This window comes from Diaphorina citri, unplaced genomic scaffold (assembly GCF_000475195.1).
Source record: "Diaphorina citri unplaced genomic scaffold, Diaci psyllid genome assembly version 1.1 scaffold817, whole genome shotgun sequence".
NCBI lineage: Eukaryota > Metazoa > Arthropoda > Insecta > Hemiptera > Psyllidae > Diaphorina > Diaphorina citri.
The window spans coordinates 4,352-134,291 of NW_007378249.1; the positions used below are offsets into that span (position 1 = coordinate 4,352).

Below are 129,940 nucleotides of genomic sequence, written 5' to 3' on the forward strand. Positions count from 1 at the left end.
TAATAATAATAATAATAATAATAATAATAATAATAATAATAATAATAATAATAATAATAATAAAATCCTATTTTGGTTATTTGGGGAGTTAGTCATACTCTGTCTAAAGTAGAAAAAAAAAGATGCCCCAGCTGCGAAAACCTTTGAACCAATGGGAAGGCGCTTTTCGTTACGGCACAAAAGTACTGGCTGGGGGACTTTAAACAGGGAGTATACCAGCCTGAATTTCCAAATGTCAGCCCAAAGTAATCACCTTAGTTAGGGCTCATTGAGAGGTTGACGAAAAACGCCGACCCCGTCTGTACACGTCAAAAAGCGAAGAAGAAGACTGTGTGGCACAAATAAAACCAGCTATTTCCTGAAGATTTGTAAAGGATGATATGATAATGTAGTACAGATTTGGAATTCCGTAATCGGAGTAGGTTAGTGAAACCCACCCCGTTTATTTATTATTATTATTATTTAGGGGCGTGACGGGCATCCACTCGTAAAATTTGTAGCCAAAACCAAATGTCAGCCCAAAGCAATCACCCGAGTTAGGGCTCATTGAGAGGCTGACGAAAAACGCCGACCCCGTCTGTACACGTCAAAAGGCGAAGAAGAAGGAGCAGCAGAACATTACTATTTTTAACTTGGCGTTACAGAACGATCGCTCTACCGAATCTGTTTGTCATCGAGAAGATTTATTGACAAATCAGAGTCTGAGATCCCAGAACTAGTTTTTTGTGTTTGTCTCATCAGAGACTATGTTTTAGGATAAATAAATTTGACATGCTTAAGATCAAGAGAATCAAGACTGGTTGAAAGATTTTTTTAAAACTTTTTTTATAATTATTATACACAGAGGTTTAACGTTTTTGTATGACTGCCAAGGTCTTTTTCTAGCTCATTTGACCATTATTTTGGTAATTTTGGTGACAGTTGAGACGTTATTTATTGGATGGGACCTACCGGAATAATTTGTAGTCCCCCATTTAGGTATAAGTTATTATCTTTAATATTTTGAAAAGCTTTGATTTTGGGCGGATTTAAAATGAATTAATGAACGTTTGCGATTTTGCGTCATGGGTTGGTGGTATTTTTCGTGACTGTTTTTGGCTGCTATTTTTTCGAGTAGATCGGTAGACAGATTACAAATACATGTATTTTACCTACATACATATAGCGGTATGTGATGGAAAGTTAAAAAAAAAATAATAATAACATTCCAAACGCAAAAATATTCGATTTCATTTTTTTTTTTTTTTTTTTTTTTTTTTTTTTTTTATTGGTACGTTCAGACCGCCTGATAGACCTGACAGACTGAGTGTGTAGGGCGGAAAAAGCTTCAGACTTAGGTCTCTTAGGCGGTTTGACGGACCTGGGTCTGAAGCTTTTTCCACCACAAACGTTCCGATTGTCTCATAGATCTAGGTCGGACTTCCTTCTCTTTGAAATTTCTAGACGATAAGATGTTACAGTTCCCTCTATCAAACATCTTAAAAAAAAGAAAAGAAAAAAAACAGCCTAGTTAGCTTGGTTGGTGTGCCTTGTAAGCGCTAATCCTGAAGGGATAAGGTTCGTTCTTGGAACGGCTGGTATTCTTCTGCATATCCCCCTTCTCTCTCCGATTTCTGGTGGATAAGATCTCCGTTGTTACTGTTCCCTCTATCAAACCTCTCAAAAAAAGGAAGAAGAAGAAGAGAAGAAGAAGAAGAAGAAGAAGAAGAAGAAGAAAAAAAAAACTCCGAAGAGACCCCACAGACCACCAGATCGTTTAGCTCAAACGGCCGGACACGGTAACCTTCCCGAAACCAATTGGCAGACACTTCACCGTGAATTCGGGTTGTGTAACAATCGGCATGTAAAAAATTACCATACAATCTGACTGGGCACTCTGGAAGACCTTCAGAGAGTCAGACTGTTTTATGCCTCCAGGCAGATTCGAACCCGACCACTATTTCGGATAATGGTTTTGCCCTTACGTTTAGCCTGCGTACACAGGAGGTCTCTTGAAGAATTCCGCACCTAAGAGAATGGATTAGAAGAATTTTGATAAGAAGAATCGTGAATCTCCCAACTGAAAGTGGGATTTTTTCATTTTTGATTTGAATTGAAATAGTTTACTGTATTTTTAACAATACATATCACAGATTACAGGGCAGTTATACAATGGACGAAAAACACCCCTAGAATTACAGAAACAGAACCTTTGTCTAAAAACTTCTACAGGGCAGAGATTTTAACGTTGCGCTGGTAGATATTTTTGGTTTAAGTCAAAGCTCCCTCGGAGTGTACAGATTGCTAGTATTAGAGGTCTAAGGTCTAAGTTGTGTCTACACATAGTCGACGGCGGTCGATCGATGTCGACTGAAACCGTCCACACTGCCCTCGTCCTCGTAGATTGACCATCGATCGACAGCTGGCCCGGGCGTCGATTTTGTGTGAACACAGCTTAAAAGAAACTCCTTTTCCTTTCTGTTCCTTTCAATCCATCAGCCTACCTGTTTATAGTGTGTCCAGATCAATGTGACAGCAAAAAAAATGGGCATTGTTGCCAAACATGTCACATGTGCAATGGTAGAGAATCTTTAAAAGGGGAAGGTATATTGCACAGTGCTTCCTCCGACAGTGAAACAAAGTCAGGTAAGGCGATATCCACCTTACCTGTTCTGGAATCCAACCTCTGAACTTAGAGCTACCTCTGCATTTTAGAAGAGAGAGTTTATCAAAAATAGAACTTTACCTGAATTGCAACAATGTAAAGATTTCCTGCAATCTGATTGGTTCCTTCATTTTGGGTTGATGACTCATTGCTGTCACATTGATCTGGATGAACTATATATCTATTATCCATGATATGGATAACAAAAAACAATAGAACATTATAGTCTGTTCCATTTAGGTTGAGAATTATTGTGCCTTAGGCTGACACTGTGCTTTTACAGTTAAACGACAGTCATAGGAAAATCGGACTTCCTATGATCCTACATCGTATAAACTTACAGAAGTTACAGACCACTTTTGGCGTCATTTTGGACAAAATCGTTTATGGCCGATCTTACGACCGAGAGTTAACACAGTGTCAAGGGTTTTCTTTGACTCACTTTGTGGACCCGGCCATAAGTAATTTGAGGTCATTATTTGATTTCCTCATATTAGTCTCGAAACTCGAAATTTCCAACCTATTTCCCTCCCGGCCTCCAACCCAACCTTAAATATTAGTCTCAAAATGCCCAACCTAAAAGGAAGAGGCAGTAATCTCTTTCTTATGGGACATGTCTTCCGTCTTCAAGAGAGCAAATGAAATAGCAATGAAAAGATATGAAATAAAGAAAGAGCAACAACAACTACTACCTGGATGAGGTAACATACGAGAAACAACAGTACACCTAACTCTAGCCAGCAACCGACCCTGAAAAAGTCTCTGAATTTTTACATAGCCTATAAGAAATTAGAGGTAAATATAGGCTTGTATACGAAATTCCAGGTTTCTAAATTCATCGGTTCAAAAATTATAAAGTCCCCCGACTTTATGAATGCACTGTACTCGTATGTACACGATTTCCCATTTTTCTCTTTTTTTTTTAATATATAGCTAGCTAGGAAAGTTTCATTTATTTTATTTAGGTATTTTTTACCAGTTAAAATTATGTAGGCATTTAGTCCATTTCCTATTTTTCTCACACTTATACATACCTTTTTTAACCACTTAAAATAGTGCAGATGGATATAAAAATTAGATGGGAATGTAAAGTATGGCATGGAAAAAAATACCTATCCGGGATATGGATGGTTAATTGATTTTTTAACGAGATGTATTGTTAAGGAAATTCTGGTGTGCATATACAGGGTGTTTCTAAAGTCATTCAATAATAAATTCAATTTTTTCTAACCCTGAGAACGGAATGAAACAAAGCAGAAAAGAACCATCCACAAGGGGAATTGCCTTACGGATGGTTCTTTTCTGCTGATGCTGTCCAAATACAAACTCTATGTAAATGAAGAAAAAAGTTGAACTAAAAGAGTTTGAATGTATGTTTCATGAGCAGGACCACAAATACAGTCTAAACATTTAAACTAAGTTTAAAGTTTAACTTAAGCTCTCTGATTGCTTCATTTCAAATTTTTTAGCTAAGAAGTATACTTAGATTGTGGTCTTGCCCAATAAACTTTTGGTGAACGACAAAAAAGTTGAACAAACCCTGCCGATTTGAAAGTTCTCAGTTTAACAAAAAAAAAAAAAAAAAAAAAAAAAAAAAAAAAAAAAATTCCCTGTTTTGCGAAAAAAAAAAAAAAAAAAAAAAAAAAAAAAAAAGAAAAATATTACCCTGTATGCATGAGACAAAAAATAAAGACATACTTATTCAACTAGATAGGGAGATAGTAAATAGATATACCTATCGTATATCTTGTTCTATTGGTCATTAGAATTGTAGCATAGCTAGAGCTTCTGTTGTACCTATTAGCTGTCTGTTAATGACCGAACAATAACAATAACCATTATGAAACAATAACATTCAAGATATGTAGATATGTATGCCCAGTAGCTCCAGATGTAAAACTTGGTACTATGTACTTAAAAAAAAAAAAACACGCATAACATAACAGATAGGTACCTATAAACCTATGGGTATCCGTTGCTCGTTTTAATGTTTTTACTTTTACAGATATTGGGACCTATAATATACAGGGTGTTCCTAAAGTCTTTTTTTATTTTCATTACTTTCTTTTTTAATGGTTTCCCCAGAACCACTTGGATTTTAGAACCTCAAAAAATGCCCTCCTTAATTTTTTGAGGGATCAATTGGCCGTAAATAAATTGCAGCCTTGTCCGGCCTTAATCTTAAATTAGAAAACCCTACTTGTGAGACATCTTGTCTTTGCTTTGTAAAAGTAGTATTTTGGCACTAGTTTCAGATCAATTCTATGGATAAAAGATAAAATTCCACATTTGGACTAGGACTGAATTCATGCCCTCTAGATTACCAGGAGAGCGTATTGACCAAAAAATAATCATTAGTGTACCTTTTTTTCAGTGAAGTGCAGAAATAAAACATACTACCTACCACAAATCAGAACATGATTTTGGTTCATCCTGTATTCAAAACCGGTTCACAAAGCTCGAAGTTGAGCGTATAAAAAGTCGTCGGAAACTAGTACACCACTGAGTATATCATCAAATCGTCTGATCTCCACAATAATCAACATAACTTCATCAGCTAATTATAGGGTTCCGAAAATGTTTGCAAGCTTCAGAACGGACTTAATGTGCTGAAATTAGGGGCTTTAGGCTTTAAAATACATAAGAAGGGTCCCGCATATACACATGTAGGTACATATGTTACTTGGCCAGGAGGCCTGGTCCAATTTCTCCAATCTGAAAGTCGGTAGCCAAAATACCCGAACAACGTTAGGCACAAGGTGGCTTGAACTTGAAGTTAAGCACATGAGAAAATTATCAAGTATAATATGGGTAGGGCTTTATTTAGGCTGTCAGCTTTTTTTTAAATTAAATTACGAGATATGTATACATCCCAGTAAAAAAAGCTTAGAAGCTTCGAATAAGCTTACCATGCTTGCTAGCAAACTAGAGGCTATGTATTTGATGAACTCTTGATATAGGGTACTGTAACGGAGGTCTCTTCGCCCTGAAGTAGGCCAGGATAGGAGAAAGCCAGCCGTTCCTAGAACAAACCTTATCCGGATAAAGTTCGCTCCAGGTTCGAATCGAACCGGCGGTGTATGTATCTCGCTGTTTTATTACATATGACATAATATGTACATAATAATATATTATTTTTTTTTTATATAAAAAAGAAAATGATCCTCCATTTTAATTTAGTAATGTATCTCTTAAGAAGTGTTCTGTTCCTTATTTGTGTTTCTAGAAAACCTCGATAGTAAATAATTTTTTCGAACCGGCGACCTATATTATAGCTTGCAAAGCTTACATTTTTTATTTTAAAAGAATCCTAAACAGATAAGGTTAGTTCTCGGAATGGCTGGGTTCCTCCTATCCTGTCCTTCTCTCTTCGATGTCGGGAAGATAAGACCTGCGCTGTTACAGTTCCCTCTATCAAACCGCTAAATAGCTAATAATAATAATAATAATAATAAAAGAAAAAAAAGTAGCTTAAAAATTCTAGAATGATAATAATTATCAAAATTAATTATTTCAACTCTCAACATTCACAATGGCATGGAAACCAGAAAACAATCGGTACCGCTTCTAATACCGCCAATAGAAAAAAAAACACTGGATTCTCACAGCGGTCAAAATTTCGGGGTGGCCAAAAAAACATATGAAAATAATGATAATAATATTAATAATGATGATGAAAATAGCGGCCATTGAATACTGTTTAATTTCTTCTCCTGTGTCTTGATGGGTCAATTGCTGATCAAGAAATTTCACTTTTTTTTATTTTTTATCAATATAAGTACACTTTTTTTAATTTACTACTTTCTCATTTTTTTTTTAATAGAGCTTTGATAGAGGGAACTTAACTGCTAAGGTCTTACCGTCCCGAAATCGAAGAGAGAAGGAAGACAGGATAGGAGAAGGCCAGCCGTTCCGAGAACGAACAAGAACGTTCTAAATTGGCTGGAATAAATCAAAGTAATAGGTAATGAAAAAATATCCTATAGTAGTTGATTCCCTGTTCTGCATAATTATGTGCATTTTTGCGCCATATAAGTAGGCTGTATGCTGTATTTCAGCGGATACAGCTAACTACTTAGATTTATCTTGCGGATCTTTCATGTTTCAAGCCAAAATATTTTTTACAACAAGCCCATTGACGTAAGGACTGGAATAAATCAAAGTAGGTAATAGGTAATGAAAAAATATCCTGTAGGAGTTGATTCCCTGTTCAGCATAATTATGTGCAATTTTGCGCCATATAAGTAGGCTGTATGCTGTATTTCTGCGGATACAGCTAACTACTTATCTTTATCTTGCGGATCTTTCATGTTTCAAGCCAAAATATTTTTTACAACAAGCCCATTGACGTAAGGAAAGAAATTGCTAGTTTTTTTTTCATATAAAAATTAATGAAAATAGAGAACAAAGAAGCAATAAAAAAATTGGAAGAAAAAAGATCAGCAAAATTTCAATCGGCTTGTTTTAGTTAATATTGGGACCTATAATATACAGGGTGTTCCTAAAGTCTTTTTTTTATTTTCATTACTTTCTTTCTTAATGGTTTCCCCAGAACTTGGATTTTAGAACCTCAAAAAATGCCCTCCTTAATTTTTTGAGGGATCAATTGGCCGTAAATGAATTGCAGCCTTGTCCGGCCTTAACCTTAAATTAGAAACCCCTACTTGTGAGACATCTTGTCTTTGCTTTGTAAAAGTAGTATTTTGGCACTAGTTTAAGATCGATCCAAATTTGTAGACCATTCTATGGATAAAAGATAAAATTCCACATTTGGACTAGGACTGAATTCATGCCCTCTTGATTACCAGGCGAGCGTATTGACCAAAAAATAATCATTAGTGTACTTTGAAGTGCAGAAATAAAACATACTACCTACCATAAATCAGAACATGATTTTGGTTCATCCTGTATTCAAAACCGGTTCACAAAGCTCGAAGTTGAGCGTATAAAAAGTCGTCGGAAACTAGGATCGATTTATCTCGGTATCTAGAAGTCGTAGAAAAAAAAAAAAAGAAAAATTCCGTTGGTCCTCATTTTTCCTGCTCTATGACTTTGAAACATCACACAAGTAAGCGCAACTGATCTATTGAACGAACAGAACGACTTCTAAGTTTTCAGCCCGACTTTAGTTGTGACGGTTTGTTCCCTCATAAGCTATGACACTGTCGCTGGCTATAGACAGCTAAGCCACTTCTCAAAGTATTGCCCCTAGTCCACCGTACACAAAAAGCCCCGGTATGGGGCTTAGCTGCGTAAGGGCAAACAGACTTACATAAAAGTCGGGTTAGGGGACGTTAAACAGAGAGAAGACTAGCGTCTGGCTGTGGGACTATAAACAGGGAGGAGAACAGCTAACCCTAACCAGCCTAGCAAGCTGGCAGTTCCTCAAAGGGTTCTCTCTGTTTTTAAAGACCAAGCACAAGTCCTCACGATGGTTGACTGCGGTTCAGGACGAGCGAGCCAAATTAACATGGCTAGAGCTAGAGACCATCACCCCGGTCCGGTGTATAGCAGATACACAAAGACATCTTTTCTTTATTCTGCTATCGCCATTCGGCGAAAGCTAAAGCCGCTACAACAACAACAACAACAACAACAAAGTCGGGTTAAGCTTATACGAATATCTACCGAATCCTGAAAGTTGATTGCTTACCTTCGGTGAAATCGAAGAGAGAAGGACAGGATAGAAGCCAGCCGACTTGATTTTTCCTTGAGTTAATAGTTTTTTTTTTGGAAAGTAGCGATAGAACGTTGAAAACACCCATTGCCCATGGACCACCAAAGGCAACGTTGCGTGTGGTTAGTACCCCGATGGTCTTACTTAGGCTAGGTGAAGTTAAAATATGAGTAGGTGGGTGGCTCGTAGACAAATGGAGGGCAAACCCTCGTCACTAAAAACTTCAGCAGTTATACCTACACTAAGAAGGCTAGTCATTCACTATCAGTAAACTGTCATTCACAGACAGGTAGAATAGAATATACCTTGTTTATCCTGCCCGAGTAGGACTGAAAAGTCCCTTTACCACAGCAGTCTAAACAAGGTCTCGTATATTTGCATTCCAAGTACTATCCCCGCGCCGGTGGCTGTAGACAGCTAGAGAAAGCCACTTCCCAAAGTCCTGCACTTCTGCCCCTGACGGAAGAAATGTCGAGATCCTGACTAGATAATCTAGATATACGAGGTAGAATTTGTGTCCAGAATTAAACTCGGAACTCGGATATGTAAGCTGGATTCCGAGCCAAATATCGTGTCGATTAAAAAATAAAAACAAAGCTGAAAAGGTCCGAATGTCAGGTCTACCTGATACCTGATGAGGACACACACTATCAGGTAGAACTGATCAGGTGTCAGGTAATGAGAGGCTGGCCTAAAGTTAAACTCAATAAAACTTTGGTCCACTAGGGTCTAGGTTACAAATGTTATCAAGCTTCAGAAGATAACATTACAAGCTTACAACTATGTTACACCGTTATCAAAACTTAGGTCCATGTTGCTAGATTGCCAACTGGTTTCTAAGAGACTCGCCCTGGTGTAGAAATAGAGTGAATGAACCTCTTACAAACTAGTTGCGTACAACTTGTTCAAAAACGTGTCAGATCAAAAGAAAAGATAATTTTGGTCCATGTAGCTAGGTCCTTTTGGTCCATGTCGCTAAAAAGTGGTAGAGAGCAAGGTTAACCCAGTGAGTGGTAATGCACCCGATTGCCAAGGAGAAGATCCCAGGATTGATTCCGACAGTTGCCAAAAACTTTGCTCTCATATTTCGATTGCAAAAATTTGGGGTTAGTTTCTGATTTTTTCTTTTGGTCCATGTCGCTAAAAAGTGGTAGAGAGCAAGGTTAATCCAGTGAGTGGTAATGCACCCGATTGCCAGGCAGAAGATCCCAGGATTGATTCCGACAGTTGCCAAAAACTTTGCTCTCATATTTCGATTGCAAAAATTTGGGGTTAGTTTCTGATTTTTGATATTCCTATGTTGACGCAGCAGCGGCAGCACCCACATCTGAATAATCTGATGAGGGACATAATAGGGTATGAGCATCTTACGACACAGACCACACGTCGCGTCGAGAAGTAGCGGCACTAGCAGTTGTTTCATAGCTACGAAGAAAACTCAAATTTTTCTCTAATTAGTCTGCACATGCAGATTTTCTAAGTGTTTGCTTTAAGTGCGTCATCTTTGTCTAATACCAGGCATGTTTCCGAACGTGTTGTCCGCAATTAGTCCCCTCTGGTAGATTGTGTGAACTGCAAGGTGTTAGCATCAAAGTCAAGGTCGCGATGATCAGCAGGTTCGTAGAATGACCTTTACCTTATGAGGGACATATAATAGGGTATGAGCATCTTACGACACAGACCACACGTCGCGTCGAGAAGTAGCGGTACTAGCAGTTGTTTTATAGCTACGAAGAAAACTCAAATTTTTCTCTAATAATTAGTCTGCACATGCAGATTTTCTAATAAGTGTTTACTATAAGTGCGTCATCTTTGTCTAATACCAGGCATGTTTCCGAACGTGTTGTCCGCAATTAGTCTCCTCTGGTAGATTGTGTGAACTGCAAGGTGTTAGCATCAAAGTCAAGGTCGCGATGATCAGCAGGTTCGTAGAATGACCTTTACCTTAAGATGAGCCCCCGACGCAACCAGCAGGTTGACTTCTAATTGACCTTTTACAGCCAGCCTAGTTAACTTGGACCTTGGAAGTTAGCGCCTCCCTTGTAAGCGCTAGGTCGCGAGTTCGATTCCCACCCGGGCCGGACTTTTAAACAGATAAGGTTGCCAGCTTAGTTAGCTAGGTTGGTAGCGCGTCTGCCTTGTAAGCGCAAGGTCGCGATTTGGATTCCCGCCTGGGGCGGATTTTTAAACAGATAAGGTTCAGAACGGCTGGCTTCATCCGATCCTGTCTTCTCTCTTCGCTTTCGGGAAGATAAGTCTTCTGCTGTTACAGTTGTCAATGAAACTTCTTTTTAAACTTCTGCCTCCAGCTCTCTTGAAGAGCTGGTGCGTCACCTTCCAAGCGAGCTAGGTTTGTCGTACATTACTTAAAACACCCTGTATGTAATGGAATACCTACTTATAAGTCCCATATACAATACACATACTTGTAAAGCAATACAACACTATTCTATAAAATGAACAATGCAGTTTGGGTGATATTTTCAAGATACGTAATAATACCTAGTGCTTATTTATACTGCTCGAATAGGACTAGAGTCCCTTTCTTTACTCCAGAGGTAGGCTACTTTCAAATTGTGGTCAAATTATCAAACAATGTTGAGGATAAAATTTCACACTTCGACTGGGACTAAACCCACGCCCTCCTGATTACCAGGCGAGTGTCTTTACTACACCACCGAGATAGTTGTGATCTGGTTACCGGTGTAATACCACTTCACAAGTATTACATTCACACTACGACACTGGATATATCATCAAATCTCTCTATAATCAACATAACTCCATCAGCTAATTATAGGAGACCGAAGTGGTTGATTACTTACTGCCTACGAGAGACACGTCAACATTGTAAAACCACATTACAAGTATAACATTCACACTACAGCACTGATGGGTATATCATCAAATCTCCCTATAATCAACATAACTTCATCAGCCAATTATGTCTACGAGAGACAGGTTACCATTGTAATACCTCATCACAAGTATTACATTCACACTACACCACTGAGTATATCATCAAATCGTCTGATCTCCACAATAATCAACATAACTTCATCAGCTAATTATAGGAGACCGAATTGGTTGATTACTTACTGCCTACGAGAGACACGTCAATATTGTAAACCCAAATTACAAGTATTACATTCACACTACACCACTGGTGGGTATATCATCAAATCTCCCTATAATCAACATAACTTCATCAGCCAATTATAAGGGGATAATCAACATAACTTCATCAGCTAATTATAGGAGACCGAAGTGGTTGATTACTTACTGCCTACGAGAGACACGTCAACATTGTAAAACCACATTACAAGTATTACATTCACACTACACCACTGATAGGTATATCATCAAATCTCCCTATAATCAACATAACTTCATCAGCCAATTATAAGGGACCGAAGTGGTTCATTACTCACTGTCTGTCTACGAGGGACAGGTTACCATTGTAATACCTCATCACAAGTATTACATTCACACTACACCACTGGTGGGTATATCATCAAATCTCCCTATAATCAACATAACTTCATCAGCCAATTATGTCTAAGATGGGACCTACCGGAATAATTTGTAGTCCCCCATTTGGGTATAAGTTATTATCTTTAATATTTTGAAAAGCTTGGACTTTGGGCGGATTTAAAATGAATTAATGAACGTTTGCGACTTTGCGTCATGGGTTGGTGGTATTTTTCGTGACTGTTTTTGGCTGCTATTTTTTCGAGTAGATCGGTAGATAGATTGAAAATTTCTGATGTGAGAGCTATATCATCAAATCGTCTGATCTCCACAATAATTAACATAACTTCATCAGCTAATTATAGGGTTCCGAAAATGTTTGCAAGCTTCAGAACGGACTTTAATGTGCTGAAATTAGGGGCTTTAGGCTTTAAAATACATAAGGGTCCCGGATATACACATGTATGTGACTTGGCCAGGAGGCCTGGTCCAATTTCTCCAATCTGAAAGTCGGTAGCCAAAATACCTGAACAACGTTAGGCACAAGGTGGCTTGAACTTGAAGTTAAGCACATGAGAAAATTATAAAGTATAATATGGGTAGGGCTTTATTTAGGCTGTCAGCTTTTTTTTAAATTAAATTACGGGATATGTATACATCCCATTAAAAAAAGCTTAGAAGCTTCGAATAAGCTTACCATGCATGCTAGCAAACTAGAGGCTATGTATTCAATCAATCAATCAATCAATCAATCAATCAATATTTATTTGTACAAATATACAATTGTATGTGGTACAATGTTAAGGCTACGTAGGTACTAATCTAAACTAAAACTAAATCTATAAATTATACGTAGTTCCATATTTTTGGTATTTATAGTTAGGTTTAGATATGAAAATTTATATTCCATAGTTAGCTATGGTGCTATGAACATTCGAATTCCATAGTTACAATCAATTTACCTGGTGACTACAATATTCTTTGTCAAGTTCTTAAGATAGCTTGTGATATGAATCATCAGGATCAGATAACCTGCCTTGAAGGTGTAGTCATTGACCTTTTACAGCCAGCCTAGTTAACTTGGACCTTGGAAGTTAGCGCCTCTCTTGTAAGCGCTAGGTCGCGGGTTCGATTCCCACCCGGGCCGGACTTTTAAACAGATAAGGTTGCCAGCCTAGTTAGCTAGGTTGGTAGCGCGTCTGCCTTGTTAGCGCTAGGTCGCGATTTGGATTCCCGCCTGGGGCGGATTTTTAAACAGATAAGGTTCAGAACGGCTGGCTTCATCCTAGCCTGTCTTCTCTCTTCGCTTTCGGGAAGATAAGTCTTCTGTTGTTACAGTTGTCAATGAAACTTCTTTTTAAACTTCTGCCTCCAGCCCTCTTGAAGAGCTGGTGCGTCACCTTCCAAGCGAACTAGGTTTGTCGTACATGACTTAAAACACCCTGTATGTAATGGAATACCTACTTATAAGTCCCATATACAATACACATACTTGTAAAGCAATACAACACTATTCTATACAAATACATATGTACATAAGTATGTTTTTACTTTGGAGCACTGAGCTTTGGCAGAACCTTAAAAGAGTCGCCATAGATAAACAACCATTGCAGAGGTGTTGGCACATTTTCTAAATAAAGCTTTAAATAGTGCCCCGGGCATTACCTCTTCCTCCTCTTATTCTTCATAGAGATATAGATATATCAGTATGTATGGTTCAGTGAACTATAGGATTCAGGAAACGGGCCCCTGTAGGGAGCCGATTGGCCTATTAAGGTAACAAAAACCGGTTGGGTGGAAGAGCTCACTAAGTGAGAATCCTGCCATTAAAGCCTTAAAATAATAATAACAATAATAATACAGTGGAACCTCGATAAGAGATAACTCGATAAGAAATAAAACTCGATAGTAAATAGAAATTGCATGTTCCCTTCCGATGAGAATATCGAAGAGGTATGTAAATGTGATGTTATTTTGGACATAAATATTGGCTTTCGTATTTTGTACATAAATATTGGCTTTCGTAGCTTTCGTAGTTCTGTTAGCTTGGAGGGTAGTACGCCTAACTTGTATTTCGGGGGTGATTTTATTCAAAACAGATGAGGTTCGTTCTCGGAACGGCTGGCTTTCTCCTATCCTGTGCTACTTCTCTCTTCGATTTGAAGACGATAAAATCCCCTCTGTTGTTACAGTTCCCTCCAATCAAACCTCTTGGAAAAAAGAAAATAAGAGGAGGAGGAGGAAGAAGAAGAAGAAGAAGAAAAAGATTTGATTGAGCCCCGTGTGCAAACGGCCTAAAGCCTAACACATTATGGTCCAAGAACAACTAGAAAAATAGTACAACTATACAACAATCCTAAACACTAACATTATGCATCAACAACCACTAGAACAACAATACTCCAACAACAAAACATCAAATACATACAACTATTGTGTAAGAGAGAGAGAGAGAGAGAGAGAGAGAGAGAGAGGCGGAGGAGGGGGAGGAGGAAGAAAAAAAGGACAAGAACAAGTTACAAATAAAGGTGTGAAAAAAGAAGAGAAAAGAAAAGAAGTGAAAAAGAGGGAGAGGGAGAGAAATATTTTGTGGATGTAAGTACCCAACTAAAAAAAAAAAAAAAAAAAACCAAAAAGACTTGACCATTTGACCACGAGGTAAAACCCCGTCACTAAAAACTTCAGAAGTTATACTTACACTAAGAAGGCTAGTCATTCACTGACAGGTAGAATAGAATAGAATATACCTTGTTTATCCTGCCCGAGTAGGACTGAAAAGTCCCTTTACCACAGCAGTCTAAACAAGGTCTCGTATATTTGATGGGTTAAAGAATAATACATACAACTAACAATTCAGTAATAAGACCTTGCTTAACTTGAAAAAAATAAAATAAATAAATAAATAAAGCTGAAAAGGTCCGAATGTCAGGTCTACCTGATACCTGATGAGGACACACACTATCAGGTACAACTGATCAGGTGTCAGGTAATGAGAGGCTGGCCTAAAGTTAAACTCAATAAAACTTTGGTCCACTAGGGTCTAGGTTACAAATAATGTTATCAAGCTTCAGAAGATAACATTACAAGCTTACAACTATGTTACACCGTTATCAAAACTTAGGTCCATGTTGCTAGATTGCCGATAAACAGACAAAAACGATATTGAAAAGCAATTGAATTTGTTAGGTTGTTTGAAATAACAATTGAATTAGTGTGGGGATCCAGATTGTTTCGATTACCATATCGATTAGCATGTAATCTATTAAATACCCACACTATTTCAATTGGTAGATATTCAACAAAAATACCTATTTACAATATTGTGAATATTGTCATCGCCTATCAATTGTCTCTTGTTTATACATACTTAGTTGAAAAAGACCCAATGAAAGATCATTCCCCGGATTTGGGTTGCCGAAATGGTTATACTAGTCCGCGGAGCCATAGCCCAGTGGATACCAGTTCTAAAGTGACGTTAAACCTTTGAAAAAAAGCATACAATGAACCCTGTAGAATATTTTTGCATAGGAATGCAGCGGACCTGCATCAGGCTCTGAAATGCAATGCCTGTGCTTTTTTTTACGTTTAATTTCTAAAAGTGTATAATTGAACGAACAGAACGACTTCTAAGTTTTCAGTCCGACTTTAGTTGTGTCGGTTTGTTCCCTCATAAGCTATGACACTGTCGCTGGCTATAGACAGCTAAGCCACTTCTCAAAGTATTGCCCCTAGTCCACTGTACAACAGAACGACTTCTAAGTTTTCAGCCCGACTTTAGTTGTGACGGTTTGTTCCCTCATAAGCTATGACACTGTCGCTGGCTATAGACAGCTAAGCCACTTCTCAAAGTATTGCCCCTAGTCCACCGTACACAAAAAGCCCCGGTATGGGGCTTAGCTGCGTAAGGGCAAACAGACTTACATAAAAGTCGGGTTAGGGGACGTTAAACAGAGAGAAGACTAGCGTCTGGCTGTGGGACTATAAACAGGGAGGAGAACAGCTAACCCTAACCAGCCTAGCTAGCTGGCAGCTCCTCAAAGGGTTCTCTCTGCTTTTAAAAGACCAAGTACAAGTCCTCACAATGGTTGACTGCGGTTCAGGACGAGCCAGCCAATTTAACATGGTCTCTGTTTTTAAAGACCAAGTACAAGTCCTCATCATGGTTGACTGCGGTTCAGGACGAGCGAGCCAATTTAACATGGCTAGAGCTGGAGACCATCACCCCGGTGTATAGCAGATACAAAAAGACATCTTTTCTTTATTCTGCTCTCGCCATTCGGCGAAAGCTAAAGCCGCTACAACAACAACAACAACAACAACAAAGTCGGGTTAAGCTTATACGAATATCTACCGAATCCTGAAAGTTGATTGCTTACCTTCGGTGACTGGCCCATTCAACATTGGGGGACTGGTAGACTGGTACATTCCAAGTACTATCCCCGCGCCGGTGGCTGTAGACAGCTAGAGAAAGCCACTTCCCAAAGTCCTGCACTTCTGCCCCTGACGGAAGAAATGTCTGACTAGATATACGAGCTAGAATTTGTGTCCAGAATTAAACTCGGAACTCGGATATGTAAGCTGGATTCCGAGCCAAATATCGTGTCGATTTTTAGCAGAGACACTCACTTGCTGATCTGAGGAGAGAGATAAGAGGGCAAATTTTAATGCATACTTCGCTAACTAATACACGAAACCAGTTGGAACACGGGTAGCAACTATTGTATACCTGCCTCGGTGGCGTAGTGGTCAAGACGCTCGCCTGGTAAACAGGAGGGCGTGAGTTCGATCCCAGCCGAGGCATGGAATTTTATCCTCATTTATTTGAGAGTGTGACCACATAATAATGGAGCTCTAAGGGTTAGGTGGTAGAGAACGCCTAAGGCGTTAACCTCGACCTTGTGGTTACCTTCCACTCAAGAGTATTATTATTATTGTAAAAAGAATAAAATACTATAATACTTGTTTATCCTGCCCGAATAGGACTAAAAAGTGCCTTTACCCCAGCAGTCAAGGTCTGGCATGTTTGATGGAAAAGTCAGGAAAATTAAGAGATTTCATTATTGAAGAATAAATAAATAAAGGGAAAGCAAATTTTAATGCATACTTCGCTAACTAATACACGAAACCAGTTGGAACACGGGTAGCAACTATTGTATATCTGTCTCGGTGGCGTAGTGGTCAAGACGCTCGCCAGGAGGGCGTGAGTTCGATCCCAGCCGAGGCATGGAATTTTATCCTCATTTATTTGAGAGTGTGACCACATAATAATGGAGCTCTAAATCTTAAGTTAAACTAAAGTTTAACTTTGGCTTTCATACATACGACGGTTAGACCTTTAAAGCCCTCAGAATTTTTGGCCTATCTGAAATATATTTCCCTTTTGGCAACCCGGGTTTTTTCACCCTCTGTAGTCTTTATTTTATAATAATACATTAGACTTACTTGTTGGTCCTAGAAGGCTGGAAGTCTAGTTTGATTTTTTTCGGTCTCAATAAACTTGGGTGTAGGGGGTTTTCTCTCGGCATGATGCTTATTGATAATGGATATCACGGATGCCTCGGACCTGTAAATGAAAATTAGAAGAAGCATTAGTACTAATTTTAGAAAATGATCTGTGCCCTAAATCACCAAAGTATGGAAAAGTATCTTACAAGTGTAATAGCCAATGGAAAAGCAGAATTTTGAATTTGGACGAATCATGTCAAAATATGGAATTGTAAATAGGTACTTTTCCATACTTTGGTGATTTAGGGCACTGAACTTTGAGCGTATGCCGTATGACATACAAGTAAAGGAGCTACCTACCTATTAATAAACTCGGAACTCTGGGAAGCCATTTTGAATCAGGCCCATAGGTAGGTCTGATCAGTGATCAATGAGTGATATTAGCAACCGTTAGATTTGTTTGAAATGAAACCAAACTAATGCCAAGGTATTAATTACCCTTTTTACTTTCCTTATTAATTTTTTCCTTATTCCAAACAGTCATTAAAGTATGAAATCTGTTTTAATTGATATATTGATAATTTTATGTCCAACGAACGGTACCTGCTTGCTTTGACATATTCGACTAACATATTCATATAGGATAAATTAATTAACAACATAATTTATTAATGTAAATGTGACGTTATTTTGGACATAAATATTGGCTTTCGTAGTCAGTTCTGTTAGCTTGGAGGGTAGTACGCCTAACTTGTATTTCGGGGGTGATTTCATCCAAAACAGATGAGGTTCGTTCTCGGAACGGCAAGCTTTCTCCTATCCTGTGCTACTTCTCTCTTCGATTTGAAGACGATAAAATCCCCTCCGTTGTTACAGTTCCCTCCAATCAAACCTCTTGGAAAAAAGAAAATAAGAAGAAGAAGAAGAAGAAGAAGAAAAAAAAGAAGAAAAAAAAAAGACTTGATTGAGCCCCGTGTGCAAACGGCCTAACGCCTAGCATATTATGGTCCAAGAACAACTAGAAAAATAGTACAACTACAACAATCCTAAACACTAACATTATGCATCAACAACCACTAGAACAACAATACTCCAACAACAAAACATCAAATACATACAACTATTGTGTAAGAGAGAGAGAGAGAGAGAGAGAGAGAGAGAGAGAGGCGGAGGAGGAGGAGGAAGAAAAAAGGACAAGAACAAGTTACAAATAAAGGTGTGAAAAAAGAAAAGAAGTGGAAAAGAGGGAGAGGGAGAGAAATATTTTGTGGATGTTAGTACCCAATTAAAAAAAATAAAATAAAAAATAAAATAAAACAAGAAGAGGTGAGAAAAGACACTTTCAAGATGATTTGCAAATTAATCTCCAACACCATCAAAATAATAATGATAATGATAATAATCATAATAAACAAAGACTAGAACAGATTCTACAAAGACTACTTAAATGGGATGATGAGACCAAATGAGGGGATTGGATTGAAGTGTATAATACACTAAAACTACCTGTAACACCAAACTATCAGGTCGTCTATACACGGGTGATAATACTGTATCATACAACATATAAGATGATTTTGATACAGGGAACTGTAACTGCTAAGGTCTTATCGTCCAGAAAGCCAAGGGAGAAGGAAGACAGGATAGGAGAAAGCCAGCCGTTCCGAGACCGAAAGCAAAAGATTATTAAATGATAAAAGCAAAACTACTCTGTTCCCGCTGCCTCCCACATCATCTTCCCCTATTTCTTATCCTCTCATAAAGTCTAGTTAGGTTGGTTAGTAAGCGCTAGGCCGTGGGTTCGATTCCCGCCCAGGGCGGATTTTATCCTGATGGGAGTGATGGGATAATGTTCGTTCTCGGAATGGCTGGCTTTCCTCCTATCCTGTCTTCCTTCTCTCGATTTCGGGAAGATGAGACCATAGCAGTTACAGTTCCCTCTATCAAACCTGTTAAAATAAATAAATAATAATAATAAGAGGGGATTGAATTGAAGTGTATAATACACTAAAACTACCTGTAACGCCAAATTATGAGGTCGTCTACACACGGGTGAAAATATTGTATCACACAACATATAAGATGATTTTGATACAGGGAACTGTAACTGCTAAGGTCTTATCGTCCCGAAAGCCAACGGAGAAGGAAGATAGGATAGGAGAAAGCCAGCCGTTCCGAGACCGAAAGCAAAAGATACAAAATGATGAAAGCAAAACCCCTATTTCTTTTCCTCTCATACAGTAAGTCAGCAATGATTGCCGATTAATTTCAAAAAGTCTAGTTAGGTTGTTTCTTTTTTTTTTTTAACGTATGGACGTTTTATTTTTTCAAAGGATATACATAGAATACAGAACAAAGGAACATTTAACAAAAACAAAAGAAATAATAACACTTCCATCTACTTATAGAGGTAAACTCTGTAGCTAAGCGCTAGGCCGTGGGTTCGATTCCCGCCCGGGGCGGATTTTATCCTGATGGGATAATGTTCGTTCTCGGAATGGCTTCCACTGTAATAATAATAATAATAAAATCCAAAATTTTCTTTATATGGTATTTTTCCCTCTAGGACTTTTTTTGTGTGTGTGTGGATGTGGATGGTGCATTTTCTGTTTTATTTGTACACAAAGAACATTACAATTGATAAACAAACAAAAACAATATTGAAAAGCAATTGAATTTGTTAGGTTGTTTGAAATAACAATTGAATTAGTGTGGGGATCCAGATTGTTTTGATTAGCATATCGATTATCATGTAATCTATTAAATACCCACACTATTTCAATTGGTATTCAACAAAAATACCTATTTACAATATTGTGAATATTGTCATCGCCTATCAATTGTCTCTTGTTTATACACACTTAGTTGAAAAAGACCCAATGAAAGATCATTCCCCGGATTTGGGCTGCCGAAATGGTTATACTTGTCCGCGGAGCCATAGCCCAGTGGATACCAGTTCTAAAGTACACGGGGGCACGGTTAGTCCAGTGGTAACGCGCTTGCTTGCCATACAGAAGGTCCCGGGTTCGAATCCCACCATCGACAAAAATTTGTACTCGTTTAACCAATCAGCGACGCTCAAGTTACAACCAGTTGCTTCGAAGGAAGGAGACCAATTCGGTCCCATGACCTTTTTTCTTAAGTTAGTCGACTACCAATGGGGTCCCGGGCTTACTACCAATGGGGTCTTGTATACCTGTAATGACTTGTATGAAATATAAGATGAAATAAGTTTTCATTATTAACAATATTACAACGTTTTTTTTTTCTGTTGTTCACAAGTAGAAGAAATAATTCTGCTTTATTTGTACTCAATCGATCATAATTTTCCGAGATTTTTCAATGTAATCACCAAAATTTTCGGTATTTATTCAGAAGAGCTACGGCAGTGAAAAAGAAAGCTCCTTTTTGTGTTCAACCTAACCCTATAATAACACTGGTTACCTACTGCTCATTTGTGCCAGTTCTTTTGCTAGCGATCACTCTAAAGTTTTAGACTAGAAAAATTGAGCTCTAAGAACATAGTGATTGTGATGTGTTGATAGGAGGAAGAAGAAGAAGAAGAAGAAGAAGAAGAAGAAGAAGAAGAAGAAGAAAAAAATCAGGTACCTACCTATCAATTTAAGTGTGGGACCCAATTGGTACTTAGACCCTCTCAAGCTCAAGCCCGGGACCCAATTGGTAGCAAAAAAAGGTTATGGGACCGAACTGGCGTTCTTCCCAACCAGTTGCTCCGAAACCAGTGTTGTCAAGCGTACCTCTGGCTTCTTGCCTCCAGTGTTTAGTAGGTCCAGTGTTGATTTGGTTTCTGTGCCAGTTGATTGGTTCGCGAGTGAATCGTGTTCTTAAATTTAATTTTTCAATAATTTCATGTAAAAAAGCTGTAATTATATGGTTCTTTTTTAACTTGTAGTGTTAAAAATAGTGCTCTTTTATTTTAATAAATAATTATTATAAATATAGTAGGGTAATTGTAATTGCGGCTTTTGTGACAAGTGTCTTGTGTGATTTTAATATAACGTTTTGCAAATCCAATCCCCTCTTCTTCTTTTGCACTGCTTGTGACATGCACCTATGCACTTTCGTGCATTGGTGCATTTTGTCTATGCAATTTGGGGCTAGGTCTACGGGCTTATTTTATTTGTGTTGGGGCCTTTTTTGCGCAATTTTCTTTTGTGCTTGCGCAAATGCGCAAAAATGTTCATGTCACCATGAGACTGTAGACTTGAGGGGTTTAGGTACCGTTCAGAAATGGATATAGCAAAAACCCCTGAAAGCGGTTAACATGGGATTTTCCAAGATTTAATTAGGTAATAGGTATATTCAACTTTTTTCCCTAAATTATTTTATTATTTCCTCATTTGCTATGAATCCGTTTGCAACCACTCCTGCTTCTTCCAAGCAGTGCACTAGTTCTCTATTGACCACCCACATGACTTCGTACTCTGTATTGTGGGAAGAGATGCCTTTAATGGTTTCAAAAGACTTCTACAAAGCCTTTGATCGTGTAAACAATGGGATTTGATGTTGTTTTATTTCTATTTCTTGGCCATTGTGGGAAAAGATGCTTTACAGGGGTTTAAGAAGACTTCCACAAAGCCTTTGTGGAAGTCATGTAAAATGTTGAGATTTCTTGGTGAAATTTCATTGTTATGTATACTGTAGAAATTTAGCTATTTCTTGGAGTTATCTGAATCGACCCATCTTCTGAGTCAATACAAATTCTACGTTTTCCGCCTTGCCTGGATTCGAACCCGGCCTACAGTTTGGTCCTAATTAAAACTGATTTACATAGGTTAAGTCCTACTTATAAATAAAAGGCACTGTAGGTACTACAGGCGCCTAATCGCTCGTCAAAACACGAAAATCATAAATATGAAAACCGAGCAAACAATCCATTAATCTCTAAAAGCCAATTATAACGAGTGCCATAATTGGCACTTTTATTGTCTTTCAATAGCAAGCAGGGCCGGAGTTGAACCGAGTGGGTTCTTATGGTAATCAGGGCCACATTTACCGCCGTATGTATGAAGTCTAAAGATAAACTTTAGTTTAACTTGAAATGAAAATCTTGCCAAATTTCATGAAATCTAGCCAGTTGATTTTGGGAAGATGAGACCTTAGCAGTTACAGTTCCCCCTATCAAACCTCTTCAAAATAATAATTATAGTAATAAATAATTTAAAAAAAATCACCTGTTACGACCCGTATTTCGAGCGCCCCCAAAAAATGACAAAGTACACCCAGTAACCACGGCAACCGAGAGAGGAACCCGAACAAACTGGTTTCCTCGCGAGAGATTTTTGTTTTGTTTTCGTCTCGACCAATCAGCGACGCTCAAGTTACAACCAGTTGCTCCGAAGGAAGGAAACCAATTCGATCCCATGACGTTTTTTCTCAAGTTAGTCGACTACCAATGGGGTCCCGGGCTTACTACCAATTGAGTCCCGTATACCTGTAATGACTTGGATGAAATAAATAAGTTTTAATTTTTAACAATATTACAACGTTTTTTTCTTTTTTTTTTCTGTTGTTCACAAGTAGAAGAAATAATTCTGCTTAATTCGTACTCAATCGATCATAATTTTCCGAGATTTTTCAATGTAATCACCAAAACTTTCGGTAATTATTCAGAAGAGCTACGGCAGTGAAAAAAAGCTCCTTTTTGTGTTCAACCTAACCCTATAATAACACAAATCACTGCTCTAATTGTGAAAACTCCTTTTGGCGTTTAACCTAACCCTATAACACTGGTTACCTACTGCTCATTTGTGCCAGTTCTTTTGGTACCTAGCGATCACTCTAAAGTTTTAGACTAGAAAAATTGAGCTCTAAGAACATGGTGATTGTGATGTTTGACAGAAAGAAGAAGAAGAAGAAGAAGAAGAAGAAGAAGAAGAAGAAGAAGAAGAAGAAGAAGAAGAAGAAAAAAAAATCAGGTACCTATCAATTTAAGTGTGAGACCCAATTGGTACTTAGACCCTCTCAAGCCCGGGACCCAATTGGTAGCAAAAAAAAAGGTTATGGGACCGAACTGGCGTTCTTCCCAACCAGTTGCTCCGAAACCAGTGTTGTCAAGCGTACCTCTGGCTTCTTGCCTCCAGTGTTTAGTAGGTCCAGTGTTGATTTGGTTTCTGTGCCAGTTGATTGGTTCGCGAGTGAATCGTGTTTTTGAATTTAATTTTTCAATAATTTCATGTAAAAAAGCTGTAATTTTATGGTTCTTTTTTAACTTGTAGTGTTAAAAATAGTGCTCTTTTATTATAATAAATAATTATTATAAATACAGTAGGGTAATTGTAATTGCGGCTTTTGTGACAAGTGTCTTGTGTGATTTTAATATAACGTTTTGCCAATCCAATCCCCTTTTCTCCTTTTGCACTGCTTGTGACATGCACCTATGCACTTTCGTGCATTGGTGCATTTTGTCTATGCAATTTGGGGCTAGGTCTACGGGCTTATTTTATTTGTGTTGGGGCCTTTTTTGCGCAATTTTCTTTTGTGCTTGCGCAAATGCGCAAAAATGTTCATGTCAACATGAGACTGTAGACTTGAGGGGTTAAGATACCGTTCAGAAATGGACATAGGCGGTTAACATGGGATTTTCCAGGATTTAATTAGGTATATTCAACTTTTTTTTCCCTAAATTATTTTATTATTTCCTCGTTTGCTATGAATCCGTTTGCAACCACTCCTGCTTCTTCCAAGCAGTGCTCTAGTTCTCTATTGACCACCCACATGACTTCATACTCTGTATTGTGGGAAGAGATGCCTTTAATGGTCTTTAAAAGACTTCTACAAAGCCTTTGATCGTGTAAACAATGGGATTTGATGTTGTTTTATTTCTGTTTCTTGGCCATTGTGGGAAAAGATGCTTTACATGGGTTTAAGAAGACTTCCACAAAGCCTTTGTGGAAGTCATGTAAAATGTTGAGATTTCTTGGTGAAATTTCATAGTTATGTATACTGTAGACATTTAGCTATTTCTTGGAGTTATCTAAAATCGACCCATCTTCTGAGTCAATACAAATTCTACGTTTTCCGCCTTGCCTGGATTCGAACCCGGCCTGCAGTTAAGTCCTAAGTCCTAATTAAAACTGATATACATAGGTTAAGTCCTACTTATAAATAAAAGGCACTGTAGGTAGGTACTACAGGCGCCTAATCGCTCGTCAAAACACAAAAATCATAAATATGAAAACCGAGCAAACAATCCATTAATCTCTAAAAGCCAATTATAACGAGTGGCATAATTGGCACTTTTATTGTCACTTTTAGAGATTCTCTACCATTGCACATGTGACATGTTTGGCAACAATGCCTATTTTTTTGCTGCCACATTGATCTGGACACACTCTAGGTTTGAAAGTGGGGATTTTATTTACCTTTTTGGCTTTTTGTTTGGTTACTGTGCCGTGTAAGTAACTGGGATCTTCCCAATATCCCTAAATTTACCTATTTAATTTATTTCATTATGTAGATAGAAGAAAAAAAACATGTTAAAGGACATAATTATAAAGGAAAAGAGACTGAGGAGATATGTAGATGATAAAGAAAAGGAGGAAGAGAGAAATAGAATAGAATATACCTTGTTTTGACATATTATCGGAACACATAAGAGTATTAAAACCTTGGGGGACACTCATGAGGGGAACAAAGAATAGATAAGGAAGGAAGAGAAATAGATGAGAGAAACAAGAAGAAGAAACAGAACAAGAAGAGATAATGAAGACGAAGATGAAAATTGAAGAAGAAATAATGAAAGAGAAGAGCAGAAGCCTTCAAAAGCATCCAGGGGCCTTGAAACGAGATAACCGATCATTAGAAAAACGATTGAAGATCAAGAAATTCAGCGATCTTGCAGAAATCGCTCAAGAAATCAAGTAGGTAATAATAATGGCCAATCAAAGCTCTTGATTACACGTTGCATGTTGCCAAGCTGAGGTCGTGTTGATATAATAAACAGCCAGTTCTGAGCGAGATCTGTAACAATTCTGTTTGAGTATATGCTGTGTCATCTGGCAACTCAAACTTTGGGCAGCTCATCAATAAATTGTTATTGATTGTTTCTCACTGAACTTATCTCGGGAGCAAGTTAGCGAAAGCATGGCATGCTTTCGCTAACTTGCTATCTATTACAGATAGCACAGCTTTTCATTTGTCCAAAAATCTAGAGATTATCTTTGGCTGTGAAGAAAAAATGGGATGGTACTTTGACAGTGCGCCGGGGTATTTAACGAAACACTGACAATGGGTATAATAAAAAGTCCACCACTATAAAGGCGGTAAAAAAAAAAACTGAACTTATCTCGGGAGTGCCATGCTTTCGCTAACTTGCTATCTATTACAGATAGCACAGCCTTTCATTTGTCCAAAAATCTAGAGATTATCTTTGGCTGTGAAGAAAAAATGGGATAATACTTTGACAGTGCGCCGGGGTATTTAACGAAACACTGACAATGGGTATAATAAAAAGTCCACCACTATAAAGGCGGTAAAAATAAATAAATAAAAAATCCAATATGGAGTCCCCTGCTAACAATATAACAATGGCAGCGGAGCAACAAGTGACTCGTAGTCTAGAGACCGGAGTTGTAACACTGAGCTTGGAAACAATAATGTTACATCATGCTACTTGGATGTCTCTAGAAAGTTCCATCTCCAGAAAGTTTTAGCGTACTTTACAAGTAGAAAAAAAAGGCCATGATAACTGTACATGTGTAAATTTTGCAAAACCATCGGTCTACGCAATTTGACACTGTGCTGGACCAGCGGCAGAGAAAATCGGACTCCACTATGGAGCAAGCCTTACGTCCCATGTGTACAGAGCCTTGCGGATGTTAGTGTCAGCAAAAAGGTACGCAATACGCATTATCCAAACCAAAAACCTAGCATCAAGCATGGTTTGTTCGGTTCATGAACATTGGTTCAACCACTCATGAACTTGGTTATTGGTTTAACTAGCTAAGTTGTACCTATCCCGCATCTGTGACTGAGTGGTCAAGAGCAATGACTCTCGACCGGAAAGTGCTGGCTTCGAATCCCGGCCGGGGCGGAAATTTTCTGACCAAACTTTTCCGTTCCTGGATAGGCATGGATGTAAAAGAATGTGCCTTGAAGTAATGCGAAAGCAGTACTGAGGTGGAATCTTGAAAAAATAAAATAAAAGTTTTACCTAGTTCCGATTCCTACATTGTAGAATGAATAGAACTTGGCCTGGCGCACTGCCGTTCGCTCAGATTAGGTATTTTCGATGGGTTTTATCAACTCTTTTGTCACAATAGATCTAACAATCGCGAACTTTGTTTCGAGAGGAGCAACCAGACATACATATGTACAATGTACATTACATTGAAATGGGGGTCTTTCCTGATGAAAGTCCTGTATGCTGAGTCCAGTATGTAGGACTATTGCACCCATCGGCAACCAGACGTAAAAAAAGATGAATGTTTCAACGCCGCGTTTCTGTTTCACAACAATGAAACAACTGCTACATTAGACATTACACGGATACAATAGACGGATGTAGTCTGTGTCGTAGCATGCCCATAGTATGTTCCTCGTTATTATTAAATAATTTGATCTAGATTACAATTAATGTACATATGTGTAATAATATCTAGATTAATTAGAGTTATTTTCCGCCACTTAGTAGGGAGGAACACCTGAATAACCCGGGGACTCAAACCCGTGTACCGTGCATTGTAAGTCAATTACGTGCCCGTCATCAACTGGGAATTCTGCACGCAACCTCACGCGACCTTCAGAACGGTTGGGGGGTGTTGTAGAAAAAGTGGAACTAGTTGTCTGTTGTCCGTGTCAAAGAGATGGATGTAAAGGAAATCTGAATTACACTGGATCACCTGGATGGATCTTTGGATCTGTGGTTTCAAGATGGTTTTCCGATGGAAAAGTTTCCATTCCCTTCTGTCCTGCTACTTCTCTGATTGAATCATCCCATCTGGTTGGTGTCTGAATTACACCAGTGTGCAAAAAATTGGTGTCACATTGATCGATATTGACCTTAGGGCCTTTTCAAAGGCACCCATTTTTCCATTGAAAATCGAGCCAACTAAAAAGCCGAAGACAATACCAATATAAAGGGAAGGGTTGGCTGGCGTCAAAAAATGTTCAGAAAAGGCAAGTTATAAAAATGCAAACAGCCCAGATTTTTTTTCCACTCTAGAGTATTATTGGCTAGCAAAGCTAGGTAACTTTTCTTAACCTCGCTCTGGGGAAATCATTCACCAATCAGACTGTTTCTACTTAAGTATCTACATATGTAAATTGGGGAAAGTCATGAAACCTCATACAACAACCCCAATCGAATACATACACAGATCTACTCCGATATCTCATAATGAGTACCTACCTATTGGATCATGCTGAGATGGACATACTATAATGAGTACCTATTGGGTCATGCTACGAGATGGACATGCTAACACCCCGCAGGCAGCTGGTGTAATTAAAGTCAATCGAATACCGTGCATACCTACATAATTATTGACCAAAATAATTCGCATATTCTGTACGTTTTTCGTTTTTTCCTCCTTTGCTTCTAAAAATCTAGCCGTCAAACTTTCTTGAGGGGGGCGGAGCGATACGGAGCTCCTTAATACTCATACTCGTAATTATTACGCACTAGAAAAAAAAAATTGACTTTAAAAATCAAGGCGTTTTATTGCTGACTCTGATCCAAGGTTCAAGGTTTTTGTTTCTAAAGGTATGTCCACACTTCTATTAGGGCCGGACACAGAAAATAAAGTAACGGGGTCTTTTCTGACGAATTTTCTGTGTGCGGAGTCCAGTATGTAGGACCTTCTATTCTAACACCTCCTCTTCTCTTCTCTTTTTCAGACGCCTCCTCCTCGACAAACATTGAATCAGGGCGTGAACGACAAGATATTTGAGATTTGATAGAGGGAACTGCAACTGCGCAGGTAGGTACGTCCCGAAAGGTAGGTATCCGAGGTATCGTCCCGAAAGCAAAGAGACTGAAGAGAGAAGACAGGAGAAAGCCAGCCGTTCCGAGAACGAACGGCTGGCTTTCGTGTCCTCCCTGTATTTAGATATCTCAATTAAAAACATTAATTTTTCTGACTTTTTCAAGTCAACTTCTAATATTACAGTGGAAACTCGATAAGAAATAATTCAAGGGGAAAGACCAAAGTTATTTCTTATCGAGGTTTATTTACTATCGAGTTTTTTTCTTATATGTACCTATCTCCATACCCGGTGAATTAATCATGGGCATGATACACCCCACAGGAATGGATAAGACCTTCGTTGTTACAGTTCCCTCTAACCTCTTGGGGGGAAAAAATCTCAACTCAATCGCCAATCATCCTATCAACAGGTCTCAATAACTCGGAGAATCGTCTTGTAAGTTTCCAAGTGCCTTTCTTGACGAAACAGCGGGGTTTCACCCATCATTAATACGAGCTACACTGGGTTCAACCCAAGAGATGTTAATACCCAGGGTCTCAATTCTCCTTTAGTGGTTCAGTGAACTGTAGAAGGCAGAAAAGGGTCCTTACGAGGCGAGAAGGCCGATGGCCCTTTACCGATTTGGGGCCCCCAAAGGACCGTTTGTTTCTTATATTGACTGACTCCCTCCTTGAGATGTTGATACCAGGGTCTCAATTTTCAACTATAGTATTTCAGTGAACCGTAGGGCCCTTACGGGACGAGAAGGCCGGTGGCCCATACTGATTTGGGGCCCCCCAAAAGACCTTACTTATTACTGACTGAGTCCGTTCTTGAGATGTTAATACCAGGGTCTCAATTCTCCACTAATAGTTCAGTGAACCGTAGATCTTAGAAAAGTGTCCTGACGGGGCGAGAAGGCCGGTGGCCCTTTACCAAAACTGATTTGGGACCCCCAAAGGGCCGATGACACTTACGAGTTGCGTAGTAGAAATGCAAATTGTTCCTCTTCCGGATGATGGGACCCAATAGGGCATGTTTTTGAAATAACATCAAAAAATTTCAGTATTATCCTTAACAACCCGCTCTCCCATCTCAACTCCGTAAGTCCATACACAAAAAGCCCACTCCGAGGCTTAAGTGTGGGGGCAAATGCCCCAAAGGATGAGTTAAGCTTATACGAATCTACCCGGTCTCCCGAGGGGAGAGTAAAGCAGGGACCACAAAAAATATCATCAAAAACAGTCGATCCGTTTCCTCGAGATAATTCACCTGTGAACTCCAACCATCGTTTATCTCAACAAGTTGACATCAGAAAAAACCGATTTGAATATTTGTGCGAATGATTTGAATGAGGAAAAAAAAGCGGTTTTAATCGCTAACAAGCAGCAGAAAACACATTTTAATCTCAAACCATGTGTTTATTTGCTACATATCTTTATTTGCAAACTCCGTTTAAGTTTTAAACTCGGTTTAAGCAATTTGATTGGCTGAAATTTTTGGAATCACCTCTAAATAATTCAAACAAACTTACATATTGGTATTGAAGGAGTAAGCTTGCCCCACGAAGGACAAGAGATTGTTAAAGTGGGTAAAATAAAAAAAAGGAGTAAGCTTAGAAAGGATTGACATCCCTTTAAAACATAAAGCAGATCTGATATAGGTAATCTACTCGGCTGTTTAAAAAGAAAACCCATGTACCTTGGATCAGAAACAATTTTCCTTGAATTTATGGCGGGTACAGAATCAAGGAAGGAGCAACGCCTTACGATTAGTTTTTTGAACTAAAGCCCATTATGAACGTATTTAATTTATCGGCTAATTTGATCTATGGCAGAGGTTCTCAACCGGTGGTACGCGTACCACTGGTGGTACGCGGATACATTTTAGGTGGTACGCACTACGCAGTCATATATTAATACCATTATTCTTCCAACGTGTTTCTATCATAACTGAATTTAACCAAAATCTGAGCAAAGAAGCGAAAAGAACACCACTCTGTTGGAAATTGGTGCCGGAATTTTGATCTCAAGCTAATGAGCCTTTTCTCTTGGAAACGCAGTGAAACTACGGATACTGATCTCCAAAAGGTGCGTTCACAGTCGACCGAAGTCGTTCGACGTCGATTGAAACATAATGGATTTTAAAATCATTTGGTGACGGCGACTCCAAAAACTCGTCAACTTTGACCCGAAACAGTATAGCCCCTCGACACTCTCGAGGCAATCCCTTTTTAGGATTATTGGTTTTTTTGTCTTCTACAACTTTATATATATCTTTATACGAGAGTTGTTTTTCATGCTGTTATTAATTTAGAATGCATTGCACGCGTGTTGAGGAATAGCTGCACATAAAAGGCACAAGCTCAGAAACAGCATTTCTCCGTTAAACTCTGTGGCGCTGAACACCAGAGATTCAGTGCACTGAAGCATTAACTCAGAGTAAGGACCCTTACGAAACCCTAGAAGTCTGATCGAGTCTAAAATGTGCCACTAAAAGGGCTCCTAAGGGAACTCCATAGGTCCCATCCTCATCAAACCCAAAATCTATTGTGTTGGCAGTCCGAAACCGTATACCCACAAGCCATCTGGCCTAGAGCGCTGGACAAAATGGACCAAATCCAAAATGGTCGATTTAAAACTTAGAACTCAGTTAGTCCAAATGATCGAGATCAATGGAATTTCTTTCAATCACGTGTAATTCTGTTCAATCCTATCGATGACTTTGAATTCACTTCAATCCAAAACTTTGAATCCACTTCAATCCAAATGATCGAGATCAATGAAATTCCCTTCAATCACACATATCTTTATATATATCTTATATCTTTATACGAGAGTTGTTTTTCATGCTGTTATTAATTAAGAATGCATTGCACGCGTGTTGAGGAATAGCTGCACATAAAAGGCACAAGCTCAGAAACAGCATTTCTCCGTTAAACTCTGTGGCGCTGTGGTGTGGACTATCTGCTCAATCTAGACATGCGAGCTTTTCGGACATTTGTGAACTGTGCCACGTATGGTAGCGTGTCGTTTATACAGGGAATAAAAAAAAAGAGTAAGCTTAGAAAGGATTGGCATCCCTTTAAAACATAAAGCAGATCTGACATAGGTAATCTACTCGGCTGTTTAAAAAGAAACCCCTTGTACCTTGGATCAGAAACAATTTTCCTTGAATTTATGGCGGGTACAGAATCAAGGAAGGAGCAACGCCTTACGATTAGTTTTTTGAATATACAGGGAAAAAGCTTGGAGGGTTTGGACCACAAGAAAGTCGCCCCTACATTCGGGGTGTTACTAAAGCTAATAAAAAGGACATCTTAGGATTTTTGTGGCCCATTTCATACCAAATTTGCATCTGTAATGGTTTCTTCAAATCCATTCCATCAAAATCTTTTGGTCTTACCTACATTTTTGGGTTCCACCATCTTTGGTCGACCGTAGTTTACAACGCACCTTTATAAATCTAGTCAAGGGGATTTTTGTGGCCCGTTTCATACCAAATTTGCATCTGTAATGGTTTCTTCAAATCCATTCCACCAAAATCTTTTGGTCTTACCTACATTTTTGGGTTCCACCATCTTTGGTCGACCGTAGTTTACAACGCACCTTTATAAATCTAGTCAAGTACCTACCAACTGTATAGAGTTCCAGAACTCCAATTCTATTCCAACTCCTCTCTAGGTCTCTTGTCTCTAGGTTTAACCTCTCAGCAGTAAACATTAAAGCTCTAATATGTGCAGGAAACCAGTTGCATTCCTTCTTTCTATACAGGGTGATTGTAACGTCTTGCACTCAGATGAGCTCCGGTGTTGATAAGACCACCCAGGTTTTCAAGTTCAAGTTTCAGAGAACTGAAACGTAACTAGCATTTTGAAGGGGTTTTTTTTTCAACTTCCAATATCAATTTTTTGTTTAAGAATATTGTGTGTTTGGAAAAAAAAATTATTTCTGGAAATTGTGAGAAATCCGTTCTTTTCAGAGTCGGGGGCTCTGTCAATGACAAATTTTAGAAAAAAGTCCAATTGAACCTAAAATCTGAAAAACTAATTTTCATTATAACATTAATAATTCGACTTAAAACTAAGAACTCACTGTTCCTTCTTCACAGGTACTTACCCTTGATACTCGTCTCTCTCCTCTTCCTTAACCTTGAGCTCCCTCTTGCCTCTTGAATTTCGATCTCAGGCTCTCATCCTTGGGTTTTGAATTCCTGATTTTGGCGATACCATTTTCAGTTTAACCTGCAACAAGATGGGAATGATTCAAGATTTAAAGCATTAGTACAGGACAGGGCCGGACTTTCATTGAGGAGGGGGGCCCTAGACTCCAAGTAGTGATGTACCGGGGGGGGATGCTCCAAATTTTAAGGGTCCACCCCACAGTAAAGAGGTAAAATAAAGCCCAAAGTCCGGGGAGGGGTGGCCCTACATTAACATAGGCCTGCATTAGCAAGCAATGTCTTGTGCAATGTGCATTAAATGTAGGTATCGAGTAAATTTATCGAATTTGCACTCAGTATTTCTTACTATACTAATGCAGGGCCGTGTGTTAAAATTTCAAAGTACCTAGGTCTGATCTATTTTATTTTTTATTAAAAGAAGTCGATTAATCAGTTAATCACTAATTCAAACCTCCCTCTTTCGTCCCCTCCACAGACCAACATCGGCCCTATCCTTCTCTCCGTCAACCCGTACACAGACGTGGGCAACCCTCTAACACTGAACAGCATGCGTAGTGTGGGCCTCAATGATAAGCTACTCCGGGTAGTCCAGGATGCGGTGCGACAGCAGTCCGAAACCGGATACCCGCAAGCCATTATTCTGTCCGGTACGTATTTCTAGTACAGCTAATAAATCCAAATCATTCTGTCCAAGTAACTGGACTGGAATGTTACTCGACACTAGAGAGGATTACTCAAGACCACTAGCTGGACCGCCTCTTGTCCACATCTAGCCAGCCCAGTTGGCTTGGTTGGTAGCACGTCTACCTTGTAAGCGCTAGGCCACGGGTGCGATTCCCGCCCGGGGCGGATTTTATCCTGAACGGATTATGTTCGTTCTCAGGACGGCTGGCTTTCTCCTTTCCTGTCTTCTCTTCGATTTCGGGACGATAAGAACTTAGTAGTTACAGTTCCATCTATCAAACCTCTTCAACCAATGCCTTCAAAGAGATATCCCTGTTCCTAACGACATCCGTTTCACTTCCGCAGGTATGAGCGGCTCCGGCAAGACATACGCCTCCATGCTACTCCTCCGGCAATTGTTCGATGTGGCGGGTGGCGGCCCGGAAACCGACGCCTTCAAACATTTGGCGGCCGCCTTCACCGTCCTCCGCTCTCTGGGGTCCGCCAAAACCTCGTTCAACTCCGAATCTAGTCGTATTGTAAGTCCAAACTTTGCTTCTTCTACACTAACGTCAGCGTTGGGACTACTTACACTGGGGAAAAGTACTAATAGGGTGCCACAAATTTTAGAAGACGTAGGTTGGAAGAACTCTATCACTGCGCTCGCTTTGTACGTGAGAGACCAGGGTTCGATTCCCGGCGGGGTCGAAAAAATTGTATCATGCAAATGATTGATTCCGGCACTGGCTGTTGCGAGGCCCACTCAGCCTCGTGAGGAAAATGAGGACCTATGTAATATAAATGCACATAGCGACCGGTGCCAGCATGGTAGGTAAACATTGGGTGCTGCATGATGAAAATCCTACCTTCAATTTATTTTCATCATTTTCATTTTACTTTTCACCATTTCAGGGTCATTTCATAGAGGTCCAGGTCACGGACGGCGCGCTGTATCGAACCAAAATCCACTGCTACTTCCTGGACCAGACCCGAGTCATTCGACCCCTGCCCAACGAGAAGAACTATCACATCTTTTATCAACTCCTTGCTGGACTATCACAGGAAGAACGAGGTAAGGTTATTGTTGTAGCGGCTTGAATGGTGATGGCAGAATAAAGAGAGGATATCTTTTTTTTCCATCATACACCGGGGTGATGGTCTCCAGCCATGTTTATTTGGCTTGTCCTGAACCGCAGTTAACCACCGTGAAGAAAAGTAGAGAACCTTTGAATGGGGTAAGGTCCAAGCTGGTATTTTGCGGTCGCAGGGAAATAAAGAAAAGTCCAGACACTCCAAACTAACAAATGGGGGCGTTGTAGGAAACATAGTCATAAAAACAAAAATTATAAAAATAAATGTGGGCAGGTGGGCGAATAAATGGTACACTTACCCTACTTTAGACTTACTTGTCGGTCCTAGAAGGCTGGAAGTCTAGTTCGATTTTTTTCGGTCTCAATAGACTTGGGTGTAGGGGGTTTTCTCTCGGCATGATGCGATGCTTATTGATAATGGATATCACGGATGCCTCGGAGCTGTAAATGAAAATTAGAAGAAGCATTAGTACCTACTAATTTTAGAAAATGTTCTGAACTTTGAGCGTATGAGCGTATGACATACAAGTAAAGGAGCTACCTACCTATTAATAAACTCGGAACTCTGGGAAGCCATTTTGAATCAGGCCCATAGGTAGGTCTGATCGATTATCAATGAGTGATATTAGCGACCGTTAGGTTTGTTTGAAATGAAACCGAACTAATGCCAAGGTATTAATTACCCTTTTTACTTTCCTTATTAATTTTTACTTTCCTTATTTCCTTATTCCAAACAGTCATTAAAGTATGAAATCTGTTTCAATTGATATATTGATAATTTCATGTCCAACGAACGGTACCTGCTTGCTTTGACATATTCGACTAACATATTCATATAGGATAAATTAATTAACAACATAATTTATTAATTATTATTGGCCCCATAATTACGTACTAGGTAAGCTACAACACAGACACAAATTCTTACGATTGTAATAATTTTGTTTTGTCATGAAATCAACTGTTGTTTAAAATTTCACAGGCAATTCTTAATTTACTTTATTAGTCGCTCTCTATTACTCTATTCATTTGAATTTTTAATTATTTAAATACAAATTTATATATATTTATTTAAATCGGATTTCAAACACATTTTAAACTTGATTTTATTTTCAAGTACAGAATAACAAAGCTACAAAAGAAATTTCTCCCAACCAACAAGTGTGAAGTGTTTACAAATCGTTTTCTGGCGGAATTTTCCAAGTGCTCTAATTTACCTCAACTATAGTGCGAAACCAAGTAGTGTTCTCAAGACTTTACTTTTCACAAGTGTCTTATAATTTTCTGACGAAATTACCAAGTGTTCTAATAATCGTGGCACCTAATGGATCCCCTATGACCGATTGGGCCCCCTGCGCCTTAAGATGGAACCGATTCTGATGCGCCTAGATTAAATGGACCGACCCAGACAAGATGGCCACCCTAGGATTATCCAAAGTTTTCATATTGGACAAATACTTCACCGAACTGCAGAAGTTCTGGGAAACCGAGAAGAAACTTCAAGGTGAGATAGTTTGTTTGTATGTCCGTCCGTCAGCCTGTCTGTCTGTCTGTCTTTTTGTTTGTTATAGAAGAAGAAAATGTGACCTGGGCGGAAAAAATGGTAGCGCTATGTTTAGGGAAGTGTCCGAACTGTTTAAGGAAAATTTAGAGAAAAATTCACAGGGATAAGAATATAGCTGCACCTTAAGATGGAACCGATTCTGATGCGCCTAGATTAAATGGACCGACCCACACAAGATGGCCACCCTAGGATTATCCAAAGTTTTCATATTGGACAAATACTTCACCGAACTGCAGAAGTTCTGGGAAACTGAGAAGAAACTTCAAGGTGAGATAATTTGTTTGTCTGTTTGTATGTCCGTCCGTCCGTCAGTCAGTCTGTCTGTCTGTCTGTCTTTTTGTTTGTTATAGAAGAAGAAAATGTGCCATGGGCGGAAAAAATGGTAGCGCTATGTTTAGGGAAGTGTCCGAACTGTTTAAGGAAAATTTAGAGAAAAATTCACAGGGATAAGAATAGGATCCCCCTCCCCTAAAATGGTTCACAGATTCCAGATAAACTAGCAGCTCTAAGCCACGGGATTGCATTCCAGGAGTTGTGGTTTTGATTCCCGAAAAATATGTATGTTCTATGTAGCGAAGCTTTGGGGCAAACAGCTGGTAATAAAAATATTTTCGAAAAAATTGTTGATACCTGGTGTTTTTTATTAAGCGAAGATATTCAGTTGTTATTCATAAGTGTAAGTTATATCTAAGCAGACATATACGTTTAATAATTCATGTACAGACATAACTCCAATACAAAAACAACAATAATAATAATAAAAAGAATAGTAATTACTTTCCCCTGTAATGGGCTACTTGAAACAGGTAATGGGAAATTAAAGCACCGAGCTTAGAGCCCCTGTTCCTAACTATAACTACTGGAATAAAAAAAATAGCTTCATAATCATATATACATTATGTATTTTAAATATGAAGGAAAAAAACATATTTAATGTTATACCTAGTTATATTAATATAATAGTATAGTAGTAACTACATAAATATAAAACCTAATTAAAAAATAAATAATAATCTCTCGTGGGATTTTAGACGTCAGATACACGTTTCTTTTCCTCACAAGAATAGAATTCTATAGTAAGTTCTACAATTAAATAGAGTTCCATAGTGAGTTCTGAAATTAAATAGAGTTCCATAATAAGTTTATATTAATATAATAGTATAGTAGTAACTACATAAATATAAAACCTAATTAAAAAATAATAATCTCTCGTGGGATTTTAGACGTCAGATACACGTTTCTTTTCTTCACAAGAATAGAATTCTATAGTAAGTTCTACAATTAAATAGAGTTCCATAGTGAGTTCTGAAATTAAATAGAGTTCCATAATAAGTTCTAAAATTAAATAGTGTAGTTTCACACAGTCAGTGTGATTAAAGGAATTACCACTTTTGAAGAACCTTCCTCAACGTACAGCTATAGCGGAGCAAATTATTGAGATAATCTCAAGATGATACTTCCTTAGGCCAGCCACTCATCAGGTGACCTGACAGGTACACCTGATCAGATATACCTGACACCTGACGAGCACACACACCATCAGGTAGACCTGATCAGGTACGGCTGATAAGGTCCGTCTGTCAGGTCTGCCTGATACTTAATGAGATAATGTCACAGTACACCTGATCAGATATACCTGACGAGCACACACACCATCAGGTAGACCTGATCAGGTACGGCTGATAAGGTCAGGTCCGTCTGTCAGGTCTGCCTGATACTTAATGAGCACACACACACACACACACACCCTCCTCCTCCTCCTCCTACTCCCTCCCCCCTTACTCTCACTATCTTCTTCTTCCTCCCTACCTTCCTCTCCTGCTACCCCTCTTTTCCACACACACACCCTCCTCCTCCTACTCCCTCCCCCCTTACTCTCACTATCTTCTTCTTCCTCCCTACCTTCCTCTCCTGCTACCCCTCTTTTCTACACCTCGACAATTTTTCTTTACTAATATTCCTTCAAGTACCTATCTACTGATATCTCAATAAATAGGAACCTATATGATAATAAATAGGAACCTACATATATGATTAAGAAGAAGGGGGGAAAAAACAGGTTTCAAAAGAGGGTTCAAACTTCAAACCCGGATTCATCAAACCCGTGATAGAAGAAATAGATTTGACCTTCACGTACGTAATAGAACAGAGTAGAGTGGAAAGAATATAGAATATACCTATCTCATTTTATAGCGCTAGGATGAGACTAGGGTAACAGGTGAATCCCAGTCTACCTGACAACCCGCTCCTTGAAAACCTGATTCTTTAGCTTCTTCTTTTGATGTAGAATTAGGTTTGAAAGTGGGGATTTTATTTACCTTTTTGGCCTTTTGTTTGGTTACTGTGCCGTGTAAGTAACTGGGATCTTCCCAATATCCCTAAATTTACCTATTTAATTTATTTCATTATGTAGATAGGGGGGAAAAAACAGGTTTCAAAAGAGGGTTCAAACTTCAAACCCGGATTCATCAAACCCATGATAGAAGAAATAGATTTGACCTTCACGTACGTAATAGAACAGAGTAGAGTGGAAAGAATATACATAGAATATACCTATCTCATTTTATAGCGCTAGGCTGAGACTAGGGTAACAGGTGAATCCCAGTCTACCTGACAACCTGCTCCTTGAAAATCTGATTCTTTAGCTTCTTCTTTTGATGTAGAATTATAGTTCATCCAGATCAATGTGACAGCAATGAGTCATCAACCCAAAATGAAGGAACCAATCAGATTGCAGGAAATCCTTACATGCCGACCAGGGCCAGTCCCGGGGGTACCAACGAGGAAAATGTACAGGAAAATGTCCGCGGTTGGTATCCCTTTGGGAGACCATCTCGGCAATCGCGTGCTGCTGGCTTTTCACGGTCCCACTCAGGCTGGGTGAGTTCAATGTAAAAAGACGGTTAGCCCTCTATCAAATGGGGAGTAAAACCTTCATCGTCAGAAGATCTCACTTGTTAAAAGCGACGTAAAACGAAACCCGTATAGTCAAGAATATTAGGATGAGTTAGGTCATAATCAAGAATACTAGGTAGCTACTCGTATTTCATTTTCCTTTTCGGGAGGAAGGCTGGTTCCGGGCCCCCTTAAATAGAATTAGCCCGGGTCCCCGGGACAAATGGGGCTGCTAGTCAAAGATACTACGTGCATCAAGGATACTACCTGTGTTAGTATTTTATTTTCCTTTGGGGGAACAGATGGACTACTAATTCCGGCCTCCTCAGCCTGACCCCGGGGCCGTATGAAGCAACTGAGAACAGCCCTAACCGGCAATTGGGTTCTAGGCCCCCTTGAATAGAACAAGCCCGGGACCAATTGAATAGGGCCGAATGAAGCCCCTGAAAACGGCCCTACCCGGCGTAGAATTGAAGATCCCTAACGTATGTAATTTTGCTCCATAACGTAGCTCCCAATGAGTACTCAATATTGCACACACATGTAATTATGCTCACGTAGTAATCAATCGCGGAATGTTTTATGCTTCTGGTGTTCAGAAGCTGAAATCTTGGGGCCAAATGGACTAATTGAAGTTATTGAAGCCATTTGGGCCCCTTGAAGCCCAAATGGAAGGTTACCTTCTACTAATATGGCTGGATAGTCTGGATACGTATGTAATCAAGCTCGGAATGTTATGCTTCTAGTGTTCAGAAGCACAAATAGGGGCAACTTGTAACCTGAAGGTCCCAAATGGAATTACTCCTAATATGGAGTTCAATTGAAAGTTTGCCTCAATAGGGAGACTTTAACTCAAGCAGAAGATCTCAAGCGCTAATAACAGTGCTTTTACACCACAGTCGACCGAAGTCGATCGATGGAAGGAATTTCGAGTCATACATATTGTCTCCCCCCTACACCCAATGGGGTGCAATACCTACCTTTTTATTGAGACGAATATTCCACCGGAAAATTACTCAACCCTCGAAAAAGAGGTTAAAAAGGACACACAACCCTTTAAAAACAGGAAAACACAGGACAAGTTGGTAGTGTTGACCATTGTGAAGACAAGAATATTTTCAAGATATCAAGAATATTGTTACCATGAGGATATTTAGGATTAGGAGTCATTACATTAGAGGCAGAGACAAAAAGGTCCCAAATGGAATTACTCCTAATATGGAGTTCAATTGAAAGTTTGGTTCAATAGGGAGACTTTAACTCAAGCAGAAGATGTGTATAGTTATCTTCAAGCGCTAATAACAGTGCTTTTACACCACAGTCGACCGAAGTCGATCGATGGAAGGAATTTCGGGTCATACATATTGTCTCCCCCTATACCCAATGGGGTGCAATACCTACCTTTTCATTGAGACGAATATTCCACCGGAAAATTACTCAAGCCTCGAAAAAGAGGTTGAAAAGGACACACAACCCTTTAAAAACAGGAAAACACAGGACAAGTTGGTAGTGTTGACCATTGGGAAGACAAGAATATTTTCAAGATATCAAGAATATTGTTACCATGAGGATATTTAGGATTAGGAGTCATTACATTAGAGGCAGAGACAACATGAAGATAAACAGAGACAGATTTATTAGGAGGACCTTGAGAGTGAGAGGATGAGAGAAATGATCTTGAAACTTCATCAGGACACACGTGGAGAGAGAGAGAGAGAGCAGGGGGGTCAAGTAGACCTGATATGCGGACTTTTCAGCCGTACTTGTCAGGTCTAGCTAATAGTGTGAGCTCATCAGGTAGAACTGATAGGCGGACCCGATCAGGTGTACTTGTCAGGTCTACATGATAGTGAGTGGCTGGCCTAAGACCAGACTAGCAAAGCATGATAGTAAGTTCATCAACAGACTCGTCGTAATTTGAGGACTTGAACCATGACATTGGGAATATTATTCACTGACAGCATAGCTATAAGTACTATTTGGTACCATGGATAGTAATAATGTCTATTGTGTGATGATGGTAATAATTGTTCAGTGGTGATTATGATGAGATTTCTTCTGTCATAATGACTACTGGCTGTGGTAGTTTGTATTGGTTATACCGAAACTCAGTCCTATGTTTGAAATTGAACTTTTAATTTCTTCCAACCTATGATGAAGTTTTTGTTGTTTTAATAGCCTGCCTTTACAACTTTTGGCAAGTACTTCCTTCAGCATTTACCCATTAAAAAAAAAAACATGTTGATCTCCAAATGAATAGTAGGTACTGTGTGATATTTGTGGATTTCGTCAACACTGTAATTTGCTCTTTCCAGCCGATTGGCTAAAGGCAACACGGGCAACATTTCATGAACTAGTCAACTAGGTTGCCACTTGAATGGGACCCAAGTGTCAACTACTCTGCCAAGAACCTCTCTTGGTCCACAAGACATGAACTAGTGGTCACCAAAGTATGGGAATGGGACACAGATTTACTGCTGGGCTGCGGCTGGTTAAGGTGTGTCCACACATAGTCTATCGATGTCGAATTAGCCATCCACACTGCCTCGACAACATAGATTCACCTCGATCGACGGCCGGTCGACTATGTTTGTACACATCTTTAGAGGAAGAGATTGAGAGGCATACTACGGAATGGGCATGCTACGACACAGACCACACGGGTCTAATATAGCCGTTATTTCATTGCTACAAAATAAAAACGGCTGTGAAACACTCATGGTTTCAAATTGAACTGTGCAGCTACTATGCTTCAGAAACCTAGTAGATGAATTTCCTCAAGTAGGTACCTAGTAAATTTATGACTGGATGACAAGAGTTCAGTAGGTAGTTGGTAGTCTAGCGTCTAGCATCTAGCTACTACCTTCGTGTAAACACAATTAATGTAGCCAAACTCATTAGGCTACTGGTCCACGGATTCAGAGACCCAAAGTTTGAGTCATTTACGAACCACTCTCATCTATCCACTTCAACTCACAAACACACACGAGAAATTTCTTGGATCCCAACGCCCCGGGGCTGTACACTGGTTTATTTCTTTGACTCTCCGTTCTTGAGATGTTAATACCCAGGGTCTCAATTCTCCTTTAGTGGTTCAGTGAACTGTAGAAGGCAGAAAAGGGTCCTTACGAGGCGAGAAGGCCGATGGCCCTTTACCGATTTGGGGCCCCCAAAGGACCGTTTGTTTCTTATATTGACTGACTCCCTCCTTGAGATGTTGATACCAGGGTATCAATTTTCAAATATAGTATTTCAGTGAACCGTAGGGCCCTTACGGGACGAGAAGGCCGGTGGCCCATACTGATTTGGGGCCCCCCAAAAGACCTTACTTATTACTGACTGAGTCCGTTCTTGAGATGTTAATACCAGGGTCTCAATTCTCCGCTAGTAGTTCAGTGAACCGTAGATCTTGGAAAAGAGTCCTGACGGGGCGAGAAGGCCGGTGGCCCTTTACCAAAACTGATTTGGGACCCCCAAAGGGCCGATGACACTTACGAGTTGCGTAGTAGAAATGCAAATTGTTCCTCTTCCGGATGATGGGACCCAATAGGGCATGTTTTTGAAATAACATCAACACCGTTTTGATTTTGAAACAGATTTGTCTGTTTCTGCCTCCGCTCTGCCATGTATCTGCAATTAGATTATGGAATTCTCTTCATAGGGATATAAGGGACTCACAAAGTCTAGGGGCATTGAAGACCTCCCTGGTGAAATATCTTAAAGGCTCACAGTAAAGGAAAAGTTTAGTGGTTGGGTGGAAGAGCTCCTCTCGGAGAACCCTGCCACTTAAAAGAACTCCGTAAAAAATGTACTTACTTTCCGTGAGTAGAAGTCACAAAAGATCTAACCAGGTCGCAGTGACAAAGGGCGTTTTGTATAGCCGATGGCCCTACAATACTTTCTGTGTCTCCGAGACAAACATACTGAAAACTAGATATGTATGTGTGAAGAGAGTGGGTTGTAAAAAAAATACTACTCTTTTTCACTCTTTTCCGTGGACCAGTCAGTAGTCAGCAATGAGTCGGATTCTAGATGTAACTCACCTTTTAACTCCCTGAAGGTTGTAGGAATAGCGACTTTGGATCTGACTCACTGAGTAGTTCACTAAAAAGAGTCGTTCTTTTTTTTCCAACTCACTCACGCTTTACACAACCCTACGTGAACTGTGATTACATTTGAATGAAAGGACTATTTCAGAGAGTGAGAGGATCAAGAAGGGAGATGAGAGTGGGAAGAAAGAAAACATGTTAAAGGACATATAAAGGAAAAGAGACTAAGGAGATATGTAGATGATAAAGAAAAGGAGGAAGAGAGAAATAGAATAGAATATACCTTGTTTTGACATATTATGGGAACACATAAGAGTATTAAATTAAAACCTTGGGAGACACTCATGAGGGGAACAAGGAATAGATAAGGAAGGAAGAGAAATAGATGAGAGAAACAAGAAGAAGAAACAGAATAAGAAGAGATAATGAAGACGAAGATGAAAATTGAAGAAGAAATAATGAAAGAGAAGAGCAGCAGAAGCCTTCAAAAGCATCCAGGGGCCTTGAAACGAGATAACCGATCATTAGAAAAACGATTGAAGATCAAGAAATTCAGCGATCTTAGAATCAAGTAGGTAATAATAATGGCCAATCAAAGCTCTTGATTACACGTTGCATGTTGCCAAGCTGAGGTCGTGTTGATATAATAAACATTGATGCCAGACCGAGCAGGGCCAGTCCCGGGGGCCCCAACGATGGGCCCCCCCTCGCAACAATTTTGTACAGGAAAATGTCCGCGGTTGGTATCCCAATGGGAGACCATCTCGGCAACCGCGTGCTTTTCACGGTCCCACTCGGGCTAGGTGAATTCAATGTAAGAAGACGGTTAGCTTGCTATCAAATGGGGAGTAAAACTTTCATCGTCAGAAGATCTCACTTGTTAAAAGCGACGTAAAACGAAACCCGTATAGTCAAGAATATTAGGATGGGTAGGTCATAATCAAGAATACCAGGTAGGTACTCGTATTTCATTTTCCTTTTTGGGAGGAAGGCTGGTTCCGGGCCCCCTTGAACAGAATAGCCCGGACCAATGGGGCTGCTAGGATACTACCTGTGTTAGTATTTTATTTTCCTTTGGGGGAAAGATGGACTACTGATTCCGGCCTCCTCAGCCTGACCCCGGGGCCGTATGAAGCAACTGAGAACAGCCCTAACCGGCAATTGGGTTCTAGGCCCCCTTGAATCTTGCGCACAGCCAGTTCTGGGCGAGATTTGTAACAATTCTGTTTGAGTAGTATGCTGTGTCATCTGGCAACCCAAACTTTGGGCAGCTCATCAATAAATTGTTATTGATTGTTTCTCACTGAACTTAGTGTGAAGATGGAGCGGGAATGGTGCGATTAGAAAAATAAATAAATAAAGAGAGTTCCATAAGGACTATTTCATTTAGAAACTGTGGTGGTAAAGGGACTTTTCAGTCCTATCCTGGTAGTATCAATGAGGTATATTCGATTCTATCTCTGAATCGAAACCCAAAACCAAACATACAACTGGTTTTGTAGAGCAGAGAGAGAGAGAGAGAGAGACCAAAAAGGACCTGTTGACTGTGGGTTAGGTATTATATCTTCTTGTATTTACTGCCCAAATCACTGAAATTGTGTGTAGTCATTAATTTTTATTAGTGGTGATTTTGGAGGAAAAAATTCCGAAGTGAGTTTCAAGTTATAACTTGACGATTTTGCATGTAGATTGTAAATCATATACATAGGTATATTTATTATGTTTGTTAATATCTGTTCGTTTGTTCCATCATAACTTTCGAACGGTTAGTTTGATTTTGATTAGTATCCGGATGAGTAATATATCAGTTCGCCAGATTTTGTAACCAATTAGGCAATTACCAATATTGGAGCATTTTCTGAGCCAGTTCTGAGCGAGATCTGTAAGAATGGAGGAGTTGCAATTGGGAAAATATTATTAATAAAAGGTCGATTCCTACGTAAAAACTTGTGAAAAATCCTAATCTGAGATCAAAACTCCGAAAAAGTAACTTTAAAAGGTCGAAAATTCAATTTTTAATTGCCGTTCTAATGAAAAAGTTCAAAGAGTTGTGACGTCAGATTTCACGTCAAAATGCGCAGAAACGCTTGCGCACAAACAAACGAAGCGGGAGTCATGAATTATGACGTCATCGCCTACAGGAGCGTATGCCGTGTATTATTAATAAAAGGTCGATTCCTACGTAAAAACTTGTGAAAAATCCTAATCTGAGATCAAATTCCGAAAAAGTAACTTTAAAAGGTCGAAAATTCAATTTTTAATTGCCGTTCTAATGAAAAAGTTCAAAGAGTTGTGACGTCAGATTTCACGTCAAGATGCGCAGAAACGCTTCTTGCGCACAGCCAGTTCTGGGCGAGATTTGTAACAATTCTGTTTGAGTAGTATGCTGTGTCATCTGGCAACCCAAACTTTGGGCAGCTCATCAATAAATTGTTATTGATTGTTTCTCACTGAACTTATCTCGGGAGTGCCATGCTTTCGCTAACTTGCTATCTATTACAGATAGCACAGCCTTTCATTTGTCCAAAAATCTAGAGATTATCTTTGGCTGTGAAGAAAAAATGGGATGGTACTTTGACAGTGCGCCGGGGTATTTAACGAAACACTGACAATGGGTATAATAAAAAGTCCACCACTATAAAGGCGGTAAAAATAAATAAATAAAAAATCCAATATGGAGTCCCCTGCTAACAATATAACAATGGCAGCGGAGCAACAAGTGACTCGTAGTCTAGAGACCGGAGTTGTAACACTGAGCTTGGAAACAATAATGTTACATCATGCTACTTGGATGTCTCTAGAAAGTTCCATCTCCAGAAAGTTTTAGCGTACTTTACAAGTAGAAAAAAAAGGCCATGATAACTGTACATGTGTAAATTTTGCAAAACCATCGGTCTACGCAATTTGACACTGTGCTGGACCAGCGGCAGAGAAAAACGGACTCCACTATGTAGCGAGCCTTACGTCCCATGTGTACAGAGCCTTGGCGGATGTCAGCAAAAAGGTACGCAATACGCATTATTCAAACCAAAAACCTAGCATCAAGCATGGTTTGTTCGGTTCATGAACATTGGTTCAACCACTCATGAACTTGGTTATTGGTTTAACTAGCGTGAAGGCCATCGTCCCAACACCTCACCAGACATGTCTAAGGTGCCACTACAGTCAGTACACCATACTATCCAAGTACCATAAGACAGAACCAGACTACCAAAGCATGATAGAGCCACTACTTCAGGGAATCACAGTACCATAAGGCCAGCCACTCACTATCAGGTAGACCTGACATCAGGTCCGCCTGTCAGGCCTACCTGAGTGTGTGTTCATGAGGTACCAGGTAGACCTGATATGCGGACTTTTCAGCCGTACTTGTCAGGTCTAGCTAATAGTGTGAGCTCATCAGGTAGACCTGACAGGCGGACCTGATCAGGTGTAACTGTCAGGTCTACATGATAGTGAGTGGCTGGCCTAAGACCAGACTAGCAAAGCATGATAGTAAGTTCATCAACAGACAGACTCGTCGTAATTTGAGGACTTGAACCATGACATTGGGAATATTATTCACTGACAGCATAGCTATAGCTATAAGTACTATTTGGTACCATGGATAGTAATATTGTCTATTGTGTGATGATGGTAATAATTGTTCAGTGGTGATTATGATGAGATTTCTTCTGTCATAATGACTACTGGCTGTGGTAGTTTGTATTGGTTATACCGAAACTCAGTCCTATGTTTGAAATGGAACTTTTAATTTCTTCCAACCTATGATGAAGTTTTTGTTGTTCTAATAGCCTGCCTTTACAACTTTTGGCAAGTACTTCCTTCAGCATTTACCCATTAAAAAAAAAAAAAAACATGTTGATCTCCAAATGAATAGTAGGTAGTACTGTGTGATATTTGTGGATTTCGTCAACACTGTAATTTGCTCTTTCCAACCGATTGGGTAAAGGCAACACGGGCAACATTTCATGAACTAGTCAACTAGGTTGCCACTTGAATGGGACCCAAGTGTCAACTACTCTGCCAAGAACCTCTCTTGGTCCACAAGACATGAACTAGTGGTCACCAAAGTATGGGAATGGGACACAGATTTACTGCTGGGCTGCGGCTGGTTAAGGTGTGTCCACACATAGTCTATCGATGTCGAATTAGCCGTCCACACTGCCTCGAAAAACATAGATTCAGCTCGATCGACGGCCGGTCGACTATGTTTGTACACATCTTTAGAGGAAGAAATTGAGAGGCATACTACGGAATGGGCATGCTACGACACAGACCACACGAGTCTAATGTAGCCGTTATTTCATTGCTACAAAATAAAAACGGCTGTGAAACACTCATGGTTTCAAATTGAACTGTGCAGCTACTATGCTTCAGAAAACGGACTCCACTATGTAGCGAGCCTTACGTCCCATGTGTACAGAGCCTTGGCGGATGTCAGCAAAAAGGTACGCAATACGCATTATTCAAACCAAAAACCTAGCATCAAGCATGGTTTGTTCGGTTCATGAACATTGGTTCAACCACTCATGAACTTGGTTATTGGTTTAACTAGCGTGAAGGCCATCGTCCCAACACCTCACCAGACATGTCTAAGGTGCCACTACAGTCAGTACACCATACTATCCAAGTACCATAAGACAGAACCAGACTACCAAAGCATGATAGAGCCACTACTTCAGGGAATCACAGTACCATAAGGCCAGCCACTCACTATCAGGTAGACCTGACATCAGGTCCGCCTGTCAGGCCTACCTGAGTGTGTGTTCATGAGGTACCAGGTAGACCTGATATGCGGACTTTTCAGCCGTACTTGTCAGGTCTAGCTAATAGTGTGAGCTCATCAGGTAGACCTGACAGGCGGACCTGATCAGGTGTAACTGTCAGGTCTACATGATAGTGAGTGGCTGGCCTAAGACCAGACTAGCAAAGCATGATAGTAAGTTCATCAACAGACAGACTCGTCGTAATTTGAGGACTTGAACCATGACATTGGGAATATTATTCACTGACAGCATAGCTATAGCTATAAGTACTATTTGGTACCATGGATAGTAATATTGTCTATTGTGTGATGATGGTAATAATTGTTCAGTGGTGATTATGATGAGATTTCTTCTGTCATAATGACTACTGGCTGTGGTAGTTTGTATTGGTTATACCGAAACTCAGTCCTATGTTTGAAATGGAACTTTTAATTTCTTCCAACCTATGATGAAGTTTTTGTTGTTCTAATAGCCTGCCTTTACAACTTTTGGCAAGTACTTCCTTCAGCATTTACCCATTAAAAAAAAAAAAAAACATGTTGATCTCCAAATGAATAGTAGGTAGTACTGTGTGATATTTGTGGATTTCGTCAACACTGTAATTTGCTCTTTCCAACCGATTGGGTAAAGGCAACACGGGCAACATTTCATGAACTAGTCAACTAGGTTGCCACTTGAATGGGACCCAAGTGTCAACTACTCTGCCAAGAACCAGCAGGGGGGTCTCCTGTGTTTGGGTCTTGGAAAAAAAGGTGTGCTTGAAGACTTGTTGAAGAGCCAAGATCAAGATCCTCACACAAAAAGAGAACTATCTTCAAACAAAAAGATAACTAATACACTGAACTTTACAATCTCAAAGATTCTAGAATGCTCTTTGAAAGTCTTTTTATGAGTTTTAATTGTTTTTTAAACATTGAATCAGGGCGTGAACGACAAGATCTTTGAGATTTGATAGAGAGAACTGCAACTGCGCAGGTAGGTACCTATTATCGTTTCACCCGAAAGCAAAGAGAAAAGACAGGATAGGAGAAAGCCAGCTCTTCCGAGAATGAACGGCTGGCTTTCGTGTCCTCCCTGTCTCTTGATATCTCGATTAAAAACATTAATTTTTCTGACTTTTTCAAGTCAACTTTGAATATTATCTCCATACCCGGTGAATTAATCATGGGCATGAATCATGATACACCCCAGGAATGGATAAGACCTTCGTTGTTACAGTTCCCTCTAACCTCTTGGGGGGAACAAATCTCAACTCAATCGCCAATCATCCTATCAACAGGTCTCAATAACTCGGAGAATTTATTCGTTCATTCAACCGTCTTGTAAGTTTCCAAGTGCCTTTCTTGACGAAACAGCGGGGTTTCACCCATCATTAATACGAGCTACACTGGGTTCAACCCAAGATGACGGATTATGCACGAACAGTAGGGTGTTTGGTGTGTAACGTATTGATTAGGGTGTTTGGTGTGTAACGTATGGATGATTTTTGTGCCTTGGTGGCGTCGACAAGGTGCTCGCCTGGTAAACAGGAGAAAGAGCCATGGAATATATCACTTATTTGAGAAATTGATCACATAATACAAAATAGAGCTTTAACCGCATAATAACATTTCACTCAAGTTTAGTGTCCATTATTGTTCCAACGTTTTTCTATCATGGCTGAATTTAACCAAAATCTGAGCAAAGAAGCGAAAAGAAAACCACTCTGGCCAGCCTAGTTAGTTTAGTTGGTAGTGCGTCTTCCTTGTAAGCGCTAGGCCGCGGGTTCGATTCCCGCCCGGGGCGGATTTTATCCTGATGGGATAATGTTCTTTACCGAAACTGATTTGGAGCTCGCAAAGGACCGTTTATTTCTTATACTGACTTATACGTTTATTTTTTTGACTCTGCGTTCTTGAGATGTTAATACCAGGGTCTCAATTCTCCGCTAGTAGTTCAGTGAACCGTAGATCTTGGAAAAGAGTCCTGACGGGGCGAGAAGGCCGGTGGCCCTTTACCAAAACTGATTTGGGACCCCCAAAGGGCCGATGACACTTAGGGGTTGCGTAGTAGAAACGCAAATTGTACCTCTTCCGGATGATAGGACCCAATAGGGCATGTTTTTGAAATAACATCGAAAAATTTCAGTATTAACCTTAACAACCCGCTCTCCCGTCTCAACTCCGTAAGTCCGTACACAAAAAGCCCACTCTGAGGCTTAAGTGTGGGGGCAAATGCCTCAAAGGATGAGTTAAGCTTATACGAATCTACCCGGTCTCCCGAGGGGAGAGTAAAGCAGAGACCACAAAAAATATCGTCAAAATCAGTCGATCCGTTTCCTCGAGATAATTCACCTGTGAACTCCAACCATCGTTTATCTCTACAAGTTGACATCAGAAAAAACCGATTTGAATATTTGTGTGAATGACTCGAATGAGGAAAAAAAGCGGTTTTAATCGCTAACAAGCAGCAGAAAACACATTTTAATCTCAAACCATGTGTTTATTTGCTACATATCTTTAATGAGATAATGTCACACACACACCCTCCTCCTCCTCCTCCTCCTACTCCCTCCCCCCTTACTCTCACTATCTTCTTCTTCCTCCCTACCTTCCTCTCCTGCTACCCCTCTTTTCTATGTAGCCAAACTCATTAGGCTACTGGTCCACGGACTCAGAGACCCAAAGTTTGAAGTCATTTACGAACCACTCTCATCTATCCACTTCAACTCACAAACACACACGAGAAATTTCTTGGATCCCAACGCCCCGGGGCTGTACACTGGTTTATTTCTTTGACTCTCCGTTCTTGAAATGTTAATACCCAGGGTCTCAATTCTACTTTGGTGGTTCAGTGAACTGTAGAAGGCAGAAAAGGGTCCTTACGAGGCGAGAAGGCCGATGGCCTTTTAGCGATTTGGGGCCCCCAAAGGACCGTTTGTTTCTTATATTGACTGACTCTGTTCTTGAGATGTTGATACCAGGGTCTCAATTTTCAACTATAGTATTTCAGTGAACCGTAGGGCCCTTACGGGACGAGAAGGCCGGTGGCCCCAAAAAGGACCTGTTGACTGTGAGTTAGGTATTATATCTTCTTGTATTTACTGGCCAAATCACTGAAATTGTGTGTAGTCATTAATTTTTATTAGTGGTGATTTTGGAGGAAAAAATTCCGAAGTGAGTTTCAAGTTATAACTTGACGATTTTACATGTAGATTGTACATCATATACATATTGTATATATATATTTATTATGTTTGTTTATATCTGTTCGTTTGTTCCATCATAACTTTCGAACGGTTAGTTTGATTTTGATTAGTATCCGGATCAATTCGCCAGATTTTGTAACCAATGTTGGAGCATTTTCTGAGCCAGTTCTGAGCGAGATCTGTAAGAATGGAGGAGTTGCAACTGGGAAAATATTATTAATAAAAGGTCGATTCCTACGTAAAAACTTGTGAAAAATCCTAATCTGAGATCAAATTCCGAAAAAGTAACTTTAAAAGGTCGAAAATTCAATTTTTAATTGCCGTTCTAATGAAAAAGTTCAAAGAGTTGTGACGTCAGATTTTTATGTACATTACATTGAAATGGGGGTCTTTCCTGATGAAAGTCCTGTATGCTGAGTCCAGTATGTAGGACTATTGCACCCATCGGCAACCAGACGTAAAAAAAGATGAATGTTTCAACGCCGCGTTTTTGTTTCACTTCACAGCAATGAAACAACTGCTACATTAGACATTACACGGATACAATGCATGCCCATAGTATGTTCCTCGTTATTATTAAATAATTTGATCTAGATTACAATTAATGCACATATGTGTAATAATATCTAGATTAATTAGAGTTATTTTCCGCCACTTGGTAGGAAGGAACACCTGAATAACCCGGGGACTCAAACCCGTGTACCGTGCATTGTAAGTCAATTACGTGCCCGTCATCAACTGGGGATTCTGCACGCAACCTCACGCGACCTTCAGAACGGTTGGGGGGGTTGTAGAAAAAGTGGAACTAGTTGTCTGTTGTCCGTGTCAAAGAGATGGATGTAAAGGAAATCTGAATTACACTGGATCACCTGGATGGATCTGTGATTTCAAGATGGTTTTCCGATGGAAAAGTTTCCATTCCCTTCTGTCCTGCTACTTCGCTGATTGAATCATCCCATCTGGTTGGTGTCTGAATTACACCAGTGTGCAAAAAATCGGTGTCACATGGATCGATATTGACTTTAGGGCCTTTTCAAAGGCACCCATTTTTCCATTGAAAATCGAGCCAACTAAAAAGCCGAAGACAACACCAATATAAAGGGAAGGGTTGGTTGCCGTCAAAAAATGTTCAGAAAAGGCAAGGTATAGAAATGCAAACAGCCCAGATTTTTTTTCCACTCTAGAGTATTATTGGGTAGCAAAGCTAGGTAACTTTTCTTAACCTCGCTCTGGGGGGATCATTCACCAATCAGATTGTTTCTACTTATCTACATATTATGTAAATTGGGGAAAGTCATGAAACCTCATACAACAACCCCAATCGAATACATACACAGATCTACTCCGATATCTCATTGAAAATAATGAGTACCTACCTATTGGATCATGCTGAGATGGACATACTATAATGAGTACCTATTGGGTCATGCTACGAGATGGACATGCTAACACCCCGCAGGCAGCTGGTGTAATTAAAGTCAATCGAATACCGTGCATACCTACATAATTATTGACCAAAATAATTCGCATATTCTGTACGTTTTTCGTTTTTTCCTCCTTTGCTTCTAAAAATCTAGCCGTCAAACTTTCTTGAGGGGGGCGGAGCGATACGGAGCTCCTTAATACTCATACTCGTAATTATTACGCACTAGAAAAAAAAAATTGACTTTAAAAATCAAGGCGTTTTATTGCTGACTCTGATCCAAGGTTCAAGGTTTTTGTTTCTAAAGGTATGTCCACACTTCTATTAGGGCCGTGCTTCTAAAAATCTAGCCGTCAAACTTTCTTGAGGGGGGCGGAGCAATACGGAGCTCCTTAATACTCATACTCGTAGTTATTACGCACTAGAAAAAAATTGACCTTAAAAATCAAGGCGTTTTATTGCTGACTCTGATCCAAGGTTCAAGGTTTTTGTTTCTAAAGGTATGTCCACACTTCTATTAGGGCCGGACACAGAAAATAAAGTAACGGGGTCTTTTCTGACGAATTTTCTGTGTGCGGAGTCCAGTATGTAGGACCTTCTATTCTAACACCTCCTCTTCTCTTCTCTTTTTCAGACGCCTCCTCCTCGAACGAGGCGGTTCACCTCCAGCAGCGCCTGCGCAGTCTCAGCACGGAGTTGGTGACCTTGAGAAATAAGCTCCACGTCCAAGCCCCGCCCACCGCCCCGCCTATCAAGCCCAGCCTACCGCCCGTTGCCCCGGGCAACACTGGGCCCGCCCCGCTCCTCTACAAACCCATACCTCAGCATCAGAAGGCGGCCAACATAGTAGTCGGTGAGTCATTGTTTCTTACTACATAACTGTGGGCGTTCAAAGGGTTTGAACTTTGAAACCCCAATTCTTTCGATTTCCGTGTCTGTGAAATAGACCTTGCTTATCTCACAGACATGGAAAGTAAAACTGTATTTCGTTATCCGGAGCTTTTCCAGGTTCCCTTGATTTTTTCCTCTTTGGGGGTAATAGCGTCACCACACTTGCTGCCACGGGCCACTTATATTTTCAATGGTTATCTGAAAGAGGGCCCCCGAGTGAAATTTTGCTTTAAAATTTGTGATGAAAAAATTCCACAGAAGAGTCTGTGTCTCACGTTAAGGGAGATGTTTGAATACATGATTGTTTCTTACTACATAACTGTGGGCGTTCAAAGGGTTTGAAACCCCAATTCTTTCGATTTCCGTGTCTGTGAAACAGACCTTGCTTATCTCACAGACATGGAAAGTAAAACTGTATTTCAGTATCCGGAGCTTTTCCAGGTTCCCTTGATTTTTTCCTCTTTGGGCGTAATAGCATGACCACACATGCTGCCACGGGCCACTTTTATATTTTCAATGGTTATCTGAAAGAGGGCACCCGAGTGAAATTTTGCTTTAAAATTTGTGATGAAAAAATTCCACAGAAGAGTCTGTGTCTCACGTTAAGGGAGATGTTTGAATACATGGGGGTCTGTGGGTGATTACCATGGAATAAGCTTTGGCAGTCAGGGTGTTGAAGTTGAAACTTGATATATCCTTGTTGGAACCGAAATTAAGTAGGTATAGATGAATTTCCTCAAGTAGGTGCCTAGTAAATTTATGACTGGATGACAAGAGTTCAGTAGGTAGTTGGTAGTCTAGCGTCTAGCTACTAGCTTCGTGTAAACACAATTGACGTTATTGACGTTGAGTAACATTCCTATAATCAGGGATGACATATTCTCTCATTTCAGCGGATGTCCTCAGTGAGAAGTGCCCTCCAGTGCCCGCGGTTGGCGGTGGTGGTTCAACGCCTCACAGTCCGGGGGACGCGGGTTCCAAGCCGGTCACACCCGTCTAGCATCTAGCTACTACCTTCGTGTAAACACAATTGACGTTATTGACGTTGAGTAATATTCCTATAATCAGGGATGACATATTCTCTCATTTCAGCGGATGTCCTCAATGAGAAGTGCCCTCCAGTGCCCGCGGTTGGCGGTGGTGGTTCAACGCCTCACAGTCCGGGGGACGCGGGTTCCAAGCCGGTCACACCCTAGATGAATTTCCTCAAGTAGGTACCTAGTAAATTTATGACTGGATGACAAGAGTTCAGTAGGTAGTTGGTAGTCTAGCTAGCGTCGAGCTACTACCTTCGTGTAAACACAATCGACGTTATTGACGTTGAGTAATATTCCTATAATCAGGGATGACATATTCTCTCATTTCAGCGGATGTCCTCAATGAGAAGTGCCCTCCATTTGGCTTGTCCTGAACCGCAGTTAACCACCGTGAGGACTTGTGCTTGTTCTTGAAAAGTAGAGAACCTTTGAATGAGATAAGGTCCAAGCTGGTATTTTGCGGTCGCAGGGAAATAAAGAAAAGTCCAGACACTCCAAACTAACAAATGGGGGCGTTGTAGGAAACGTTCAGGGTCTCGTCAAAAATAGAAAATCAGGTCTTTCAGATGGTCTGAGCGTGAGTGGTTGGCCTTAACGTAGGTGCACACATAGTCAACCGGCCATCGATCGATGTCGACTGACACTGCCTCCACAACATAGATTCACCTCGTCGATCGATTATGTTTGGACACAAAAGCTATTGTGTTCTTCCTTTCAAGAGGTCACACCCAGGGCCGCCCCGGTAGCGGTCAGCTGTTCCGCCCAGCTGGATGATCTGATTCATCTGCCCGGTCCCCTGACGGAGGATGCGGTACTCAAGTGTCTCCATGCACGATTCAACGCTTCACAACTCTTCGTAAGTAACACTTAATTCCTTTTATTTTAGCATTTAATTGTGTCATAGAAACACCAGAGATTCAGTGCACTGAAGCATTAACTCAGAGTAAGGACCCCTACGAAACCCTAGAAGTCCGATCGAGTCTAAAATGTGCCACTAAAAGGGCTCCAAAGGGAACTCTATAGGTCCCATCCTCATCGAACCCAAAATCTATTGTGTTGGCAGTCCGAAACCGTATACCCGCAAGCCATCTGGCCTAGAGCGCTGGACAAAAGGGACCAAATCCAAAATGGTCGATTTAAAACATCTGAATTCAGTTAGTCCAAATGATCGAGATCAATGGAATTCCTTTCAATCACGTGTAATTCTCTTCAATCCAATCGATGACTTTGAATTCACTTCAATCCAAAACTTTGAATCCACTTCAATCCAAATGATCGAGATCAATGAAATTCCCTCCCTTCAATCACATCTAATTCACTTCAATCCAAAACATGGACCTCAGTTGGTTCAAAAGTATGACACGGCCTTCGCATGTGACTATAACTTCACAATCTGGAGTCAATAGCGTGTAACTGTTATACCTATGACTAATGAACTTCTAGATGATGGACATCTCAGCATGATCCTTGACATTAGAAATCTCTACGAGTCAGATTGTCTGATATGTCTGTCAATCACATCTAATTCACTTCAATCCAAAACATGGACCTCAGTTGGTTCAAAAGTATGACACGTTGCCTTCGCATGTGACTATAACTTCACAATCTGGAGTCAACAGCGTGTAACTGTTATATGACTAATGAACTTCTAGATGATGGACATCTCAGCATGATCCTTGACATTAGAAATCTCTACGAGTCAGATTGTCTGATATGTCTGATTACTATTCAGACATGATATTGTCTGATGAATATCATTGGCCTATGAGCAACAATGACAGCGGGGCCTATTCAACGAATCGCTGGGACTACGGACCAACTTCACCCAAAGATACTTAGTCCCAAGTCCGTCCCAAGCGAACGATCTCATTGGTGGACGAGCTCGAAGTAAACACTTTTTAGGCCGAGGAAGTAAACACAAAGTGAGTTTGAACTCCGTTTAAGTTTTAAACTCGGTTTAAGTAATTTGATTGGCTGAAATTTTTGAAATCACCACTAAATAATTCAAACAAACTTACATATTGGTATTGAAGGAGTAAGCTTGCCCCACGAAGGACAAGAGATTGTTAAAGTGGGTAAAAATTCTTCTCCTCTCCGATCTCAAATAGCGCTTCTACTTCTGTGAGAAGCTGTTTGGTGGTAAATTAAAACTTATTAACATCAAGAGTTTGTCTGGGTAATAGGTTTTGCCAAACCTGTTCCCCGCCCGAGGGGATTTCTAGAAAGCTTTGCCACTTGGACCTCTCTGTACGTAACAGAAACTTGGTATACCCAGGTACCTTGAGATGTTGGTTCATTGTGATATCTTGTGTATGCGTCATGCTTGCTTCTGGGAATTGGTGTTGGCTTTGAATGAAAGTTGGACCGTTTTGGTTTTGAAACAGATTTGTTTGTTTCTGCCTCCACTCTGCCATGTATCTGCAGTTAGATTATGGAATTCTCTCTTCATAGGGATATAAGGGACTCACAAAGTCTAGGGGCCTTCAAGACCTACCTGGTAAAATATCTTAAAGGCTCACAGGGACTTCATATAAACTCTTCATAGGGATATAAGGGACTCACAAAGTCTAGGGGCATTGAAGACCTCCCTGGTGAAATATCTTAAAGGCTCTCAGTGAAAGAAAAATTCAGTGGTTGGGTGGAAGAGCTCCTCCAGGAGAACCCTGCTACTTAAAAGAACTCCGTAAAAAATGTACTTACTTTCCGTGTTTAGAAGTCACAAAAGATCTAACCAGGTCGCAGTGACAAAGGGCGTTTTGTATAGCCGATGGCCCCTACAATACTTTCTGTGTCTCTGAGACAAACCAACTGAAAACTAGATAATTATATGTAAAGAGAGTTATAAAAAGAAGACAACTCTTTTTCAATCTTTTCCGTGGACCAGTCAGTAGTCAGCAATGAGTCGGATTCTACATGTAACTCACCTTTTAACTCCCTGAAGGTTGTAGGAATAGGGACCTTGGATCTGACTCACTGAGTAGGTAGTTCACTAAAAAGAGTCGTTCTTTTTTTTTCCAACTCACCCACTCTTTACACAACCCTACGTGAACTGTGATTACATTTGAATGAAAGGACTATTTCAGAGAGTGAGAGGATCAAGAAGGGAGATGAGAGTGATAGATGTGAAGATGGAGCGGGAATGGTGCGATTAGAAAATTAAATAAATAAAGAGAGTTCCATAAGGACTATTTCATTTAGAAACTGTGGTGGTAAAGGGACTTTTCAGTCCTATCCTGGTAGTATNNCTGTATAGAGTTCTGGAACTCCAATTCTATTCCAACTCCTCTCTAGGTCTCTTGTCTCTAGGTTTAACCTCTCAGCAGTAAAACAGTTCTGTGTAGATTTGCCTCAGGCAGTTCTATTCGCCTGCGTCGGTGACCCTATCTATCCTCTTGAGAGGCTTGCGTGTATTATTACCTATTCATGATGATGCTTTTTTTACTTTCTATGTATTACGCCTAGCATTGGGAACCTAAAACTTAAGTTGTACCTATCCCGCATCTGTGACTGAGTGGTCAAGAGCACTGACTCTCGACCTGGAGGTGCTATCCCGGCCGGAGCGGAAATTTTCTGACCAAACTTTTCCGTTTCTGGATAGGCATGGATGTAAAAGAATGTGCCTTGAAGTAATGCGAAAGCGGTACCGAGGTGGAATCTTGAAAAAATAAAATGAAAGTTTTACCTAGTTCCGATTCCTACATTGTAGAATGAATAGAAGAACTTGGCCTGACGCAATGCCGTTCGCTCATATTAGATATTTTCGATGGGTTTTATCAACTCTTTTGTCACAATAGATCTAACAATCGCGAACTTTGTTTCGAGAGGAGCAACCAGACATATTATGGTATCAAATCTTTATCGATTCACATAGGCACCGATGATGTATTGATCAAATCTAATGCTTGATCGTTTAAAAGCTCTCTGAGATCTCAGAGCATTTTTCCTATTTTGTTCTTTGTTACGTTTGATAGGGGTTTAACAAAACAACTGCTTAGGTTTTTAGTTATAGCGGTTTTACCTTCCAATCACCGCTCAATTGAGGTCGCCCGGGGTGAACTTTATTCTAAACAGACAGGATTCATTCTCAGAACGGCTGGCACCTATCCTGTCCTCCTCCTTTCGATTTTGGGGCCATAAAACCGTTCTTTGCTGCAATAAATTCCCTCTATTAATATTAATTAGATTCATATTAGACACCCAAATTAGATAATGGCTTATCTTATTTTATAGTTGACTAAGAACCCTAGTCTACTATAAAATAAGGTAAGCCATTATCCCTCTATTAAAACTCAAAAAAAAAGAAGTAGAGGAAAAAAAAAAAAAGTAAAAAACAGTTGGATTGGAGATTCTCATTACAATCGTCTTCCATCTTCAAGTTGAAGAAGTAGAGGAAAAAAAAAAAAAGTAAAAAACAGTTGGATTGGAGATTCTCATTACAATCGTCTTCCATCTTCAAGTTGAACTTTAAGGTGGCCCTCTGGGAGCGCCACCTGTAAGTGCGTATGTGTGGCTACCTATTAAAACTTTAGAATGCCTCTCTGAAACTTAAACTTGTGAAGTCAAATACCTCAGATATGTGTAGCAAATAACGTGTGCGAGAGAGACAGAGAGATGAGTGAGAGAGAGAGAGGGAGAGAGAGAGAGAGAGAGAGAGAGAGAGAGAGAGAGAGAGAGACATTAAAGCTGAAAAGTCGACAACCAGCCTTACAGATTTGTTTGGAATTGCGGTTTCTATGGAATCATCAAAGCAGGAAAGTGCTCAAATGAAGAGATTTGATAGAAGGATCTGTAACCTAACCACATTTGTAGGCTATATCTTTTTTTACTTTCTATTACTATAATTTACTTTCTTTTTTTATATTTTGCTTGAATAGTAACTTATTGGTTAGGTTTATATTTGACGGTAAGCAGTAATGTTTATACATAATTCCTGTTTTCCTCTGCTCAGGTACCTCCAATCTCTCGTCCAATCATCGCACGAGTAATGGAGGCGGAGCCAACGCCTGTCTTCCGGATCCAAAAGTTATATAGCGAAATCTGTAATGGACACAGTCCATTCTGTGAATGCTCGCTTTCCGGCACGTCCAAAATCCATCCCGCGAGTTCATGATTCACGAAATAGGTGCCCTTCAATTTCAATGTTGCAATAATAAAAATAAACAAATTTTCTCTCTCTCCAGGATTGTTAGGTATGTTGAGGGAAGTGCGAGACCAAATATGAGACCTCGAGAGTTGGGGGGATAATACCTATTTGACGGTATATTCGCTTGTGAGCATCATCTATGTAAATTTGGCTAGGCTTGAAGTTCCAAGTGTTGATTCGACTGATTGAAAAACAAGAGGGTAAGAGTGTAAGGTATACTGGTTCGTCGAAAATAGAAAATCAGGTCTTTCAGACAGTCTGAGTGTGAGTGGCTGGCCTTAACGTACGTGCACACATAGTCGACCGGCCATCGACTGACACTGCCTCCACAACATAGATTCACCTCGTCGATCGATTATGTTTGGACACCTTTAAAGGCTCATAGTGAAAGAAAAGATCAGTTGTTGGGTAAAAGAATTCCTTTAGAAGAGACCTGCCAAGTAAAAGCTAGAAAAATACATACACCTCGGATCGCCAAAGAATTTTCTCAAGCCAGTCTTTCACTATCAGGTAGACCTGACAGGTGCACCTGTCGTCAGGTCTTAATTTTTAATACGGATTTTTTTTCCAGTGTCGTCATTATTCTGGTTTTCTTTTCGGTTACAGTGAAGCTACACCTGGAGAGCTATACACCTCTCAACCTAAGTTATCTACAGAGCGGCGACACACGGCAAGATGATGTTGAAGACGCGGCTAGGTTCCAAGCGTGGAAAGCATGTTTGGGTAAGTCACTGAGCCTTTTATCCTTCAAGGTTCAAGGGTTAGTATTGAATATCCTTTATAAAGGGTTAGTCTTTAAATTTAATGACCCCACGTTGTACCAGCTGAAGAGCTGACATGTACGTAACCTTTCAACTTTCAAGCTACTGTTTATGAGGATCATCGTTGTATTTTACAAATAGAGTTTCAACTCCATTGTTTTGATGTTGAATTCGCCTTAGCCAAGTAGAAGTAGGTAATACTAACCCTTAAGTATGTTCAGTAATAACAGCCCAAAGGGCGAGCAGAGAAAAGGAATCTTTACTCTTGATTTCTGACTTAGACTTGATAACGTCATGTGAGACGTGAGGGCAGTGTGGCTATCATGAACGAAATTGCCTACAATATTATAGGAAAACTTTGAACTCCATCTTTCTGAGCTCACGTGACTTGATATGGCTAACCTCACACATTCTATTCCAGGTGTCCTGGGGATCCCGTTTATGGACGTGGTCCGAGTTTTGGCGGCCGTTCTCTTGCTCGGCAACGTACAGTTTGTGGACAAGTCGAGTAGCAGTGGCAATAACGGCACCGTCACTGAAGTGGGGGTCAATGGGGAGTCCACCCTGAACTCTGTGGCTAGCTTACTGGGTGTACCATCCGCGTCTCTTTTCCGAGGTAACGTATATTCATGTATATTAACACTCTTGTAGAATCTAAAGATAGTGTGGCTATAGATGATGATGTCAAAAACATAATTTGAGATAATCGCGTTTAAAGTTTTCATTTTCAGATCAACACAATCTTACAGGGTTCACAAAATTAGCCATAACTTATAGTAGAAAAGAGATAGAAAGATGATTCTTTCTTATTTGTGTTCAGAACAAAATTTGATATTGTCAGTTTCCATGGCGTAGTGATCACTGCGCTCGCCTTGCACGCGGGAGACCCGGATTCGATTCCCGGCGGGGTCAAGAAATTTGTATCATGAAAATAATTGATTTCGTGACTGACTGTTGCGGGGCCCACTCAGCCTCGTGAGGAAAATGAGTAGCTGTGACATATAAATGCGCATAGCGACTGGTGCCAGCATGGTAGGTAAACGTTGGATTTTAGGATTATTGAGATATTGGGAAAATCCTACAACGCTGCAGTGAGCACCAAAGTTGTGACATAATAACATAAAGAAACTGCATTTACATTTACAAAATTTGCTATCCAAAAATGAAGGCCCGAAAAAGGGCATAAATGACGTTAGGCCCTTTTTCCAGATCTCGCTTTAATTCCTCTCTTGCATTTCTTTCTCAGGTATCACAACGAGGACACACAACGCGCGCGGGCAACTCGTCAAATCCCTGTGCGACGCCAACATGTCCAACATGACACGAGACTGCCTGGCCAAAGCTTTGTACTGTCGCACTGTAGCGACCATTGTGCGTCGAGCTAATAGCTTGAAACGTCTCGGGTCTACTTTGGGTGAGTAGAGAACCAGTTCCCAGGCCAAAGGGCTGACAACATCAAAGGCCCGCCTCAGGTCTACTTTGGATTACAAACAATGCATACCAAGAATTGCACAATCGCAAAATTTGAGATTAAATATTTGAATAACAATAGAGGTGGCACAAAATTCAAGATTAAATTTTCCTTTTCCTTTACCAAGAGCCAATTTCCTAGCCATATCTTACCAAAAACTAGGTACCATTAATTCACAAAGATACCGTTTTTGGTCCTCCAGGCCGGATTTGTATTTTGTGTTGCCTGGTAACTGCTACACATTTGTTTCCCACAATGCGCATCTGACAGTCGTAGCTACACATTTGTTTCCCAAAATGGGCATCTGACAGTCGTAGGCTAATGGAATTAAATTACGGTTACGCTCCAAAAGTAAAAGGACTTTTCAGTCTCATTCTGGCACTCATTATCAGGTAAACCTGACAGGCCGAGCTGATCAGGTTTACCTGTCAGGTCTACCTGATAGTGAGTGGCTGGTCCAAAAAGGGTATAGGTATTCTATTCTAAATGTCCCTTTCCTTCCTCTTCAGGTACTCTGAGCTCTGACTCTAACGAGTCGGTCCACAACCAGGCAGACGTAGCCAGTCAGCACGCCTCCACTGTGGGGACCGCGGGTTCGAAGAGTTCCAAATCCATGGCCGCCCTCAACAATGCGGTGAGACACGCCACTGACGGCTCCATTGGAATACTGGATATGTTCGGCTTTGAAGATCCTAAGGTGAGCAAGAGATTCTCGTTTCTCCGCGACTGATTATTATTATTTCTTTGAACTGATTATCTGATAGACGAACTTTAGCGGCGATGTTTCACACGTAGGGCAAATATACTCGGTAAATTTTGCGATCGATCAAATCCTATCCTAATTCTTGCTCCTATCTATTATGTAGGGCAAATTTAAAATCGATCAAATCCTAATTCCCATTCCTAAATTCCTGTTTTGATTTCAGCCAAGTCAGCTCGAGCACCTCTGTATCAACCTGTGCGCAGAGACCATGCAGCATTTCTACAACACCCACATGTTCAAGTCAAGCATTGAATCTTGCAGAGATGAGAACATACATAGCGACGTAGAGGTCGACTATGTGGACAACGTACCCTGTATTGACCTGATATCTTCTCTGGTGAGTACACCGGACCCTGTAGGCCACTTATTGCCACCCTAAAGGTGTGTCCAAACACACTGTTGAGGCAGTTTGGACGGTTCAGTCGACATCGATCGACGGTCGGTCGACTATGTGTGCACACTTTTAAAGCCAAACGTATTCAAAAAGCTCATGTGTTTTTCAGGAGGCTGGGCAATTTTTTCCCTCTTTTGTTTGTTGATAGGGGTTTGAATGAGGAAAATGTAACCCTCTTACATTTTCCTCACTCTTTTGAAGACTGCTTTGCTCCCTTTTCAACACTAGCATAAAGTCGATTGTTCTCTAACCAGAACTTTTTCCTTTTCTATTCCCAACAGAGGACGGGACTGCTAAGCATGCTAGATGTCGAGTGTTCCCTACGAGGTACGGCCGAAACCTATCTCGGTAAGGTGAAAGCCCAACACCGACACAACCCGAGGCTGTTCGACCCCAAACCCGTAGACGCCCGATGTTTCACGATTCAACACTTCGCCGGACGAGTCTTGTACGACACTTCGGACTTCTTAGGTAAGATTATTGAAACCTTGATTGAAGACTCGGTAACTTTGTGAAGGTTTCTTTTAACTATTGAGTTGTATGGAAAACGTTTGCTGAAGATGCCCTCACAGGCGAAACTAGTCCTCCTTTATGAGGATTACCTCTGGGACACCTCTATGGCCGAGAGGTTAAGAACGTTGACTCTCAACCTGAAGGGGCTGGGTTCCAATGCCGGAAGAGCGGAAATTTTCCGATCAAATTTTTATGAAGGAATGTGCATTAACGTAGTGCTAAAGAAAGTGGTTTTCTTAGGTCTGCCACACACGATCTACAGAAACGTGTAAACGCAAAAGCGGTGCACTAAAAGAGATTAACATCACTAAAGACAACTTTCTCTATTATGTTCTATTAAAATGCCTAATAAGTGACAACTAAGGTAGGTACACATTTTTCGAAAGTAGATCTTTTATTAGTTCGTTCCTTTCTGTGTACTGCTGTCTCTGTCTAGCTAACGTTCCTTTCGCCTGTTTCATTTGACAGAAACCAACAAGGATGTGGTTCCAGACGACCTAGTGTCGGTGTTTCACAAGCAGACCTGTATCTTCGGATTCGCCACACACCTGTTTGGTAGCGAACTCAAAGCTCTGTACTCACTGGAAACCGTACCGCGGGGCATCAGCTTCCGAATTTCCCCCACCTCACATTCTGACTTGTAAGTATGCTCCTGGACAAAATTAGCGCACACCTTAAACTTTTCAGGTTTACTTGACCCCTGGTGACCGAGGGTTAATATTGGTATGTTTAGCTTTTATTAGTTCGTTCCTTTCTGTGTACTGCTGTCTATGTCTAGCTAATGTTTCTTTCGCCTGTTTCATTTGACAGAAACCAACAAGGACGTGGTGCCAGACGACCTGGTGTCGGTGTTTCACAAGCAGACCTGTATCTTCGGATTCGCCACACACCTGTTTGGTAGCGAACTCAAAGCTCTGTACTCACTGGAAACCGTACCGCGGGGCATTAGCTTCCGGATTTCCCCCACCTCACATTCTGACTTGTAAGTATTATGTTCCCAAAACTATCTCCGAACACTTCAACCAGTTTCGCAAGATTCGTTTGAGTTCACCTTTACAAACTTTACGTTGGTTGCATTTTGTCCAATTAGACTGGAATGTTCATGGACTCCAGTAGCTGGACTGTCTGAAGGGTACTAGTCAGGTAGTCAGGAGCGGCCTTAAGCAATTATTTACCATTTCTCTTTGTTTTTAAAGAACAAGCACAAGTCCTCATAATGGTTGACTGTGGTTCAGGACGAGCCAATTAAACATGGCTAGATACTATCACACCGGTGTATGGCTGATAGAAGAGATATTTTCTCAATTTTGTCATCACCTTTCGGCTATAGCTAAAGCCGCGACAACTAAAACAACAATGAGATTGTGAGATTTCGCTGTGTTTACGTCCAAAGCGGAATCTCATTGGTTCAGCCATGTTTGACTGAATTAAATTTCACATAAGGTAAAACCCATCATTTAGGGTTGTTTGTCCCTTAAGGCTCAAAGCACTGATTTTATGTAGGTATGAAAATTGTGTTTCACAGCCTCACTAGGACCTATTATGGCCCAAAATGGGACCTTAATGACAACAATGCTGCTTGGTTTGCAATGGGTTTCACCAACCTACTTTTTAACCCCTAACAGCCTGTTAGCTTAACAGCCTTGATAAGCCTATAAAATCACATGGAACTTAACAGGCTGTTGGCTAAACAGGCCTTCCAGGAGCTGAAAAAATATTGGTTAAATCTACTATAAAAGATCTCCCTAAGGTAAGCCACTATCAGGTAGACCTGATAGGCAGACCTTTTCAGCCATACCTGTCAGGTGTCAGGTCTACCTGATAGTGTCTGGCCTTAGACAAATCTACAAATCTTAGGTACCTACCTAATTTGAGTACAAATCAACAGACTTCACACTTACCATGGTTCCGAAAACTACGAATATTGCAAATCGACAGGTGGAATCTTGGAAAAACTGTTTCAGTGAAACTGTTTCACTTCTTATCCCACTAGTTATAGACTGGTCTAGATCTACAACTCTACACCATCAGCAATAGCACTTCAAAGATATCAAATGAAACAGCAACACGGTTAAAAAATTTTCTTCGATTTTTGAAATTCCCGCTTCTTGAATTTGAAAGATAAATTAACTTGGACTTTTCCCGCTACAAGCACTTAGCGCTAGTGTACAACCAAAGGTGCGTGACAGCCATAGAGGGTACTGCGTGACACTGTTACTCCGCTCCCTGGTTCACGCTCGACCTCATTTCGTGCGCTGCGTCAAGGCGAACTCTAGCGAGACCAGTGGGAAGTTCGACAGAGGAGCCTAGGAAGACGAATATCATAATCAGTGGCGGCCTTACGAAATTATCCTCTCTCTTCCCACAGACTCAACGGTGACGAGCCCGTGTCCACCCTCACACAGGACTTCCACACGCGGCTAGACAACCTACTCCGCTCCCTGGTTCACGCTCGACCTCATTTTGTGCGCTGCGTCAAGGCGAACTCTAGCGAGACCAGTGGGAAGTTCGACAGAGGCACTGTGATGCGACAGATACGCTCTCTGCAGGTGCTCGAGACTGTTAACCTCATGGCGGGAGGTAAGACTTGGCCCACGATCCATTATAAACTTCGCAACTTTTAATTTTGCAGTGTTTTAGGCAACACTATATTCAACAGGGTAAAATAAAAGCAGATAGCTTTTTTTGTTTTACAATATTACTAGCTGAATTCCGTCGCTTCGCTCCGGAATCCCGCTAGTTCATCCCGAGGCAAGAAAAGGCAAGGCCAAACTTGTAGAAAAGGCATGACATTATTTCATTCTACTCCACCAGTAGAAGGAACAATTTGGTTATTTCAAATTTAATTCAATCTTGTTCAAAAGTACTTCAGAATAGTACCAACAAAAGTACACCAAAAATGTACCTACAAAGGTACTATGGTAAACGTATTAGAGTTAGTACAATTTGTACTGTCTTCTCTCTCAGGTTATCCACACCGCATGCGGTTCAAAGCGTTCAACGCCCGCTACCGTCTCCTCGCGCCGTTCTGCAAGCTGAGACGCACCGAAATTTGCAGTGTTTTAGGCAACACTATATTCAATAGGGGAAAATGAAAGCAGATAGCTTTTTTTGTTTTACAATATTACTAGCTGAATTCCGTCGCTTCGCTCCGGAATCCCGCTAGTTCATCCCGAGGCATGGCCAAACTTGTAGAAAAGGCATGGCATTATTTCATTCTACTCCACCAGTAGAAGGAACAATTTGGTTATTTCAAATTTAATTCAATCTTGTTCAAAAGTACCTACTTCAGAATAGTACCAACAAAAGTACATCAAAAATGTACCTACAAAGGTACTATACTATGGTAAACGTATTAGAGTTAGTACAATTTGTACTGTCTTCTCCCTCAGGTTATCCACACCGCATGCGGTTCAAAGCGTTCAACGCCCGCTACCGTCTCCTCGCGCCGTTCTGCAAGCTGAGACGCACCGAAGATCGGCTGACTGAAGACTGCCTCCTCATTCTGCAATGCGTAGAGGAGGAACACATGAAGTCCCCGCTGCTGACGCAAAGCGAAGTCAGCACCAGCTGGGTCATCGGGAAGCGACACATCTTTCTGAGTGAAGGTAAGTCTTCAATCTGAGTGAACCTTTCTGATCCTCAATTGAGGACGTGGGTTCACACCCTACTTCTGACACCAAAGAAACTCCCTCACACGCCTCATTGAGTGCCCTGCACTGGGTCTCAAAAGACTCCGAATACTTGGATACCCAGGTCAGGAGATTGATAAATACACTCAGAACCGACAAAAACGTTGCTGAACTTCATAAAAAAGACAGCAATGTTTGAAGGAGAAGAGTGAAAAAAGAACAAGAATGGGGTGCAATAGTCCTACATACTGCACTCCGCACACAGGAATTTCGTCAGAAAAGACCACCATTTCAATGTAATGCGCGGAACTTTCCCAAGTGATGAGCTCGCTTCAGCAAACTTTTACAGAAATAGCCCCGCGAAACTTTCCCAAGTGAGAACAGATGAAGTCCCCGCTCTTGACCTGTTCCGAAACTTGTTACTATAATTGTTTTATTTCTGACGCAGGTATTCGTCAGCAATTGGAAATGCTGCGTTCGGACACGCGGCATCGTGCTGCTGTGCTGATTCAAGCTGTATGGCGTGGCACTTACGCCAGGAAGCGGTGGCCCCTCCTCAGGCGAAACTTAGAAATGAAATCCGGTAACACTGGAGGTGAGTGACCCAGTTGCATTTTTCTTCTTTTATTTCTGGAGAGATTTGATAGAAGGATCTGTAACCACAAGCCTCTACGAATGTCCACCTCGATTTTTTTTTATCCAAAGGTTTGATAGTAATAGAAGAGGTTTGATAGAGGAAACTGTAACAACGCATATAACGGAGGTCTTTTCGTCCCGGTATTGAAGAGAGAAGAGAGGACAGGATAGGAGAAAGCGAGCCGTTACGAGAACGAATCTTATCTGTTGAGGATATAGTTCGCCCAGATAGGAGTCGATCCCGCGACCTAGCGCTTACAAGGCAGACGTGTTACCCTCCAAGCTAACTAGGCTGGCCAGTTAAACATTTGTAGGCTATATCTTTTTTACTTTCTATTACTATAATTTACTTTCTTTTTTATATTTTGCTTTAATAGTAACTTATTGGTTGGGTTTATATTTGACGGTAAGCAGTAATGTTTAAACACAATTCCTGTTTTCCTCTGCTCAGGTACCTCCAATCTCTCGTCCAATCATCGCACGAGTAATGGAGGCGGAGCCAACGCCTGTCTTCCGTCCACTAGCAAAGCTTCGGCTCCTCCCACTTTGACTAGGCCACGCCCACAACCCATAGCTGGCACGCCTCCCCCTGATCCGAACGAGAAGTGTGATCAGAAGATCATACAACAGACGTGCACCCTGTTTGGACTGGATTTGGTGAGTAGAATATACCTTGTTTATACTACCAGTATAGGACTTAAAAGTCCCTTTACTCTCGCAGTCTACTCTTGTATCTGGGTAGTCTTTTTTTGCGTGTGTTCTCTTGTACTCTTGATCCCAAGGGGTAATGGGTTCGAAGCCCGGCGGGGATGGAAGTTTTCTGCCCACTCTCAGATCCAAAACTAGGGGAAGGGTTATATTTATGAGTATGAAATATGAATACAAACTCTTGCTTGCCAGACTAATTAGTTTAGTTGGTAGCGCATCTGCCTTGTAAGTGCTAGGTCATGGGTTCAATTCCCGCCCGGGGCGGATTTTATCCTGAATCGATGATGTTTGTTCTCGGAACAGCTGGCTTTCTCCTATCCTGTCTTTCTTCTCTCTTCAATTTTAGGATGATAAAAAAGACCTTAGCAGTTACAGTTCCCTCTATCAAACCTCTAGTAAAAAAAAATCTATATAACTAACAATCCACAGTTTTATTAACAAGTAACAATCCACTGTTTTTCAGGAACGGCCACCTCCTGTGCCACCCAGCCGTCCCTACACCGTCACCGGGAACTCCAAGATCGCCTTGTTTATACTACCAGCATAGGACTTAAAAGTCCCTTTACTCTCGCAGTCTACTCTTGTATCCGGGTAGTCTTTTTTTGCATGTGTTCTCTTGTACTCTTGATCCCAAGGGGTAATGGGTTTGAAGCCCAGCGGGAATGGAAGTGCCCACTCTCAGATACTCAGATTCAAAACTAAGGGAAGGGTCATATTTATGAGTATGAAATATGAATACAAACTCTTGCTTGCCAGACTACCTAATTAGTTTAGTTGGTAGTGCGTCTGCCTTGTAAGTGCTAGGTCACGGGTTCAATTCCGGCCCGGGGCGGTTTTTATCCTGAATTGATGATGTTTGTTCTCGGAACAGCTGGCTTTCTCCTATCCTGTCTTTTTTCTCTCTTCAATTTTAAGATGATAAGAAAGACCTTACCAGTTACAGTTCCCTCTATCAAACCTCTAGGGAAAAAATCTATATAAGTAACAATCCACAGTTTTGCTAACAAGTAACAATCCACTGTTTTTCAGGAACGGCCACCTCCTGTGCCACCCAGCCGTCCCTACACCGTCACCGGGAACTCCAAGATCTCCTACCCCCAGACTCGGGTCATGAAGATGCCCTACCCCGAAGATGGCAAGGGTGACGTCACACTGGGCAAAGGAGAAGCTGTGGTCGTAGTGGGGGCGTCAAGTAGACGAGGCCATCTGGTGGTGGAACATTGCAACACAAGCATTCATGTGCCGTTCCAGTTTTTGGAGCTCAAGCCGGGACCGGCTGTTAGTATTTGATTACCCAAAGGAGGTGATGGAACTGATTTGAAAACAATTACATGTTTAAGGCCATTCTGTGAAATTGGTTTTGTAAAATTGACTAAATAGGTATTTAGAGTCAGGCAACAAGTCTTTTTTAGCTAAATCTCCTCTGGGGGTGAGCTATTTATTCATTTTGTTGTCTTTTTTAAGCACAAACTTGATTATTCTATGTTGTATTGATGAGACTACTGCATGTTGTTTTAATATTAATTTGTGTAAAATACTTATCTTTCTTCAAAACACTTGTTTTCTGTGTACGTATAATTAAGCTCTCCGCAATATGTCTGATTAATTTTACTTTATTTATTTATTTATATTTCTTGTGCCATAAATCTTTCCTTGTAGATTAAAATATTTATGATTTTATTTTTCCAGTACAAAATACATTTTTGTTTCATTTTCTTTTAGTTGTTTCAGGAGACACACATGGGAACAAGGGTCAAGTAGACGAGGCCATCTGGTGGTGGAACATTGCAACACAAGCATTCATGTGCCGTTCCAGTTTTTGGAGCTCAAGCCGGGACCGGCTGTTAGTATTTGATTACCCAAAGGAGGTGATGGAACTGATTTGAAAACAATTACATGTTTAAGGCCATTCTGTGAAATTGGTTTTGTATAATTGACTAAATAGGTAGGGTCAGGCAACAAGTCCTTTTTAGCTAAATCTCCTCGGGGGGTGAGCTATTCATTTTGTTGTCTTTTTTACTTAAGCACAAACTTGATTATTCTATGTTGTATTGATGAGACTACTGCATGTTGTTTTAATATTAATTTGTGTAAAATACTTATCTTTCTTCAAAACACTTGTTTTCTGTGTACCTATAATTAAGCTCTCTGCAATATGTCTGATTAATTTTACTTTATTTATTTATATTTCTTGTGCCATAAATCTTTCCTTGTAGATTACAATATTTATGATTTTATTTTTCCAGTACAAAATACATTTTTGTTTCATTTTCTTTTAGTTGTTTCAGGAGACACACATGGGAACAAGGCTGTTTCATAGCCTCATAAATTTGTATAAGCTGGTTCGTGAAACCCATCCTTTAGGGTTGTTTGCCCCTTAAGGCTCAAAGCACTGATTTTATGTATGAAAATTGTGTTTCACAGCCTCACTAGGACCTATTATGGCCCAAAATGGGACTTTAATGACAACAATATGCTGCTTGGTTTGCAATGGGTTTCACCAACCTACTTTTTAACCCCTAACAGCCTGTTAGCTTAACAGCCTTGATAAGCCTATAAAATCACATGGAACTTAACAGGCTGTTAGCTAAACAGGCCTTCCAGGAGCTGAAAAAATATTGATGAAATCCACTATAATCTCCCTAAGGTAAGCCACTATCAGGTAGACCTGACAGGCAGACCTTTTCAGCCATACCTGTCAGGTCTACCTGATAGTGTCTGGCCTTAGGTACCTACCTAATTTGAGTACAAATTAACAGACTTTACACTTACTGTGGTTCCAAAAACTACGAATATTGCACATCAACAGGTGGAATCTTAGGAAAAACTGTTTCACTTCTTATCCCACTAGTTATAGACTGGTCTAGATCTACAACTCTACACCAATGACCATCAGCAATACCACTTCAAAGTTCAAAGATATCAAATGAAACAGCAAAATAAAACACTCGAAACACGAAACAGTCGAATCGAATCGAAACACGGTTAAAAATTTTCTTCGATTTTTGAAATTCCCGCTTCTTGAATTTGAAAGATAAGTTAACTTGGACTTTTCCCGCTACAAGCACTTAGCGCTAGTGTACAACCAAAGGTGCGTGACAGCCATAGAGGGTACTGCGTGACACTGACCCTGGGACTTAGGGCAAAATTACCCCTTTACTGCCCTTTGCCAGTCTAGTTAGCTGTTAGCTTGATTGGATGGTTGGTAGCGCGTCTAAATCGCAAGCGCTAAGCCGTGGGTTCGATTCCCGCCCGGGACGGATTTTATCCTGAACGGATTATGTTCGTTCTCGGAACGGCTAGCTTTCTCCAATGCTGTATTCCTTCTCTCTTCGATTTAGGGGCGATAAGACCTTAGCAATTACAGTTCCCTCTCTCAAAAACGATCAAACGAAAGTCGCTCACGCTCAGACCATCTACCTAACAAAGCAAGGTCTGAGAGACCTACAAGTGGCGAAAAAAAGCAGACCTAGTTCTCTCAGACAGTCTGAAGCTTTTTCCGCCACACACGTTACCAATCTGCCTGATCATAAAGTAGACGACCACAACGGAGAACCTACCATCGACCATGGCCTAGTACAGACCAAAAATAAAATAAACAAACCATGCTAATGAATAGAAGCGTCCTCAACGGAGGCTTGACCATAGTACCGACAGAAAATGAAGAAATTGAACGAAGTATTTTTTCCGCAATGGTCTAGACTGCTCTAGACTAGGGTCAATGGTTCATGGTCTATTGTCGCCATTGTGGCCGCGCACTAAGCTGCTAGCATAATGTAGATATCGAAATGAACAGCAATAACACAACTCTGTTAAGGTAATCAATAATATTAATTTATTTAATATTAATACCTACCTAATTAATAATAATGATAGTATGTAGACCTTGCTCAATTTAAAAAGAAATGAGAAAAAAAAAAAGAAAAAACTGGGACTGGTTAATAAATAATACAATATTTCCTTCGATTTATCTAACTTGACTGGGCTAGAAGAGAGAGATTGATACTTTGTTATAAAACAAGGAAAGTCGACTCCATTGTTACCCTATTACCTAATTGTGTTCCTAGCCTATAAGCTAGACTTTTCTGTTTACTGAGCATACGTCTCACACACACTCAGCATACGTCTCACACACATCTAGAGATAATCTTGGACCTGATACATAACAACATAGCTGATAACCGCAGACTCTACATGACCACATAATCACAGAATCCACAGATAAGATAAGGTCAACACGTAACAATCAAATCCAATACGTACTTAACACATTGGAACTCGGAAGAAAACCATTTTTCTCATGTGTGTATTTATCTAAGTAGATGAACACAATACAATTCCACTAATACAAGAGCAACACAATAAAATAGTACAGTCAAAACAAGGTGACACGTGGTAGCGCTGGTAAACAAAAAGCATTGGAAGTTTTTGACAAAGATGTTGAGGGACATACTACGGGATGAGCATGCTACACAGACCACGTGCGTCTAATGTAGCAGTAGCAGCAATGAAACAGCTAGGAAATAAAAACGGCGATGAAACACTCATTGAAAAAAAAAGATGGCGTCTTCTCAGGCAGGAAATTTCCTGGATAATTCAACTTCCCTAAGAAAATTTTTACTGTACGTTGAAATATGAGCAATCGATTTACGATTTTATAATCTTCGCCTGTAGTCATCTAGGCACGTCACAAACCATTCACAATAATATTACTGTCCACGACACAATACGTTCAATAGGCAGGCAATTGTCTATTCACAATACACGAACAATGCAGCGCAATATAGGAAATCACCATTAGATGTTATTGCTATTCCCTGATAAGTATTGTTTTGAGAGGTTCCATAGAGGGAATCGTCCCGAAATCGCAGAAAGAAAGGATAGAAGAAAGCCAACCGTTCCGAGAACGAACCTTATCTGTTTAGGATAAAGTCCCTCAGGCGGGAATAGAATCCGCGACCTAGCGCTTACAAGGCAGGCATGCTACCGTCCAAATTAACTAGACAGGTATGTGCGTTGTAAGGTAGCTTTCAGGAATGGGGTCCACAGATGGTGAAACACAGTCAAAAGCCATAGTAAAGCCTACCGCACATTCGAAGCGTGGTCGGGCGCCTTATAGTAGCTCCGAGTCGCGCGATGCTGCCTAAATATGAAACACTGCACAAATGAGTTTCACTTCTTCAAAGATTGTCCAAATTGGAGAAAAGCAGTGTACAATATGGTACAATTCTCTGACCTTCGGTCAATCTCAAAAAGACAGAGAGCCCACAAAACTCTTGGTTCGAGAAACGTCTAAACTTAGACTTTCTTTCAGGCCGAAAGTTTTCTTCTTGGATTTCGAAAAAGCAGCCCATAATGCCGTAACCAAAGTGCACCAAAGTACTGAATTGAAAGGCTGCCGCTTTCATCTTTTCCAGAGTTGGTGGAGGCAGATATTGACCACGCTTTAAACATGCAACCTCACAGATATCCTAAGCTAAATACGTTCTCAAACTAAACCAGTTACGACAGAGAAGCCCTGGTTAAAACTGACAAAAATGTCAAAATGCAAACACTGCATTAATTTATTTATGAATTAAGTCATATCCAAAGCAGATCACAACGTCCATTAACTATCACAGCCTAGAAAAAACACCTAAAACACATCCCGAACTTTTAGCACCACACAAAAATTCCACCTAGAGACTTAAGTGTAGGGACCAAAGGTCCCATAGGTGTGCTAAGCTTCACGAATAAGTAGAGCTACCTCAAAATTTTTCAATAATAATAATAATAATAATAATAAGAGAATTTTAATTGTGCTAAACATCATTATGTCACAAATGTCGTTCTCCACTCAACACAACTCAATAAATCTTATAAGTCCACCTAGAGACTTAGGTGTAGGGACCAAAGGTCCCATAGGTGTGCCAAGCTTCACGCATAAGTATAGCTACCTCAAAAATTTTCAATAATAATAAGAGAATTTTAATTGTGCTAAACATCATTATGTCACAAATGTCGTTCTCCACTCAACACAACTCAATAAATCTTATAACATGATTTGGACTCGAACCACCAACCTCCAGAGTCCACTGTGCAAACACCTACACTACTGAGGTTGGTTGGTAAAATTCAATAAGCTAGTTGACTTTAACATGACACTAAATTGGTTTAAACCTTTAAACAAAATAAAAATTGAATGAAGGAAAGAGAAGTTTTCTCTCTTTCCTTCTTTGAATACTTGAAACGGGTTTTTGAGATAGCATGCCCGGATTGCCCGGCCCGTAGTATGTCCCTCATGAGATACCTAAGTGAGAAAGGATCTCAACTCTTAATAAATAATCAAATTTAAAGGGTTTTGAAACCCAAATCACCGGCAGGGATATTGTGATATATCGAAACCTATATTATATAAATGGATACATTTTTTGGTGATATACGAGAATCGATATATTCACAAATATATCGATATGTATCGTACAGTTTAAAATATCCGTGTATTTCAAAAATCAACATCCCTAATCATCGATGTGCAAGTGCAACCCTAGTGTGATAGCCATGGCTTACTTGGGAAACCTCATATACATTTGTAACCACTGAGCGATAGCTTACTCGGAATACCTCATTTACCTACTGAGCCATGGCTTACTTAGGTTACCTCGTGCAAGTCAAATACCAGCCTATATTTGGATGAGCTATGAATCAACTTTATTTAATATTAAAAAACAAAATGGAATCAACACTTGCGGTTGGGTGGAAAAGAACTCTGCCACTTGAAAAAATAATAAAAAAAAAACTTGCCTTAGCACCAGCACGTGGTTTGAAAGACCTAAGGTCGAGTTTTACTACCAAGGATTGTCTCAGTATTCAGTTCAATCCGAGGTTGGCCTGGCTATTGAGTATAGGGAAATTCTCGTTTCATGTTTCATCTCAATCACCCGAGTTGGTAAACCCCAGCATAATAAGATCGAGTTTCAAGCAATTATCTAAATATGGCTGATCCAAAAGTTGTTAAAAAAAATAGTAATAAAAAAAAACTTGCCTTAGCACCAGCACGTGGTTTGAAAGACCTAAGGTCGAGTTTTACTACCAAGGATTGTCTCAGGATTCAGTTCAATCCGAGGTTGGCCTGGCTATTGAGTATAGGGAAATTCTCGTTTCATCTCAATCACCCGAGTTGGTAAACCCCAGCATAATAAGATCGAGTTTCAAGCAATTATCTAAATATGGCTGATCCAAAAGTTATATAGCGCAATCTGTAATGGACACAGACCATTCTGTGACTCTGCTGGATTTCCGGCACGTCCAAAATCCATCCCGCGAATTCATGATTCACGAAATAGGTGTCCTTCAATTTCAATATTGCAATAATAAACCATTTTTCTCTCTCTCTCCAGGATTGTTAGGTATGTTGAGGGAAGTGCGAGACCAAATATGAGACCTCGAGAGTTGGGGGGATAATATTTGACGGTACATTCGCTTGTGAGCATTATCTATGTAAATTTGGCTAGGCTTGAAGTTCCAAGTGTTGATTCGACTGATTGAAAAACAAGAGGGTAAGAGGATAAAGCCCGTCAAATCAAACCCGCGACCTAGCACTTACCCTCTAAGCTAGGCTGGCTTAAAAAAAAAAATAGTTTGCGTCTTTTTCAGTGCCCTTTTTTGTGAAATTTATTTTGTACCATTACATTTGAAATTCTTGAGAAAAAGGCCGTTTGAGCCAAAAGGAAAGGCCGAGATAAAGCCCGTCAAATCAAACCCGCGACCTAGCACTTACCCTCTAAGCTAGGCTGACTTTAAAAAAAAAAATAGTTTGCGTGTTCTTCAGTGCCCTTTTTTGTGAAATTTATTTTGTACCATTACATTTGAAATTCTTGAGAAAAAGGCCGTTTGAGCCAAAAGGAAAGGCCGGCGGCCGGGCCGGAAAAAATATGACCATTAGACGGACCATAGGCTTTTTCTAACCTCTAACCAGTCTATACTTTACTAAAATATTCAAAATTCCCAGCCGTTCAAAAGTAACGGAGGGGTGGGGATGGCCATTGCTGAAACATACTGTAAGTATACAAAAGGTAAAAATACATTTCCTGGAAACAACTTCTGTTTTTACCCTCTGATATTTAACATAAATATTGCAAAGCTGAAATATGTACACATTATTATGGATTAAATATGGATATAGGGTACAAATACTACACAAAATATAGACATGGAAATTTTCTAACTCGGATTCTTCTTTCTCCATCATATTCTTTTTTTTCTCCGTCGAAGTTCTTTTTCTCTCCATCAAGCCTTCTTACTTGTGGCTTTTAGAGACGATAAAATATTCAGCATTGTCTCCTTCCACGCTATTCGATAGGCAAAGGTTAGACAATCTAACTTACGCCAGGGGGGGGAAGGGTCAACAAAATACATAAGTTATACAGTTACATGGTAATTAGTCGGTATTTTAACTTCTGCGAAATTGGCAATTTCAATTAACATTCCTCAAAAGAAATGGAAATTTGACTAAAGCATTCTGAATGTTTCTTAAAGTTTTACATTCTGATGGTCCAATCTTTAATATCTTTGGATAGTAATACAAAAGGGAAAATCTGTGAAAGCAAAGTCTTCAAAAGGGTCCCTCTTGATAGGGATAAGGTAGGAAGGGCATCCAATCGTCTTGCATTAGATTCAATTTAGTGCTACTGTCACAAAAGATGAGTCTGGTGTAAATGTTCATGGGAAAATCTGTGAAAGTAAAGTCTTCAAAAGAGTCCCTCTTGATAAAGATAAGGTAGGAAGGGCATCCAATCGTCTTGCATTAGATTCAATTTAGTGCTACTGTCACAAAAGATGAGTCTGGTGTAAATGTTCATTAAAATTTGCAGGGGTAAAAATACCGATAAGTAGTATTGTGATTATTATGCCTAGTACACAAGAGCAACATATTCATCAGAAACATTCTTTCTCAACAATTCCAAAATGTTTCTGCAACAATTCCAGCAACTTTTTCACTCTCCAGACTTATTTCTGAAACATTTTTTCTTGTGTTGTGTACTAAGTTTCATCTTGAAAGTTGCTCTATATTTGAACATTTGTTTCGCATGAGTTGCTCAACAAACATTTGTTTCGCAACATTTGCGCACCTGTTGCGAAACAAACGTTTCCGGCTTTAGGCACCTAAAAAAAAAATCATATTTTCTAAAAATACCGATAAGTAGTATTGTGATTATTATGCCTAGTACACATGAGCAACATATTCATGAGAAACATTCTTTCTCAACAATCCCAAAATGTTTCTACAATTCCAGCAACTTTTTCACTCTCCAGACTTATTTCTGAAACATTTTTTCTTGTAGTGTGTACTAAGTTTCATCTTGAAAGTTGCTCAATATTCGAACATTTGTTTCGCAACAGTTGTTCAACAAACATTTGTTTCGCAACATTTGCGCACCTGTTGCGAAACAAACGTTTCCGGCTTTAGGCACCTAAAAAAAAAAAAAAATCATGGATCCTCAATTGAGGACGTGGGTTCACACGCTACTTCTGACATCAAAGAAACTCCCTCACATGCCTCATTGAGTGCCCTACACTGGGTCTCAAAAGACTCCGAATACTTGGATACCCAGGTCAGGAGATTGGTAAAATACACTCAGAACCGACAAAAACGTTGCTAAACTTCATAAAAAAGACAGCAATGTTTGAAGGAGAAGAGTGAAAAAAGAACAAGAATGGGGTGCAATAGTCCTATTACTGCACTCCGCACACAGGAATTTCATCAGAAAAGACCACCATTTCAATGTAATGCGCGGAACTTTCCCAAGTGATGAGCTCGCTTCAGCAAACTTTTACAGAAATAGCCCCGCACTGACCCTGGGACTTAGAGCAAAGTTACCCCTTTACTGATACTGCCCTTTGCCAGTCTAGTTAGCTTGGTTGGTAGCGCGTCTTTAATCGCAAGCGCTAGACCGTGGGTTCGATTCCCGCCCGGGACGGATTTTATCCTGAACGGATTATGTTCGTTCTCGGAACGGCTAGCTTTCTCCGATGCTGTATTCCTTCTCTCTTCGATTTAGGGACGCTAAGACCTTAGCAGTTACAGTTCCCTCTATCAAAAACGAAAAAAACGATCAAACGAAAGTCACTCACGCTCAGACCATCTACATTTCTACAAGGTCTGAGAAACCTACAAGTGGCGAAAAAAAGCAGACCTAGTTCTCTCAGACAGTCTGAGGCTTTTTCCGCCACACACGTTACCATATTCCTAATAGCTAGGTACGTAAATATTATGTAGGTAAATGTTTACATTCTATGTTTTTATTTTATTTTATCCCCCCTCGTATTATCTCATACAAGTAGATTTAAGGAATTTTGTAAATTACATGTAACATGCCATAATATTGTAATAAAATATAATTGAATTGAATTGAATTACCCTTGAATTGTAATCAGCTCCTTACTTACCCTCTTCCCACAGCCATTCTGACCTATCACCTCTTTTCAATCTATTAAAAATATACAATATTTACAGTGAAAAGCTTGATCTGTCAGTATCTTTTAGTAAGTTCTCAAATCAAGTTGCAAAATGTTTTATTCCTAATAGCTAGGTACGTAAATATTATGTAGGTAAATGTTTACATTCTATGTTTTTATTTTATTTTATCCCCCCTCGTATTATCTCATACAAGTAGATTTAAGGAATTTTGTAAATTACATGTAACATGCCATAATATTGTAATAAAATATAATTGAATTGAATTGAATTGAATTGAATCTGACAAATCGCCTGATCATAAAGTAGACGACCACAACGGAGAACCGACCATCGACCATGGCCTAGTACAGACTCAAAAGAAAATAAACAAACCAAGCTAATGAATAGAAGCGTCCTCAACGGAGCCTTGACTATAGTACCTACCGACAGAAAATGAAGAAATTGAACTAAGTATTTTTTCCGCGATGGTCTAGACTGCTCTAGACTAGGGTCAATGGTTCATGGTCTATTGTCGCCATTGTGGCCGCGCACTAAGCTGCTACCATAATGTAGATATCGAAATAAACAGCAATAACACAACTCTGTTAAGGTAATCAATAATATTAATTTATTTAATATTAATACCTACCTAATTAATAATAATGATAGTATTTTTTAATACAAATTAAAAAAAAAGATCCTATGACTAAAAATTTAAAGAGTTGATTCAGTTTTCATCCATTGTCAATACTTTCACTTTTAAGCTAGCTGCCTATAATTTTACAGACAAATGTACTGCCCACTTCGCGGGGTCGAACTTGGGTTCTTTTGCAATAGAATCAAGTACTAGAATCGTCACCCATATAGGTACATGGGTTTGCCAAGTTCCAAGCCAATTGGCCCGGCAAAAGTGGCTAAAAGTTCGAAGATTTGGTGATCCTCGTCAAAAGAGAAGCCGCATCAAAAGTGCCAAAATGGAAACACTGCACAAATGAGTTTCACTTCTTCAAAGATTGTCCAAATTGGAGAAAAGCAGTGTACAATATGGTACAATTCTCTGACCTTCGGTCAATCTCAAAAAGACAGAGAGCCCACAAAACTCTTGGTTCGAGAAACGTCTAAACTTAGACTTTCTTTCAGGCCGAAAGTTTTCTTCTTGGATTTCGAAAAAGCAGCCCATAATGCCGTAACCAAAGTGCACCAAAGTACTGAATTGAAAGGCTGCCGCTTTCATCTTTTCCAGAGTTGGTGGAGGCAGATATTGACCACGCTTTAAACATGCAACCTCACAGATATCCTAAGCTAAATACGTTCTCAAACTAAACCAGTTACGACAGAGAAGCCCTGGTTAAAACTGACAAAAATGTCAAAATGCAAACACTGCATTAATTTATTTATGAATTAAGTCATATCCAAAGCAGATCACAACGTCCATTAACTATCACAGCCTAGAAAAAACACCTAAAACACATCCCGAACTTTTAGCACCACACAAAAAGTCCACCTAGAGACTTAGGTGTAGGGACCAAAGGTCCCATAGGTGTGCCAAGCTTCACGCATAAGTATAGCTACCTCAAAAATTTTCAATAATAATAAGAGAATTTTAATTGTGCTAAACATCATTATGTCACAAATGTCGTTCTCCACTCAACACAACTCAATAAATCTTATAACATGATTTGGACTCGAACCACCAACCTCCAGAGTCCACTGTGCAAACACCTACACTACTGAGGTTGGTTGGTAAAATTCAATAAGTTAGTTGACTTGAACACGACACTAAATTGGTTTAAACTTTTAAACAAAATAAAATTTGAATGAAGGAAAGAGAAGTGTTCTCTTTTTCTTTCTTTGAATACTTCAAACGGGTCTTTGAGATAGCATGCCCGGATTGCCCGGCCCGTAGTATGTCCCTCATGAGATACCCAAGTGAGAAAGGATCCCAACTCTTAATAAATAATAAAATTTAAAGGGTTTTGAACCCCAAATCACCGGCAGGGATATTGTGATATATCGAAACCTATATTATATAAATAGATATAATATCTCTAGTAGCGCGGTCAAACTTTCTTGACTTGGCGGGGCGGAGCGCTACCGCGCTCCTTAATATATTTTTTGGTGATATACGAGAATCGATATATTCACAAATATATGGATATGTATTGTACAGTTTAAAATATCCATGTATTTCAAAAATCAACATCCCTCATCATCGATGTGCAAGTGTAAGTGTGATAGCCATGGCTTACTTGGGAAACCTCATATACATTTGTAACCACTGAGCGATAGCTTACTCGGAATACCTCATTTACCTACAATCTGACAAATCGCCTGATCATAAAGTAGACGACCACAACGGAGAACCGACCATCGACCATGGCCTAGTACAGACTCAAAAGAAAATAAACAAACCAAGCTAATGAATAGAAGCGTCCTCAACGGAGCCTTGACTATAGTACCTACCGACAGAAAATGAAGAAATTGAACTAAGTATTTTTTCCGCGATGGTCTAGACTGCTCTAGACTAGGGTCAATGGTTCATGGTCTATTGTCGCCATTGTGGCCGCGCACTAAGCTGCTACCATAATGTAGATATCGAAATAAACAGCAATAACACAACTCTGTTAAGGTAATCAATAATATTAATTTATTTAATATTAATACCTACCTAATTAATAATAATGATAGTATTTTTTAATACAAATTAAAAAAAAAGATCCTATGACTAAAAATTTAAAGAGTTGATTCAGTTTTCATCCATTGTCAATACTTTCACTTTTAAGCTAGCTGCCTATAATTTTACAGACAAATGTACTGCCCACTTCGCGGGGTCGAACTTGGGTTCTTTTGCAATAGAATCAAGTACTAGAATCGTCACCCATATAGGTACATGGGTTTGCCAAGTTCCAAGCCAATTGGCCCGGCAAAAGTGGCTAAAAGTTCGAAGATTTGGTGATCCTCGTCAAAAGGAAAGTAATTAATAAATACATACATAACTAGTTGAATAGAATAGAATATACCTGGCTTATCATGCCCGAATGAAACTAAAAAGTCCCTTTACCCCAGCAGTCTAAACAAGGTCTCGTTTATTTTATGATATATTTTGTTTAATAACAAAGTATAACAAAAGTTTAGAACAATAGACCTTGCTCAATTTAAAAAGAAATTAAAAAAAAAGAAGAAAAAAACTGGGACTGGTTAATAAATAATACAATATTTCCTTCGATTTATCTAATTTGACTGGGCTAGAAAAGAGAGATTGATACTTTGTTATAAAACAAGGAAAATCGACTCCATTGTTACCCTATTACCTAATTGTGTTCCTGGCCTAGAAGCTAGACTTTTCTGTTTACTCAGCATACGTCTCACACACATCTAGAGATAATCTTGGACCTGATACATAACAACATTACTGATAACCGCAGACTCTACTTGACCACATAATCACAGAATCCACAGATAAGATAAGGTCAACACGTAACAATCAAATCCAATACCTAACACATTGGAACTTGGAACTCGGAAGAAAACAATTTTTCCCATATGTGTATTTATCTAAGTAGATCAACACATTACAATTCCACTAATACAAGAGCAACACAATAAAATAGTACAGTTAAAACAAGGTGACATGTGCTAGCGCTGGTAAACAAAAAGCATTGGAAGTTTTTGACAAAGATGTTGAGGGACATACTACGGGATGAGCATGCTACACAGACCACGTGATCAAGTAGACGAGGCCATCTGGTGGTGGAACATTGCAACACGAGCATTCATGTGCCGTTCCAGTTTTTGGAGCTCAAGCCGGGACCGGCTGTTAGTATTTGATTACCCAAAGGAGGTGATGGAACTGATTGCCGGAAAAAATATGACCATTAGACGGGCCATAGGCTTTTTCCAACCTCTAACCAGTCTATACTTTATTAAAATATTCAAAATTCCCAGCCGTTCAAAAGTAACGGAGGGGTGGGGATGGCCATTGCTGAAACATACTGTAAGTTATACAAAAGGTAAAAATACATTTCCTGGAAACAACTTCAGTTTTTACCCTCTGATATTTTACATGAATATTGCAAAGCTGAAATATGTACACATTATTATGGATAAATATGGATATAGGGTACAAATACTACACAAAATATAGACATGGAAATTTTCTAACTCGAATTCTTCTTTCTCCATCATATTCTTTTTTTTTTTTTTTTCTCCGTCGAAGTTCTTTTTCTCTTCATCAAGCCTTCTTACTTGTGGCTTTTAGAGACGATAAAATATTCAGCATTGTCTCCTTCCACGCTATTCGATAGGCAAAGGTTAGACAGTACAGAATTTTTCTAGACTAATCTAGAGCTAGACCTTTTTCTATTGTTCCTTGTTTGACAGTCGATAATAGCACGTTAAACTTTGAATCCATCAGTTCCCGATGTTTATCACGGAAGTGAAGTAACAACGGAGGTCTTATCGTCCCGAAATCGAAGAGGAAGGACAGGATAGGAGAAAGCCAGCCGTTCCGAGAACGAACCTTGAGGAAATTCTAGAATCTAGACTTTACCGGTAAATCCTGGTTTACTCGCTCTCCGGTCTTATCTCGTAACATAAACACTTCAATTACTTCAGGTGTATTTTCCTTTCACGAGGCTTAGTGCACCCCGAACTCCAAGCACAGAGCCGTAAAAACTTTGACCCCGCCGGGAATTGAACCCGGGCCTCCTGCGTCCAAGCCTAGTGTGATACCCACTCGGCCATGGAGGTTGCTCTGTGTACTACCTATACTATCTGATATGACCCTGGCAATTGTCTCTCATATGCAAAAACTATCGAAAACTATCGATAGTCAAGCCTCAACTATCGATAGCGTTCGATAGTCAAAACTATCGATAGTGCTATCGATAGTTCTAGAACGAACCTTTTAGCATAAAGTTAGCCCCGGACGAGAATCGTACAAGTGACCTAGCGCTTAAAAGGCAGACACGCTACCTCTGGCGTTTTATCGGCATAAATGCAAAGTTTGGAGTAAGAAAATAAATACCTTGGGCACAAGTTCCAAAACAAATCGATTGAACTGATAATTTCTAGATAAATGGTTATTTTCTATTTTCTAACTTTCAATTGTTTTTCAAAATAAAATGAGATTAACATTAGGGTCTCAGGAAGACCTTAGAACTTTGAAAACAAAATAATGAGTGATAATAACATACTCAAACTGATAATTTCTAGATAAATGGTTATTTTCTCTTTTCTAACTTTCAATTATTTTTCAAAATAAAATGAGATTAACATTAGGGTCTCAGGAAGACCTTAGAACTTTGAAAACAAAATAATGAGTGATAATAACATACTCTGAACTTGACCAGCTTGACCTACCACTACGATACAAAATAAACAAAATAGTTAAGGCCAGCCACTCACTATCAGGTAGACCTGACAGGTACACCTGATCAGGTCTACCTGATACCTGATGAGCACACACACTATCAGGTAGCTATGGTATCCCCTTGACTTAGATCTTCCAGACAGATGACACACTCTCCCTTGCTGTCAGTCAGTACATCCTCTGAAAATAAGAAATGAAAAGTAATTAATAAATACATACATACCAATACCTACTTAAATAGAATAGAATATACCTGGTTTATCATGCCCGAATGAAACTAAAAGTCCCTTTACCCCAGCAGTCTAAACAAGGTCTCGTTTATTTTATGATATATTTTGTTTAATAACAAAGTATAACAAAAGTTTAGCTTGACCTACCACTACGATACAAAATAAACAAAATAGTTGAGGCCAGCCACTCACTATCAGGTAGACCTGACAGGTACACCTGATCAGGTCTACCTGATACCTGATGAGCACACACACTATCAGGTACACCTGAAAGGTACATCTAATATCTGATGAACGCGCACACTATCAGGTAGACCTGAAAGGTACATCTGATACCTGATGAGCACACACACTATCAGGTACACCTGATCAGGTCTACCTGATACCTGATGAGCACACACACTATCAGGTAGACCTGAAAGGTACATCTGATAAGTACCTGATGAACGCGCACACTATCAGGCAGGCCTGACAGGTACAGCTGAAAAAGGTCCGCCTGTCAGGTGTACCTGATAGTAAGTAGCTGGCCCTGTAACTTAGATGGATACCTAGGCACTTAGTCCATCATATGTATTATAGTGTCACCTATCATATGTATTATAGTGACACCTATCAATACAATATCAATACAAACCATAAGTTGATAGGTTCATGCCTACTTGCCTATACGTGCTATTACTATCGCCTGTTGATTCAATGTAGGAAGGTACTAGATTTATATTACCTACCAACATTCAATACAATACACCATACCTGATATCGGGAAATATCTACAATTCTACATACAGGTATATGACAAGGAAACAGACTAGGCTATAACTAGGCAGTTATCTACATACCTACCTATGTCACCACACTTAATGACTCTTTTCATAAAGATAGGTAAGTATAAGTAATAAGTAAGACCTATACCCAAGTATCGAAGTATGTGACGTTTAGAGATAGGAAATAAAAAGAATTGAGAGAACGAGAGAGAGAACGAGAGAGAGAGAGAGAGAGAGAGAGAGAGAGAGAGAGAGAGAGAGAGAGAGAGGGGGGAGAGAGAGAGAGAGAGAGAGAGAGAGAGAGAGAGAGAGAGAGAGAGAGAGAGAGAGAGAGAGAGAGAGAGAGCGAGAGGGGGGGAAGAGAGAGAGAGAGAAATAGAGAGAAAGAGAAGAATGAAGGGGAGAAAGGGAGAAGAGAGAGAAGAAGAATAAGGAGAGATAGAGAGAAAGAGGAAGAGAGAGAGAGAAAAAGGAAAGGGAGAAAAAGGAGAGAGAGAGAGAGACCTGCCTTACTTTAAGGTGAGAGAGGAAGGAGGGGGAGAGAGAGAGCTTTTAAGTAATACCCTATTGACCTCTACCCTTGGCCTTTCACGAAACTCAAAATTGATATGGTCACATGATGATAAGTGAGGTCCTTCCCCTCCCAGATGGCGTCTTCTCAGGCAGGAAATTTCCTGGATAATTCAACTTCCCCAAGAAAAATTCTACTGTACGTTGAAATATGAGCAATCGATTTACGATTTTATAATCTTCGCCTATAGTCATCTAGGCACGTCACAAGCCATTCACAATAATATTACTATCCACGACACAATACGTTCAATAGGCAGGCAATTGTCTATTCACAATACACAAACAATGCAGCGCAATATTAGGAAATCACCATTAGATGTTATTGCTATTCCCTGATAAGTATTGTTTTGAGAGGTTCCATAGAGGGAATGGTCCCGAAATCGCAGAAAGAAAGAATAGAAGAAAGCCAACCGTTTCGAGAACGAACCTTATCTGTTTACGATAAAGTCCCCTCCCCCCCAGGCGGGAATAGAATCCGCGACCTAGCGCTTACAAGGCAGGCGTGCTACCGTCCAAGCTAGACAGGCATGTGCGTTGTAAGGTAGCTTTCAGGAATGGTGAAACACAATCAAAAGCCATAGTAAAGCCTACCGCACATTCGAAGCGTGGTCGGGCGCCTTATAGTAGCTCCGAGTCGCGCGATGCTGCCTAAATATCCAGACCTATAAAAATCACCTGTGGCGTATAATATCTCTAGTAGCGCGGTCATTTTTTGACTTGGCGGGCGGAGCGCTGCTCCTTAATACAGACCTCTCACACGAGAGTGTCAGAGGTCTGTATAACTTTCAGGTGGCATCGAGCGACTCCGCGCTACTAAAAGTTGCGTGATTACGATTCCAACGAGCCTAACTAAGAAGACTTCAGGTCTATATGACAAGAACTCCCATGAACTCAATATACGCCTTCCTTTTCGACGGCTATTCTACTTTCCTTCTCTCTTCCGTGTTATTGTGGTCGCGTTCTTCTTCTTTTACTTTTTCTCCTAACTTCTCCTTTGCACTATTCTCCCCCTTTTTCTCAACAACTTATTCTCCTTTCATTTTGTTTTATTTTCTCCTTCTCCTCTTTGTCCCATTCTTTCCATTTGATCACCTTTTCTTTTTCTTCCCTTTCTTATCCTTTTTAATCTCCTTCTTCTTCTTCTCCTCCTACTTTACTTCATCTCTTCCTCCTCCTTCTTTTCCTTGTACGCTGATTTGTCCTCTTCTCTTTTTTCCTTACTCTTTTTTCTTTCCATTGCCCACCTCTTCCTGTACCTTTCTCTTTTCCTCCTTTCTCCTTTTAATTTCTTTTCTTCCCTTCTAAAAGGATCGTTTTGTTCTTCTACTCTCCTTCTTATTCTTCTCTATCCTTTTTTTCCCTTTCTTCCTCCTCCTCCTCTTCATGTTTTAGCTTTATCACCACTGTTTCCTAATACACTTTTTCTACTTACCTTCTACTTTACTTTCCTTGTTTTACAATCCGTTTCCTCCTGCACGTAAAAATGCATTCTTTCTGCTCATTTCCTTTCTACAACAATTACCTCCCGACTTCTCTCTGTCTTCAAGTCTCTTGCCCACCCTAGCTAGGTACCTACCCGCCTTACCTTACCTAGTAGGTACCTACCTACACATCATCCTCTACGTTTAATGATTTGAAAGAAAAGGAGGAAAATTTTACAGAAGAAATGATGGAAAAATCTGGTGTGAACATCACACGACTTTCCTCTCCTCCTCCTCTTCATGTTTTTAGCTTTATCACCACTGTTTCCTAATACACTTTTTCTACTTACCTTCTACTTTACTTTCCTTGTTTTACGATCCGTTTCCTCCTGCACGTAAAAATGCATTCTTTCTGCTCATTTCCTTTCTACAACAACCACCTCCCGACTTCTCTCCGTCTTCAAGTCTCTTGCCCACCCTAGCTAGGTACCTACCCGCCTTACCTTACCTAGTAGGTACCTACCTACACATCATCCTCTACGTTACTTTTAAGCTAGCTGTCTATAATTTTACAGACAAATGTACTGCCCACTTCGCGGGGTCGAACTTGGGTTCTTTTGCAATACAATCAAGTACTAGAATCGTCACCCGTATAGGTACATGGGTTTGCCAAGTTCCAAGCCAATTGGCCCGGCAAAAGTGGCTAAAAGTTCGAAGATTTGGTGATCCTCGTCAAAAGAGAAGCCGCATCAAAAGTGCCAAAATGCAAACACTGCACAAATGAGTTTCACTTCTTCAAGGATTGTCCAAAATTGGAGAAAAGCAGTGTACAATATGGTACAATTCTCTGACCTTCGGTCAATCTCAAAAAGACAGAGAGCCCACAAAACTCCTGGTCACCTGTGGCGTATAATATCTCTAGTAGCGCGGTCATTTTTTGACTTGGCGGGCGGAGCGCTGCTCCTTAATACAGACCTCTCACACGAGAGTGTCAGAGGTCTGTACAACTTTCAGGTGGCATCGAGCGACTCCGCGCTACTAAAAGTTGCGTGATTACGATTCCAACGAGCCTAACTAAGAAGACTTCAGGTCTATATGACAAGAACTCCCATGAACTCAATATACACACATATCAGGATATAGTCTCAACTTCTCAAGTGCCAATGTGATGGTCTCATGAATAAATCATCACAATTGCAAGTCCACTGGTGTCATTAAACCAGTGGTTCCTAACATCACATCTGGTTCCACATTATGGTCCACGGACCACCCGCAATACTGCGAGGTTAAAGCCGGAGGCGTTCTCTACCACCTAACTCTAAAGATGTGTCGTGTCCTATGGAGGGGTTCTCAACCTTTCTAAAGTGGTGGAACCAATTCTTTACAGATCACTTTGTTTTTTTGGATTTAGGAAAGACTTTATTCTGCTTATAAGTGCTGCCAGAATGAGACTCGAAAGTCCCTTATGTGTGTCCTTACTTTATATCCTTGACGTGTGTGCGGTGTGTGGCGGGCCACAGGCGCAGAAATACTTTTTGATACATTAAAGAGGCGATAAAAATTGAGGAATATTAGAATTTCCATGAGACAGAATTTCTGAAGATTCTAGACCAAAATTCTTGAAATTTCGGTCTTCACCCCTTTGTTACGGTTATGAAAAAAAAAATGTGTAAAGGGATATCGTATCTTGACGTGTGTGGCGGGCCACAGACATAGAAATACTTCGCGAGACATAAAGGAGGCGATAAAAATTAAGGAAGACAGAAACGAGTGCCAAGAATTTGAAGACTGGTTTATTTGTGACTCAGAGTTCCCCCCTCAAGCAGGAAATGGCTCAGACATTAGAAGAAGACGTCAGACATTAGATGAAGACGAGAGCGAGATATGAATCCGTCTAATATTGGCAGACGAGCTGTAAAACCGTCTATTAATAGGAGACTCTTGACTGGAAGATAACCACTAGGCGAGGACTGACATGGTTTTGTTTTGGTGGGGTTCTTTACAGCTGGACGCCCTTCTTGGGTCAGCCACTAACTAGGATAGGCAGACAGGTACACCTAACTAGGTCCGCCTGTCAGGTCTACCTGATAGTGAATGGCTGGCTTTATAGCCGACCTTCCCTATTTACCGGCATCACGAATACGAATACACTGGCTTGTGCACCCCTTTGCCTGGATTTGCACCGCTTTGGTTAGGTTCAATATTCACAAATATATGAGGATAAAATTCCTTCTATCGGCTGGGATCGAACCCGCGTCTTCTCGTTTCGTATACTCACCATTATAAATAAGTCTAGGTTTAGTTAGGCACATTAACAAGTGACACTCCATCTCATCTGGTATGATGAACTTGGAACAGACAGGACATTTGATGCCTGGAAACAGAAAAGAAGAGACAACCAAGCTTGAATAAACAAAACTTGAAGTGAAAAAATATACAGGGTTTCCAAAAGTTCCAGTACATATTAATAGCTACTAAATTATAACTTAGAACACTCTTACCACCCCCTTGGTATGATAGAGGGAACTGTGAATGCCAAGGTCTTCTTATTGTCTCGAAAGCGAAGAGAGGAGGACAGGAGAAAGCCAACCGTTCCGAGAACGATCCTCATCTGTTTAGGATAAAGCCCGTCAAATCAAACCCGCGACCTAGCACTTACCCTCTAAGCTAGGCTGACTTTAAAAAAAAAAATAGTTTGCGTGTTCTTCAGTGCCCTTTTTTGTGAAATTTATTTTGTACCATTACATTTGAAATTCTTGAGAAAAAGGCCGTTTGAGCCAAAAGGAAAGGCCGGCGGCCGGGGCCGGAAAAAATATGACCATTAGACGGGCCATAGGCTTTTTCCAACCTCTAACCAGTCTATACTTTATTAAAATATTCAAAATTCCCAGCCGTTCAAAAGTAACGGAGGGGTGGGGATGGCCATTGCTGAAACATACTGTAAGTATACAAAAGGTAAAAATACATTTCCTGGAAACAACTTCTGTTTTTACCCTCTGATATTTTACATGAATATTGCAAAGCTGAAATATGTACACATTATTATGGATAAATATGGATATAGGGTACAAATACTACACAAAATATAGACATGGAAATTTTCTAACTCGGATTCTTCTTTCTCCATCATATTCTTTTTTTTCTCCGTCGAAGTTCTTTTTCTCTCCATCAAGCCTTCTTACTTGTGGCTTTTAGAGACGATAAAATATTCAGCATTGTCTCCTTCCACGCTATTCGATAGGCAAAGGTTAGACAATACAGAATTTTTCTACACTAATCTAGAGCTAGACCATTTTCTATTGTTCCTTGTTTGACAGTCGATAATAGCACGTTAAACGTTGAATGCGTCAGTTCCCGATGTTGATCACTGAAGTGAAGTAACAACGGAGGTCTTATCGTCCCGAAATCGAAGAGGAAGGACAGGATAGGAGAAAGCCAGCCGTTCCGAGAACGAACCTTTTAGCATAAAGTTAGCCCCGGACGAGAATCGTACAAGTGACCTAGCGCTTAAAAGGCAGACACGCTACCTCTGGCGTTTTATCGGCATAAATGCAAAGTTTGGAGTAAGAAAATAAATACCTTGGGCACAAGTTCCAAAACAAATCGATTGAACTGATAATTTCTAGATAAATGGTTATTTTCTATTTTCTAACTTTCAATTGTTTTTCAAAATAAAATGAGATTAACATTAGGGTCTCAGGAAGACCTTAGAACTTTGAAAACAAAATAATGAGTGATAATAACATACTCTGAACTTGACCAGCTTGACCTACCACTACGATACAAAATAAACAAAATAGTTAAGGCCAGCCACTCACTATCAGGTAGACCTGACAGGTACACCTGATCAGGTCTACCTGATACCTGATGAGCACACACACTATCAGGTAGACCTAAAAGGTACGTCTGATACCTGATGAACGCGCACACTATCAGGTAGACCTGAAAGGTACATCTGATACCTGATGAGCACACACACTATCAGGTAGACCTGAAAGGTACATCTGATACCTGATGAACGCGCACACTATCAGGCAGGCCTGACAGGTACAGCTGAAAAGGTCCGCCTGTCAGGTGTACCTGATAGTAAGTAGCTGGCCCTGTAACTTAGATAGATACCTAGGCACTTAGTCCATCATATGTATTATAGTGTCACCTATCATATGTATTATAGTGTCACCTATCAAAATCATAGTAAGATGATAGGTTCATGCCTACTTGCCGACGTGCTATTACTATCGCCTATTGATTCAATGTAGGAAGGTAACTACTAGATTTATATTACCCACCAACATTCAATACAATACCTATCTACCTGATATCGGGAAATATCTACATACAGGTATATGACAAGGAAACAGACTAGGCTCTAACTAGGCAGTTATCTACATACCTACCTATGTCACCACACTTAATGACTCGTTTCATTAAGATAGGTAGGTATAAGTAATAAGTAAGACCTATACCCAAGTATCAAAGTATGTGACGTTTAGAGATAGGAAATAAAAAGAATTGAGAGAGAGAGAGAGAGAGAGAGAGAGAGAGAGAGAGAGCGAGAGAGCGAGAGAGCGAGAGCGAGGGAGGGGGAGAGGGAGAGGGAGAGAGAAATAGAGAAGAATGAAGGGGAGAAAGGGGGAAGAGAGAGGAGAAAGAGGAAGAGAGAGAGAGAAAAAGGAAAGGGAGAAAAAGGAAAGAGAGAGACCTGCTTTACTTTAAGGTGAGAGAGGAAGGAGGGGGAGAGAGAGAGCTTTTAATACCCTATTGACCTCTACCCTTGGCCTTTCACGAAACTCAAAATTGATATGGTCACATGATGATAAGTGAGGTCCTTCCCCCTCTCTCTCTCCGTCCCCTCTCTCTCCCTCCCCTCTCTATCCCTTTCACTCTCCCTGTCTCTCTGCATTTCACACCCCTCTCTTCTCTCTCCTCCCCCTCCTACCTCTCTAACCTTAAAGTAAGGCAGATCTCTCTTCTTCTCCCTCCTCTGTCTCTCCTACTCTCTAAACTTGAAGGTAGGTAATTTACCTACCCAAGTATCGACAGGTACTTACTGCCTACATACATAAGTTAGGTAGGTAACACAAAGTAACTTTCCTATCAATAAAAAAAAAAATGCTCTACAATACAGAAAAAGGCCAAGAGGGGTGACTCGATAAGGGAGAGAGAAGACACTACAATGTCATGTTTTTTTTTATTTTTTTTTTTTTTTACTTTCTATTACTACAGTATAGCGGAGGGAATCAAATGGGAATCAAATTCACGACCTAGCCCTCACAAGGTGCGCTGCCGGGCAGGGAAAATACATATTTTACCAATTTTACCTAAGCCTTGGATTTTACTAGCGGAGTATTAGGTACTCGTAAACGTAAACTCATACATAAGCTTCTTTAGTAGAGTAACAGTAAACTCACTTAAAATGACCCAGCCAGCCTAGTTAGCTTAGTTGGTAGTGCGTCTGCCTTGTAAGCGCTAGGCCGCAGGTTCGATTCCCGTTCCCGCCCGGGGCGGATTTTATCCTGGTGGTATAATGTATAATGTTCGTTCTCGGAACGGCTGGCTTTCTCCTATCCTATCTTCCTTCTCTCTTCGATTTCGGGACGATAAGACCACGGAACGGCTGGCTTTCTCCTATCCTGTCTTCCTTCTCTCTTCGATTTCGGGACGATAAGACCATAGCAGTTACAGTTCCCCCTGGCTTTCTCCTATCCTGTCTTCCTTCTCTCTTCGATTTCGGGACGATAAGACCATAGCAGTTACAGTTCCCTCTGTGTTCCTATCCTGTCTTCCTTCTCTCTTCGATTTCGGGACGATAAGACCATAGCAGTTACAGTTCCCTCTGTCGGCAGGCTTTCTCCTATCCTGTCTTCCTTCTCTCTTCGATTTCGGGACGATAATCGCTTTCTCCTATCCTGTCTTCCTTCTCTCTTCGATTTCGGGACGATAAGACCATAGCAGTTACAGTTCCCTCTGTCAACTTTCTTCCATCCTGTCTTCCTTCTCTCTTCGATTTCGGGACGATAAGACCATAGCAGTTACAGTTCCCTCTGTCAACATAAAAAAAGACTCAAAAATTTTCGGAGTAAACTCGTAGTTATCCTAAAAAAAACCTCCTAGACACATCCTCAAGAGACTGTGAGAAATGTGAGATTACGGGGTGCAATGCATGTATGTAAGTACAAAGACCTGACACCTGACCCTTAAAGGGACTGAAGGGGGAGGACGCATTTCATCAGGTTGATATTTCCATGTAGGCAGGTAAGCACTCTTCCTTCTTTCTCTCTTCCTACTCCCTCCTTTTATTTCCTCCTCTTCTTCCCATTCCTTCCCTTTTCCTTTTTCTTCTACTCTTGTCTTGTACCTATATCTCTTCACATTTTTTCCTCCTCCTCCTTCTCCTCCTCTTTTTCCTTCTCTACCTCCTCTTCCTCCTCCTCTTTTTGCTCCTCTACCTCCTCCTTCTTCTTATCGTTCTTCTCCTCTTCCCTATCTTCCTAGTTTCTTTCCTCCTCCTCTTCAGTGGTGGAACCAATTCTTTACAGATCACTTTGTTTTCTTTGGATTTAGGAAAGAATTTATTCTGCTTATAAGTGCTGCCAGAATGAGACTCGAAAGTCCCTTATGTGTGTCTTGACTTTATATCCTTGACGTGTGTGCGGTGTGTGGCGGGCCACAGGCGCAGAAATACTTTTCGAGACATTAAAGAGGCGATAAAAATTGAGGAATATTCGAATTTCTATGAGACAGAATTTCTGTAGATTCTAGACCAAAATTCTTGAAATTTCGGTCTTCACCCCTTTGTTACGGTTGTGAAAAAAAAATGTGTAAAGGGATATCGTATCTTGACGTGTGTGGCGGGCCACAGACATAGAAATACTTCGCGAGACATAAAGGAGGCGATAAAAATTAAGGAAGACAGAAACGAGTGCCAAGAATTTGAAGACTGGTTTATTTGTGACTCAGAGTTCCCTCCTCAAGCAGGAAATGGCTCAGACATTAGAAGAAGACGTCAGACATTAGATGAAGACGAGAGCGAGATATGAATCCTTCTAATATTGGGACCTGTGGCGTATAATATCTCTAGTAGCGCGGTCATTTTTTCTTGACTTGGCGGGCGCAGCGCTGCTCCTTAATACAGACCTCTCACACGAGAGTGTCAGAGGTCTGTATAACTTTCAGGTGGCATCGAGCGACTCCGCGCTACTAAAAGTTGCATGATTACGATTCTAACGAGCCTAACTGTGAAGACTTCAGGTCTATATGACAAGAACTCCCATGAACTCAATGTACACACATACCAGGATATAGTCTCATCTTCTCAAGTGCCAATGTGATGGTCTCATGAATAAATCATCACACTGGTGTCATTAAACCAGTGGTTCCTAACATAACATCTGGTTCCACATTATGGTCCACGGACCACCCCGCAATACTGCGAGGTTAAAGCCGGAGGCGTTCTCTACCACCTAACCCTAAAGATGTGTCCTATGGAGGGGTTCTCAACCTTTCTAAGTTTTCTTTGGATTTAGGAAAGAATTTATTCTGCTTATAAGTGCTGCCAGAATGAGACTCGAAAGTCCCTTATGTGTGTCTTGACTTTCAGGGGGGAATTCTATCTTTTACCGGGAAATTCTAGGTTTTATTGAGGAAATTCTAGATTTTACCGGTAAATCCTGGTTTACTCGCTCTCCGGTCTTATCTCGTAACATAAACACTTCAATTACTTCAGGTGTTCCTTTCACGAGGCTTAGTGCACCCCGAACTCCAAGCACAGAGCCGTAAAAACTTTGACCCGGCCGGGAATTGAACCCGGGCCTCCTGCGTCCAAGCCTAGTGTGATACCCACTCGGCCATGGAGGTTGCTCTGTGTACTACCTATACTATCTGATATGACCCTGGCAATGGTCTCTCATATGCAAAAACTATCGATAGTCAAGCCTCAACTATCGATAGCGTTCGATAGTCAAAACTATCGATAGTTATCGATAGTGCTATCCTCCTCTATCCTTCCCTTTCGACGGCTATTCTACTTTCCTTCTCTCTTCCGTGTTATTGTTGTCGCGTTCTTCTTCTTTTCCTTTTTCTCCTAACTTCTCCTTAGCACTATTCTCTCCCCTTTTCTCAACAACTTATTCTCCTTTCATTTTGTTTTATTTTCTCCTTCTCCTCTTTGTCACAATGTCACATTCTCTCCATTTGATCACCTTTTCTTTTTCTTCCCTTTCTTATCCTTTTTAATCTCCTTCTTCTTCTCCTCCTACTTTACTTCATCTCTTCCTCCTCCTTCTTTTCCTTGTACGCCGATTTGTCCTCTTCTCTTTTTTCCTTACTCTTTCTTCTTTCCATTGCCCACCTCTTCCTGTACCTTTCTCTTTTCCTCCTTTCTCCTTTTAATTTCTTTTCTTCCCTTCTAAAAGGATCGTTTTGTTCTTCTACTCCCCTTCTTATTCTTCTCTATCCTTTTTTTCCCTTTCTTCCTCCTCCTCCTCCTCTTCATGTTTTTAGCTTTATCACCACTGTTTCCTAATACACTCTTCCGTCTTCTACTTACCTTCTACTTTACTTTCCTTGTTTTACGATCCGTTTCCTCCTGCACGTAAAAATGCATTCTTTCTGCTCATTTCCTTTCTACAACAATTACCTCCCAACTTCTCTCCGTCTTCAAGTCTCTTGCCCACCCTAGCTAGGTACCTACCCGCCTTACCTTACCTAGTAGGTAACTACCTACACATCATCTTCTACGTTTAATGATTTGAAAGAAAAGGAGGAAAATTTTACAGAAGAAATGATGGAAAAATCTGGTGTGAACATCACACGACTTTCCTTATCCTATTGAACTTTTACAATATCTCTAAGCGTTTGGTCAGTATAGCTGGAAACTGCCAAAAAGCGAATGGCCAATTTTCAGATTCCATGACTTTTCCAGTTTTTCCAGGTCGTGTATAAATCCTGCTAGGTACCTAGGTATGATTACTCATATCCTAATAATAGGTGGCAGTATATTCAACCATAGTACTTAGAGCCAATGTCTATCTATAAATGATCATGAGGATTTAAGTATGTACTTAGGTTTGTAAGATTGGAACAAGGAAAAACACATTGATTTGAAGAGCATTCTATTTTCAGTACTTAGAGCCAATACTTAGAGCCAATAAATGATCATGAGGATTTAAGTATGTACTTAGGTTTGTAAGATTGGAACAAGGAAAAACACATTGATTTGAAGAGCATTCTATTTTGAGTTACTAACTAGGATAGGCAGACAGGTACACCTGACTAGGTCCGCCTGTCAGGTCTACCTGATAGTGAGTGGCTGGCCTTATAGCCGACCTTCCCTATTTACCGGCATCACGAATACGAATACACTGGCTTGTGCACCCCCTTTGCCTAGATTTGCACCGCTTCGGTTAGGTTCAATATTCACAAATATATGAGGATAAAATTCCTTCCATCGGCTGGGATCGAACCCGCGTCTTCTCGTTTCGTATACTCACCATTATAAATAAGTCTAGGTTTAGTTAGGCACATTAACAAGTGACACTCCATCTCATCCGGTATGATGAACTTGGAACAGACAGGACATTTGATGCCTGGAAACAGAAAAGAAGAGACAACCAAGCTTGAATAAACAAAACTTGAAGAAGTGAAAAAATATACAGGGTTTCCAAAAGTTCCAGTACATATTAATAGCTACTAAATTATAACTTAGAACACTCTTACCACGCCTTTGAAAAAATATACAGGGTTTCCAAAAGTTCCAGTACATATTAATAGCTACTAAATTATAACTTAGAACACTCTTACCACCCCCTTGGTATGATAGAGGGAACTGTGAATGCCAAGGTCTTCTTATTGTCTCGAAAGCGAAGAGAGGAGGACAGGAGAAAGCCAACCGTTCCGAGAACGATCCTCATCTGTTTAGGATAAAGCCATTCTATTTTACTGTCAAGGTCAGTAAGTAGATACTTAAGTAGGTGTATTATTATTAATTAGTAGGTATTATGGACCAAACATTTTTTTTTTTTTTTTTGACTTTTTTTACTTACCATTTGACCATGAGCATATGTGTGAAGGTAACGAATGTGTTGTGGCATACACTCGTGCTAGGCTAAAATTTGTTGCATTTATTGTTGGACTATCTAGCGAACTGCTGTCAGTTTCATGCGTTGACTCATTGTCATCAGGTACGCTGGACAAAGATCTTGCCCGTTGTCTGTCTACACTTATATTTACATTCTGCAATGAGCGTAAGATGTTGAAACCAGCACCCAGGTCTGAGCTACTTGATGTTGAAAATGTTCTTTCTCGGTCACTCTCCTCATTACGCTCCGTACTAGGTTTAGCACCCATTATCACTTGGTTTATACACAGTTATACAGAATTTTTCTACACTAATCTAGAGCTAGACCATTTTCTATTGTTCCTTGTTTGACAGTCGATAATAGCACGTTAAACGTTGAATGCGTCAGTTCCCGATGTTGATCACTGAAGTGAAGTAACAACGGAGGTCTTATCGTCCCGAAATCGAAGAGGAAGGACAGGATAGGAGAAAGCCAGCCGTTCCGAGAACGAACCATACACAGTTACACTTTCCGTACTTGACTAAAATCACAACTCTTTCAACATTGAAAATATTTTACAATTCTTCTATTGGAACACTTGTTGTCGAGCTTAGAGATCACTACAAGCATGCCAGTTATACAAAAACTTATCACGGGTTTAAAATTTCAGTGCAGTGGTCTTGTAACAAATGGTTGTACACAGTTACACTTTCCCTACTTGACTAAAATCACAACTCTTTCAACATTGAAAATATTTTACAATTCTTCTATTGGAACACTTGTTGTCAAGCTTAGAGATCACTACAAGCATGCCAGTTATACAAAAACTTATCACGGGTTTAAAATTTCAGTGCAGTGGTCTTGTAACAAATGGTTTATTTTGCAAAATTGATCTCATACATTTATTGGGTTACAAATTTAAAAACAATACAAAAACAACTTATTGACAACACATTTCATTACCTAGTTAAAACTTGAAAAAATTAACAAAAACACAACCGTAGGTGGGTTGATTATTTTATAGTACCAAGGTATCTAAGGTAGGTAATCCAGGGATAAATAGAAAATAGGTAGGTACTACATAAAAAGCAAGTTACAAAATTGTTAATTTCTAGTTAGCTTTTTACACCTAAACTAAACTTAACACAATGTTGACACCGTCTGTAGTTTCACCTTGGTAAAAGTTTCAAAAGTGTTGGAATTGTGAAATCATCAATACCTACATAAAAAGCAAGTTACAAAATGGTTAATTTCTAGTTAGCTTTTTACACCCAAACTAAACTTAACACAATGTTGACACCGTCTGTAGTTTCACCTTGGTAAAAGTTTCAAAAGTGTTGGAATTGTGAAATCATCAATACCTAATCAAGATTTTTTGCTTTGTTGAGTAGACCTATAAGTTGAGTAAGGTGACTTCATACCTTGTTAATTATTTTAGGGTGTTTTTTTTTATAAACGGACATCCTAAAATAAAATGGCTTCTTGGACACTATTCAAAACTAGAGAGGCACACGTTAAATTGTTACTAAAAACTACCGGTTTCTTACTACGTAACGCGGCAGGCAAATATCAAACTATTAAAAAAACGATTTCCTCTAAAAAATTAAGAACGTTTTCCGTTTTTCAGGCGAATTTTCCAAATCCTGGGATCCCGAACTACCATAATCGAGGTGAAAAACTGAAAATTTGGACTGCGCAAGTTGTTTACAAAATTTTTCAATGTTTTCCGGGTCAGCTGATGAACAGCTGATTCTACCATACAATCGAGGTGAAAAACTGAAAATTTGGACTGCGCAAGTTGTTTACAAAATTTTTCAATGTTTTCCGGGTCAGCTGATGAACAGCTGATTTCAAAGAGGTTGTGAAGGAGTGGATAGAAGGCTTGGGAGTCAGAAAGTGAGGCGTTTTGTGAGTCTAGGCCCGGCCCACTTAGAATAAACCCTCTCGACAGAAAGTCGAAATTTTGCCTGCGCCGGATTATCTTTTTTTTTTTGGGCGGTCCTACTGACTGCCCAAAAAAAATTCTTTGTGACGAACATTTTTGCCCAATCTCATTAAAAAAGCGGTTACCTAAACCGTTCGAGATCGATATTTCGAGAGATTTTGCGATGAAACAGGTCTATAGACCAATTTCAATGCAAAACCATCGCGGTAAAACATCGAACTCACTTACTCGCTTCTTTCGTTTAATCATTTTATCAGCTGTCACGCACCTTGAGCTTGCGATGTTATAGGCTTCACTTTGATAACGGGAAACACTTGTATCCACAGAGTTAAGACCTCCTTCTGTTAATTTAGAATCAGTGGAGAAGCGTCTTGTCATTTTCAGGGGTTGATTTTTTTAGTGCTTCAAAAACGGTGTGGAATCTGTGGAATCGCAGAAATGAGAAAAAATACGAAAAATTTTGTGAAAATAAACAACAAGACTTGGACTAAAATAAAATATTTCCCTTTCTTTTTTGTGTTTTTTTTTGAGAGAGAGAAAAAAGTAGGTACCTACCCTAGACTCCTACTAACAGCCTACAGCTTTTTATCTCCAAGTAGGTATGTGCCACCACTGGCACTGTTTGGGGTAGTAACAGTTGAGAGGTGCTGCCACTTAAGCGGATTATTTTAGAACTAATTTTAATAGAGTCAGGTTCTCTTATTTATTTTTTTCTGAGAAAGGTCCAAATTTTCAAAATCGGAAAGTGGGTGGAACTATCCGTTTAATGTTCGATAGAGGGAACTGTAATAAATGATGTCCTACAGTCCCGAAATCGAAGAGGATGGTAGGCGAAAGACGGCGAAATCGAACCTTATCTCATCTGTTGAGTCGAGGATAATAGCCCGCTTCGGGCGGAAATTACAAGGTAGAAATAGATTTAATTAAAACTATATATAATATAGTTTATATATTCGATAGAGGGAACTGTAATAACTAATAAATGATGTCCTATAGTCCCGAAATCGAAGAGAGAAGGGGGATAGGATGGTAGGCGAAAGACGGCGAAATCGAACCTTATCTTTATCTTATCTGTTGAGTCGAGGATAATAGCCCGCTTCGGGCGGAAATTACAAGGTAGAAATAGATTTAATTAAAACTATATATAATATAGTTTAGACTAATAGACTCAGATCGATGTTCCGGACATAAATATTATTACCTATCTATCTAGGTACCCTACCTATAAGGTACTTACTTCTATTTTATGTAGATACCTACTACCTACCTTTTTAAATTTATTTCAATTTTATTTTCGAGACATAAGGTAAAACAGAGAGCGCGGCCTGACACTGCATTGCACTGAAATACAACCTCATCCTCTTCAACTCCTAAGGGACTTTTTGCTGCGTTTCTAGTGGGTAACATACCTATCACTCGCCTATTGGAACGAAATACGTCCCTAAAGGCCAGAGAACGAAACACTTCCTGGCAAAAAAAAAAAATAATAATAAAAAATAAAAAAAAAATAAATAAAAAAGGTTTAACGTCACTGTTATAGTTTGGCCTGCCTGACTAGGACAGGGAAAATACCTAGGTACATATATTTTACCAATTTTACCTAAGCCTTGGATTTTACTAGCGGAGTATTAGGTACTCGTAAACGTAAACTCATACCTACATAAGCTTCTTTAGCAGAGTAACAGTGAACTCACTTAAAATGACCCAGCCAGCCTAGTTAGCTTAGTTGGTAGTGCGTCTGCCTTGTAAGCGCTAGGCCGCGGGTTCGATTCCCGCCCGGGGCGGATTTTATCCTGGTGGTATAATGTTCGTTCTCGGAACGGCTGGCTTTCTCCTATCCTGTCTTCCTTCTCTCTTCGATTTCGGGACGATAAGACCATAGCAGTTACAGTTCCCTCTGTCAAACCTCTTAAAAAAAAAAAAAAAAAAAAAAACAACAACAACACACGAAAATATTGATAAAAAATTATAAAATGACCCAAAAATTTTCGGAGTAAACTCGTAGTTATCCTAAAAAAAAACCTCCTAGACACATCCTCAAGAGACTGTGAGAAATGTGAGATTACAGGGTGCCAAATTGCCAATGCATGTTTATGTAAGTACAAAGACCTGACACCTGACCCTTAAAGGGACTGAAGGGGGAGGACGCATTTCATCAAGGTAGATATTTCCATATAGGCAGGTAGGCACTCTTCCTTCTTTCTCTCTTCCTACTCCCTCCTTTTATTTCCTCCTCTTCTTCCCATTCCTTCCCTTTTCCTTTTTCTTCTACTCTTGTCTTGTACCTATATCTCTTCACATTTTTTCCTCCTCCTCCTTCTCCTCCTCTTTTTCCTCCTCTACCTCCTCTTTTTGCTCCTCTACCTCCTCCTTCTTCTTATCGTTCTTCTCCTCTTCCCTATCTTCCTAGTTTCTTTCCTCCTCCTCTTCCTTCTCCTCCTCTGGATGTTCGAAATTTTCAGAATCTGGCCTACAGTATAGGAAGAAAAATCAAGCCCAGCTAGTAGGTATCTACCTATGTAGGTTAAATTTAATTCACCTCTGTACGTTGTAGGTATTGGTACGCACAGGAAAACATTCGAAAAAAATCACGAAACATTCCCGAGTTTTCCAGAAAGTTTGCATGTTGCTAGTCATAAAGAGAGAGAAATTTCGACATGCAGTTTAGAAATAAACCTGCCTTCGTGTTAATACAAAATACCTCCACACTCTCTTTGCATACCGTTCAGCAAGTTAGTCTATTTTTCTGTCACTATCTACTACCACATTTTTTCGAATATTTTCTCTGACTTTTAGCTTTTACTTTTCAGTGTAACGCGAGAGTGTTGAGTCGATACAGTTTCAGTGAAAGTGAAAAAAAAGGAAGAAAAAAATGTAAATTGCAGAAATAGAGCTCTTAGCTTAAAATCCAATTTTAATATCTAACAGGAGGACCTAAGGAGGACAGGATAGGAAAAACAACTAATACCTACCTAAGTAGATCAGAAGGCAAAAAAAATACCCAACTCGTTGGTCGTTGGACTTGACATAGTTGAAAAGGAAAGAAAGAAAAGGAGCAAAGGAAAGAAGTAAGGACAAGTAAAATAAGATAAAAATAGAAGGAAAAGGAGGAGGAGGAGGAGGAGGAGGAGGAGGAGGAGGAGGAAAACAGCAAAATCAAGAAAGAAGAGGAAGAATGAGATCATGACCTGATGGAAAGAAAAGTTTCAGGATGCCACAGACTATCATGCACTCGGTAAGTGGATTATTTTTGGGATTTTCCCTTGTTTCAAATGTCGATTGCCTAAACTAAAAATGGTTAATTTATTCAATGAGCTATATTGCCGCTGCACTGGATAAATATAACTCGGTGCGCTGGCAACTCTGTCTGAGCTAGATTCATGGAAGCTTAACTCATCTTTTAGGGCTATTTTGCCCCTAAACCTAAGCCTCAGATTGGGATTTCTGTGTATACTATTTCAGCTCTATATCTATTGGTAAAGGTAGATAGGGCCATCGGCTTTAATAAACGCCCTTGGTCAAACTCTGTCTGAGCTAGATTCATAGAAGCTTAACTCATCTTTTAGGGCTATTTTGCCCCTACACCTAAGCCTCTGATTGGGATTTCTGTGTATACTATTTCAGCTCTATATCTATTGGTAAAGGTAGATAGGGCCATCGGCTTTAATAAACGCCCTTGGTCACTGCGACCTGGTTAGATCTTTTGTGACAGCTCTATATCTAAGATTAAAAGTTGAGGATCAAATTTCTATAGAACTTGAGATTTCAGATTAAATCTATTTTCTCTCTCACCTAAGTTGAGGTCCGTCCCGGCACAGTTCGACGTCCTTCCTGTGTATCCTAGCTTCAAGGCGACTCTGAGCCACCTTGATAGGCGCACTCTTATCCTGGATGGCTTTCCTTAGGAGCTCTATGTTCTTCTCAACGTCGAATATCTCTTGCTGCGTCTGTGAAGAAAGAAATCGATTATTGAGTGAGTGATTGTTGAGGGGAAATTCAAGTCAAAAAGTTCCCAAGCTTATGCATGCAAGCGGGGTACCAAAATTCTGAGCGCTGTTTTTTCCCTCCAAGATTTTAATTTTCAAGTTTCATAAACTTGAAAATTTGGCTGATTGGTGATCGCAGGATATGGAAGAAAATCAATTTTCTCAGCCATACACCGGGGTGATGGTCTCCAGTTTACTTTAGACCCAGGTACTCAGGAGGTTATGGTTTGTCTCAGTAAGCACTTGGGCAGTCCAGTCCCTATCTTCCAACAAATACCAACGGCGTGGCTTTCAGTAATATTCCAGTAAAGTTGGTTGTGCAGAACCGATTGCATATTATTACGTCGAAATGCATTTGGTTCAACTAAACTGTAATTATTTTACTTACTGCCCTCTGATTTCGTGTAATCCAGCCACTACTTCATTACTTACCTTGTGCAAATGCATTTGTAGTTTGTTCTTAGCCTCGAGTATCTCATTGGTTCTCCTCGCCAGGGCAGAGTTGCTATAGTTCCACGCATTCCAAATCCGATTGGCGCAATCGTTGATACAGTTATCGGAATCGGATCGGAGCTGGGAGGATTTGGATCGCTCGGTGGATGACCGCTGGATGATTCGGTTGGAATGATCGGCCCAGGATTCCGGTATCGTCAGACTAGGGGGTGGAAAGGGTTTTATTAGGTATCAATTATCACAAATGATTAATTCTTGGGAGGCTTTAAGGTTTGACAAGTGGCGTCTTCTCGATGAAAGCTAGAGGAGTACTCCTTCCCTTCCTCTCTACAGAGCAGATCGGAATAATGAATATGCGTTTATAGCTGCCCCTTTGAAAATCTCACAAATCACAAATCGCCGGCGCAACATGATTGTAATACAAAAGGTTCATCGGTACAATTCGATGCTGTCTGCATAACCTCTACCTCCTCTTTTTGCTCCTCTACCTCCTCCTTCTTCTTATCGTTCTTCTCCTCTTCCCTATCTTCCTAGTTTCTTTCCTCCTCCTCTTCCTTCTCCTCCTCTGGATGTTCGAAATTTTCAGAATCTGGCCTACAGTATAGGAAGAAAAATCAAGCCCAGCTAGTAGGTATCTACCTATGTAGGTTAAATTTAATATTTAATTCACCTCTGTACGTTGTAGGTATTGGTACGCACAGGAAAACATTCGAAAAAAATCACGAAACATCCCCGAGTTTTCCAGAAAGTTTGCATGTTGCTAGTCATAAAGAGAGAGAAATTTCGACATGCAGTTTAGAAATAAACCTGCCTTCGTGTTAATACAAAATACCTCCACACTCTCTTTGCATACCGTTCAGCAAGTTAGTCTATTTTTCTGTCACTATCTACTACCTACCATATTTTTTCGAATATTTTCTCTGACTTTTAGCTTTTACTTTTCTGTGTAACGCAAGAGTGTTGAGTCGATACAGTTTCAGTGAAAGTGAAAAAAGGAAGAAAAAAATGTAAATTGCAGAAATAGAGCTCTTAGCTTAATCCAATTCTAATATCTAACAGGAGGACCTAAGGAGGACAGGATAGGAAAAAACCCAATTCCTAAGTAGATCAGAAGGCAAAAAAATACCCAACTCGTTGGACTTGAGGTAGTTGAAAAGGAAAGAAAGAAAAGGAGCAAAGGAAAGAAGTAAGGACAAGTAAAATAGGATAAAAATAGAAGGAAGAGGAGGAGGAGGAGGAGGAGGAGGAGGAGGAGGAGGAGGAAAACAGCAAAATCAAGAAAGAAGAGAAGAATGAGATCATGACCTGATGGAAAGAAAAGTTTCAGGATGCCACAGACTATTATGCACTCGGTAAGTGGTTTATTTTTGGGATTTTCCTCTTGTTTCAAATGTCGATTGCCTAAACTAAAAATGGTTAATTTATTCAATGAGCTATATTGCCGCTGCACTGGATAAATATAACTCGGTTTAAGTTTAACTCTCGAATTTATTGATTAAAAAAAAAAAAAAAAAACAAAAAACATTGTTGGACTATCTAGCGAACTGCTGTCAGTTTCATGCGTTGACTCATTGTCATCAGGTACGCTGGACAAAGATCTTGCCCGTTGTCTGTCTACACTTATATTTACATTCTGCAATGAGCGTAAGATGTTGAAACCAGCACCCAGGTCTGAGCTACTTGATGTTGAAAATGTTCTTTCTCGGTCACTCTCCTCATTACGCTCCGTACTAGGTTTAGCACCCATTATCACTTGGTTTGTACACAGTTACACTTTCCCTACTTGACTAAAATCACAACTCTTTCAACATTGAAAATATTTTACAATTCTTCTATTGGAACACTTGTTGTCGAGCTTAGAGATCACTACAAGCATGCCAGTTATACAAAAACTTATCACGGGTTTAAAATTTCAGTGCAGTGGTCTTGTAACAAATGGTTTATTTTGCAAAATTGATCTCATACATTTATTGGGTTACAAATTTAAAAACAATACAAAAACAACTTATTGACAACACATTTCATTGGTTAAAACTTGAAAAAATTAACAAAAACACAACCGTAGGTGGGTTGATTATTTTATAGTACCAAGGTATCTAAGGTAGGTAATCCAGTACTAATTTCTACTTCTTCTTTCTTCCCACAGAACCTGCTCCCCTGGTCCAGTGCCCTGGTAGACCCCAGCATGTCGCACGCCTGCTATCCCCCTCGCCCCATGTTACCCGCCGCCCCTGATAATAGTTCTCACATCCACGCCCCTGATTTAGCCATACAGGGTGTGCAAGGATTTGAGACCACCAGTATTATGCCGCTGTAAGTTGTGAAAGTTGCTTTTTTCCAACAACAAAAAAATTTGGGCGCCAACTCGCCAAGAAATGAAATCGAAATTGACATACCGTGTTTATCCTGCTCGAATGAGACTGTAACAAAGAAGGTCTTTCTCCCGAAATCGAATGGCGATGGAGGACAGGATAGGCGAAACCCAGCCGTTCCGAGAACGAAACTCATGTTTGGCGATAAAGGTCGCCTCAGGCGGGTATCAAACCTGCGACCTACCGCTTAGAAGGTAGGTCACTTTTAAGCTAACTAGGCTGGCAAGATTTTCAAGTTTTAAGTCGTTTGTTATCAAATAACGTGGCACTTGGGCCAGCCATTCAGTATCAGGTAGACCTGACAGGTACACCTGATGAGCACACACACTATCAGTTAGACCTGCCAGGTGCAGCTGAAAAGGTCCGTCTGTCAGGTCTACCTGATAAGCACACACAGTATCAGGTAGACTTGATGATTGATGAGCTGTACTGCTGTAGTCAGGTCTACCTGATAGTGAGTGGCTGGCCTTACGGGGAATATTACGCAATCTTTGCGTCCACTTTCACGTCATCACTTAAACAGTCCACTTTTGGTAACTCTCTGTTCCAGCACTACCCGTCAGATGGCAGCACACATCATCGACCCCTGCTACCAGGCGAGCACAGACGTCAGCCGCGCCTTCGACCCCGTCAAACTGCCGTCGATTGCCGCCTCTTTCGAACGCAATCCAAGTCATGCCGCCCGGGCCGCAATGTACACGCGGTTTACGCCGTACGAATGGACGCAAAGCAATATCAACTACTATAACGAGGCGGACGCAAATCGGAACCTGTCCGAGAAAATCCGATCTGAAGCGATACGAGTTATGAGGTGAGCATTTGTCTGGCTAGGGGACGTTAAACAGAGAGTAGACTAGTGTGGGACTATTAACAGGGAGGAGAACAGCTAACCCTAAACAGCCTAGCTAGCTGGCAGTTCTTCAAAGGGTTCTCTCTGCTTTCAAAGAAAAAGCACAAGTCCTCACGATGGTTGACTGCAATTTAGGACGAGCCAATTAAAATGGCTACGTCAAGGTTCATCTGCATAAGAAGTATAAAGACATGGGAGGACAGATATTGATTCTGGGCGTCCAAGGGGGTTTTAAAACTCAATGCTCCCAACACCGTGAGATAGATGCCTTGTCTATCTCAAGGACATGGACAGTTCCTGAATAAGTGTGCAAGATATTAAGGTGTGTCCAAACATAGTCGACCGGCCGTCGATCGACGACATAAATCTATGTTGTCCAGGCAGTGTGGAAGTGTCAGACGACATCGATCGATGGCCGGTCGATACTGTGGACACACCTTTAAGATCTACCTATTATTCTACCTTTAAGATCTACCTATTATTCTATGTGTTTCTGAGTCAGCTATGTGTGATACATTCCTAGGGTGTATCATGCAATTCGTCTGGCTAGAGGACGTTAAACAGAGTAGACTAGTGTGGGACTATTATCAGGGAGAACAGCTAACCCTAACCAGCCTAGCTAGCTGGCAGTTTTCAAAGGGTTCTCTCTGCTTTCAAAGAAAAAGCACAAGTCCTCACGATGGTTGACTGCAATTTAGGACGAGCCAATTAAAATGGCTAGAGACCATCACCCTGGTCTATGGACTACATAGTAGTAGAATAACATGAACTAGAATAGAATTGCATACAGTAATAAGACAATGGAGACAAAACGGAATAGTACCTATAGGTACCTAGACTACTTGTTTTCTAAAAAAAGAAAAAAAAATGGAAAAAATAGATAGTTTATTTCCCCCCTCAATGTTTACTTGGCACTTAAGTTTTTCAAAGTGTACCATAACTTCTTCAAGTCAAAAAGTTCCCAAGTTTATGCATGCGAGCGGGGTAGGAAACTTCTAAGCGCTGCTTTTTCTCCAAGTTTTTAATTTTCAAGTTTTCATAAACTCATTTTAAGAGGATGAATGATCATGAACAGGATTTAAGGAAGAGATGAGTTGATAAGTTGAGATGCACTTAATGAAAGATATTCCGCGACTTTATTACTTGCTATTACCCTATGTTCTTACCTACTCGGATTTACAGTAAAACCTCGATTATTTCAACTTCCATAATCTCAACTCTCTATTGTTTCAACTCTAAAAATCGGGTTTTTTCCATCTTTCTAAGGATATCCTATCTTATCAGAGGAAAAGATCATAGAAAGTGGTCATTTCAACTACCCCCCGGTCCCAAATAATTGAAATAATCGAGGTTCTACTGTACTGACAATAGGGGGTGGGAAGTATAGAGGAATTGATTTACGTACCTATTACGTTGAAAAAACATTTACCTCTATGCTCTATGACTTACTGCCGGATTCTGACAGGCCACGATGGCCCAAAACCCTCATGAATTAGCTTTATCCAGAGTTCTCGATTTTGGGCGACCCCTACCTATGTATGACTGGCATTTGGAAAAAATAAAAGTAGGGGAAGGTCAATAATGAAATGGGAAAAATAGTAGAGGCACCTACCTACCTATCAAGGTAAAATCTTCCTTAACCATTTAAACTCCTATGGGAAATATCCCAAAATGCCACTTCTGCTAGTGAGTTTCTGCTAGTACCTAATACCTAAGCTCTAAGCTGCAGATACAAGACAGATCAAACTCTTCTATTTTATTCTATCCTGTCAATTGTACAAGTATTATCTTTATTTTTCTTCTATCTTTGTATAGTATTTCTATTCTATTCTGTTCTTTTCTATACTATTCTATCCTTTTTGGTAATTATTCAGAAGTCACGACAAGGAAAAAGAAAACACTCCTTTTTGTGTGTTAACCTAACCCTATTAGTAACACTGGTCACTGCTCAAATTGTGAAAGCTCCTTTTTGCGTTTAACCTAACCCTATAATAACACTGGTCTCTGCTCGTTTGTGACAGCTCGTTTTTGTAGCAATTTTCCATTGGCGTGACTTCTGAGCAAGTACCTCCTTTTAAGCTATTCTTTCTTTCCTATTCTATATTCTAACCTCTTTCTATTCTATATTCTAACCTTTCCTATTCTATATTCTAACCTCTTTCTATTCTATATTCTAACCTTTCCTATTCTATATTCTAACCTTTCCTATTCTATATTCTAACCTCTTTCTATTCTATTTCAGAGAGACAGAGGAGAGGACAGCCATAGGGCAACGGGATTCAGGCCGTAGATTGGGGGAGCGCCTGACAGACATTACGTTCTGGCGAAACGAGCTGAGTACGGAGCTGGAGAAAATGTTAGCCGAAATAGCACTTCTTCAGGTAGAATCTCAATTAAGAACATTAATTTTTCTGACTGCAATAAGTTGCATGAATATTTATCCAGTATGAACTTTTCCAAGTCACCTTTGAATATCAACGCCATACCCGGTGAATTAATCATGGGCATGATACACCCTAGGAATGTATCACACATAGCTGACTCAGAAACACATAGAATAATAGGTAGATCTTAAAGGTAGAATAATAGGTATAGAATAATAGGTAGATCTTAAAGGTGTGTCCACAGTATCGACCGGCCATCGATCGATGTCGTCTGATACTTCCACACTGCCTGGACAACATAGATTTATATCGTCGATCGGCGGCCGGTCGACTATGTTTGGACACACCTTAATATCTTGCACACTTATTCAGGAACTGTCCATGTCCTTGAGATAGACAAGGCATCTAGTATGGACTACATAGTAGTAGAATAACATGAACTAGAATAGAATTGCATAGGTATAGGTAATAAGACAATGGAGACAAAACAGAATAGAGTAGGTACCTAGACTACTTGTTTTCTAAAAAAAGGAAAAAAAAAATGGAAAAAATAGGTAGATAGTTTATTTTCCCCCTCAATGTTTACTTGGCACTCAAGTTTTTCAAAGTGTACCATAACTTCTTCAAGTCAAAAAGTTCCCAAGTTTATGCATGCAAGCGGGGTAGGAAACTTCTAAGCGCTGCTTTTTCTTCAAGTTTTTAATTTTCAAGTTTTCATAAACTCATTTTAAGAGGATGAATGATCATGAACAGGATTTAAGGAAGAGATGAGTTGATAAGTTGAGATGCACTTAATGAAAGACATTCCGCGACGTTATTACTTGCTATTACCCTATGTTCTTACCTACTCGGATTTACAGTAAAACCTCGATTATTTCAACTTCCATCATCTCAACTCTCTATTGTTTCAACTCTAAAAATCGGGTTCTTTCCATCTTTCTAAGGATATCCTATCTTATCAGAGGAAAAGATCATAGAAAGTGGTCATTTCAACTACCCCCCGGTCCCAAATAATTGAAATAATCGAGGTTCTACTGTACTGACAATAGGGGGTGGGAAGTATAGAGGAATTGATTTACGTTGAAAAAACATTTACCTCTATGACTTACTGCCGGGTTCTGCCAGGCCACGAAGGCCCAAAACCCTCATGAATTAGCTTTATCCAGAGTTCTCGATTTTGGGCGACCCCTATGTTGTATGACTGGCATTTGGAAAAAATGAAAGTATGGGAAGGTCAATAATGAAATGGGAAAAATTGTAGAGGCACCTACCTACCTATCAAGGTAAAGTCTTCCTTAACCATTTAAACTCCTATGGGAAATATCCCAAAATGCCTCTTCTGGTAGTGAGTTTCTGCTAGTACCTAAGCTCTAAGCTGCAGATACAAGACAGATCAAACTCTTCTATTTTATTCTATCCTGTCTATTGTACAAGTATTATCTTTATTTTTCTTCTATCTTTGTATAATATTTCTATTCTATTCTGTTCTCTTCTATACTATTCTGTCCTTTTTGGTAATTATTCAGAAGTCACGACAAGGAAAAAGAAAACAAACTCCTTTTTGTGTTTAACCTAACCCTATTAGTAACACTGGTCACTGCTCAAATTGTGAAAGCTCCTTTTTGCGTTTTGCGTTTAACCTAACCCTATAGTAACACTGGTCTCTGCTCGTTTGTGACAGCTCGTTTTTGTAGCAATTTTCCATTGTGGCGTGACTTCTGAGCAAGTACCTCCTTTTAAGCTATTCTTTCTTTCCTCTTCTATATTCTAACCTCTTTCTATTCTATTTCAGAGAGACAGAGGAGAGGACAGCCATAGGGCAACGGGATTCAGGCCGTAGATTGGGTGATACGAGTAGATGCGGACTCACCGGGTTATAGTTGACGACTGGCTATAGTGAAGATTATAACAACCAGGGGTACGTAGTTCGTTGCTGTGTTCGGTTTGTACGTTTGGAGAATCAGGGGTACGTACCCCCTAAGGCGCGTTTACAGGAAAGGGAACTAGGAGGTCTGAACATTCCCCCCCACAAAATAGGTCACTATTTTCTCACCCATGAAAGAGATACTGTTTTCCCTTCCCAAAAATTTAATCAAGAAAGAAAAAAAAAGGAATTGATGATTCTCATGAAAAATATAACTGTCCAAATGTATTTTTTTCGTAAAGATCGTCAAAAATAATAAATAATCCGAAAAAAGTAGTGGCTGGATTACACGAAATCAGAGGGCAGTAAGTAAAATTACAGTTCAGTTGAACCAAATGCATTTCGACGTAATAATATGCAATCGGTTCTGCACAACCAACTTTACTGGAATATTACTAAACGCCACGCCGTTGGTGTTTGTTGGAGGATAGGGACTGAACTGCCCAAGTGCTTACCGAGACAAACCATAACCTCCTGAGTGCCTGGGTCTAAAGTAAACTGGAGACCATCACCCCGGTTTATGGCTGAGAAAATTGATTTTCTTCCATATCCTGCGATCACCAATCAGCCAAATTTTCAAGTTTATGAAACTTGAAAATTAAAATCTTGGAGAGAAAAAACAGCGCTCAGAATTTTGGTACCCCGCTTGCAAGCATAAGCTTGGGAACTTTTTGACTTGAATTTCCCCTCAACAAACACTCACTCAATCGATTTCTTTCTTCACAGACGCAGCAAGAGATATTCGACGTTGAGAAGAACATAGAGCTCCTAAGGAAAGCCATCCAGGATAAGAGTGCGCCTATCAAGGTGGCTCAGAGTCGCCTGGAAGCTAGGATACACAGGAAGGACGTTGAACTGTGCCGGGACGGACCTCAACTTAGGTGAGAGAGAAAATAGATTTAATCTGAAATCTCAAGTTGGTTCTATAGAAATTTGATCCTCAACTTTTAATCTTAGATATAGAGCTGAAATAGTATACACAGAAATCCCAATCTGAGGCTTAGGTGTAGGGGCAAAATAGCCCTAAAAGATGAGTTAAGCTTCTATGAATCTAGCTCAGACAGAGTTGCCAGCCTAGTTAGTTTGGAACGTCTGCCTTGTAAGCTCTAGGTAACTGGTCCGATTACTGGGTGAAGTTAATCCTAAACAGATAAGGTTCGTTCTCGAAACAGCTGGCTTTCCCCTATCCTGTCCTCCTTCTCTCTTTGATGTCGGGACGATAAAACTTCCGTTGTTAAGTATGTTCCTTTCCTCTGTTGATCTGTTGTCGCACTTCCTTTCCCTCCATTGTTACAGTTCCTTTTATCAAATCTTTTTTTTTTTTTTTCAAACCCTCTCGAAAGAAATTTTTAACTGAGGACCTGCTTTATTTCAGACTGGTCTCCGAAGTAGAAGGACTCAAGCTATCCCTGTCACAACTTCACCAGAAGTTATCCGAGGCAGAACATCAACACCAGAACCTCATCCTAACCAAGTCCAAACTAGAGCAAGACCTTCATGTGAAGAGTAATTCGCTCTTCATAGATCGCGAGTCTTGTCTGGGACTAAGGAGAACGTTCCCCACGAGTGCCTCGAACCGTTGAATGGTTAGGTAGCATGCAAAATTTTCCTTCAAAACAACACCTGAAGCTCGTCCTAACCAAATCTAAGTCCGTCCTAATCAAGTCCAAAATCAAACTAGAAACTGCCATCAGTATTTAGTAGCATAATGCCCTCTTCGATAGCGAATCTTTGAATCTTTCCCCAAAATTTAAAATTTTATTTTTAGGTTATAGGTCCATAGGTATCATTAAATTTATTAGGTGTAGTACCGATGTAGATAAACAATTTTAGATTTAATTTCCTAGGTGTTCAGTTTAGTTTTAATTTAACTGCCCATAAATCAAAGTATACTTTTAGACTATGTAATATTGTGTTCATCTTTTAATAGTTTTATTTCAATTTTATTACTTTTAATTTTACAATTTAAAAAGAATTATAGAAATAAAATTGTTCTCTCCAATATTTCTTTGACTAGGTATTGTAGAAATACACGGTTTTATTATCTATGATCTTGTTATTTTCAGGTCTTTTTGGGGGTTCATTATTGATAACTGGTTAGGACCAAGCTTCAACCATTCTTGAGAAAAATATTCCAGTAGGTAAGTTGTTTTGAACACAATAAGCACCATTGGGAAATATCACAATTTAGGTGTTATCAGGCAACATCTGCAAATAAATACATATCATGATGATATATCTTATTCTTAAATATTCATGACGTTATTCTTAAAATCTCAAATCATATTTTGAAGATACATGCTAGTACTAGGGAGTTATCTAAAAAAGTCGAATTTTATTCCCCAAGTTTGTCATTGGAAAAAATAACGAGATGCTTTTTCTTACACACATAACTTACAAAAACATACAACCATTTTTTATGTGAAAATAAACATACAAAATCTAGGATAGGTAATATACATAAACATAACACAAATGACATAAAATATGTACCAATAGCTACCGATATCAGCTATGTCAGTAGTAGAAATTGTGCTGAAAATAAAGTGGGTCATGGAATTATTTAAGTAAAAAAAAAAAAAAACTTAAAATTACAAATTGAGCAAACAAATAATAAATAAATATTTGATTCAAGTTTAAAAATAAAATCTGTGCAAGAGAAAGAGATAGATAAGGATGGAAGGAGATAAAGATAGGGATAGATGGAGTGAGAGAGAGAGAGTGCGCATAGAGATAGGGATGGAAGTAGATAAAGATAGGGATAGATGGAGGGAGAGAGAGAGAGAGAAAGGGAGGATACTCTAGTCATAATGTTTAAAGTGTGTGCAGAGTAGCATAAAGCTATAAATTTCGGAAAATAATTATTGCCCCTGTCGATGGCAATTTTTCATTTTTCCCATATCTTTTCCAATACGAGACATAGGTAAATATGTGTAACATAAATACCGTATGTATAGAATATACATATACATATGTGCATAAATACTCAATATGTACATTAATAGTATGTAATAAATGTTCACTTATGAAACAACACAGCCCATCAAATATTTGTTCGGAAATCGTGATTATCTACCATTTTAATTTTTGGAACCCTGTTGAAATTCCCGAAAATGGGATCTGCTTTTTTTGTGTAGGTAATTATAAAAAAAAACGCAGATTCTTCTTCTTGTTGTTCTTGTTCTTCTTCTTCTTCTTATTCTTGTTCTTCTTCTTCTAAAAAGTTGGCAAAATGGTTTTTAGGCGGGGTTGTTTGCCAACCGCCTAATTACCTATATTACGACTAAACTTCCATCCGTGCATCGGATAAACATTAAACAAGATAGGTAGATATTTTCTATTATCTTCTATAACATACAGGGAGTTTATAGAATAAATTAAAAAAAAAAAAAATATTATCCATTATTATTATTATTATTATTATTAACTGACCAAATAACCTAATCATCAAAAATTAGGTTCTGGAGTTAATCACAATAAATGTGTCTAGGCAAGACGAAAAAAAAAAAAAAAAAAAAAAAAATGCCATTTTAGTTTTTTTGTGAGGAGGCGGGTAGCTTGTCACCGAATGGAGGGTAATGCCTCCGTCACTAAAGACCTTAGTAGCTATATGCCGTTAATTAAACCTCTTTTCTTCCCCTTTTTCCCAGGACACGCGCCGAGCACTAGAGAAAGCAATACGAGACTGTGAGCCGCCCCTAAGTGTAGCACAGGAGTGTCTGTATCATCGCGAGGCTAGACAAGGTAAGCCTCGGACCCGGGTTCGAATCCCGAGTCCCTTTACCCTGGCAGTAGACACATACCGATCTTCTTCATCTCCATTATTCGCCCTTTCCCGTGTTTAGACGGGGTCGGCATTTTTCGTCAGGGGGAGGGAAGACACCCACACACCCTGTTTATGAGGTAAGCGTCTTGAGTAGTCTCGACCACTATACGATTAAATACTTACTTTCCAAGTCCGTCACAGTCACCAAAACCATCAAATCTTTGTCTGTCAATAGTCTGCAACTTGTACAGCTGCAGTATTCGCCATAATCAGGTCTTTAATATATGTGTCATTTACTTTATCCCCGCCAAACACGCTCAGACCTTATGCCAGACCTAAAACTGACAGACTGTCGGAACTTGTGTGGTGGAAAAACGTTCAGACCCAGTTCTCACAGACGATCTGATAGAGGTCTCGAGATTTTTTCGCCACACACACTAAGACCATCTTAGCGGAAGTGGTTGGCATTAGGGATCTTGAAATTCTTGAAAAGTACACCACTGAGTCAGGTATAAAATAGCCGTATTTTATAAGGTGACTTTTTTCCAAGTCACCTTATAGTTATTATTATTATTATTATTTCAATCATCATTGGACATCGAAATTTCTTTTTTGGACTAGTTTGGACGTAATGGCGCCACCACACCAGCTCCCAGTCCAAACTAGTCCAAAGAGAAATTTCGTATGATGACTGAAAAGATGTCACATAATAAAATACAGTTTGTTCTCTTCCTCAGACCTTATGCCAGACCTAAAACTGACAGACTGTCAGAACATGTGTGGTGGAAAAAAGTTCAGACCCAGTTCTCACAGACGATCTGATAGAGGTCTCGAGATTTTTTCGCCACACACGCTAAGAACATCTAAGCGGAAGTGGTTGGCATTAGGGATCTTGAAAAGTACACCACTGGGTCAGGTATAAAATAGCCGTATTTTATTAGGTGACTTTTTTTTTCAATCATCATACGAAATGTCTTTTTTGGACTAGTTTGGACGTAATGGCGCCACAGTCCAAACTAGTCCAAACCAGCTCCCAGTCCAAACTAGTCCAAAGAGAAATTTCGTATGATGACTGAAAAGATGTCACATAATAAAATACAGTTTGTTCTCTTCTGACTTCCAGGCATAGATCTCGTCCATGACCAGGCGGAACAGGCACTCCTCAAGGAAATCGAAACCCTACGCCACTGCAAGGAACAACTCAACGCGTTCTACAACCGGGTAGTGGAACAATTGCGGTGTTGCCGCTCTTCGCAACATGAAGTAAGTGGTGTTACCCACCACTGGTCGTTTACTGAGTAGCAACCCTGCTGACATTAGCACAGTAAATTGAGGGGCCGACCCCGACCCCGTCTGAACACTCAAGGCGAGGAGGAGGAGGAGGAGGAAGAAGAAGAAGACAGAATAACTGAAGGATCTTTTTAGTAATGCCGTAATCACATACTTTCCGTGTCTGTGAAACAGGCATGATACCTGTCTCACGGTGTTAGAAGGGATTTGGTAAAACCCTTTGAACGCCCAGAAATAATCCTGGGCTCCTCCTTTGTTTAATTCTCCATAGTGATAGTAATGTCAAGTAACACCATAATATTGTAATAAATAAATTGAATTGAACACTCCTTCCATAGTAGTGCCATGACATTCACAAAAATTGCGAAAAGGCTTTCAGTTTCACTACAAGTTTATGATTTGATTTTTGATCATTTCAATTTCAGGTAGAGATGGACATCAAGAGTAAGCATAGTGCAAGCCAGGTTGATTCTCTGTGCTACCAGATGAACAACTACTCGCGAGGAATCAACTACTTTGCCGGTATTGAGAGTGTTGATCCCACGTAAGTCAAGATTTTCGATTAGGTCTATTACCTTAATTTGTGTACCTATAAACCTACAAACTTATTAGGCACCTTCCATAACACCTAAAAATAAAAGACTTAAAATTACCTGAGGTTGGATGAAAGTTTTATGCAGACAGCATCGAATTGTACCGATGAACCTTTTGTAATACAATCATGTTGCGCCGGCGATTTGTGATTCGTGAGATTTTCAAAAGGGGCAGCTATAAACGCATATTCATTATTCCGATCTGCTCTGTAGAGAGGAAGGGAAGGGGTGCTTCTCTAGCTTTCACCGAGAAGACGCCACTTGTCAAACCCTTAAAGCCTCCCAAGTTTATCACAAATGATAAATATCATTTGTGATAAACTTTGATACCTAATAAAACCTTTTCCACCCCCTAGTCTGACGATACCGGAATCCTGGGCCGATCATTCCAACCGAATCATCCAGAGGTCATCCACCGAGCGATCCAAATCCTCCCAGCTCCGATCCGATTCCGATAATTGTATCAACGATTGCGCCAATCGGATTTGGAATGCGTGGAACTACAGCAACTCTGCCCTGGCGAGGAGAACCAATGAGATACTCGAGGCTAAGAACAAACTACAGATGCATTTGCACAAGGTAAGTATAATGAAGTTGTTTTCTTCCTGATCTATGAACACCTCAATCTCTGCTTCATTTGGTACGTTAGATGTTTTGTTTGATTTGACAAGATATGAAGATGTAGTAATGAAGTAGTGGCTGGATTACATGAAATCAGAGGGCAGTAAGTAAAATTACAGTTCAGTTGAATCAAATGCATTTCGACGTAATAATATGCAATCGGTTCTGCACAACCAACTTTACTGGAATATTACTAAACGCCACGCCGTTGGTGTTTGTATGTGTACCTATAAACCAATATACAAACCTATTAGGCACCTTCCATAACACCTAAAAATAAAAGACTTAAAATTACCTGAAGTTGGATGAAAGTTTTATGCAGACAGCATCGAATTGTACCGATGAACCTTTTGTATTACAATCATGTTGCGCCGGCGATTTGTGATTTGTGAGATTTTCAAAAGGGGCAGCTATAAACGCATATTCATTATTCCGATCTGCTCTGTAGAGAGGAAGGGAAGGGGTGCTCCTCTAGCTTTCATCGAGAAGACGCCACTTGTCAAACCTTAAAGCCTCCCAAGAATTAATCATTTGTGATAATTGATACCTAATAAAACCCTTTCCACCCCCTAGTCTGACGATACCGGAATCCTGGGCCGATCATTCCAACCGAATCATCCAGCGGTCATCCACCGAGCGATCCAAATCCTCCCAGCTCCGATCCGATTCCGATAACTGTATCAACGATTGCGCCAATCGGATTTGGAATGCGTGGAACTATAGCAACTCTGCCCTGGCGAGGAGAACCAATGAGATACTCGAGGCTAAGAACAAACTACAAATGCATTTGCACAAGGTAAGTAATGAAGTAGTGGCTGGATTACACGAAATCAGAGGGCAGTAAGTAAAATAATTACAGTTTAGTTGAACCAAATGCATTTCGACGTAATAATATGCAATCGGTTCTGCACAACCAACTTTACTGGAATATTACTGAAAGCCACGCCGTTGGTATTTGTGATTTAGACTAGATAGAATTCTTACCTCATGGGCGATATGTAGGAAGCAATGGTCTATCGTAGGAAACAAATGGTGAAGGGTGTGCTCTCCGAATGTGGTGAGAACTATGAACTGGTTCCTCTCATCAGGCCGGGATCGGACTGCGTCTATCTGATTGATACCCCAGTCCCGATCCTCCCTGGAATAGAATAAGAAGGCTCACAGTGAAAGAAACATTAGTGGTTGGGTGCAAAGCTCCTCCAGGAGAACCCTGCCACTTAAAGGAAATCCAAAAGAAGGAGAAGAAGAAGAAAAAGAAGAAGAAGAAGAGATAAGAAAAGAATAAGCAGATTTCCAAGGTGTACATCTAGTTTGTTGCTGTTGTAGTGGCTTTAGTATTATCCGATTGGTGGTGGCAAACTAAAGGCGAAATATCGTCTTCGTCAGCCAGACCATGTCTGTTTATCCCTAAGAGATCCCCCATTGAGTCTGATCAGATCCCATGGGGGCTTCATGTCAATGACCTAGTATTTTCCGCTCACCATTCCCGACCTCGAAGGCCCTGAATCGCCTTTTGTTGAGGTGGCAGCGAGCAGATCTCCTTGCGGCAAATGAGAGGGCAATCTACGTCTCAAACTTCTGGGGAAGAAAGATTTGATGAGAAAGAAGAGGACACAGAAAGTAAGTACTCACCTAGGAGTATCGCCCTGATGGAATATATCCGGATGGTGATGAGCAGCGTTAACGCCAATCACAGCGAACAGAAAGCTGCCCCAGCCCATCATGATGGCCCACAGAAAGAGCACCTGGGTTAAGCTACCACCCTAAACAGATAAGGTTCGTTCTCGAAACAGCTGGCTTTTCCCTATCCTGTCCTCCTTCTCTCTTTGATGTCGGGACGATAAAACTTCCGTTGTTAAGTATGTTCCTTTCCTCTGTTGATCTGTTGTCGCACTTCCTTTCCCTCCATTGTTACAGTTCCTTTTATCAAATCTTTTTTTTTTTTTTTTCAAACCCTCTCGAAAGAAATTTTTAACTGAGGACCTGCTTTATTTCAGACTGGTCTCCGAAGTAGAAGGACTCAAGCTATCCCTGTCACAACTTCACCAGAAGTTATCCGAGGCAGAACACCAACACCAGAACCTCATCCTAACCAAGTCCAAACTAGAGCAAGACCTTCATGTGAAGAGTAATTCGCTCTTCATAGATCGCGAGTCTTGTCTGGGACTAAGGAGAACGTTCCCCACGAGTGCCTCGAACCGTTGAATGGTTAGGTAGCATGCAAAATTTTCCTTCAAAACAACACCTGAAGCTCGTCCTAACCAAATCCAAAATCAAACTAGAAACTGCCATCAGTATTCAGTAGCATAATGCCCTCTTCGATAGCGAATCTTTGAACCTTTCCCCAAAATTTAAAATTTTATTTTTAGGTTATAGGTCCATAGGTATCATTAAATTTATTAGGTGTAGTACCGATGTAGATAAACTAAGTCCGTCCTAATCAAGTCCAAAATCAAACTAGAAACTGCCATCAGTATTTAGTAGCATAATGCCCTCTTCGATAGCGAATCTTTGAATCTTTCCCCAAAATTTAAAATTTTATTTTTAGGTTATAGGTCCATAGGTATCATTAAATTTATTAGGTGTAGTACCGATGTAGATAAACAATTTTAGATTTAATTTCCTAGGTGTTCAGTTTAGTTTTAATTTAACTGCCCATAAATCAAAGTATACTTTTAGACTATGTAATATTGTGTTCATCTTTTAATAGTTTTATTTCAATTTTATTACTTTTAATTTTACAATTTAAAAAGAATTATAGAAATAAAATTGTTCTCTCCAATATTTCTTTGACTAGGTATTGTAGAAATACACGGTTTTATTATCTATGATCTTGTTATTTTCAGGTCTTTTTGGGGGTTCATTATTGATAACTGGTTAGGACCAAGCTTCAACCATTCTTGAGAAAAATATTCCAGTAGGTAAGTTGTTTTGAACACAATAAGCACCATTGGGAAATATCACAATTTAGGTGTTATCAGGCAACATCTGCAAATAAATACATATCATGATGATATATCTTATTCTTAAATATTCATGACGTTATTCTTAAAATCTCAAATCATATTTTGAAGATACATGCTAGTACTAGGGAGTTATCTAAAAAATACAATTTTAAATAGAATTCTAGAAAATAAAATTGTTCTCTCCAATATTTCTTTGATTATTGTAGAAATACACGGTTTTATTATGATCTTGTTATTTTCAGATCTTTTGGGGGGTTCATTATTGATAACTGGTTAGGACCAAGCTTCAACCATTCTTGAGAAAAATATTCCAGTAAGTTGTTTTGAACACAATAAGCACCATCGGAAAATATCACAATTTAGGTGTTATCAGACAACATCTGCAAATAAATACATATCATGATTCTTAAATATTCATGACTTATTCTTAAATATTCATGACGTTATTCTTAAAATCTCAAATCATATTTTGAAGATACATGCTAGTACTAGGGAGTTATCTAAAAAAGTCGAATTTTATTCCCCAAGTTTGTCATTGGAAAAAATAACGAGATGCTTTTTCTTACACACATAACTTACAAAAACATACAACCATTTTTAATGTGAAAATAAACAAAATCTAGGATAGGTAATATACAAGTTATGTACCCAAAATTGGTTACATTGTTAAATAATTAAGATCAGTCAGCAGTTTCCATCTTAGCTACTATTCTTTATCCTGATCCTTGATGGTACTGATGTGTTTCCTTTACTCTTGCAGTCTAAACACAGATAGTTCGATCATTCTCGTCAGAAAATGTCAGAGTCTTCCTGCGGGGATTCGAACTCACAACCTCTTACCTGACGAGCAGCTGCTCGAGCCAGATGAACGGGTAGATCAGTGGTGCGTACAACGGGGACAGGTAGACATGAACCCGGGACTTTCGACTGTGAGGAAACCAGTCGAACCACGGATAGAAGAGAAGCATCTCCAGGTCTTTGTCTGTGTTGGTAAAGAGGTGATGAGAGAGAGCGTGAGATACCCGCCAGTCACTGTGGATGAGATAGAATAGGATACAATAGAATAGAATAGAATAGAATAGAAAAGAATAGAATAGAAGCATCTCCAGGTCTTTGTTCGTGTTGGTGGAGAGGTGATGGGATAGAACGTGAGATACCCGCCAGTCACTGTGGATGAGATAAAAAAGAATAGAATAAGATAGAATAGAAATCACAAAATAGAATAGAACATACCCTTTTTCCACTGCCGAAATGAGACTGAACATTAAGGAGCGCGGTAGTGCTCCGCCCCACCCGCCCCGCCAAGTCAAGAAAGTTTGACGTGATCGCGCTACTAGAGAGAGATATTATACGCCACCGAGTAAGTAGCCGTTTTCATGAAGTTGTAGAGGGAAAACGACAAATGACGGAAGAAAACGGATGGAATGTGTGTGTTGGGGATTCCCTTTACTCTCACAGTCTGAACAAGGTCTTCTGTATTTCCTAAAATTTACGAATTGACATGGACTCAAACCACCAACTTCCGGTGTCTCCGGTCCTCCGGACTCCAGTGTCCAGTAGCACCCACCAACCTGGACGTTGCCACACTTTGGACGGACCCAACGGAGGCGGCACGCTTCCTTGACCTGAGGACGGCAGAGGATGTCGGTGTGTGATGCTAATACAACAACAACAACAACAACAACAACAACAACAACAACAACAACAACAACAACAACAACAACAACAACAACCATTTTTTATGTGAAAATAAACATACAAAATCTAGGATAGGTAATATACATAAACATAACACAAATGACATAAAATATGTACCAATAGCTACCGATATCAGCTATGTCAGTAGTAGAAATTGTGCTGAAAATAAAGTGGGTCATGGAATTATTTAAGTAAAAAAAAACTTAAAATTACAAATTGAGCAAACAAATAATAAATAAATATTTGATTCAAGGTTAAAAATAAAATCTGTGCAAGAGAAAGGGATATATAAGGATGGAAGAAGATAAAGATAGGGATAGATGGAGGGAGAGAGAGAGAGAGTGCGCATAGAGATAGGGATGGAAGTAGAGAAAGATAGGGATAGATGGAGAGAGAGAGAGAGAGAGAGAGAGAGAGAGAGAGAGAGAGAGAGAGAGAGAGAGAGAGAGAGAGAGAGAGCGTGAATTGTTAGCTATTGTTTGGGCCACTAGATATTTTAGGCCGTACCTTTATGGTCGTAGGTTCACTATCGTAACCGACCATAGACCACTTGCTTGGGTCTTCTCACTCAAGGACCCTTCGTCAAAACTTGTACGATGGCGACTCAAGCTCGAAGAGTATGAGTATGATGTTGTATATAAAAAATATCTTTTCCAATACGAGACATAGGTAAATATGTGTAACATAAATACCGTATGTTTGTATGTGTATAAACACTCAATATGTATATTAATAGTATGTAATAAATGTTCACTTATGAAACAACACAGCCCATCAAATATTTGTTCGGAAATCGTGATTATCTAACCATTTTAATTTTTGGAACCCTGTTAAAATTCCTGAAAATGGGATCTGCTTTTTTTATGTAGGTAGGTAATTATAAAAAAAACGCAGATTCTTCTTCTTGTTGTTCTTGTTCTTCTTCTTATTCTTGTTCTTCTTCTTCTTCTTCTTCTTCTTCTTCTTCTTCTTCTAAAAAGTTGGCAAAATGGTTTTTAGGCGGGGTTGTTTGCCAACCGCCTAGACTTTCGACTGTGAGGAAACCAGTCGAACCATGGATAGAAGAGAAGCATCTCCAGGTCTTTGTCCGTGTTGGTGAAGAGGTGATGAGAGAGAGCGTGAGATACCCGCCAGTCACTGTGGATGAAATAGAAAAGAATAGAATAGAAATCACAAAATAGAATAGAACATACCCTTTTTCCACTGCCGAAATGAGACTGAATATTAAGGAGCGCGGTAGCGCTCCGCCCCGCCAAGTCAAGAAAGTTTGACCGCGCTACTAGAGATATTATACGCCATCGAGTAAGTAGCCGTTTTCATGAAGTTGTAGAGGGAAAACGACAAATGACGGAAGAAAGCGGATTGAATGTGTGTGTTGGGGATTCCCTTTACTCTCACAGTCTGAACAAGGTCTTCTGTATTTCCTAAAATTTACGAATTGACATGGACTCAAACCACCAACTTCCGGTGTCTGCGGTGTCTCGGGTCCTCCGGACTCCAGTGTCCAGCAGCACCCACCAACCTGGACGTTACCACACTTTGGACGGACCCAACGGAGGCGGCACGCTTCCTTGACCTGAGGACGGCAGAGGATGTCGATGTATGATGCTAATACAACAACAACAACAACAACCAACTTCCGGATCCAAAGTCCTACCACTACACCACTGAGGTTTATTAGGGGGCCTTATTAAAAATCATGAAGGCGCCGATGGTGGGTATGGGCGCCTTCAAATAGGTGGGACGCTTGAGCTCCGGCCAGCTATTGACGTAGATTCGGGGTCCCATGGTTTATCCCCGGGGAATGAGGTAGAGGAGAAATGGATAGGATGTAGGGAGAAGGAAAGAAGTAAAAGAAGGAGGAGGGTTAGGAAGTAGGAGAAGAGAGATGAGAATTAAGTAAGGGGGGAGGAGAAATTGATAGGATGTAGGGAGGAGGAGAGAAGGGAGTAGGAAGGAAGGGAAAGGAAAGAGAAGGTTGGTGAAGGGTTACAGAGTTCTGGCTGGTATTTGTGTCATGAGTTGATTGGTGCCATCTGTAAATAAATGAAATAAGACAAAAATTACCCTCAAAATCAAATTGGTAAGTATGAAAAGCTGTGTCCACACATAGCTCACGGCGTCGACTATGTGTGGACAGTTGGACACAGCTCAATTACATCAAAAGCCTGTATACATATAGTTATTTAGATCTAGTTGAGTCTCAGCACTCTCAGCTATAAGGTGGTCTAAAATGTAAGTAGATTATTTATAAATAAAATAAGGTATTGATTTTTTATAGGTTTCTACTTTTCTACTGTCTCTTCGGTACTTAGGTGAGTACCTAGTTGGTATTATATCAGACGGTATATTATAGGTATCATAACGAAGTACGAAGGCAATAAGCAATAAGCCATGGATACTGACTGAATCAGGGTCATCAGGGGAAAAAAGGATATACCGCCTGCAGTGACTGCATAAATATGGGGAGAAAAAAATTGTGACCTTCAATGAGACTTGTAAAACAAAGTTCTTTTCAAGTAATTTACTAATTTAGGAGCGCGGTAGCGCTCCACCCCACCAAGTCAAGAAAGTTTGACCTTGCTACTAGAGATATTATACGCGATATTTAGTTACCAATAATTAGGTATGAATTTTTTTACAATAATGATCTATTTTTGAATTTTATGACTTTTGAATTTTATGACGGTCATTTTATGGTGCGAGTGACGGGCAGTCGTTTGTCGTTTGAACTACGTAGAACTACTGTCTACTGGACACGTAGAACTACTGTCTACTGAGCTACCAAGGTCACATCTTGCTATTTTTGGTACGGGGTGGAGTTTCATTTTCAACCAACTTTGGCGAAAATAAAGTCTCTGGCAAGGCTATGTACTGAGTAAATATTGAATAAAATATTGAATAGAGAATGCCATAGGCATTAACCCCACCCTTGATCAAACTTTATTTTATTTTATTTTTACTTATATCTATGTACATTATGTTACCATCTGTAAATAAAGTTTAATCTAATTGTTTAATAATAACTGAAGACTTCAAATGTTAATTCAAAGTTTAAACTACATTTTATAATGCCCGCCATTGAGCTGTCGGATAGTCGAATCGAGTTCAAACTTGTACCGAAGGCCATCACCCACTATCAGGTAGACCTGATCAGGTGTCAGATCTACCTGATAGTATGTGTGCTCATCAGCACTGCCCTCACGTGATCTCACGTTAAGTGACAGCAACACTGTCCCGAACGGAAATGAATTTCACTTAGAGCCCTCTTTCGGATGACCATTGGAAATACACAAGTGGCCTGTGGCAGCAAGTGTGTACGTAAACGTCAAAAGTGGAATCTCTTTGGTGGAATTAAAAAAAGGTAGCACAATAAAATACAGCTTTACCTACCTATGTACCTATTAGGTGACACCGTTTTCATTAATTGATTTAAAGGTAAGGGAAAAGGGGGTCATCTTAACAAGATCTAATTAGTGAAGAGATCTAAAAGACTTTTAATTAGTGAAGAGATCTAAAAGACATTTAATTAGTGAAGAGATCTAAAAGACATTTAATAAGGGAACAGATCTAAAAGACATTTAATAAGGGAACAGATCTAATTAGGGGAAAAAGGGAGAAAAAAATCTAATCGCTCCAGATTACTCCAGATTAATTATCCAATTTAAACAAAACTTGTCGGATTTAAAGTTTCCCCCAGCACCTTGTTTGAGTATCGACATTAATTAGTATTGCTTAAGCTCCCTTTAGTTTCACCCATTGTCGATAAAATCTCTTTACTCATCTAACTTTGCGCTGTTTTTTCCTCGGTGTCATTAAAAATAGCTGTGTAATTACACAGGGTATGGATAAGGTTGTGTGTTACAGTGTCGCGGGTTTGATTCCCGACCGGGGCGTATTTTACCCTAAACAGATAAGGATCGTTCTCGGAACGGGTGGCTTTCTCCTATCCTGTCTTCCTTCTCCCTTCGTTTTCGGGACGATACTAGGCAGTAGACTACTTTGTGGTTATGGTTACCTACATGTAGTAAAAGCAATCATTGTATGGAGTAAAAAGCAATGAATCAAATGAGATTGTTTTCTTGCAAAATCCCTGTCTTCGCAATCAACAAAGACTTGCTGTTTTTTCCTCCTTTCCTTTTCCAAAGAACATTATTGCCTTTTCTTATGGATTTCAGCTGTAGTTTGATTGACTCGAATGTGCATTTGTTTGTTTGTTTGTTTCAAGAATACTAGGTAGGAAGGTAGGTAGTTAGGTAGTTTTATCTGCATTACTTGGGTACATACTTCCTACTTGTATTTTATTTTCTGGGGGGAATACGGGCTCCGTGCACCTTTGAGAAGTCCGAACAATGGGACCGGATACCGGATGAACCCCTTGAGGAAGACCCTGGTTTTAAAAGTTTTGTTTTCCTAAAAAAAAAAAAAAAAAAAAAAAAATAACTCGAACGTAGGTAGGTAGTTTTATCTGCATTACTTGGGTACCTACTTCCTGCTTGTATTTTATTTTCTGGGGGGAATATGGGCTCCGTGCACCTTTGAGAAGTCCGAACAATGGGACCGGATACCGGATGAACCCCTTGAGGAAGACCCTGGTTTTGGTATTGAAAAATTATGTTTTCAAAAAAAAAAACTCGAACCCCCGGTCTTCGGTTTGCAGGGCACCGACATCACCGAGGCATTCGAGTGTCACCACATATCACCCAGAGCAGAATCATTACTACCCCAGTACTTTGTAAGGAAAGCCACCACACCTCGAAGTTCGCCCTACTCGTTTCACAAGTCTGGCTTCTACAGGACGCTGAAATCCGAAATATGGAACACTTTGGGTAAGAACATTAACATTTCTCGTTCGGGGGAAAAAAATCGTGTCGTGCGTAGTAGGAACACTCTCGTTTAAATTACATTAGACACCCGGAAAAAAATCGAATGCAACGAACTCACGACAATTGGAAACGGGCCTTAATTGTAAATACTAGCCAGTATCCAGCGTAGTAAGCTTGAAAGGTAGTGAGCTTGTCTTTGTAATCGTTAGGTTGCGGGTTCGATTCTCGCCCTTGGCGAACTTTATCCTAAACAGAATCATTACTACATCACTACTTTGTAAGGAAAGCCACCACACCTCGAAGTTCCCCCTACTCGTTTCACAAGTCTGGCTTCTACAGGACTCTGAAATCCGAAATATGGAACACTTTGGGTAAGAACATTAACATTTCTCGTTCGGGGGGAAAAATCGTGTCGTGCGTCGAGGGAACACTCATGTAAATAACATTGCCTTGTAGGCAATGGACAATTGGACACTCTGGAAAAATCGCATGAAACTCGCGACAAGGGGGAACGAGCCAAGTAGTAAGTCCATACTAGATAACTAGACAAACTAACCAGCCTAATAAGCTCCTCCCTTTGTAAGCGTTAGGTCGCGGGTTCGATTTTCGCCGGGAGGAAATTTTGCAATTTTGCAAACCTTGTACTCTGGAAAAATCGCATGAAACTCGCGACAAGGGGGAACGAGCCTTAAGTAGTAAGTCCATACTAGATAATTAGACAAACTAGCCAGCCTAATAAGCTCCTCCCTTTGTAAGCGTTAGGTCGCGGGTTCGATTTTCGCCGGGAGGAAATTTTGCAATTTTGCAAACCTTGTTACTGTAATAGGTACTGCAATTTGCAAATTTATTCATGTGTGGAAAAAAAAGTAAATAAATATTATGTATGTATATAGGTACCAATTTTATGTGTAATCAAAATAAACTAAACGAATAATAATGCATTATTAATACTTATCTACGTACATACCAACAAATTCAAAACCACATGTTTGTTGCAAAAAAAATCTGTTCATTTTTTTTGCATAAATTTTATTTAGCCTTGAAAGTTTTGACTGTGTGATGATGGTTATATTTATGAAATGAAGATGAAATACATGATATATTTATGAATTTCATGGTTATGGTTGATGATAATAATAAAGTAGACGCAGACAAAAAAGAGCAGAATTCAAATGACAGAGTTATATGCACCTTAAATAATTCATTTATATACGTAACTTAGGTAAATACCTAATATCATTGGAATTTTATTTAGCCTTGAAAGTTTTGACTGTGTGATGATGGTTATATTTATGAAATGAAATGAAATACATGATATATTTATGAATTTCATGGTTTTGGTTGATGATGATGATAATAATAATAATGTAGACACAGACACGTGCTTTACTATGCACCACAGGAAATGATGTATGTACCTACTAGGTATGTAGTATGTACAATGTACAATTATACATAGATACGTAATTAGGTAATTACGTATAGATATGTAGGTACCTGTTTGTACAAATATATTTTGTAGCCAAAACCAAACGTCAGCCCAAAGCACCCTAGCTAGGGCTGATTGAGAGGCTGACGAAAAACGCCGACCCCGTCTGTACACGGGAAAAGGCGAAGAAAAAGAAGGAGATTCAGGGCATGAGGCAGAGCGCGTCGGGGGGCGACAGGGTTTTGGTGAAGACCCTGGGAAGAAGGAAGAAAAAATGTTTGATAAACTGACAATTAAAGAGATTTGATAGGGGGAACTGTAACTGCTAAGGTCTTATCGTCCCGAAAACGAAGGGAGAAGGAAGACAGGATAGGAGAAAGCCACCCGTTCATTTCCAAATACCTACATATGTAATTTCCAAATATGTACATACATATCTAATTTCCAAATACACATGTAATTTCCAAGTGTGGTTTGCCCGATGGATGTTTTTCCATTCAGTCGTGGGAAAATGCAAGCGGAGAAAAAATCCACTCGTAAATCAATAGGAAGGTGTCATATTCGAATACTTAGGTTTTCATCTAGTTTTCTACATAGTAGCTACTCGTACAGTAAGTGTCTAGGTATAGAATGATAAAATGTATAGTGCCAGCCACTCTCGCTCAAACCGCGCGGTCTGTCAGACAGTCAGGAACTCAGGAGCTCAGGACCTTCCCAGACTGGCTGAAGAAAAAATACCTTTTAGATGAGCAATAAGAAAGGATTTGCCCGAAATCTAAACCAATCTTGAGTTTCGAGTTATGATCAATTTTCCAGGGCGAACCAAGAGGCAACCTATCCTTTAGGGCTGTTTGCTCCTACACTGAAGCTTCGGAGTGGGCTTTTTGAGAAGCCAAACACAAAAAGCCCACTTCAAGGCTTAGGTGTAGAAGGCCCCACAGCCCTAGAAGACGGGTTAAGGTTCTACGAATCTTCGAAGGGGCAACCTGCTAGTCTCACCTTGGTTACCGTCAGCCACTGTGCACCGCCCGGATGCGTCTTAATCCAGCCGCTCAGGTCGTACAGTCCGTCATGAATGCGCCACAGTCCTTCCGCACCGTCGTCGCGCTTAGCGCCGCTCAGGAAGGCGCGCATTGAATATTATTATTGTATGACTACATACTACATTTGTTATCCGGATGCATTGTTTATTGTATGTTTACATTTTGTTATTCAAATGAAATCGAGGCTATTATGCGGATGAAAAGTTTGACAAAACTGAGAGTTATTTAACTTTATGTTGTTTATTTATTGTTAGATTAAGTATTGGAAATTTTTATTATTACTTTATTATTTTTTTGTTAGATAGTTTATTGGTAGGCATAATTTTACTATTTTATTTATACTGCAGTTGAATTTCTTTTTACTGAATAATTTTGCCAATTTATCATTTTTGCAATTTTTTCCCCTACTGAGATAAACGGATAACCTATACCCTTACCCTATACAAGAGGATGTAAAATAGTTCGAGTTGTTGTTACTTAAGTATTATATTTTATTTTTACTGAAGAATTTTGCCAGTTTATTATCACTTTTTCCCTCCTACTGGGATAACCGGATAACCCATGCACGTAAAGATGCAAAAGGTCGAGAACAATCAATATTTACATGAGCAATTTGTTTTGCAAATCTGTTAATTTGTTTTGCAAATTTGCTCATTTTATTTTACAAATATGCTCATTTATTATCTCTTCAATATTGTTTCAAAAATGGCTCATTTGTTTCACAAATATGTTTACACAGAGGCAGATATAAGTGTTTTCTCTTTTTATAATGGAAAGTAATTTTCTATGAGGTTAATAGATCATCATCGGGGGGGTTATAAGAAAATATTCAGCAGGGCCGTCAACAGAGGGGTCTATACGGTCCTATTGGCCCCGGGCCGGGCCGGGCTCCCCAAGGGCGCTTCGGAACCAGCAATTTCTAATTTAGCTAAAATTGTCACTATCTTTTTTTTACTATTTTTTTTATTTATATTTATTAGATTAAAAAAAAAAAAAAAATA

The 129,940-nt window shown here is 39.9% G+C and overlaps 5 protein-coding genes, 1 long non-coding RNA gene and 1 pseudogene across 6 annotated transcripts; 4 read left to right on the top strand and 3 right to left on the bottom strand.

Annotated features, from left to right (window-relative positions):
* Positions 1–25,759: 25,759 nt before the first annotated feature.
* On the top strand, positions 25,760–69,251 carry LOC103512271 (myosin-I heavy chain). The gene is made up of 16 exons (XM_008477023.3): positions 25,760–25,831; positions 32,770–32,995; positions 33,378–33,550; positions 33,924–34,083; positions 59,667–59,783; positions 60,243–60,437; positions 61,068–61,235; positions 61,802–61,989; positions 62,219–62,392; positions 62,731–62,920; positions 63,431–63,602; positions 65,331–65,542; positions 66,355–66,570; positions 67,043–67,189; positions 67,682–67,887; positions 68,968–69,251. The coding sequence occupies exons 1-16, from the start codon at positions 25,760–25,762 to the stop codon at positions 69,226–69,228; spliced, it is 2,877 nt and encodes a 958-aa protein (XP_008475245.2). The 3' UTR covers positions 69,229–69,251.
* Positions 69,252–83,847: 14,596 nt separating this feature from the next.
* On the bottom strand, positions 83,848–97,458 carry LOC103512272. The gene is made up of 4 exons (XM_026825787.1): positions 97,316–97,458; positions 96,779–97,103; positions 96,227–96,322; positions 83,848–83,927 (listed from the first exon to the last, which is right to left on the bottom strand). The coding sequence occupies exons 2-4, from the start codon at positions 97,080–97,082 to the stop codon at positions 83,848–83,850; spliced, it is 480 nt and encodes a 159-aa protein (XP_026681588.1). The 5' UTR covers positions 97,083–97,103; positions 97,316–97,458.
* Positions 97,459–102,526: 5,068 nt separating this feature from the next.
* Positions 102,527–103,933, bottom strand: LOC108252758 (tektin-3-like). The gene is made up of 3 exons (XM_017445328.1): positions 103,848–103,933; positions 103,157–103,379; positions 102,527–102,685 (listed from the first exon to the last, which is right to left on the bottom strand). Exons 1-3 carry the CDS (start codon positions 103,931–103,933, stop codon positions 102,527–102,529), a joined length of 468 nt encoding a protein of 155 aa, XP_017300817.1.
* Positions 103,934–104,445: 512 nt separating this feature from the next.
* On the top strand, positions 104,446–117,014 carry LOC103512273 (tektin-3-like). Its single transcript, XM_026825786.1, has 8 exons — positions 104,446–104,529; positions 105,324–105,490; positions 106,100–106,360; positions 108,642–108,780; positions 114,358–114,451; positions 115,597–115,736; positions 116,189–116,307; positions 116,713–117,014. Exons 1-8 carry the CDS (start codon positions 104,506–104,508, stop codon positions 116,963–116,965), a joined length of 1,197 nt encoding a protein of 398 aa, XP_026681587.1. The 5' UTR covers positions 104,446–104,505; the 3' UTR covers positions 116,966–117,014.
* Positions 110,985–114,069, top strand: LOC113468684. The gene is made up of 2 exons (XR_003392347.1): positions 110,985–111,588; positions 112,083–114,069. It is a non-coding gene; the product is annotated as an uncharacterized LOC113468684 (long non-coding RNA).
* A 525-nt stretch (positions 117,015–117,539) lies between the features above and the next one.
* On the top strand, positions 117,540–117,857 carry LOC113468685 (tektin-3-like; the record flags this gene model as incomplete). The annotated part of the gene is made up of 1 exon (XM_026825788.1): positions 117,540–117,857. A coding segment is annotated over one exon (282 nt), but the record flags the coding sequence as incomplete, so codon positions are not given.
* A 50-nt stretch (positions 117,858–117,907) lies between these two features.
* LOC113468686 lies at positions 117,908–129,050 on the bottom strand (annotated as a pseudogene).
* Positions 129,051–129,940: the final 890 nt, after the last annotated feature.

Coding starts and splice junctions, on each gene's coding strand:
- LOC103512273 (XM_026825786.1), top strand. CDS start 104,506: ATGCCACAGACTATTATGCACTCG. Junction 115,737..116,188: donor GCCGCTCTTCGCAACATGAA/GTAAGTGGTGTT, acceptor TTTCAATTTCAG/GTAGAGATGGACATCAAGAG. Junction 116,308..116,712: donor ATTGAGAGTGTTGATCCCAC/GTAAGTCAAGAT, acceptor TCCACCCCCTAG/TCTGACGATACCGGAATCCT.
- LOC108252758 (XM_017445328.1), bottom strand. CDS start 103,933: ATGCAAACTTTCTGGAAAACTCGGGGATGTTTCGTGATTTTTTTCGAA. Junction 103,380..103,847: donor AATACCTACAACGTACAGAG/GTGAATTAAATA, acceptor TCCACCCCCTAG/TCTGACGATACCGGAATCCT. Junction 102,686..103,156: donor TACAAATGCATTTGCACAAG/GTAAGTAATGAA, acceptor CTTTCTTCACAG/ACGCAGCAAGAGATATTCGA.
- LOC103512271 (XM_008477023.3), top strand. CDS start 25,760: ATGGAGTCCCCTGCTAACAATATAACAATGGCAGCGGAGCAACAAGTG. Junction 61,990..62,218: donor TCGGCTTTGAAGATCCTAAG/GTGAGCAAGAGA, acceptor TTTTGATTTCAG/CCAAGTCAGCTCGAGCACCT. Junction 63,603..65,330: donor CCCACCTCACATTCTGACTT/GTAAGTATGCTC, acceptor CTCTTCCCACAG/ACTCAACGGTGACGAGCCCG.
- LOC103512272 (XM_026825787.1), bottom strand. CDS start 97,082: ATGGGTGCTAAACCTAGTACGGAGCGTAATGAGGAGAGTGACCGAGAA. Junction 96,323..96,778: donor CATATGCTCATGGTCAAATG/GTAAGTAAAAAA, acceptor TTCTGTTTCCAG/GCATCAAATGTCCTGTCTGT. Junction 83,928..96,226: donor ACCTAGACTTATTTATAATG/GTGAGTATACGA, acceptor TCTTATTTTCAG/AGGATGTACTGACTGACAGC.